Here is a 144179-nt window from a genome sequence, read left to right as displayed (position 1 = left end):
ATATATTAGAAACCCCCAATATAAAAACTGCACCCCTCAAAGTATTCAAAACAGCATTAAAAAAGTGTCTTAACCCTTTTGGCGTTTCACAGGAATTAAAGCGGAGTGGAGGTGAAATTTACAAATTTAATTTTTTGGCCGAAATTCATTTGCATTACATTTTTTCCTATAACACAGAAGGTTTTACCAGAGAAACGCAACTCAATATTTATTGCCCAGATTTAAAATATCCCATGTGGCCCTACTGTGCTAATAGACTGAAACACAGGCCTCCAAAGTAAAGAGCACCTAGTGGATTTACAGGCCTCTTTTCTATTAGAAAATATTTTAGCCACCATGTCTGATTTTAAAAGGTCTTGTGGTGCCAAAACATAGGGAAAACACTCAAAGAGAGACAATTTTGGAAACTACGCCCCCAAGGAATTAATCTAGGGGTATAGTGAGCATTTTGATCCCACTGTTTTTATTTGCTAAATTTCTTTGAATTAAGCCATACAAATTAAAATCTATATTTTTTCAAATAAAACATACAAAGTTTTCATTTTTACAAGAAATAAAGAAAAAGCACCCCAACATTTGTAAAGCAATTTCTCCCGATTACGGAAATACCCCATATGTGGTCATGAACTTATGTTTGAACACACGGCAGCCCTCAGAAGGGAAGGATCGCCATTTGGCTTTCGGAGATCAAAGTTTGCTATAACGGTTTACGATGCCATTTGCAAAGCCCCTGAGGGACAAAAACAGTGGAAACCCCCCAGAAGTGACCCCAATTTGGCAACTACACCCCTCAAGGCATTCACCTAGGGATGTAGTGAGCATGTTAACCCCACAGGTGTTTTACAGAAGTTAGTGTGCAGCGGATGTTGCAGAGGGAAAATTAAAATTTTGTACACACGGCAGCCCTCAGAAGGCAAGGAGCACCATTTGGCTTTTGGAGATCAAAGTTTGCTATAATGGTTTTCGGTGCCATGTCGGATTTGCAAAGCCCCTGAGGGACAAAAACAGTGGAAACCCCCAATGTGACCCAATTTGGGAAACTACACCTCTTAAGGAATTTATCTAGGGGTATAGTGAGCATTTTGACCCCACAGATTTTTTTGCAGAATTGGAAGTAGGCTGTGAAAATGAAAATGTTAATTTTTTTTCCCAATAAAATGTAGTTTTAGCTTAAATTTTTTCATTTTCACAAGGGCTAAAGGAGAAAGAGCTCCCCAATATTTGTAAAGCAATGTCTCCTGAGCATTGCAATACCCCATGTGTGGACATAAATTTCTGTCCGTTCCCACGGCAGGGCTTAGAAGGGAAGGAGCATTATTTGGCTTTTGGAGCTCAAATTTTTCTGGAATGGTTTGCGGCGCCAGGTCACATTTGCAAAGCCCCTGCGGGACCAAATCAGTGGAAACCCCCAATAAGTGACCCCATTTTAGAAACTATACCCCTGAATAAATGTATTGATGCATAAAGTGGGCATTTTGACCCCACAGGTTTTTTTTGCAGAATTTAGTGTAATTATTCTGTGAAATCGAAAATGATTTTTTTTTTCCGGATAAAACGTGGAATTTTTCATTTTTACAAGAAAGGAGAAAATGCACCCCAACATTTGAAATGCAATTTCTCCCGATTACGGTAATACCCCGTATGTGGTAATAAACTGCTTTTTGGACACACGGCAGGGCTCAGGAGGGAAGGAGTGACATTTGGCTTTTGAAGCTCAAGTTTTGCTGGAATCATTTTTGGGTGTAATGTCGCATTTGCAAAGCCCCCGAGGAACCAAAACAGTGGAAACCCCCCAAAAGTGACCCCATTTTGGAAACTAAAGACCTAAATGAATTTATCGAGGGGTATAGTGAACATTTAGCCCTCACAGGTTTTTTTCTGAACTTAGTGGAATTATACTATGAAAATTAATATCAACATTTTTTACACTAAAATGTTGCATTTTTTCATTTCCACAAGGGATAAAGGAGAAAAAGCACCCTAACATTTGTAAAGCAATTTCTCCCAAGTACGGCAATACCCCACATGTGGTAATAAACTGCTGTTTGGACACACGGCAGGGCTCGGAACGGTAGGAGCGCTAATTTGCAGGCAGATTTTGCCGATTTGATTTTTGGGCGCCATGTTGCATTTACATAACCCTGAAGTACTAGAGTACAGTGGAATCTCCCAAGAAGTGACCCCATTTTAGAAACTACACTCCTCAAGGCATTTATAATTTGCCTGGACAAATGACAGGGCTCCGAATTGAAGAGCACCATGCGCATTTGAGGCCTATTTTTGTATTTTCACAGCATTGGCCCACAATTGCAGGGCTCTGAGGTCAAATAGTAAAACAAACCCCCCAAGTAGTGAACCCTATCTTGGAAACGACACCTCATAGGGCATATTAAGGGGTGCAGTGAGCATTTTGACCAGACGTGTTTTTTCATTAGAAATTAATGCGTAGCGGATGGTGCAAATCTGATCTGCACATTTTAGGTTGCCATATTCTGAGAGCCAGAATTTTTTATTTTTTCTACAACGGAGCTGTGTGAGGGCTTATTTGCTGCGGGACAATCTGTCGTTTTCATTGGTACCCCATGTTGGGGTACATGCAATTTTTTTTTATCAATTCTTATACCATTATTTGGCAAGCAATGTGACCAAAAACAAGCATATTTTTTAAAATAATTTATTTTTTGTCTCACCAAATTTTGAGAGCCATAACTTTTATATTTTTCATTAAAAAAGCTGTGTAAGGGCTTCTTTTCTGCGGGAGAGGCTGTCGTTTTTATTGGTACTGTTTTGGAGTAAATGCGACTTTTTGATCACTTTTTATTATATGTTTTGTGAGGGGTGGTGACCAAAAAAATAGCGATTCTGGCATTGTTCTTTATTTTTTTTGCAGTGTTCACCGTGTGGGAAAAATAACATTATAGTTTTACAGTTTAGGTCAATACGGACGTGGGGACACCATATATGTGTACTTTTTTTTAATGTTTTAATTTTTTCCCTAAAACACATATTATAGGAAAAAATGCAGTGTTTGTTTTTTTAACTTGAAATTTTTACGCTTTTATCCAACATTTTTATAAACTTTTTTTTTTTTTACCCATTTGGGGGACTTGAAGGCCTGCACTTCTGATCTTTACTTTAATACATTGCACTACCCAAGTAGTGCAATGCATTAGTGCTGTCAGTTATTCAATGACAGCAAGCCTATTAGGCCCCACCTCCGGGTGGGCCTAATGGGCTTCCATACATGGCAGACCAGGAGGCCATTGTTAGGCCTCCGGTTGCCATAGCAACGATTGGCAATGCTGCACATTTCAGCGATGCCGATTGGCTTCAAACCACTAAGATGTCTCAATTGCTTTTGATCGCGGCATCTAAGGGGTTAATTGCAGGGATCGGAGCTAACTCTGTTCCCTGCCAATACAGCATAGTGTCAGCTGTAACATACAGCTGACACCGGTCGGCCGATGTTGCAGGCTCAGCTTCTCAGCCAGCGCCCTCCTGTTTCTGGGGACGGAAGCCTTTTAGGCCCCGCCTCTGAGCGAGAAATTACAGGCTTCCGTTCTTGGCAGACAGTCTGCCAAAGCAGCTATCGGAACCCCCAGATTACATCGCTGCATTCTGATCTGCTGGTAAAACCCCATAGATGCAGCGCTCGCTTTTGAGCGCTGCATTTGAAGTGAATGTGTCACGAATTCAAAAAAACATTTTTAAGTAAGTTACTTATTTTTAAAGTTTTTTTTTTTTTGCTGTATTTTTTTTTCTTACACAAGGTGGAAAGTATTCAAAATTAAATAATAATTTGACATGTTTTCCTATGTTGGCCTCCAAAGGGAGCACATTCCAGAATTACGGCAAAGTAAATCAGGCAAAGCAGCCTGTCACTCATCTGCTGTAGATTTGGGAGGGAATCTCACCCCCCCATCCCTATTTTTGGCTACAAGCCAGGAAAAGGTGTCTTCAAATTGCTAACCATTGTCCGACTCCCATTTTGGGAGTGCTTTTACGATGGCAGCTGGTAGAAGCTATAGTACACACCAAATGGCTTAGGCCTTATTCACGCGCGCAAAAGGTCCGTGTGGCATCAGCATATGGTGCGTGGCTGTGTGATTTTCGCGCAGTCGGCATCATTATGACACTCTGGTTTTATGTTTATCTTTTCTGTTTTCATTCATTCCCGGAAGTGCTTCGGTGTGCCGTACGCGATTTGCACGCACCCATTGACTTCAATGGGTGCGTGCTGCGCGAAACACGGCCAAATATAGGACATATCATGAGTTTCACGCAGCGCACATACTATTCATTAACATAGGTGCGTGCGACGTGCGTGAAAATCAAGCGCGTAGCACGGACGTATATCACGTCCGTGTGAATAAGGCCTAAGAATGATGAAAGTCAAGAGAGACCCTGTGGTGAATGACTTTTCAGTTGACATGTTCACACGGCGTGTATTAGACGCGGTTATTTGGCACATTTTACGTTCCCAAAGCTGCATCAAAAATGCTTGATTACGCTTTTCATTTACATAAATGGTAAAGCATGCCGTTAGTACATACAATGCGCTTTTTTACACATGCGTCTTTAAAAAATGCATTGTGTAAATAAAGAAGTGTCGAGTCAATTCCTTTGCACGTAAAACACGCCAAATGTTTCCATAGTCAATGGGAGTCCTAATTATGCGCCAAAAAACATGCAAAAAGCGCACACACTATGTGTCAAAAAACACGCGAAAAAAAGTGTCAAATACTTGATTAAGCTTCCCATTTACATCAATGGGAAAACGAGCGTTTTTAAAAAATAAAATGTGCCAAATGTTCCCAGAGTCACTGGGAGTCCTAACTACACGCCCAAAAACGTGCAAAAAGTGCACTCAAAAACCGCAAAAAAAAAAGGAATTTTGCATGGCCCAATAGAAATAAATAGGTGAGCGTGCTATTCGTTAAAAAAACAGATAGCACACTGAAGCATTTCACTGAAGTGTGCTTGAGGCCTAGGTTTATTTTTTTTTGTAGGTTCCGCTGGACCTATTGGCTACGTCGTAGATTCGGTGGACTACGGCGATTATCTGCAGTTTTCTTTTAAATAAAATGGTTAGCGAGGATTGTGTGGGGGAGTTTTTATTTCAATAAAAATATTTTCTTATGTCTCTGTGTTTTTTTAATAGTTTATCAGCGCCTGGATAATGGCAGTTGTCTGTTTGATTACGTCCATTACTAAGACGGGCTTAGTGTTAGCCAGTAAAAAAGTTAGCACTAACCCCCATTATTAACCCGGTACCCACCGCTACCAGGGGTATCGGGAAGAGCCGGGTACGATCGAGTACCCGACCATCTGTATCGATGGTCGGGCAATGGAGCGCCCGCCGGCCGGTATTCATAGGCTGGGAATGACCAAAGACAGTGGCCCTTCCCACCCTGGTAATGCTATCCTGCTGCTGCTATGTTGTATCTGGCTGGTTATAAAAATAGGGGGTGGGGGGGGAGGCCCACGTCATTTTTTAACTATTTTTCAAAAAAAATAATGATGTGGGATCCCTCCATGTTCATAACCAGCCAGATACAACACAGCAACAGCAGCCTACCATTAAAAGGGTGGGAAGGGCCACGGTTTGTGGCCCTTCCCAGCCTAATAATACCAGCCTGTGGCCGCCCCGGTGCCTAGCCATCAATACAGATGGTCGGGTAGTGGATCGTATCCAGCACTTCCCTATACCCCTGGTTGAGGTGGGTACCGGGGTAATAATGGGGGTTAGTGCGAACCTTTTTACTGGCTCACACAAAGCTCCACCTTAGTAATGGACGTCGTCAAACAGACAACTGCCATTACTAAGCGCTAATAAAGTATTAAAAACACAGAGTCATAAGAACATATTTTTATTGAAATAAAAACTCCCCCACAAAACCCTCGTTAACCATTTTATAAAAAAAAAAAAAAAACACGCCGATCATCACAGTAGTCCACCAAATCTACGTTGTAGTCCAATAGGTCTAGCGAAACCTACAAAACAAAAAAAATAAAGTGGTGCTCGCCGCTGATTCTTCACAACAGCTGATAAGCGGCTATGAAGGATCAGTCGCACCCGTGCATACTCCACTGCACAAAAATAGGACAAAGCTCTGCAGCGCACACACAGCTCTGCTACTGACACATACACACCCCTTACCTGAAGCTTCTATGATGGGTCGCATGCGCAGTACACAGCGAGATAGCAGAGGCACATGACCTAACGATTGGGTCCCGTTTGTTATGTCCTATGCTCTGTAGCTGACATATTCCATCTGTGTATGTGTCATGAATTGACACATACACAGATGAAAGAAAACATGGCAGCCCCCAGTAAAGTAAGAAAGTGATAATAAAAAAAACGTGTGAAAAAATTAATAACATAAATATAATATTTGATTAAATAAAAACACAAATTCATATAAAAAAAATATTTCATGACTGTCACGAGGCGGGGTATGGACCCACTGGGCCGTACCACGTAGCGGGGTGGTAGCTGGCCAAACAGGTATGGTACAGAGTCTATAGTCCAGAAAAGGGTACCTGAGGCAATGTAGACAGTCCAGGGCAGACTCGGCTGGGGCCAAGCAGCAGGTAGACGTCAGGCGTGGTGCAGTAGAACAGGTGTGGAGATGCAGCAAAACACGACAACAGCTCAGCACGACAGTAGACCAGGATGGTACTGATAGCACGGGAAACAGGATACAGGTACGGGGAACACTGGGAAGCTGAAAGACACTTAGGAGACCATTTGCAAGACAGACTATGGGAAACAACAACAACAACGCTCAGGCGAGGATAAGAAGGGCGGTGACCCTCTTATAGTCCAGGAATTCATGAGTTGATGATGATGATTTTCATGTGTGCGTGCTGGCCTTTTAAGGGCGGGCACGAGCACCCTCCAGGAGATAGGCTCGATACCCGGAAGTGAGTGCCGGCGCCTCACAGGGGTACGACGCAGCACAGCAGCATGACGTCCATGGCCACGGTCGTCGAGGGGTAAGTTAGAACGACAGACCGTGGCCATAGACATTACAATGACAGCATTCCTTTAAGAAGTTAATGGCCAGTTCGGAGGCTAGCTCCGGTCCTGGCCGTGCACAATTACTTATTTTTTCAGTCCCACTAGGGGACTTCACTATGCAATGTTTTGATCGCTGCTATAATGCTTTGGTTTACTTAGTATACCAGAACATTATTGCCTGTCAGTGTAAATCTGACAGGCAATCTATTAATACGTGAAAAGGCGTATTGGTTCTTACTAAGGGGTTAAAGACACGGCCAAATTTCATTTTTTAATTTTATAACTTATTTTTTCGTCGACATATCCGTATGAGGACTTATTTTTGTGCAGGACAAGTTGTAGTTTTTCATGGCACCATTTATTGTTTTATAAAATGTACTGGGAAACTGAAAAAAAAATTATTTGTGGGGTGAAATGGGCAAAAAAACAGCGATTTCCTCATCTTTAGGTGTGTTTCATTTTTACGGCATTTACTTTGCAGTAAAAACTACATGTTTACTTTATTCTATGAGTGGATATGATTACGGCGATACCAAATTTATGTTTTTTTTATGTTTTATCACTATTATGAATAAAAAACGATTTGTTAAAAAAAAAGTAATTTGAGTAATGTTAGGGCCTATTTTTTGTGGGGCGCGCTGTAGTATTTATTAGTGCCTTTTGGGGTACATGTGGGGTTTTAAATTTAAAAAAATGTACGTCGTTCACCGAGAAGGTTAAATAATGCCATATTGTGACTTTTACGGATGTGGTGATACCAGTTATGTTAACTTTTATTTTTTTAACATTTCTTTAGGGAAAAAATGGGAAAAAAGGTTGTTTTTTTTAACTTTAAATGTTTTTCTTTTTTTTCACTACTAAAAACTTTATTAACCTTTTTTTTTTCTACACATTTTATTAGTCCCTTTAGAGGACTTGAACCAGCAATCATTAAGCCCACTCCATACTTCTGATGTGTTTTGGCTGAAAGCATGAAGCTATAAATAAAAATTGCAGCCCCTGACTTTGCAGAGTCTGCACCATACACCTAGCATTACGTGTGTCTGGATTATTCACCGGCTGTATATCTGATATAATTGATCTACCTGTGAGAGAAACTCCGACTTTTTTGGATGCCCCAGCGAGATATCCCAGTCACACCTTCATGGACTGAACGGAGTGGGACGTTCCCCAGTACGGGAATGCTAACTCCGACTAAGTGTGCCTTTGTCTTGCTACTTTCCCTTTCTGTGTGGGAAGTTCCTTGTCAGTCCAGGGAGGATTTGGGGAATCTCAAGGTAGATCTGTCTGCTTGTTTTTTTTGAATATGGCTGTTTTAATAAATCTGCTTGAAATACCAAAGCGTATGACTGAGTGATTGATTGTATATGCTCTGTGTGTGCTGTATGGTAATCCTTGTTAAGCTGGACCGCCAATAAATGAGAGGAGATTAAAACCTCTGCTCATCTGAGGGAATTGTATATGACCATCTCACCAGGGTCTGTTTGAAGAGATGGGTAAGTACTCCTGCCCGCATCTCGAGATACTATCTCTGCAGTTTCCAGGTTGAACCCGGTCTGGGCTTCTTGGGACAGGGATAAGAGTGTTGTTCGTCCAGTACTGTACTAATGCGTGAATACTGAAGTGTTCCAAGGTCCAGATAAAATAGTAGATAATACCGTGCTAGATGTACAGGCATATTTATTGACCAGGACTTTGAGAGCTACATCACCCTCTGCTTTTTCTGAAGCTGTGGCTTCAGGTCTCCTGTCCTGGCACCCAGAGGACTTGAACACTCAGTTACTGCATTACAGTTAGGTCCAGAATTATTTGGACAGTGACACAAGTTTTGGCATTTTAGCAGTTTACCAAAACATATTGAATATACAGTTATATAATCAATATGGTCTTAAAGTGCAGACTCTCAGCTTTAATTTGAGTGTATTCACATCCTAATTTGAGGAAGGGTTTAGGAATTACAGCTTCTTAATATGTAGCTTCCTCTTCTCCAAGGGACCAAAGGTAATTGGACAATTATCTCAAAAGCTATTTAATGGGCTGCATGGGCTATTCCCTCGTTAATCCATCATCAGTTAAGCAGGTAAAAGGTATGGTTATTGATTCTAGGTGTGGCATTTGCATTTGGAGGCTGTTGCTGTGAACCCGCAACATGAGGTCAAACGAGCTCTCAATGCAAGTGAAACCGACCATCATTAGGCTGAAAAAATGAAGAAATCCATCAGATAGATAGCACAAATGTTAGGAGTGGCCAAATCAACAGTTTGGTACATTCTGGAAAAAAAGTGCACTTTTGATCTTGTGACCTCCAAAAGACCTGGACGTCCACGGAAGACAACAGTGGTGGATGATCCCAGAATCCTTTCCATGGTGAAGTAAAACTCCTTCACAATATCTAACCAAGTGAAGAACACTCTCCTGGAAGTAGGTGTATCACTATTTAAGTTTACCATAAAGAGAAGACTTCATGAGAGTAAATACAGAGGGTTCATCACAAGGTGCAAACCATTAATCAGCCTCAAAAATAGAAAGACCAGATTAGATTTTGCCAAAAAACATCTAAAGAAGCCAGCCCAGTTATGGAACAGCATTCTTTGGACAGATGACACTAAGATCAACCTGTACCAGAATGATGGGAGAAAGAAAGGCTTGGAACGGCTCATGATCCAAAGCACACCACATCCTCTGTAAAAAATGGTGGCAGCAGTGTGATGGCATGGGCATGCATGGCTGCCAAAGACACTGGATCACTAGTGTTTATTGATGATGTGACTGAAGACAGAAGCAGTCAGATGAATTCTGAAGTGTTCAGGGATATACTTTCTGCTTAGATTCAACCAAATGCAGTAAGGTTGATTGGACGTTGTTTCACAATACAGATGGACAATGACCCAAAACGTACTGCGAAAGCAACCCAGGATTTTTTTTTAAGGCAAAGAAGTGGAATATTCTGCAATGGCCAAGTCAATCACCAGATCGCAACCCAATCGAGCATGCATTTCACTTGCTTAAAGAGGCTCTGTCACCAGATTATCAAATCCCTATCTCCTATTGCATGTGATCGGCGCTGCAATGTAGATAACAGTAACGTTGTTTTTTTTTTGTTTTTTTTAAAACGATCATTTTTAGCCAAGTTATGAGCAATTTTATATTTATGCAAATTAGCCTTTCTAATGGCCAACTGGGCATGTTTTCTCTTATTTCCAACTGGGCGTGTATTGTGTTTGTAACATCTGGGTGTGTTTACTTGTTTTACTAGCTGGGCGTTGTGAATAGAAGTGTTTGTCAGCATCATATGTCAGCGTCATACACTTCTATTCACACCGCCCAGCTAGTAAAACAAGAAAACACACCTAGATGTTACAAACACAATACACGCCCAGTTGGAAATAAGAGAAAACACGCCCAGTTGTCCATTAGAAAGGCTCATTTGCATAAATATAAAATTGCTCATAACTTGGCCAAAAATGATCGTTTTAAAAAAAACAAAAAAACACGTTACTGTTATCTACATTGCAGCGCCGATCACATGCAATAGGAGATAGGGATTTGATAATCTGGTGACAGAGCCTCTTTAAGACAAAACTTAAAGCAGAAAGACCCACAAACAAGCAACAACAGAAGACAGCTGAAGTAAAAACCTGGCAAAGCATCATAAGGGAGAACACCAGTGGCGTAACTACCGCCGTAGCAGCAGTAGCGGCTGCTACGGGGCCCGCGGCATGAGGGGGCCCGTGTCGCCCGCCGGCACGGGCCCCCACCATGGCCGGAGGCTCCGCTATCAGCCGCTGTGGCTGCTACAGCGGGACGCCACTGAACACTACGGCAGAGCAGGGAGGTATCTCCCCGCTCTGCCATTAACTGGTTCTCGACCGCTGGCTGTATTTTTACGGCCAGCGGTCAGGGTCCTTAAAACCCGAGCCATACACTTTTTACGGCTCGGGTTTTAACTTGCTGCCTGCGCGATCGGGCAGCTGAATGTCGGGTCTCCGGCTGTCAGTGACTGCCGGGGACCCTGAGGAGAGGATAGAAGTAGCTTTCGCTGCTTCTGTCTTCTCTGATCACTTGTACACAGTGCTCAATGAACGCTGTGTACAGGAATAGAGACCGCAGCAGCGGCGCTGTCTCTATTCCTCCCGGTGATCATGTGACTGGTCACATGATCGCCGGGTGTCGTTAGTGGCAGACTGCTGCTGGGTCTTACAAGACCCAGCACAGCCCTATTAGTGACAATCGTCACTATGAGAGGGCTGATTTCCCCTGTAACTGGGGCTGCTGTGCAGCTCCAGTTACAGTGGAAAAACATGGTGTAAAAGAAAGAAAAAAAATATATAAAGTTCCCCAAAGGTCTTCTTTGACCTTTGGGGGACAGACCATAGTAATAAAAAAAATAAAAAGTAAAGTGCTAAAAAATTGTAAATAATAAATACACATAAAATACCCACCCCAAAAAAAAACGTTCCCCCCCAATCATTGTTGTAACGCTAGCGCTGACCCAATTACCCTAATATAGACATGTAATATATAAACATTTACGGTAGACAATGGCGATCACAAATAAAAGGTCTATTTTAGGGTAAAACTATGTTATTACCAAAAACAAATAGCTCAAACGTAAAAAAGCTTATTTTTTTACTATTATTTTTCAAACATTATGAATAAAAATTCTAAAATAGCAAAAAAGGTGCGTATAAAAACGATAAAAAAATGAAACCTGCATTGTCTACGGAAAAAACGTCGCAAAAATCACGTCATTAGCCCAACAAATAAAAAAGTTCTAGCCATTTAACTAACACGTGCTAAAAATGGCTAAACGATGTCTGGTCCTGAAGGCGCAAAATAGAGCAAAAGACATGTATCCCCTCTCCACAGGACATGTATCCCCTCTCCACAGGATCTCCACAGGACATGTATCCCCTCTCCACAGGATCTCCACAGGACAGGGGATACAGGTGTGATCGCTGGCAGCGATAGGGAGAACGGGGGACTGAAAGTCCCCTGACGTTCTCCATCACAAACCTCGGACTTCCTGGGTCTGTGTCGGCAGCTCCGTAGAAATGAATGGAGCGCCGGTCGTGCTTGTGCGCATGCGTGACCAGCGCTCCTTTCATTTTTATTGAGCTGCGCAGACGCCGGAAGTCAGAGGTTAGTCATGGAGAAGTTCAGGGGACTTTCAGTCCCCCGTTCTCCCTATCGCTGCCAGCGATCACTCATGTATCCCCTATCCTGTGGAGATCCTGTGGAGAGGGGATACATGTATTTTGTAGGACACACTGTAGGTCGTATTTTTTTGGGAGGGGGGACGCTGTATGGCGTTCCCTACAGGGGGGGGGGGAACGCTGTATGGCGTTCCCTACAGGGGGGGGGGACGCTGTATGCCGTTCCCTACAGGGGGGGTGGCTGTATGGCGTTCCCTACAGGGGGGGGTGGCTGTATGGCATTCTCTACAGGGGGGGCTGTATGGCGTTCCCTACAGGGGGACTGTATGGCGTTCCCTACAGGGGGGTCTGTATGGCGTTATCTACAGGGGGCTCTATGGCGTTATCTACAGGGGGGCTGTATGGCGTTATCTACAGGGGGGCTGTATGGCGTTATCTACAGGGGGGCTGTATGGCGCTATCTACAGGGGGGCTGTATGGCGCTATCTACAGGGGGGCTGTATGGCGCTATCTACAGAGGGGGCTGTATGGCGTTCTCTACAGGGGGCTGTATGGCGCTATCTACAGAGGGGGGGCTGTATGGCGTTATCTACAGGGGGGGGGCTGTAAAAAAGGCACTATCTACAAGGGGGAGTTGTGTGACACCCAGGGGAGGGGGGGGCCCCAGTCAAAAGTTTGCTATGGGGCCCAGTCTTTCCTAGTTACGCCCCTGGAGAACACCCAGCATTTGGTGATGTCCATGGGTTCCAGACTTCAGGCAGTCACTGCCTGCAAAGGATTCTCTGCAAAGTATTAAAAAAACCAACATCTTAGTTATGGTAATGTTAATTTGTCCAATTACTTTTGAGCCACGGAAATGAGGAGGCGGTGTATAAAATGGTTGCAATTCCTAAAGTTTCACAGGATATTTTTGTTCAAACCCTTGAAATAAACCTGAAAGTCTACACTTCAATTGCATCTCCGTTGTTTCATTTCAAATCCAATGCGGTGGCATGCAGAGCCCAAATCATGAAGATTGTGTCACTTTCCAAATAATTCTGGACCTAACTGTATGTGGATGATTTGCTACTCTGTGTAGTGGACAGGGACACTTGTCTACACCAAGAGAGATGCAAAGTATCCAGAGACAAGTTGGAGGTTGCGCAACTAAAATTCACATTTCTAGGTCACTGCATTTCTTCCCAGACTAAGCATATAAGACATGAGAGGAAGGAGGCACTTGCCAAGGCAAACCCACTGATTACGGTTAGGGAATTACGTAACTTCCTAGGATTTGTAGGATATTTCCGCGAGTGTATTCCTTCAGCTTCCTCCCTGATGCAGTCTCTTTATGATCTAATAGCAACCTGTAACAAGGCAGGACCTTTCAAAATTACGGATGAAACAGAGAGCTGTTTCGAACAGCTAAAGAAAGTCGTTAGCACCAGCGCTAGGGATTACCAATTACAACTTGCCCTTCACACTTTTCTGCCAGGGACATGCACAAGGGTTGGTGACCCAGCAACATGGGGAAATACAGAGACCCTTGGGCTACTACTCGACACAACTAGACTCAGTCATTAGGGGATCACCCTCTTGTATAAGCAGTTAGTGACATTGTAATAGAATATACACTGGCGATACAAGTAGCTCACCCAGTGCAGGAATTGTCACAAACTAAGACTAAACATTTGTCAATGGCCAGACTAAGTATTTGGAGGTCTTACTCATGCAACCTAATGTGACCATCAAAAGATGTGTCACTTTGAATCCAGCTACTTAGCTCCCAGTGACACTAGAGCAAGGAAATCAAGAAGATATTCTTGTACATAATTGCTATGTATTGATGAAAAGGGAGACCATGGAGTTAGATAACGTACATGAAACTCCCATAACCAATGCTGATCTAGAACCGTTTGTAGATGTGTCCCGATATTATCAAGATGGGAAACCATACACTGGGTATGCCATAGTTACCCTCCATGAGGTAATTAAGCAGGTGGCACTTCCTCCTAGTATGTCAGTTCAAGAAGGGGAGCTGAAAGTACTCACTGAGGTTTGTATAATGGTCGAGGATCAGACAGCGAACATTTTCACTGATTCCAGGTATGCATTTGGCATTGCACATGACTACGGTCCCATTTGGCGCAGCAGGGACTTTGTTGTGTTTTCTGGGAAACCCATTAAGGATGTGAATATGGTAGCTCAGTTCTTTAGAGCCCTTTGGCTACCTACTCAGTTGGCAATAGTTAAGGTGCAATCACATACCAAGGAGCAGACACGTGAAGCAGAAGGAAATCGAAGAGCAGACGCCGCTGCTAAGGCAGCTCCGTTGCTCCCCCTCCCGTTGATGATGTATGTTGTGGAAGCCATGCCAAATGCAGGGGAGGTGGATTTGGATCAACTATGTAAGTTTCAGAACCAAGTCTCCAAAAATAAAAATGGACAGCTAAGGGTGCACGGTTAGGTGAGAATTGGCTATGGGCTGTAAGTATTAAACTGTGCCTGCCAAGGGTATTATACCCTATGATGTGTGCCCTCTCACATGACCCTACTCACCAGTTAACTGAAGCAATGGTAAGTATGGTAAGTAAGCACTGGGTAGCCCCCGGGATTTAACAATACTGCTGTCAAGTTGGCCCAGGGGTGTGTTGTCTGTGCTTGCTACAATGCAGGGTGAACTGTGCAGGTGCCACAAAGATGTACCCTCAGACCACGGTACCCATTCCAGTGACTGTAGATTGATTTTATACACTTGCCAAAAGGTGGGTACCTATAAATATGTGTTGCTATGCATTGATATTTTCTCTGGATGGCCTATGTCATGGCCTACTAGCAAAGCCACAGAAAAAACCGTAGCAAAAAAAACTAATGTCAGAAATGGTGTACCTGAAGTTATAGAAAGTGACAGAGGTACACACTTCACTGGAGAAGTATTCAAGAAGTAATGACAGCCTTAGGGATCACACAAGCATTCCATACACCAAACCACATTAAACATTTTTCTGACAACTTGATATTCTTCCCCATATGTTATAGGCAGTCTGTTACAACGTGCACTGGAATTGCAACAGTGTCCTCTTGTCCAGTTTGTACCTTTTTAAGTATTTTGTACGTATGTTATTATGTGTCAATAAAGCTACATTTTAATATATGGCTTCAAAGCTCCTTTTTTCTCTTTAGTGTATAAATGTACATAACAGGAGTGCCTTTATCGGTACTCCGGGAGTATGCTTTACCTTATAGCTTCTAGCCCCCCTTTTTTGAATTTGCAGTAGGAGTTAATCTGTATATAACCTATAAATATGTGTTGGTATGCATTGATATTTTCTCTGGATGGCCTATGTCATGGCCTACTAGCAAAGCCACAGCAAAAACCGTAGCAAAAAAAACTAATGTCAGAAATGGTGTACCTGAAGTTATAGAAAGTGACAGAGGTACACACTTCACTGGAGAAGTATTCAAGAAGTAATGACAGCCTTAGGGATCACACAAGCATTCCATACACCAAACCACATGACCTGCCTAAGTAGAGTCGTGTGTTAATGAACCTTCCCTTATCCCTTCCTATCCCTCCACCCCCACCTTTAGAAAAGACACGTGACACCGAGGTTGGATGTGAAATGGCCACAGCAGCCGTTTATGAATTTCACAGTTTTATAAAAACAATTTAAATCCGAAACGTTCGGATAACTAATTAGGAATCCACCAGAGGATTCCTCCTAATAATTCACATGACCCAACATGGGTCAGAATCATAAATAACAGTTTTAACGTTAACATTAATCCGAGCAGAGGAAGTCCTTGAAGCCATTTTAGATATTCCTTTTAAACACACCCCGAGTTAGCCATCTGCAACCACCACCAACCAATTACCACCAGCCGTAAACCAGCTCGGAGGCACCGCTCACCTCTGCAGATGGCTCCAACCACTAGAAGTCCACTTCAAAGGGATAACACCCGATGAAGCCTTCAAGTGATATACCTTCCACCAGAAGACCACTTCAAAGGGATAACACCCGATGAAGTCTTCAACCATGTACCTTTTTTGGGGGACGCATACCCCCGATGCGACCCCCCCACCATTTTGTACTGACTGGCCTCAAGGACTCCCCCCGCCACAGCGAAACAGGCCTTGACCACCTTAAGCCTGTGAGTTCCGCCACACCACCACCGCCCTTTCAATTCCCTCTGCTATTGCCAGGCTCCACAGATCAATACCAACCTCGGTCAAATGAACCCCATCACTCCTCCAGTAATTCCCCACTCCCGCTTCCAAATCCCTGTGCCGCATGCAAATGCCCCCGTTTTTTGGCTACAAAACGGGACACCGCCCGATTAACTTTAATGCGTGCCTTATTGACTCTTTCCACTGACCTAGCCAACCGCCAATGTTTTCTTGGGACAATGTCCGACCACACTATTACCAACCTGGGATAAGACACCCACAAACACAACATATCGTGTTTTATATCACGCACCAACTCACGAAAAGGGCGGACTCCCAATTCATTCCCACCCACGTGCAATACTAATACCTCTGGGACCCTATCAAGCCGGGCATATGTCTGGAATTCTGCTAACACCCTGCTCCATGACATACCTCTAAATCCCAGCCAATGCAAAACCGCATCCTGCCGCAGAATGCGCAACTGGCGACCGTCCGGGCGGACGTCCGCCCTCAAAGCCCCCCAATGCACGTACGAGTGACCCAGCAACCACACCAAACACGGAGGCGGATCTGAAACGGAAAAGACAATTAGACACCACCACACAAACATTTTTTAAGCGCTAACAACAAGACTCATAACAGATGGGGGCGAACATAAGACCTAAATCTGTTGGACTCCCAACGACCGATGCGCCGCACCCCTTCGTCATCCAACCCCCAGCGCCCTGCTTCTGTTGCTGCGCCAATCCTGAAGGAATGAGATGAATATGAGCCCGCCGCGACACCAACCGCCGCCAAACATTTTTTAAATACAGCTCCAAACTGAAATCTGGACAAAAATGACCCGTCCTCGTGACATAGCAATGGCAACTCTGGAGACCCCCCTTGTGGCTTAAACCCCCGCATGCACGCGACCGGGCACATAGCCGAACCCGGGAGGGCGAACAAAACTATCAGCTTTCCCATTCCTAATTGGTCAGTTTTTGACCGACGCAACCATGCCTCAAGCCGATCAGCATATAGGCTCACCTCCCCTGCCTGCTTGGTACTCGGCGACACCAACTCGCCAATTCTAAATGCCCCAAAGAACGCTAAAGAAAAAGCTAACCGAAACAACTTCATCTCGGCCGAAGAACGACAGACCGATGCTAATGAACCACCCAAAGAGCCAAGCAAAGAAAACGACACAGGCCTTCTACGATCCGCCTCCACCCTACCTCGGCGCAAACCCTTCAAAGCCTGTACCACTAAAAATTCCTTAGATACATCCTGAAAGCCCCGCAACTTAAAACCAAACGCCACCGCAGACATGAAACGGTTAACCTTTGCCAATGAAAACCCCGCCTCCCAGGCGTCCCCTAACCAGTACAAAAGTGCCACCAACCTGTCTCTATCCGTGTTGACGTCACCCAACTCTCTTACCCACTCCTCCCACTGCCTCCAACAAGCAGAATAAGCACTCCACGTCGTGCGCGCCAAGGACCTCTTTACCAATCGTTCTACGGGACCGAGACCAGATCCCAAAGATGTTCCGGACAAGCCAAACCGAGACGTTCCGCTCCCGGTGCCAATTGCCGAAACCGGTCCCACTACGATCGAGAAAGAGCATCAGCGATACAATTCCGTACCCCCGGCACATGCACCGCCACCACCCACGCGTTCAACGACAAGCATACCAATACTAAATGTCGCAACAACTGCACTACCGGAGGAGAGGACGCCGTGATGTTATTAATGGCCAGCACCACCCCCATATTGTCGCAGTAAAAACGAACCTTCTTATCCCTGAGCCTGTCCCCCCAAATGGTCGCCGCAACCACGATGGGGAACAGCTCGAGCAGGGCCAGATTCCGCGTGAGTCCACTGGACACCCAACTAACCGGCCATCGACCTGCACACCACGGACCCCCCCAGTAAGCTCCAAAACCGCCCGCCCCAGCCGCATCCGTAAAGATATTTAAATCACTCGTATCCTGCGCTGGAGCCATCCATAGCGAGCGACCATTATACTGGCCCAGGAAGTCATCCCATACCTGCAGATCAGCCCGATGCTCCTCAAGCCGCACAAAATGATGTGGCGCACGCACTCCTGCCGTTGCCGCCGCCAACCGTCTACCAAACACCCTCCCCATTGGCATAATCCGGCAGGCGAAATTCAACTTCCCCAGCAACGACTGAAGCTCACGCAGCGTAATTTTCTTTAACTTACAAGCCCGACGTACCTCCTGACTCAAAGCCCCCAACTTATCCGCAGGAAGACGACACTCCATTGCTACCGAATCTATTTCAATTCCCAAAAAACAAATCGTCGGTACCGGACCCTCGGTCTTTCCTGGCGCCAAAGGGATCCCAAAATCCCTCGCCACCTTCTGCAGTGCATGAAGCAGATTACCGCAAACCGGCGAACCCCCCGGGCCGACGCACAAGAAATCATCTAAGTAATGTAGCAACGAGTCGACCCCAGCTACTCCCTTCGTCACCCATTCCACGAAGCTACTAAACGCCTCGAAGTATGCGCAAGAAAGGGAACACCCCATCGGAAGGCAACTATCCACGTAAAAAGCCCCATTCCAAAAACAACCCAACAGCCGTTGGCTTTCTGGATGAACTGGCAGCAACCTGAACGCCGCCTCGATGTCGGTTTTTGCTAGCAGCGCGCCTGGACCCGCAGCACGAACCAACCCCACCGCCTTATCGAATGAGGTATACACTACGGAACACAACTCGTGATCAATCCCGTCATTTACCGACGAACCCTTGGGAAACGATAAATGCTGAATCAAACGAAATTTCCTGGGCTCGCGCTTTGGAACGATGCCCAACGGGGACACCACTAAATCTTTTATTGGCGGATCAACAAAAGGCCCCGCCATACGACCCAACGAAACTTCTTTAAACAATTTTTCCGACAAGACCTCAGCATGCAAGTAGGCCGATTTAAGGTTCCTCCGCGTAACCGAGACCTCATAAGGAGGCGGAGGAATAATAAAACCAACACAAAACCCCTCGTAAAGCAACTTGGCCGCCGCCCTATCCGGGTACTCATTTAGATAAGGGGCCATCCTTTCCACCCTCACCGGTGACAACCTCTTGACCAGTCGAGGAGGACTGGTTCCCTGACCTCTTTTTTCGCATACATTTTGCAGCCCCGTGTGATGCACCATTACACTCTGAACACACGTGCTTGAACTTGCACGTGGCCCCGAACTTACACTGGCCCTCGTTAAATTGCCATCAAAATCCCAACTTTGCCCCGCCCCCTTGTCCGACCCGACTGGACTGGCCGCCTTGGCCAGCGCTCCCGGGAAAGGACTGCCTAACCGGAGCCGTAACCCGTAACCAGAGAGCAATATCCTTCTGGTCCCACCGAATCGCCGGCCGAACCGCTTTCCGCTGACGGAATTGCTCATCGTATCTTAGCCACGCCTGCCCCCCGTACGCCCTATGAGCCTCCCCAATGGCATCAAAATAGCAAAACAACGCCGAACAATTTTCCGGCGCCTTTTCTCCTATTACACTGGCTAATATGGCGAACGCCTGCGACCAATTAACGAACGTCTGCGGGATAAGCCTATACCGCCGACGTTCCTCCTCGTCCTTCTTACTCTCGTCCCGCTTGCTCTTATCCAAATTGAATTTTGCAAGCGGCAGGAGAGAAAAAATCTCGACATATTCGTCCTTCCAGATCCGCTCACGCACCTCCTGCTTTAAGTGCGCCCCTAACGGACCTTCGAAGCACGAGCACGATCATCAATACGCACCCGATCGCCTTCTTTTTGTGCCTCGGTCTGTACCGACACCGCGACCGCCTCTCTAGCCGCCATCCCGGGCCGCGCCTGCAACGATCCCTCGTCCCTGGGGCCTTCCCAAACTACTGCCGGGGACACCTCCGTAACTACTGGCGCCGCCGCCCTATCTAGGCGCCCGACCAGCTCCCGCAAGCAACCCACTAAATCCGCCAGACCTGCGCCGTCGCGCCCGCCCGCGCCACTACCGGCCACCGATGCGACGCTAGCAGCCCCCCCGCCGACACCCGACATAAAAATCGCTGGATACGACAAAGATGGAGTTATACACTCACCGGGCTGCACAGGCGCTGTGTTCCCGTCAGCCGGACCATCCTGACCTCGCCGATACACGTCCAGTTCCCCTTCCTCCAGCTCCTCTCTCGCAGACGACTGGCCATCCCACCGACATCTTCGAAACGGGGATGAGGACGCGCTGACCGATGGGCCGGCAACCTGCCGCCCGACCGCAGGGACCCAGACTTCCGACCGGACCTGTTGCCTCGACGTCGCTGCAGGTCTAGGCGTCCGTCTCGACGATCCTGATGAAGCCTGCCCCCTGGCCGGAACATCACCAGGCGGGGCGGCCGTAACTTGTCCTCCAAATCTTGCATCTGATGGGGGAGGGGTGACAGGGAGCCCGGCCTGCGACTCCCTGATAACCGCCGGACCCCGTCGCGGCCGGGGATTCCTGCCAGGACGCAGGGCCTGGGAAGAGGCGGCCCTCCCAGCTGCCTGGCCTGCAGCGTCCATTTTAGGGCTCCCCCTGCGACGCCGTGTCCGCGGGACCACCTCCGGGCTGAGGTGTTCTGGAGGTCGGGACCGCCGAGAGCGACGGGTAGACCCAGCCTGAGTCACCATCACCCCTGGCGACGCTCCCAGCCTGCTCTGAGCAGGAGCGGGTGTTGCCGACTCCCCCCCGCCGCAATATTACTGCTAGGAAGGGGGCCGGGGGAGGGGAGCCTGTCCCCAACAGACATCGAACGCCGGGCCTGACGTGGCGATTCGGCGTCCGGGATTCTTGTCAGTGCTGCCACGGTCTCCTCCAACCATCCGGGAGCGTGGTGCACAGCAGCGGCGCGCAGCTGCGCAAGTATTGCAGCCTCTGACATGGCACACAGAGCGGGGCAACGGGGAGCTTGTCTAGCTGCGTGTTACTCCTCCCGCTGCTTCCGGCTCAATGCCGAAAACAGCGGGAAGCTCAGTAACGGCCCCCAACTCCTCCTTGTCCCTCCTCCACCTCCTTCTAACTTTCCCTCAACACTTAACCCTTTCCCTCCTAGGGCTGTCATGGAGGCTTCCCTCCTAAGCCCTGCAGGCTGCGTCCAGCCTCTTCTTTAAACATTAAAGCTGAAAATTCAGAAATAAATGACAGACAGGAAGACCATGGACAGAACGTCTCCCACTTGCATTGTACTCTGTTAGAACTACACCTAACATAAAGACTACACTGAGCCGTATGAAGTGTTGTTTGGTGGACCACGAAAGACAGGATTATACTTTCCACAGCAATTGCAGAGTTTACATTTAGATTTGACTACATATGTGGGTGCATTACAAAATAATTTACAACAGGTACATCACCGTGTTTTTAGTTCTATTCCAGATCCAGAGTGCATGACAGGTACCAATTATCTCGAGCTTGGAGATCGGGTGACAATGAAGAGGCATGTCAGAAAAGCACGGGAACCCAGATTTCACGGTCCTTACCAAGTCCAGCTTATCACACCACCTACCTCTGTAAAGGTGGAATGCAAGCCTACGTAGATCCACACATCCCACTGTAAAATATTTCTAAAAAAAAGCCTCTCAATGAACAAACATAATGAAGTTGATTATATGGCTCTCTACCATTGTTTTTTGCTTTCTACACACACATTCATATGCACCAGAATGTACTTTAATAACTGTGACAAATACTGGTAGAGGCACATGGGGCTGGATAAACTCCACTGTAACTCATGATAGATAGATTCCCCAATCAAATGGTCAATATACTAGTGAAGGAAGGGATAGGAAGATCCAAGCTTCCATAGGGGTATCGGGTCCAATAGGGATAGAACAGTTGAATACAGTATTTTGTCAAAAAGAGGGGAAATGTGAGAGTAATTGAGATTAATGTACATGAAGTGTATACTTAATTAATGAATATCGTTATCAAAATAACTATTTCATTAATTAAGAATACAGCTTCCATTGTTTAAAGATAACTCATGGGCTGTTTGTGAAGAGAAACAGATTCTGTCCACTGGATGTGTTTGACGTCATGAGAGATTACAGATAAAAGAACCGTTAAGTATTTGCAAGATTTTTAGCTGAGAAAGAGCAAGATGTAGATAGCATCATGTGATATTCTAGATGTAATTAAGCAGTAAAGCCTTACTTATGCAAAAGTGATGTATGTATCCTACGGTTGTCATTATCTGATTGGTTAATGTGTTTTAGCTGAAAGCATGAAGCTATAAATAAAAATTGCAGAATCTGCACCATATATAGCGTGTCTGGATTGTACTCAGGCTGTATATATCTCATAATAGATCTACCTGTGAGAGCAACTCCGACAATCCGGTGCGGCGTAAAAAAAAACAACCTAAGAAACAATGCCAGAATTGCTGTTTTTTGTCACCTTGCCTTGCAAAAATTGGAATAAAGAGTGATCAAAAAGTTGCATGTATCCAAAAACGGTCCTAATAAAAAAACTCAAGCTCGTCTCGCAAAAAACAAGACATTATACAGTTCAGTTGACAAAAAAATGTAAAAATTATATTTCTTAGTACATGGTGACAGAAATTTATTTTTACCCTTTTACAAAAAAGTCATCTTATTGTGCAAAAAGTTGTAAACAATAAAAAAAACTATATAAATCTGGTATGGCCGGAACTGTACTGACCCACAGAATAAACTTAGCATGTCACTTATAACGCACGGTGAACGCTATATAAAAAAAAGACACTAAAATACTATGCCAGAATTGCTTGGTTTTTGGTCATTTTGCCGCCAAAAAAATAGGATAAAAAGCGATCAAAAAGTTGCATGTACCCCAAAATGGTACCAATACAAGCTACAGCTCGTATTGCAAAAAACAAGCCCTCTTATAGCTCCGTAGACGGAAAAGCAAGAATATGGCGACCAAGAAACATGATTTTCTTAAAAAAAATGTTTTTATATTGTGGTAAAGTAGTAAAACATAAATACTATATAAATTTAATATAGACATAATCATACTGACCCACAGAATAAAGTTAGCCTGCAATTTATACACCGGTAGAATAAAAATGCGAACTACACTCCTTAATGACTTGAGAGCTGTAGTTTCCAAAATGGGGTCTCTTCTAAGGGGTTTCTTATATTATTTCACATCAGAGCCTCTGCGATAGTGAACCAATACTTTGTAAATCACCAAATTAGGCCTCAAATTCGCATGGTACTCTCACTTATGAGCCATGTCGTATTTCCTGGCAAAAGACTAGAGCCACATGTAGGGTGTTTCTAAAACCGGGAAAAAAATCATAATAATTAGAGAGCTGTCTTTTCATGGTGGTACAGGCTGGGCACCACACATTGGACACTGAAATGGCATATCTATGAAAAAATTGTCATTTTCCCTCTGCAACATCCGCTGCACACTAATTTCTGGAAAACACCTGTGGGGTTAACATGTTCACTAATGGGTAAATTAAGGACTATAGGTTCAGGAAGTATCGTTTGTAATTGGATTGAGAATTGGCTCAAGGACCGTTTCCAGAGAGTTATCAATGATTCCTACTCTGAATGGTCCCCAGTTATAAGTGGTGTACTCCAGGGTTCAGTGCTGGGACCACGATTATTCAATTTATTTATTAGTGATATAGAGGATGGGATTAATAGCACTATTTTCTAATTTTGCAGATGACACCAAGCGAAGTTGTAATGTTCAGTCTGTGGAAGATGTTCGTGAATTGCAAGCGGATTCAAACAAACTAAGTGTTTGGGCGTCCACTTGGCAAATGAGATTTAATGTAGATGAATGAAAAGTTATGCACCTGGGTACGAACAACCTGCATGCATCATATGTCCTAGGGTGAGCTACACTGGGGAAGTCACTTGTTGAGAAGGATCTGGGTGTACTTGTAAATCATAAACTAAATAACAGCATGCAATGTCAATCAGCTGCTTCTGAGCCCAGCAGGATATTGTCGTGTATTAAAAGAGGCATGGACTCGCGGGACAGGGATGTAATATTACCACTTTACAAAGCATTAGTGAGGCCTCATCAAGAATATGCAGTTCAGTTCTGGGCTCAAGTTCATAGAAAGGACACCCTGGAGTTAGAAAAAATACAAAGAAGAGCAACGAAGCTAATAAGGGGCATGGAAAATCTAAGTTCCCTAGGTGAATGCCTTGAGGGGTGTAGTTGCCAAAATGAGGTCACTTATGGGGGGTTTCCACTGTTTTGGTCCCACAGGGGCTTTGCAAATGCGACATGGCACCCAGAAACCAATCCAGCAAAATCTGCACTCCAAAAGCCAAATAGCACTCCTTCCTTTCTGAGCCCTGCTGTGTGCCCAAACAACAGTTTATGACCACATACGGTGTGTCAAAATGCTCACTATGCCCCTAGATTAATTCAGTGTCGGTGTAGTATCCCAAATTGAGTCACCTCTCTGGGGTTTCCACTGTACTGGTACCTCAGGGGCTTTGCAACGCGACATGGCTCAAAAGAAAAAATATATATATATCTGCGCTTCAAAAGCCAAAATGGTGCTCCTTCCCTTCTGAGCCCTGCTGTGTGCTCAAACAGCAGTTTATGACCACATATGGGGTATTTCCGTACTCTGGAGAAGCTGGGGTTCTTTTTTTCCTTTATTTGTTGAGAAAATGAAATGTTTTTAGCTAAAGCTACGTCTTATTAGAAATGTATTTATTTTTTCACTGCCCAATTCTAATAAAATCTATTAAACACATGTGGGGTCAAAACGTTCATTACACCCCCTAGATAAATTTCTCAAGGGGTGTACATTCCCAAATGGAGTCACTTTTGGGGAATGTCCACTGTACTGGTATCTTAGGGGCTTTGCAAAAGCAACATAATTCTGATAAAGTAATCCACAAAATCTGCTCTCCAAAAGCCAAATAGCGCTTTTTCCCTTCTGAGACCTATCAAGTGCCCAAACAGCAGTTTATGACCACATATGGGGTATTGTTGTAAGAAGGGTTTCTTTTCCTTTATTCCTCATAGAAAATGTATTTTTTTTTAGCTAAAAACAATCTCTTATTGGAAAAATTTAAATTTTTCATTTTCACCGCCAAATTCTAATAAATTCTATGAAACATCTGGGGGGGGGGGTCAAAATGCGCACTACACCGCTAGATAAATTCCTTGAGGGAGTGTAGTTTCCACAATGGGGTCTTTTTGGGGGTGTTTCGTTTGTTTTGGCACAAGACTTCTTCAAACCTGACATGGTGCCTAAATATATTGTTATAAAAAAGATGCCCCAAAACCACTAGGTACTCCTTTGTTCTGAGGTCTGTGTTTGAGTCCAGTGAACACTAAAGCCACATGTGGAATATTTCTAAAAAATGGGCAATAAATATGGAGTTGTGTTTCTATGGTAAAACCTTCTATGTCCCAGAACAAAAAGGAATTAAAATGGAATTTCCGCAAAAAAATGTAATTTGTCAATTTCACCTCCAATATGTATCAATTCCTGTGAAACGCCTAAAGGGTTAAGAAACTTTCTAAATGCTGTTTTGAATACTTTGAGGGGATCAGTTTTTAAAATGGAGTGATTTAGGGGGGTTTGTAATGTATGGGCCCCTTAAAGCCACTTTAGAACTGAACCCTAAAAAAAAAATAGTCTTTTTAAATTTTCTTTAAAAAAGTGAGAAATTTATAAGCCTTGGATGTTTAAAAAATTGTCAACAAAAAGTAGACATACAGGAAATGTTAATTAGTAACTATTTTGTGTGGTATAACTATTTGTCTTACAAGCAGATACATTTAAATTTAGAAAATGCAAATTTTTGCAAGTTCTCTCAAAGTTTTGGTGTTTTTTACAAATAAGCAACGAATGTATCAACCACATTTTAACTCTAACAAAGTACAATGTGTCACAGGAAAACAATCTCAGAATTGTTCGGATAGGTAAAAGCAATCCAAAGTCAGTAACTGTCACGGCTATGGGGTATGTGGACCCACTGGGCCGCTCCACAGTAGCAGATGGCCAAACTATAGTAAATAACAGTCTCTAGGACAAAAGTACCAGGATAGATGATTTGACAGACACTCGGCGTAGCAGACACGAGGCACAGATGACACTTGGCACAGATGACACTTGGCTTCGCACTGGACCAAACAATTACTGGATATGGTATACGGGAACACAGGATACAACTAAGAGACCATTTGCAGTAACAAACATGGGCAGACACAACAACGCTCAGGCAAGGAGAGGAAGGACAGAGCCCTTTTTAAAGTCCAGTGTGTATAGGGATTGGCTGGGAACTTTGCACTGGTACACGCGCTGGCCCTTTAAGACCGGGAACGAACATGCGCACCTTACAGGACTCAGAGGGAAGCTGCAGGCGCGTGTGCCCTTGTCTATGGGGAGGAAGACGCCGGCATGAAGAGTGTGTCCTGCGGTCGTGGCTGACGGGAAGTAGGATGTGCCGGCGGTCAGCGACAGCGGGCACAGCAGTACTACAGAAAAAATTACATGTCAGATTTGAAAAATTAGGCTCTGTCAGGAAGGTCAATAGTGGCTGCAGCGGTAAGGGTTAAAGAAAATAGAAAAATAAAATGGTAGATAACAGTTAAAAATTAATTTCACTGGACTGCAGCCATTATAAAGGCCCCCGAGGTCATCTGAAGAAGTAGGGGCAATTAGATAATCATTAAACAAATGATAATCAATGCTTCTTGCAGTGTTCAACATTGCTAGGAAACGTAATGACACTATTAGAATATCACCTGAGACTTTCACAGTTTAGACAGATTCATGGCGCTATCTACTTCATTGCACCATGTGAATGCCGCTAAGTAATGGGAATGTATCATCAGAAAAAGACATTAAGTTAGGTGTTATACACATTTAAAAAAAAATGTGGGTAGATTTCTTAAGACTGGCGTTTCATATGTCAGTCTCAGCTACCTGCTTCACAGTAGAAATATATTACAGATGACAGATTTATTAAGAGGTGCATGTCTCAATAAATCTGTCGCATCTGCCCGCTGGTCATGTGGCACAATGACCTTGGCCATGCGTGATGCATCCCCACCCTACCTGACATAAAATAATAAATATGTAAACTCACTTCACCACTACGCTTCTCCCCTATGTGTCCCTACAGGCCCCCTCAGCATGCGGCGGTTAATACAAGGTCCTGACACCAAGCAGCGTCAGTCTTATATCTAACGCAGAACTCAACGTCATCAGTACCGAGCCTCATACATAGAGATTTAGCAGTAAATTCTGAGTGAACAGTTAGAAGGATAAGGTTTGGAAAGGAGCCTGATAAGTGGAGAAAGAGACATTTTTCTCTAATAAGATATATTACAAAGTTAACCATTTAAAGGGCATCCGTATAGCAACTTGTACATTGCATATTTTGAACACATGCAGCATCCTACCCTAGATACATCACTTTTACAGTTTGCCACCTCTTTCCGTTTGATAAATGGTTTTCTTTGTGCTGTTAAATTCAATAGAGCAGTATGAGTTTTCTGACGGATTGAGAACAAATTAAAACCTGTTCCATTATAGCAAAGTAAGAAACCGGCTGAGAAATGACTACCTGAGCGATCTTTACATTACCCTCATAACAATATGCAGTTTATGGAGCCAGCCCTGTAATGCTTTCTCGGCAAGGGATGAGAATTGTAGCCTAATTCTTCTTAACCCCTTAATGACCAGGCCATTTTGCACGTTAATGACCAAGGATTATTTTTTGCTTTTTCATGGTTGCATTCCAAGAGTCGTAACTTTTTTTTTATTCCGTCGACATAGCCGTATAAGGGCTTGTTTTTTGCGGGACGAGTTGTATTTTGTAATTGTACCATTTTTAGATGCTTATAATATATTGATTAACTTTTATTAACTTTATTTTAGGAGAGTATTGAAAATAAGCAGCTATTCCAGCATTGATTTTCACGTTATAAATTTATGCCGTTTACTATGCAGCGTAAATAACATGCTAACTTTATTCTATGGGTCAGCACGATTACGGGGATACCAAATATGTTTAGGTTTTATATGTTTTCCTACATTTGCACAATAAAAAGCCTTTTAGAAAAAAAATTACTTGTTTTTGCATCGCCGCATTCCAAGAGCCGTAACGTTTTTATTTTTCTGTCAATGTGGCCGTATGTGGGCTTGATTTTTGCGGGCTAATGTTTACTTTTTATTAGTACTATTTTCGGGTACATAGGACTTATAGATTAACTTTTATTTAATTTTTTATGGGGAAATGGGAGAAAAGAGAGAATTTTGCCGTTGTTTTTTGCGTTATTTTTGGACGCCGTTCATCCGGCGGTTTAATGTGTTCATTTTATTGTTCAAGTCGTTACGATCGCGGGGATACCATATATGTGTATGTGTGATTTGTTTTGACACTTTTACTAAATAAAACCACTTTTTGGGCAAAAAAAGTCGTTTTATTTGATTTTCACTGTAATTATTATTTTTTATTTTTTTTTCACCAACTTTATTTAACTGATTGACATTTTTTTTTTTAGTCCCATCAGGGGACTTCACTATGCGATGTGCCAATCGCATATATAATGCTTTGGTATACTTAGTATACCAAAGCATTATTGCCTGTCAGTGTAAAACTGACAGGCAACCTGTTAGGTCATGCCTACGACATCGCCTAACAGGCAGATGCTGAAGGCAGACCTGGGGGTCTTTGTTAGAACCCCCGCTGCCATGGAAACCCGACGGCGACCCGCGATTTCTTTGCGGGGGCGCCGATGGGGTGACAGAGGGAGCTCCCTCCCTCTGTCAAACACATTAGATGCCGCTGTCCCTATTGACAACGGCATTTAATGGGTTAAACTGCCGGAATCGGAACGCACTTCGATTCCGGCAGTTGCAGCAGGAGACAGGCTGTGTATAACAGCCGTGCTCCTGCCGCTAATCACGTGGGTACAGTCTCAGTACCCGCGCCATCACAGGACGGATATATCCGTCCTCCTGTGCGAACTAGCAGCTGCAGAGGACGGATATATCCGTCCTTCGGCGTTAAGAGGTTAAAGAACGTTGCTGACTCAATTGTATTTGTTTATATACAAACATAAAACACAAGGAGTCATAAATAAAATACACCTGGTGGCGTGGCTTGCCGTAACAGAAGAATGAGGCAGAACAGCTGAAGAAATTATATTGGTAAGGATATTGTTTTGCCACCAGCCACACATTAGAAACAATTTATAGTAAACTGGCAAACCCCTTTAGTTTATTTGCATAACAATAAAAGGAAGCCATAAATCAGCCATTTACCTGTAGCATGAATCTGCAAAATTAGCTTGTTCAGATGATTGGTAAGGGGACATAATTTGATCTTTCTAGTAAAAAAAAAAAAAAGAATCCACAGAACCATTAAATATATTAACCCCTTCCCGCTGCAGCCACTTTTGACCTTCCCGACAGAGCCTTATTTTTCAAATCTGACATATCACAGCAGTGGGTGCACCGAATCCCACACTATTTTCCCACTAACTCCCAGGACAGGGGGGCATTCTATAGTTTCTATCCTTGTGTCCTTCCCTTCAAAAACCATAAACCTGTAGGTGTACCCTGAGCTGCTCTCGCACAGTTTGTACATTTTAATTCCATACCTCGCCCTCTTGTTTGGCAGAATTTGAGTCTCCCCTTGTACAAGGGACTCGTCTATTGCAATGTTCTTTTCTAGGGTGTAGGATTGTTCAAACGTGGTGCAAAATTTATAAATGACTAACGTAATTTTGAATAGGCGGTCATACATGGGGTCATCACGGGGTGGGCACTGCGCTTTATCATAATGCAAAAATGTCAGAATTATTTCAAAACATGTCCGGGGCATTGCCATGCGGTAAAATGGGGTGGTGTATAAAATGCCCGTACTTGTCTTTTTTTACTAGGCCCATAAGTAGCACAAGGCCCCAAAATGCAAATAAAACAAGCGGATCTATATCGGCGCTGCTGATTGATGTGGACGAGATAAATGCCCGAAGTCTAGTTTTAAGTTTGAATAAACTCTTTTATTCGCAACGCGTTTCAGCGCCGAACTGGCGCTTTCATCAGGCAGGTGACAAATTAGCATATGGGCCATATCATGGCCCGAGTTTATATTTAATATTCTATCCTCACTCACCCGTCCTTCGATCCCCATACTTCTATACTTCTTTTCTCCTTTCTTTTTTGGAACAGTCGTTCTCAGGTCCCGTTCCTGTCCGAGTAAATCCACGACCCGTGACGTAATGCGTTTCACCATGCGTTCCACCCTATGCGGTTCACCATGCGTTCCATCCGGTATGGAGCACCTCGGCTTCCGTAACACATCTGGTCTCCGTGGCAACATGTAAACATTTCAACTGACATACTATACTACTCCCCAGACATATCCTTCATTCACGAATGCATCAATAAAATCATGTTTTCACTCACTCTTAACTATTGTTTTAAACTTTTGAATGACAAACTGTCTTTTATACACTGCACTTAGTTTTAGTTTACTACGTTCCATTATCATCTCCCGACAGGACGTATAGTCCCTTATTAATTATACCCTTTTACTTATGTATTAAAACTTTCGTTTATTTATAGTATATCGGATCGCTCAATGTGAACTTTGACCCTCCGATATGTTTTCGCGGTTTTTTACCTAATTGTTTAATCTGAACTGGCCCTATATAAACTTGTGTCTTGCTTTCTGTATCCCTATGCCTGATGAAAGCGCCAGTTCGGCGCTGAAACGCGTTGCGAATAAAAGAGTTTATTCAAACTTAAAACTAGACTTCGGGCATTTATCTCGTCCACATCAATCAGCAGCGCCGATATAGATCCGCTTGTTTTATTTGCATTCTCTCGTACCCAAGCGGTCACCCCGGTGACCGGCCCGGATCTGGCAGCAGCTACCCCGTGGAATCCAGTGCTGAACTCCTCCAACCTCACGGTGAGAATATATATCCCCTTCCCTATCTCACCTCCAATTTCCTTGATCCACACCTAGTGGCGCCGTGGCTTTTTTCTCCTATTTTAAGGCCCCAAAATGACAATCTCCGCTGCCTCTATAGGGGTCCAGCTATCAAATAATTACGCAGGCTTTTGGGCTAAAAATTGCAGGGCGTATAAATTTGTCTGGGCCACCATTACATTAACAAAATCCTCAGAGAAATAGACATTGAAAAGGTCAAATTCTGTGAGGCCTAGTCTCAAAACGTATTCCTGAGCTGCCTATGTAATCTGGAATGTGAGGCTCATAATTCTCAGGTGGCGGGTTCCACATGGAATCGCTCATTTTGGCGGTTGCCTCAGCTGTTGTCCTGGGGCGCCTTTGCGGGGGTTCCTCATCACTGGATGGGAATGAGGTCAACAGGAATGGGGCAATTTCCTCTTCTCCCTCACTGACCGAATCAGTGTCAGAGGTCAGGACGGTGTATGCCCCCTCGGCTGAAGAGACCAATTGGGATAATTTTGACATTCTTACGTAGTGCTTCTACACGTGTAATACTAAATTAATTTTTAGAGCGGTGGTGATGTGTGTTGTGCTTTTACACGTGTATATCAAATAAAAAAAAATAAAAAAAAAGTAGAAAAGGAAAAGAATGAGATAAAAATTTTGCTAGAATTAAATTTACTGAACATCGAATATAAAACTGTAAAAAATTCCTGACACTAAACAAAATGAACCCGGGCGCTGGAAAAAAACAGAAGATTTTTTTTTTGCTACAACTGTGTTACTGCGCTATCAAAAATTTAGTGACCAAATTTCAGTTAAAGAAAACTGAATGTCTGTCACCAACTGACGCGAACTAAAAAGTGTTCATTTACAGAGCATTTTGGCGCTGTTTTTGACGTGGAAACTGCATCGGAAAGAGCACCAAGAAACGTCCGAAATCACCTCCCATTGATTTTCTAAGGGAGGCGGTGTTTTTTCCCCGCAAGTGGTTAAAAAGCAACATGCCCTTTCTTCAGGCATTTCCGTGTCTGACCTCTCATTGACATTGATGAGAGGCAGAGAAAGTGGTTTGTGGCTTTTTTGCCCACGGCATTTAAGGTCTGTGGCCGAAAAATGTGGCAAATGTTCTGCCGGCAGGTCAAAATCTGCCTGCAAAAAAACTCTGTGTGAACAGGGCCTAACTCTGTAAATTTACACTAAAACTTTCGCTACGCTATCAAAAATTTAGTGACCGAACTTCAGTTAAAAAAAATCCTGAATGTCCATCACTTGAACTCAATGGGGATCTAAAACCTGCAAGTCAATTGTTCTGATTTTTGCGGTGAAAAAAAAAAAATACACCTTATACTGATCTCTGATATTTTGCAGAGAGGACTCCTGGGATGACATTCCCATGTGACCACTGCAACCAATCACAGGCTGCAGCAGTCACGTGGACTGCAGTGTCATCCCAGGAGGCCAGGCTGTACTCCAAGCAGAGGGACACGTTGCCATGACAATGGAGAAGGGGGAAGTATGAATTATTTTTTTTCTGGTAAGTTTTCTGCAGAGGACATTCCAGTAAAAAAACGTTTTTTTGCCTTGAATTCCCTGTACCTTTACGCAGCATATCAAGGCGTGTGAACTTACCCTAAAAGTTGCAGGACTTGCTGCTGTGTTCTGGGGAACGCCTGATCAGGTTGTCAGGGCTAATGCCAGAGTCCCCAGTGATCTAGAGTAGGAAAGGATTTATGCATACCTGGTGTCCACTGAATTGCTTACCTCTCCAAGCTCCAGCATTTATCCTCTGCATGTGACAGGAAGCTGAATGGGATTGAAATAAGCGCAGAGCAGGGGAAGAAAATTGATTTGCAGTTGTCATTTGACAGTGATCCCTATGATGTGGCACGATGCTTCATATTAAACAGACGCCATGACGCTGTACTGCTTGTAAATACCGATGTAGACAGTGTCAAAAGCATTCATTTCAGAAATATAAAAGTTATAAATCTGCGCTCTCTATATGTAAATAGCTTACCAGCTTACCATATCATCTGAGCGGTGCTGGAGGGATGAGGAGTCGGTTTCTTGGCTGCTATCATGCCCATTCTGCCTTGATGGACATCTCCCACTTAGCTAGCGATGTCTTCGCATTTCATGTCTAGATGTAGCAAACTTTAACCCGTTAGTGACCACCAATACACCTTTTCACGGCGGACACTAATGGGCTTTATTCTGATGTATATGCTTTTTCACGGCGCTGCATCAGAATAAATAGAGCAGGGAACTGTCAAATCTCCCTGCTCTCAGCTGCCAGAGGCAGCTGAGGGCTCGGAACGTCCCTGCTCTGCCGGGTGAGATCGATATTAGTATCGATCTCACCCGTTTAACCCCTCAGATGCGGCACTCAATAGCGTGCACCGCATCGGAGTGGTTTTGGAGAGAGGGAGGGAGCTCCCTCTCATCCCACTGACACCCGGCGATAAGATCGCCGAGTGTCTGTGTCTGCGATCGCAGCCGGGTGCCTAATAAAGGCCCCCAGGTCTGCCTGTAGTGAATGCCTGCTAGATCATGCCGGAGGCATGACCTAGCAGATGCCTGTCCGTGTTAAACGGACAGGCAGTAATACACTGCAATACAAAAGTATTGCAGTGTATTATAATAGCGATCGGAGAATCGCATATTAAAGACCCCTAGTGGGACTAGTAAAAATAAAAAGTTTAATAAAGTTAATTTAAAAAAAGTGAAAAAAAATAAATAAATGAAAACCCCACTTTTTCCCCTTACAAACTTCTTTATTTTGGTTTTTTTAATACTAAAGTAAAAAAGTTACACATATTTGGTATCGCCGCATCCGTAACTACCCCGACTATAAAGCTATTACATTACTTAACCCGCACGGTGAACGCCGTAAAAAATAAAATAAAAAACGACGGAAAACTTGCTGTTTTCTGTGAATCGTGACTTTAAAAAAATGTGATTAAAAAGTGATCAAAAAGTCGCATCTACTCCAAACTGGTACCAATAAAAACTACTACTAATTTGGTATCGTTGCAATCGTAACAACCCGCTGAATAAAGTTAGTGTTATTTATACCACACGGTAAACGGCGTAGATTTAGGACGCAAAAAAGAGTGGCGAAATTTCAGGTTTTTTTCTATTCACCCCCAAAAAAAGTTAATAAAAGTTAATCAATAAATAATATGTACCTAAAAATGGTGCTATTAAAAAATACAACTTGTCCCGCAAAAAACAAGACCTTGTACAGCTATGTCGACGCAAAAATAAAAAACGTTATAGCTCTTGGAATGCGACGATGGAAAAACTTAAAAAATTGCTTGGTCATTAAGGTCTAAAAAAGGCTGGTCATTAAGGGGTTAAATTGACATTTAATTAAATCAATGGTATGTAATGTTTTAAATATCACTTTAAATGTTGCTACATCTGTACATATAGCGGGTGTTGATTTATAACCTTTTTATATATCATACAGAAACAGATGAATTTGGCAGCAAGACTAGATCGGTATTTACAAGCAGTACATCATCATGGCGTCCGTTTAAAGATTGAGATTACTTAAAAAGAGGCTCTGTCACCAGATTTTGCAACCCCTATCTGCTATTGCAGCAGATAGGCGCTGCAATGTAGATTACAGTAACGTTTTTATTTTTAAAAAACGAGCATTTTTAGCCAAGTTATGACCATTTTTGTAGTTATGCAAATGAGGCTTGCAAAAGTCCAAGTGGGTGTGTTTAAAAGTAAAAGTCCAAGTGGGTGTGTATTATGTGCGTACATCGGGGCGTGTTTAATACTTTTACTAGCTGGGCGCTCTGACGAGAAGTATCATCCACTTCTCTTCAGAACGCCCAGCTTCTGCCAGATCACGCTGTGACGTCACTCACAGGTCCTGCATCGTGTCAGACGAGCGAGGACACATCGGCACCAGAGGCTTCAGTTGATTCTGCAGCAGCATTGGCGTTAGCAGGTAAGTAGCTACATCGACTTACCTGCAAACGCCGATGCTGCTGCAGAATCATCTGTAGCCTCTGGTGCCGATGTGTCCTCGCTCGTCTGACACGATGCAGGACCTGTGAGTGACGTCACAGCGTGATCTGCCAGAAGCTGGGCGTTGTGAAGAGAAGTGGATGATACTTCTCGTCAGAACGCCCAGCTAGTAAAAGTATTAAAAACGCCCCGATGTACGCACATAATACACGCCCACTTGGACTTTTGCAAGCCTCATTTACATAAATACAAAAATGGTCATAACTTGGCCAAAAATGCTCGTTTTTTAAAAATAAAAACGTTACTGTAATCTACATTGCAGCGGCGATCTGCTGCAATAGCAGATAGGGGATGCAAAATCTGGTGACAGAGCCTCTTTAAGATATCGGTTGGCATGCATGTACCTATAAACAGTTTTTCATAAATTTCCATCAGTCTTTATGTAGGCCTTTATTTTGTGTATATAGAATATTAAACCACCCTGTAAATATGGCAAAGCGGAGTCACCGTTTATGTTGCAGCTGAATTTCTACTCCAATTAAGTGTTTTAGCTATCGGTATAGATGGCTAAAAAAGAAATTAAAAAAATCAACAGTCCCAAATAAATTTTAATTTTTAATTTGCATGAGAAAAAAAATGCATATTATGAATTATACATCTCGAGTCTGATAGCAGCACATAGATACAATGACGTTTTGTTTGGATGATGACTTATGATACACACATATCCTACACAGTCAAAGAGAACAGGAAATTTCAGCAGGATGAATGCATTACATTATATTTAAAGGAGAACCAAGACCAATTAAATGAAAACAGGATTAATCTATGGAAGAGAAAGTAATCACGTTTATGGCATGAAACATTTTAAACATGACAAAAGACAAACTAACATTAGTGCAAATAATGCATATGGTAACGCTTATTGTTACTTTGCAAATGCCCCCCGTCAATGCGTAAAAACAATTACCCCCCCCCCCCACGAGCCTAACTTATGCCTTATTACCTTCATTCAATAGAATCTACCTACCTATTATACTTATCCCTGGATATGTTCCAGTCACTATCTACCACTGAATTGCAAGATATCTGATCATTGAGATGAGAAGACAAACACTGGTGTATGTGTTGTATGCGAGTGACCGGTAAAGAGGTGATATACTTCACAGCAAGCCAAAAAGTGATTTTTGAACTGCATTTGGAGCAGTAATAATCCATGATAATCTCACCGCTCCGGACTATAGCACTTTTTTCTAATATCCTCTTTTGAAGAGCGTCACTCAAAATAACCTATTGTAATAACTTAAGATGTAGAATGGTTTACTCTCCACTGCGAAGTAGCAGCAAAAGAATCTAATATAGGTATTTGTACAATCCTACCTGACGATGGTTTTAAGGGTCAGACATCAACATTCAATAAATTGTAACCAGATTGCCAATATATTTAGCAATATGGCTGAGCACTTTTAGACAAATCTTTATGAGGCGTTTTGTCACATGTTGTTGCAGCGCTGATAGGTTGCCTTCTAAATCACCAAAGTATGCTACAACTGTGCAGGGACAATAGGTACAATGTCAACTGCACCTATGCTAATACACGAAAGACTTGCCATACATGCAATTTCGTCTTATTAGCTGGATCGATATGCAGCTAGAGAAGGGAAGACACATGGGAAACATTTATAGAAGCCTCTCTGCGGTCTTTGTGAATTTGGTAGTCCACTATTAGATTGGGGCGCCGGACTCCAAGGGAAAATGGGAAATTTGAACTAGGAGTGGACGCCCTTCACTAGCAGAAGACGTATTCTTGCTGGGTAGAGAATAGAAGCATTAGAAGACGTTTTCAATAAATAAAAAAAATTCCTATGCGGTTCTGGTACAAAACGGTGTAAGGAATAGTGAGGTGTAAGGAATCTGAGAATATGTATTCTTGGGAATAAAATAACTGGATATTAATGTATTAAAATCCCAACATGGTAATTTGATCAGAAGCAGAAAAAAAAAAAGTGTGTGTGTGTGTGTGTGTGTGTGTGTGTGCGTGTGTGCGCTCAGTCCCTTCTACAAAGGTCAAACAATTCCTAAAACATCAAAAAGCCTGCTGCAAACACTCAAATTTATAGTGGCAATGTTTTCTATGTACATGGAAAAATATAGTATATATCATAAGAAGCCTCCGAGCCACATGCCAGAGATTCCAGTAGTAGAGCGCAGGTGGCATAGTATTGACAGACTTACAATATTTCATTTTAAAGGAGACTGCACCTAGGAAAGAGTTTAACATTTAAAGACATTAAACATTCTTTGGATTTACATTTTTGAAAATGAAGTGGAATATTCTAATAGGATAAGATTCTTTCAAGGGTAACTAAACGTTTAAACTACTGACGTCATAGGGACATGTCAGAAGATTTGATCGGTGGGGGTCCGAGCACTGACACCCCGACCGACAAAACGAAGGTGAGCGATGAGCCTCTCGGTTTCTGATCGGCTTTTCTCGTAACGGTGTACGTACTCAATAGAAAGTCTATAGGCCGTACATCAACGGCTCAGCTTTTTAAGAAAAGCCGATGAGAAACTATGCCACACAGCGCTCACACGAGGGGTTCTGCAGCTTCGTGTTAGCGATTGGTGGGGGTCTCTGTGCTCAGACCCCCCACCGATTAAAACTTATGACACGTCAGAAGTTTGTTGAGAGTTTAGTTACACTTTAAAGAGATGAAACCTTTCAATGTAAAGTGATGCATTTAAACGTGATATGGATATTTTTTTATGGACTTTTATAGAGATTTTCAATCATTTATCAAATGTAATGTATGGGGAATTTTTCATTCTGTCTACACCAGGTTACTGGTGTGGAAAAGTTGCAGTCTCAATTTGCACAAAAATTGTGACTTTGGAGACATTTGTGATGCTCGTGCCACATTACTATAAAGTGGGCAGGGATTCGTGTAAGGGGCATTGCCTTCCAAGGCCATCAAATTTACTATAATTTATGCCAGAACATGATGTATATTATAGCACAAATCTACTTCAGGTCATAATTCGAGTAGATTCGACTTCCTGGCTCATGGACGGCCAGAGATGTACCTACTTTATTAAGGAGCTTCGCCTCTTAATAAATTAGGAGCATTACACAGCAACGATCTTGAGATTGAAACGCCATTCTTAACACCTTCTCCCCAAAATGTTAAGAACAACTTCACTAAGAAGTCAACCAGTCTTGAGCGGTTTGGTTTTGCACCAAACATTTATTTAGATGAGCACCAGCTGAAGACCCACAAATAATGTCCTATGTAAAACAATGGAAGCCCAATACAATTCATTTATTTCCAAAGCATAAGTCTAATTTCTCAACATGTAGACAAAATTAAATAGACAATTGCAACCTTAAAATGGTCATTAAGGCTCATGTTCTCCCTTGAAACGAAAAGTGATGAAAAGCAGCATATGAAATAGTAATTTACTGTTTCAAAATTTGCAAAGTCCTGCACAATCAGGATTAAAAAGTTCATATTGTTCTCGACAGATCCAATCTATGCTGGATATGTAAAAACAAGACAGCACACAGACTACACATCAAGTCTTAATGTAAGCATGTGAAAGTCTCAGAAAAACTTGTCATCAATCCTAAAGTGAGGCCTGGTTACATCATCAGGGTTAATGAAGACCGAGATGGATTTTCCTGGGTTCTCAGTCACTAGTTGTTGTAGTTTTTTGGCTAACCGGTCATCAGGTTGATTATTGTCTCCACCATCAGACTGTGGAGATGGTATGCTGGTGGTGCTCCCCCTCCGTTGGGTATCCATGGTGAGCCGGTTTGCTGCCTTGACATGTTCTATGGCCGTTCGGAGGTGTTCTGCTGGATCGGACCTTACAGAACATAGCTTCCTAGCGTGTAACATGACAGTCTCTTCTGAAAGGTGCTCCAACATATTGCACTGAGGAATGAAGTAATTGGGGCACAATTTGTTGACTAAGCAATGCTGCAGATCATCGATAAGTCCCAAAAGAAAGTAGGCAGCGTAATCGTCTTGAGACAAGTAGTTAGCTGGAAGTCTATCACAAGCCCAAAGCATCATACTACGGAGATGGTATGGACTGATCGCTTTTGGTCTCGATAAAAGCTTTATGATTATGGCTTTACAAGCTTGATAGGCTTGCATTAAGCTACTGGAAATGCATTTCTTCAGCTGTACCTCACTTCTGGCAAATGACAACCTCCATTCATTATCTTTTTTCCCCTTATAGGAACAAGCTGGCACTAAATAAAAGCCACTGATTACTTCTTCTTCTGTGATCTTGCCATCCCAAAAATGGTTTTCCATTAGCCAACTTTGAGCTACAGCTGGCCAACCTTTAAAAGAGACCACAGGAACAATATCGTACATCATGCGACTGCTACCGACAGCTAAAATGATGGTAATAATCGTACCATTCTTTTCTACCTTCTCTACCTTGGGCATCCCTCTCTGAGGTTTCTTCTGAATCTCAGACAACACAATGCTGATTGATTCATAGAACCAGTCCGCAACTTTTGTAGGGGAGAAAAAATAGTTAGTGGCTCCATTGATATGGTCAACTATTGTACAACAATCTTTCCATTTGGTGATTGTCCCTTCGTCAAACAATCGAAGGCTGAGCCATGAATGACAAAGGGCAGAATGACGCATATCCAGTGTGACTGGTTGGTTTCGGTCATGAAGTTTTAAAGCTGGCACAAGTAGAGTAAAATCCATGTCGTAGTCTGTTCCACGGGCATACACATTTAACTCATCAAGATCCAGGTCAACAACTCCTTCTCGAACACCGCCGGAAAGCAGCAAGTACTCATTGGCTACAGGCAACTTCTGGTCTAGTTTCTGAACCATACCTGAAAAGAAGAGAAGCAAAAAGGTTATCATACAAGCAACACTGGGACACTCATATTAAAAGAAGTAGCATAAACAAATTGCAATTACCACAAAGATAATACAATTTTATATGAAGGTTGGGTTAGAAAATATAGGTAGAATACACAATTGGGCAGATTTAATAATACGGTCTAAGTTTTAGACCGTGTAAACTTAGATAAGGCAGTCAGAAAACACACTAAATTTATCAAAGTGGTGCATGCTACATATGGGCACATGGATGTCATAGGGGACCCCACTTGGGGCCTCCCTCTATGAGCTAGAAAGCCGAGCCACGGTTTTCACTCTGGTGGATTCCAGCGGTCAATGTATTACTACATCTTCCATGTAAAGGCAATTTCTGGCTGGCCGCAGCTTCTCTGGCTAAATCGTTTGTTTGCTGGGTGTGTCAAGAGCCAGACCTGTGTCGATCAACTGATCACCATTTTGGCCCTCATATTAAAGGTGTTATCTGTGGTTAGACAAACCCTTTCAGTACCAGTTTAGAACCTATATGCACTGTGCTACTTAGGCCAAAAAAACTCCCCCTTATCTCATGCAATAAATCAGTTAAAGCGTCGATGTAGAAGACAACTGGTCAGCACTAATAAACAACGTTTCAGCTGACACAGCAAGCACATAGTTAACATTCAATTCAAATACATGCGGATTATGGCAGTAATAATGAAGCTTGAAAATGTCAATTTTAGAAATACTCATGGGATCATCACACACTGAAATGCCATGGGTTTGAGATTGGCATTTTAGTATGTCTAATTAGCTAAAGCCAGCGGACCAGGTGGCACTGCCGCTGTAAACGTGTTACACGCTCTTTGAAGCAGCTGCATGTAGAAGCGGGCTCATCAGATCAATGCCAGTTCTTCCTTCCATGTTCTCAAGCTTTTACACATCAATTAAGAAAACTTTCATCTTGGAAGACAATCAATATAAAAATAAGCCAAGTGCATTAAGAGTAACTGCAGCTAATGGACATACGTCCTCAGATTCGCTCCTAGTGCTCTACCTTTCAATTTGTATCGGAGCCCTGCCCATAAAGAAAGGGCGGTTATATGGGCAATGCGGCATGTCCAATTAAAATTGTTTATTCCCAGTAATAGATCAACGCGCTGGTTCCCGTTATACCTCCCAACTTAAAACAAATATATCGAGGAAGGATTAGCTTAGAAAATATATTTTATAAGCCAATGCTTCCTCAATATATTTATGTCCAATTAAAACCGGCAGTGGAAATCAGCCAATCACAATGCAGGCTAGGAGATCCGAAGTTTTAAATGATAGATCTTTACACATCAGAGAACGCGAACATTGACCGATTGATTCAATGAAAAACAGCTAAGACCGCCCAGTGTCTCTGAACACCCTTGGACCAGATATACACAGCCACAAATGCAGGCACGATACAGGTAAGGACACACAGGGCGGGTACGCTGCGTAAAAGTACACAGCGTATCGGTCCTGAAAACCGCAGGTAATTCAGGCCGGAAAACCACACCAAGTTGGGGTGCATTTTTTCGGGCGGGAATCTCTGCTGCGGAAAAACTGCCAGAAAAAAATAGTTCATACTTCCCTGTTCTCATATAGACGCGTCCCTCTGCTTCGAGTACAGCACGGCCTCCTGGGATGACGACACTACAATCCATGTCACTGCTGCATCAGTCACATGGGATGAAAAGTCGTCCCAGGAGACCAAGATGAGCTCAAAACAGAGGGTCGCTATAACAATGGCTGGACTGGAAGTATGAATTTTTACTTTTTTTCTAACCAAGAAAGCTCTTTTATTAGGATTTGCGATTTTGGCGGCAGAATTGCAGCTTTTTTTGCTGCAAAAATTGCAAGATTTGCGTATTTGTTACAGGTTTTACCTCCCATTGCATTCAATGAGGAAAACCCGTAACAGAAGAGCAGTGATTTCACAGCATAAATTGACATGCCGTGGATTTAAAAACCGCACCACAGGTCAAATTCTGAACGTTTTTTTAACATATTTTTTTCCGTTGCGTGTGGATGATATTTAAATCTCATCCACCCTGCGGATACTGCACTACACTGCGGATTTTCCGCAATGAAATCCGTTGCATAAAATCTGCAGTGTTTACGCTACATGTGAACATACCCCAAGTCCCTAATCATTCTCTTCAGTGCAGAAAGGGAAGAATCATTATTGCAAGGCGTTTTTTCCAGTACTGTATGTTGTGTTCAATACCTCATCTCATACACAAACCGATCTCTTCCAATGGTTGTGTCGATCAGACCGTGTATGGTCATTTTTTAGAAAATATAAAAGATCTGATATTTGAAACAAATCTAAAGGTTTGTGATCATACAGAATAAGGCCTTATTCAGACGAGCGTGTCTGTTTTTTTTGCATCCGCAAAAATGCATGTTATAACACAACATGTGAACTCCGCTGAATAAATGAAAACTTTCAATGAATAGTAAAATACCATTAACATGTTCTTATTATTGAATGACATTCATTCTATTCATACAGCGTACACAGAATAGCTTTCCAGAATTTCTAATAGTGCAGACAGTTGTTTTTTTGTCCACTAGATGGAGCCCTAAATCCCTTTATAAATATGAACTGAACGCTGGGTCTCGTCAAGCCATAGTAACCCCCCAGGCAGATGTACTGAAAACCTTATTAATTGTTAAACTCGTTAAGATATTCTTTGTCGCCAGGCCTATTACTAGATCAATTACGATCAGTTGTCTCAGTAAATCTTGTATTAACCATTGTTCGGGATTTAATAGGAAAGTCTGCTGAACATTAAAATAATGTGGTATTAAAACGTAGGAGCTTTGCATAATCCATAGAGTTTACAGAAAAACGTAGCACGGCTATTCAGTTGTATAATGATTTTTGTGCCTCTGTAAGCTCCAAATGAAAGTATTTACATGGTACTGAGCAAAGACTTTAAGGGCACGGTACAATCCACACGCCCGTGAGATATAAATAGACGTCAGCACCTCCACATGGGGTTGGCGTCACAGCGACAGTTGGAATACGAATTTACAAATCTGTTAACATTACCGAAGTTACATCCTGAAATCTCGTAACTACGCCTGACAGTAAAGTCAGAGCTTCATATGGATCCATGCGGGTATCCTATTACCAATGTGTGCCATCTCTAAATATATCTCACAGCACACCATAAGGGCCGTTTTACAGCAGGCATCTATAGGGCAAACGAGCGTTCACAGAATGCTCGTTCCGGATAATTGCCCTGTGTAAAGAGGTAAGCGATCAGCCGATGCATGTGCAAACACTCGTTCATCGGCCGATTGTATCGTTTACGCAGCAGAAAATATTATGGTTGTCGGCAGCCCATCTCCCCGTGTAATCAGCTGCCGACATGATAGAAATGTATGGGGACGAGCGATCGTAGTAATGAGTACACAGCTTCTCGTGAAAGGAGCAACGAGCGCCAATCAATGAGCTGTCTCGTTGATCGGCGCTTGTTGTTACGGCCAAAATTGGCCAGTGTGAAAGGACCTCAAATGCAACGTTAGCGGCTACTATCAATTATGTTATAGTAACTGGGAACAACATAATCAGTTACACGTAGAACTGATAGGAAACGCGCCACGGCATTGTCTGTAAATGTAGATATCTACGTTTACAGACCGGACGCCATGGCGCATCAGCACATGTTTTTTCTAACCATAACGCGTGTATACTATTTTAGGGAAATCAGACTACCGCAGGTTCTATGATGCTCCACAGCTGCTGATCTTGGTTGGAGAGGAGGAGGCTTTCCTCATCTAGGACCATGCTGGGAGGGAAAAATGGTGGTTTACCCACCGGCATGGAGTAGGTTATTTGACAGAACTACAATTAATATCAAATGTATCAATAAGTATATTCTAACCCTTTACTATGTTCACACAGAGTATTTTGCCGAGTTTTTTGACGCGGAAACCGCATCGAAAAACTCGGCAAAAACGGCCCTAAAATGCCTCCCATTGATTTCAATGGGAGGCGTCGGCGTCTTTTTCCCGCGAGCAGTAAAACTGCCTCGCGGGAAAAAGCAACATGCCCCATCTCCGGGCGTTTACGCCTCTGACCTCCCATTGACTTCAATGGGAGGCAGAGAAAGCGTATTTCGCTGTGCTCAATGGCCGCGGGCGAAAATCGGCGTGCAGGGAGAGGAAAATCTGCCTCAAACTTCCAAACGGAATTTTGAGGCAGATATTCCTCCAGCAAAATACTCCGTGTGAACATAGCCTACTTAGACTGTAAGCTCTTATGGGCAGGGACCTCTCTTCTTTTGTCTGAAGTGCTGCAGAAAATATTGGGGTTATATAAAGGATTATTATAAAACATTTAGTTAGTGTTATTGGAAAAGGAGTCCGAGCTTACAAAACCGTAATAGAGCACCCATAGTATCATACCCCTACTGTTATAGAAGAGATACCGAGAGGCTGGCACCGCCAAAATAAATGCAGGCGCACCATATGCCAGTGCCGCAAGCCTAAAAAAAAAATAATTGGAGTGCACATTTTGCAATATTTCACACGCAAGTTTTTTTTTTGTCACAGTCTGTACATGATTCACGGATACTGTACAAAGTGATTTTCCTCTAAAGCAGCCATATATGTGGGACACAGAGTATGCATGAGGCCTAAAACTGGGACGCAATCTAGTTGTAAATGGTAAAATAAGCGCAAAAATATAACACAATGTTTTTTTAAAACCAAGGGGCAGATTTACTCGTTTAAAAGCCCACAGCGGTAAGATGCGACAAATTAATAGATGCACGCATCTTTGGTTGTCATGCTTCCGCTATAATTTCTGCCAGTTCCTGGCCTAAATGATAGTAAATGTGTCCCTGCCTCTTAAAAAAAACAAAAAACCAGGGTGGAGATTAGTTAAAAAGTGCTGTAAGTGGCAGAAACGGTACGAAAGTTTAAATTTTTCTGGCAAATTGTGACTTTTGTGTAGTTTGTGACTGCCCTACTGGAATAGAAAAGTTAATAAACTGCCCCCCCCCAAAAAAAACACCACATTTTATCCACCAGTGCTGGCTTAAGGGGTTACAGGGTCAAATCCCCCTCAGTCATTAGTACTGGCGTCCAAGTGTCCCACAAATAAATATTGGAGCACTCAGACTTGACATGAAACTTGTGCATCGGTTCCTCCATACCTTCTGTGCCCTTAACTTGTGGAGCGTGTACCGCCACCCAGCCACTAAACACAGCGGTAGGGGGAAGAGGAAGAACAAATGGTACCAAATTGATCAAAATGGTGCACGCTGCATTAAAAGGTGGCATGTCTCTTCCTCACACCACCTCAAGGCTGTCGTAAGAGAAAGACTGTACCCCCCCTTCCCCAATGATAAAATCCTGCACATGTTGCTGCGAGCCGGTATACGGTGCTCAGCAGATTATTGGATTGTATAATTCTTCATATAACATTTGGTTGCCAAAGTCTACCCTAATTAATCTCTTATTGAGAAAACAAAATTAATTTGAATAAACTGGAAAGTAGAAGAAGCAATATCTAGTACTGATATCTAGTAGTCGTCTGTTGTGACTCTTCATTATCATTACTAGAACTTCAGGCCAGAAACAAAATGACTATGAGGTCGTTTGTGTAATACAGCCAAATAACCACTAGGAGGCATGTGCGTTCTAATAAAACAGCATAAGACATGTAGGCAACTCTCTTAGGAAGGCAAAATCAATCTATACACACAAATCTAAAGTAAGCGTATGCTTAAAGAAATACCATTTGTTACACAATACAGTATTTTGTCTTCCCTCCGAATACTAAAGTGCTGCAGAATATGAGGCACTTAAATAATTATTATTACAATGTAGTGGTCTTATAAAAAACGTAATAGGTCGTCATTGTAAGGCTCTAGTCACACTGCTGTGTCTTCGCTTTTGCTATTTTGGCCGTCAAATAAGAATGGAAACGTGAGCGAATAGAAAAAAATGCCATAACGAAAAAGAAAAAAAAATTTAAACCGCAAAAGGAAAAGACGCAATGGAAGCATGAACAGAGCCTAATGTGAACAGTGTCAGGAAGCGTTCCATGACAGCAATTCTCAGAGGCATACATATATACCTATAATAAAAAGAATAAACTTATTCCATAATAAGTATCAGCAACAAGAAAGAAATAATTTATTTTTTTGACAACTAGAAATGGTAAGTGTGCCTCTAAAATACATAATATGATGATCTACCAGCAGAGGGCAGCATTGGAGTTCTACATTCATAAAATGCAAGTCATCTGATCAGCTTGGATTAGATTTAATTTTAATACTAAAAAGTTTTGGAATGTAAAAGCTTTTACTGTACAATAAATATTGCATGATTTTTTTTTTTTTTTCCTGCACGGTGATAAAATGGGTCAGAGCATCACGTTCCAGGACAAGATTCATTTATCATGGCAAAAACAATTTAATAGCAGGAACCATTCACAGCTCCGTCTCGGGGGAAGATCAGCCTGCCCTATTGTTTCTTATTCATCAAATTGATTTTCCTATATCTAGTCAGAGGGTGAAACAAACAAGGCTTTCATGGTCTCCTATTTCCTGTCGCTCCCAGCAAGACAGCAGAGGGCCGACAACAAAAAGGGAACCACCATTAGCATATCAAGGAACGGGTGATTTATTGAGGGAGTAAATGTGGTGGATGGTCTGAGAGTTTGCAGTGTTCATCCCCCACAATAAGACATCATGGGGCTGTGGGACATGAAACAGCGAGGAATGGCGTCCAGAATCTTCTCCACAGGTTTAACCCTTTTAATGCCACATCATAGTTCAAGCCTGCAGTACAAATATAGGCTTATAAATCAATAGAGAGAGAGGCTTTCCTGCATTAGTCATTCAATTTATTTTTTGGGGCTAAATATAAGACTCTCATATAGGGCCAGAAAACAGCCATGTGAATAAAGCCGAAGTCCCATAACAAAATCACTCAATTTTGTCTAATTTTCGTTTCTGAAGTTCAACAATCCACCAAATCCAAACCAACCACCTAGAGAGGAATACAAAAAGATATATCACTAAGTGACAAACCCTTCAAGTGAATAGGGAAAAACAGCCACAAAGCGCCAGAAATAGGTCCTGGTGAAGGTTGTAAACCCCGGTTTGAATCACATGATCACTTTATTTTCTACACAAATTCGAACAAAAACGTGAATCAATTCAAACGCAACTTTAGGGAGAAGAAAATGGGAAAAATAATAAAATCAACAGATGTAATCCATCCGTGCGCCCAGCATTCATTAGACTACCACTAAAATCAATAAGCGTAAAGGTTTAGGCACCTCAGTGATTCTTAATACAAGATCAATACAAAGAAGAAAGCACATCTACAATGGTGAAGGAGGATTTATTAGGGAAGGGGCTACAAGGGCCCAATTAGTCACGCATGAGGGGTCCTACAGTGTTTACTGGGCTAACAATGGGCACAATATTATGTGGAGGAAAACCTCCAACGCACTGTATAAATGACTTACAGTCCACGACCAAATGTATAATGACAATATGGAGTCCGTCCCATTGATGTTCTATAATGTAGCGGTCTTGGGGCTTATGAAGAATATATTTTTACAATTACCACAGATTCTATGGTATTAGAAGGGGCATAGCAAGATGGGGTGCAAAGGTAACCTGCCACATAAAAAGACACCAATATTATAAATGAGACAGTAGGTGAGGGGACCCATTACAGATTTTATATTGGGGACTCGAGTACTAGTCAGAATCCAGAGTTCTAACTTCAGCCAAAGTGAAAACTATTCCCCAATCCTTATGTGTAGTAATGTCTTGAGCCGCTCTTGTAAACTCAGACTTTTCCTGCCTCCAGTTTCTGACACAAAAAGAAGCAACTGCTGGTCGTCCAGGTTAACTCCCATGCCGGGTTAGGCCTCATGCACACTACTATAATTTTTCACCCATAATTATGGATGAAATTGCGGACCCATTCTATTCTATTGGCCACGGACACCTTTCCGTATATTTAGGGATGTGTGTCTGGGCCGTAGAAATGATCCGCAAATTATAGAACATGTCCTATTCTTGTCCGCATTTACGGAATTAACTCGCCCATAGAAGTCTATGGACACTTTTGCTGACGGCTACAGATGTGTATCGGTTGCCATCGCATCGGTATTGGCAGACTGTAAAAACCCTTACGGTCGTGCGCATGAGGCCTAAACCTAAGCCAGAACCTGAGACAAAGCCATTTGTCAGCTATGCCTGGAAAGCAATCACTGTAAGACAACCCTTTTAAATCATGTAGAAGTATAGCCCTATGCACATATAGCCCAAGGTAACCACTACTAATCTGCCTAACAACGGTGATGGAGGAAGAAGTTACGGCATTCATGGTATTCAGCCTCTTTCTCTCACAGAAGTCGATGTAGTGTGCAGCTTACGTGCTATTCTTGTGCATTAGAACGATAAAAAAATGAAAATAGTAAAATGGGATTTAAAAAAAAACAAACAAAAAAAAAAACCTAAAGCAATTTAATTGCCAACCACATGACAGATACGAGAATGATTGTCCCGCTCACTGGAAATGCTGGCTAGAGACATTACATGTAACATGACTAATGGACAGTTGTGCAAGCAGCTGTCATTTTAATGGATGCGCTCAGACTGCAGCAAACGTATCCTCCGCCACTTTTTCTTGGTGTACATGTGAATATGCTAGGTTGGATTTTTTTAAAGCTTATTTCTTATTGTTTAATTAAAATAGACCAGTACTGGAGCATTGCCACCTCCCTCAAAGTATGCATAGATAATCGGCAAATCTATCATGGATTTCATGGGAACACAGGAAATATTATAGTGTGACCAATTACAATCAGAAATACCTCGTGTCATCTGTACAATGTACACAAATGAACATTCGGGGAGAATTTATGAAGAATGGCTTTTCAGAAGCCAGTCTTACGCTAAAGAGTACGGAGTGAGATGCGACTAATTTATTAAGAGACGCACACAGCTAAATAAATTTGGTGCATCTCTGGCCTTCTGTGCGCCAGAAAGGAAAAAACTATGCTTGCTTTCCGCTAAATTTTATGCCAGTTTCTGGTGTTAATTATATTGAGGGTTTTTTTCGGGCCGCTGGTAGTCCTGTCCAATTTTTATTTTTTTTAAAGGACGCATTGTAAAACAGCAGATTATTGCACAAATATGGCGTACGCCATAGTTTGGGACCTTAACGCCGGAATACTGGCGTACAGCCCTTGATAAATCCCCCCAATTGTTTGTGTGATGAGTGGTGCCTATGATAGACAACTCCAACAGCTTTAAAGCTCTGAGGCTGGGTTCACACGACCTATTTTCAGATGTAAACGAGGCGTATTATGCCTCGATTTACGCCTGAAGTCACGGCTACAATACGTCGGCAAACATCTGCCCATTCATTTGAATGGGTTTGCCGACGTACTGTGCAGACGACCTGTCATTTACGCGTCGTCGTTTGACAGCTGTCAAATGACGACGCGTAAAATGACTGCCTCGTCAAAGAAGTGCAGGACACTTCTTTGAAACGTAATTTGAGCCGTTTTTCATTGAATTCAATGAAGAACAGCTCAAGATTACGGGTGTCAATGACGCCTCGCAAAATGTGAGGAGGAGCTTTTACGTCAAACGACGGAGCTGTTTTCTCCTGAAAACAGTCTAATTTCAGACGTAAAAGCCTCTCATCGTGTGCACATACCCTAACCGTAAAGAACCTTTCCACAGCTGGAGTTGGAAACTTCTAGCCATCTGAACAGGACACCTGTGTTATTTTAAGTGACCTTGACATTTTTTTGTGTTTGTTTGGGTTATTTATATATTGGTTAGGCTGTTTTCACATCAGCGTTGGAGACTCTGTTGATCATGCTGTGCTATTTTGTCCAGTAAAACCACAAACCCCATGACAGAAACCTGACGGAACCCATTAAAGTAAATCTGGACGGATCCGGCGCTTTTGAGCTTTTCTTCCTTGTTGCGCTCCTATGACGGAGCAGAATGGAAAACCAGAACGCAGATGTGAACGAAGCCTTAATTGATCCCGTCTCTAAACCCCCCTCCTTAAGGCTTAATAAATTCAATAAAACAGGTCCTGATCCAAAGTAAGAGAAAAGCGCTTATATATGAGAAATAAATACAACGGGAATCTCAGTAATGCCAGGGCATTTGTATACAGAGCAGCGGGCACCGCAAAATCTACAGAATTTCCTAACAGAGTTAATCTTCTTTCCCATGCAGTTGTAATTCACATTGTGCTCCCTAAGGCTCGGAGACAAAGCAGAGAAGTTCATTACTAGAACATACAGGAAATGTTTGGTAGTTCGAGATTATACATCTTGCTTTTCCCAGTTTATTAGTTTTTTAAATGAAATCATCATCATCTGTACACAGATCCTGGATATTACTACTAGATAGAATAGAAAGATGAGATGGCCTTCTAAGTTAACGACAATTCGTATTATCCTCCTATTCTACTTAGAACTATTACCCTCTACCTTTCAACATAAGATGGCCCTATCGATTGTTCAATGGCATACTATTAAAGTGGTTGTCTGCTTTATTACAGAAAACAGCACCACACCTGTCCATGGGTTGTGTCTGGTATTGCAGCTCTGCTGTATTGAAGTGAATGGGGCTGAGTTGCAAGTCCACACAGAACCTGTGGACAGGTGTGGCACTGAATTTGAATTAAAGCTGCCGTGTTTTTAGTATCCTGGTTTCCTGGCTCCCATGTAAAATCTGTAACAGCCCCCAACTATCACACGGTCATTTAGGCTGGATACCCAAATCACGTATTTGTTGAAGATTCTGATGCAGATTTTTTTATCCAATTCCAGAAGTGATTTAAAAAAAAAAAAAAAAAGGGAATGGGAAATATAAAGGAAGTACTACTCCTTACTCCCTGATTCACTTCTGGCATTGGTTTAAAAATCTGCAACAAGTACGCAATGTGTAGGTCCAGCCTTACAGTACTGGTCCCCTTGACCCCCTCCCCCTGCTTGCATTCTGGGCCCTTATGTCCAAGCCATTTTTTACATTTTTCCATTGTCACATTCGAAGAGCTATAACTTGTTTATTTTTGCGTCGGCATAGCTGTATAAGGTCTTGTTTTTTGCGGGACGACTTGCAGTTTTTATTGGTACCATTTGAGAGTAGATGCGACTTTTTGATCACTTTTTATCACATTTTTTTTAAGTCAGGATTAACAGAAAACAGCAATTTTTCCATTGTTTTTTATTTTATTTTTTACGGCGTTCACAGTGCGGGTTAAATAATGTAACAGCTTTATAGTCAGGGTCGTTACGGACGCGTCGATACCAAATATGTGTAAAGCATTTTGTAAGGGGAAAAAGTGGGTTTTTCATTTATTTATTTTTTCACTTTTTTTTTAAATTAACTTTATTAAAATTTTTTTACTTTTATACTAGTCCCACTAGGGGACTTCATTATCCTCCGATCGCTATTATAATACACTGCAATACTTTTGTATTGCAGTGTATTACTGCCTGTCCGTTTAAAACGGACAGGCATCTGCTAGGTCATGCCTGCGGCATGATCTAGCAGGCATTCGGTCCAGGCAGACCTGGGGGCCTTTATTAGACCCCCGGCTGCCATATAAGACACAGACACTCGGCGATTTTATCGCCGGGTGTCGGTGGGATGAGAGGGAGCTCCCTCCCTCTCTCAAAAACCACTCAGATGCGGTGCACGCTATTGTGCACCGCATCTGAAGGGTCAAACGGGTGAGATCGATACGAATATCGATCTCACCCGGCAGAGCAGGGACACCCCCAGCCCTCAGCTGCCAGAGGCAGGGAGATTTGACGGCTCCCTGCTCTGTTTACTTTATTCTACAGCAGCGCCGTGGAATAGCGGCGCTGTAGAATAAAGCCCATTAATGACCGCCGTGAAAAGGCTAATCGGCGGTCATTAAGGGGTTAAATTAGGCAGAGGGACCTTTTGGGCCCCTTCAGGCTCCAGGCCCGATCACACCCTCTGCACCCAATATAGTAGTATGATTTTCCTCTATTACGTGCCTAAGACTTTATTCACACTGCTGTATAACGGCTCTACGTCGGAGCCCTATATTTAGTGCCAAAGAAGGATTAAAGGCTGTAAACCTTTGAAAGGCAAAATATTGTTTTTAATAAAAAGTTGTATGTTTTTGTAAAGTTGAGTGTTGTGTAACTTTGTAAATACTTTTTATTAAAAATTATTCATATAAGCAGCTTCAATGACAGTGGGTTCTGCGTGTCTAACACGCAGGATCGACCTGTAAATCGATCATATCTAATTTATGAACTTAGATGTAATAGATTAAAAGTGGATCCTGCGGGACTGATTCAGTGAATAGCGCTAGATACAGCTGCTCTGTATAGAGAATACAGAGCAGCTGTATATAAAAAAGTTAAAATAATTTTTAACAAAAAGCACTTAGAAAGTTACACAAAACACACGGACATACCTTTTTGATTAAAAAAGCAAAACAAAACATTTTTTGCTTTTCAAAAGGTGTAGATAGCCTTTACATTTCTTTAGGGGCATGCAAGGAAAACCTTTACTTTATTTTTTTTTCTTTATGGAAGGCTTTTTGTTTTCTCCTGATGATTTGATCATGGTTTTGGCATTAAATGTACAGATCTCACACAAAGCCTATAAATTCACGTTTGAACCTAAACTAAATCTACCCTGAATATATTTGTTTCTGTGGGTAAAAGTTTGACGGTTTATTGACTGATGTGAATGGCGTCAATCTCTATACAGTGCCGCGGAATATGTTGGCACTATATACGCAACAGGAAACTGTATATGGGGCCTAGCAGAGCACAGACCACGGGCTGCTGTGGAATAAACATAGGCTGGATAGGATTAATTTTTCAGTCTGGTTTTTATTGGAACTAGGCAGTCACAGAGCTCTGTGATATCCATCCATCTCCCCCGCTCTATTGAAATTCATCCACTATCGAATGTCTAGGACGGTCTCTACATAATAAGAGCAACCTTCTGATTTACTTCCATTAGAAGAATACCTACTTTTGTAAGAAAGACGGAACGGATTATAGAACAAGGCAAAAATTAAGAAACTTAATTCCAGCGAATGCTCCGCAAGATCAACAGAATACAGCAACCTATAACCGGTCAATGCACCGCAAACAAAGACTGTTATAAGGCAACTAATAAGTAAAATATAATAGGGAATTGATGAATACGTAATTGTTAAATGTGAGAGTTGACCATAGGTGAGCATATTTTTTCAATTGTTTCAACCATTCCACGTATGTCAACATTACCCTACATTTTCTTTGTAGACATTGCAGTCAGAATAGGATTGTTTATCAGTGGTAGCAACATTAGATTATAGCAGACATCAATTTAATCTTCTAGTCAGTGGTGTACCAGCTGAACCACCCTCCCTACCGCGCCAGTGCAGATGATCTCAGGGAGTGAACTTGGCATATGGCATAAACCAGCAAAAAAAATAAGCCCTATTAGGATTTTGATATGGACCCCCCGCACCGCTTTCCTTTTTGTTGGCATTCAATACTACTAATAATATATATATATATATATATATATATATATATATATAGGACTTCCTTGCTTTCATACAAGTTAATAGGATGCTAGTAAATAGGATGGGCTAGTAAAATATTTTGCTGACAATAAATGCAACATCAGGGTTAATACGTCTTCTGGAAGTTTCTTAAGTGCTTTCTAGTGTGCACTATACAGAAGAAGCAGCTTGTAGTGTATTGCTTGAGAATACATTATAGGGTCCCCTATCTCTACAACAATAGAAAACTACTGAACAGGGACTATGGTTAACAACTTTCCATCTCCCTGGATACAATGGTGGGATGTTCAGATTCCAGCAGCGGGAATATGGATTCTCAATGTAATGAACAGTTTGTACTGTCAGCAATTTTGTACTCGGCTGTAAATGCTTTTCTCATGCCCGGCTTTCACAGTCCAGATGAACATTCTAGATCAACTATACATGAAATAAATTGGTGTAACATTTTAGGCAATCAATATTCAGAATATTTTCAGCACTGTCTGTACCCATTTCAACAAACTAACATCGAAAAAGTTCCTTCTTCCAAATTATGGGGTTGCTGAGTACAGTTTATTATACCTTCTATGGATGAGTTTATCTACAAAATAACTTCTTAGGGAGGATTATTACTTTAGTGCTCGTCTAATGCCACCTAGACATAAAATTGGTATTCTGTTCACAATCTACATGTGTGCAGAGTGTTCCATCTTGGTTCCTTGATGGACCACAATGGTTCACTGCAAGAAAGGTAAAAAGGATAAAACGTGACAGACTCCTCATAGCCAGTTGACGTATGTAGATCTTGTTCAAGTTGTAGCTCTGGTCCAGAGATTAGATAGATAGAGAGGATAGATAGATAGATAGATAGATAGATAGAGAGGATAGATAGATGGATAGAGAGGATAGATAGATATAGATAGAGGATAGATAGATATAGATAGAGGATAGATAGATATAGATAGAGGATAGATAGATATAGATAGAGGATAGATAGATATAGATAGAGGATAGATAGAGATAGATAGATAGATAGATAGATAGATAGATAGATAGATAGATAGATAGATAGATAGATAGATAGATAGATAGATAGATAGATAGAGAGTGGATAGATAGATAGATAGGAAAGACAGACACAGACAGACAGAGTCTGGATCCTATTTAGCCTAGTTTTTAACTACGTGGTGAAAAAGCCAAAGTACAACTGAACTTCGCTCCAAAATCTTAAAAAGGGAATGTGTCATAAAAGCGTTATTTAAACAAAAGGTCATTTTCGAATATAAAAAAAAATAATCCTAAAATCTTGTAGTTTTCACTCTGGCAAATGAGCTTCACAATAGACTGACTCTTTCTGTTCTGTAGAGATCACTTCTCAGCAGTCGTCTCATAATCCAGTCCTGACCATAACAAAGATAGAATTCAACAAGATACATGAAACGTAAAGGATCTGGCTATTCTCAGCCATCAAAAACACATCACGTCTACCTCCCATGTGCATGGTTGACCAAATAAAAATACAGTTCTTAATAAAAGCTAATTTTTTGCTTTTATCTCTTCTGGCTTACTGCATGTCTGGATGGAAAATCATATGGCACTAGCGGGAAGCAGACACTGCTGTCCCCAGCCTAGCCAAGTGTGTGTAATGCGGCTGGAAGACACTTCACACTGCTCTTCCAGATGCTCCCTTAGCCTCAGCCCTCATTTACTCCGCCACTGGTGTCACAACACGTCCTTCGGAAATAAAAGGCAAAATTACTTCTACTCCATTCGAAACCACAAGCCCTGCTGCTAACGGCTGAGAGTACGATACACACGCATAGCGGATTCATGGCATTTTCACTTCGTAATCAAAGGGCAATGGTCTTGCTTTCAAAATTTTTACACAGAGTATATTGCAAATGGAACACAACTTGCTCATAAACCGTGGTGTCCTATACAATATTTACTAAGTAGTCTTTTAGGCTTAGTGAACATCACAAAAGCTCCCCGTGTACATGCTAAACGTATCCAAAGAGCCCTATTAGCCTGGCGGAGGCCAAGAGAGACCTTTTTTTGAAGGATGAAATCGCGTAGTAGACTGCGCTTCTTCATCCCGTTGGATCCCTCAAAAAAAGTATACCACCCGGTATAAGTTGTTTAACATGGCGGGAAATGGGTGACAGATGCTACCGTACGGCATTAATCACAGACCCTCATTAAACGTATGCATCGGAAGCTCCAGTTACGTAATTGCCCACATATGGATAGTTATCACTGGAGCTTCCGACGCACCAGGGGCTGCCTTGCCCTATCCCCTGCGATTGCAAGACCTTTACAGCTAGAGTCTAGTGATGTAGCTACCCTGGGGTAGCCCAGTGACGTAATTGGCCAGTTAAGTCACTGAGGCCACCACAGGAAGTTCTAGTGCCATAGCTTCCCTGAGCAGAGATAGCAGCTGGGGAGTCCGGCTGCTTTAAAGTTCTTGCGTTTGCAGGGGATATAGGGCCGCCAAGCAGGTGGTGTCTGGAGTTCCCAGCCAGAGCACTTTCAATGCTTTGGCCCGGGGAATCCGGCATTGCAAAGCTCCAAACATCACTGTCCATTTATAAACCGTGACGTCCACTTTCTCAGGCACACTGCTTCAGGTAGCACTTTGCCTGGGTGTTTCGGTTGACATATTCCATTGTATGCTTCTACATTGGGATACGTTGCAGTCTTCCATTTGAGGTATACGTCGGGAGTCCTGACATATACCTCAGAAGGAGGCCTTACTTTCATTTGCATTTCAGTATGTTGTAATATACGATTGATAGAGGGTAGTCCTGCTGCTCTATCATTTTGTATTTTCCCATAAAGTTACAACAAGCCACACCATCCGGCAAGCCGATTCTGTTGTGCAACCCACCTAACATGGCTGAAAATTGCAAAATGTCATGTGATGGTGGAACAATGGGGTTGTTCGAAAGCTTATCATAAATGTTGCTACATGAATAATAGATGGAAATAAAATCATGCATGCGATACATCTGTAATTTAATTAATACTTTGCTGATTTTCTGCACTCTATAGTAGCTGTGACATCCCAAATACTTGTACAGCACACAGACCTATACAATTCAATGGGGCTATTCACACAAACTCACAGCATGCTCTATTCTGGTCTGTTTTTGCCAACCAGACTCACTTATTGAAGTCTGTGGGTGCAACAGATCTGTTGCTACGAAATGCAGAAAAAAAAAAGCGCTCTATGTGGCAAAAGCAGTAGACAATGGCTTCCGAGCAATAACGCAACCTCTCTGTGGGCGTTTTCAGTAGGTTGGGACAAAATGGTGTCTAAAAATGTGCAAAACTAGACCTACTTCCCTTTTTTGCCAACGATAAAAGTGGGTGACCGTTACTCTGTCTGTGGTAGTTACAGCAGAGGAAGCGTTATCTCGTTGTAACCTGTCATTTATAGCGAGATCTCGCGAGATCACGCTTCCTCTGCTGTAACTACCACAGACAGAGTAACGAAGTGCAGAGATTGTGAATAGATATTCCGTGGAATGTCTATTCACTGTCTAAACACTTCAGTATTGTTAATGTGTAAGTATAAGACAACACATAAGGATCTAGCAGGATCCCTATGCGCTGAGTAAATTAATGGAGAGGAGTGCAGGACGCTGATTGGTCAGCGTCATACACTCCTCTGTACAACGCCCACTTGGTCGAAAGTAAAAATACGCCCAGTTGGGCATTAAGCAACTCATTAGCATAAATCTAAAATCGATAATAAAGTGGTGAAAACAGATCGTTTTATTAAATAAAAAGCATTACTGTCACCTACATTATAGCGCCCATCTCCTTATATAGGAGATAGGCCACTTATAATGTGGTGACAGAGCCTCTTTAAGCGTGTGAACACACCCTAACATATCATCAGCACAAACCTTATGTCCTGGACTTCAGACCGCTTTACCTAGATTGATACATTGCAACAAACCATCAAGACACAGGAGAGCAAGACTTCTGTTAACTGTCACTAGTTTAGTAATGCCCTATCTCCTAGCTAATCTAATAGGCGCGGTCACACTGATAACGCTAGTGAAAATGGTGTCCCAAAACGTTTATTATTTTAAAAGTTATGAGCTTTTTTCTAAATATGTAAATGAGCCTTTATTAGACAAATGGGAGGTAACAGCAGCGATTCTCCTGAGGTGGAGCTACCGCACAGCCTCTCACTCTGTCCTATCAGCATCAAGCTGCTTCACACAGTGTATGAGAATGAGGCTGGAGGGAAGGGGGATCACCTCAAATAGCCATATCTCAGGCTGTGGACCACCTAGAACAATGGCTCTGGTGGCATATAAAAGAGGAGTCACCTCTCATTTGGAAAGTATAGTCAAATAAAGCATATTTAGAAAAATGCTCATAACTTTTCAAATAAACATTTTTGGGAAAAAAATTACACTGTAGTTATCAGCATCATAGTACCCATTAGATTAGCTAGATCGGGAATAAACTAGTGACATCCTTTTTAAACAATTCACTAATATATTCTCATATGTTCACAAAAACCAAAACGGAAGGGTTTTGTCGAAGACCTTATGCTGGATCCAGTCTGAGGAGTAGTAGGTCTCCAGCAGTAAGAGCAGTTTGTAATCTTGTGGGAATGACGGGGCAACCGGCAAGTCTTTTTTTGGTTAATTTGCAAGTGATTTTTTGGTAAAGATGCAATCTGACCGCATCATCGTGACTTCACGGCATGCAACTAAAGCAGGTAAAATGTTAGTTGAGTGTTATTTCAATATTACTGCATAAACGTTACCCTATCATCTTAAAGGGTAGTCTAGTTTAGAAATATTCTATCAGAGAATTCTGAGTTAATAGAAGGGGGTCCCCTGTTCAGGATCCTCATCTCTTGGCGAGAGTAGAGAGCGGTTACAAAGAGCGTCTCTTGCTCTGGAGGATTTGTCCTGTCCTGCATTACACAGACAACTTAATGATTTAAATGAGCACTGTGTAACGCTTAATTTCGCCTGTGGTGGCGCTGCATCACAATTTAACAATCACTGCTAGGTTTCACATGGGAAACAGCAGATGACTGGCGGTTCTAACAAGTTGGGATTGTCCCAAGAAGACAACCCCTTTAGGAGTAAAAGGTTATAATGAAGTAATGCAGATATTATACTGGCATAGATGGTTCCAGCGATGATTAGATTAGAATAGTAGATATATAAAAAATATTACAAGAGATCTTCAATAATCATGTATCTTCTGTAAAGTGAAGGCCAAGCTGCAATATCGGTTAGGGCCTGTTCACATCAGCATCGGGCTTCCATTCATCGGTTCGGTTTGACCTTTCCGTTGGAGGAACTGATGAATGGGAAGCCGAACGGAAACCATAGGTTCCATTTGCATTACCATGGATTGCAATGGTAATGCTTCCGTTGCAGTTGGTTTCCGTTCCGTAAAGTTTGTTTTTTTCACAGAAACCATAGCGTAGTCGACTATGTAGCTAGAAATAAATTACATTTAATTTACAATAGTTACTCCCTTGATGCATGTATGCAATACAAGAAAGTACATTATTGAAATTGTAAAACGCAAGTTTTTACAAATGCAAAATATGAGAGGAAACATTCTGATTGTTTGCATAAATGCCCAACTTGATTTTCCGGAGGTAAAGATGAATATGGTCTGCTGCTGAACAATGAAACTATACAGGTTGGGCTTATGAGCACTTCAGCAAAGCCGTAGGTGTCCCGATTAGAACTAGCTTTGTGCTTTATAAAAAGACATGATCCATTAAAACACAAGTACAAGAAGCATACAGTAACTAAAATATGTTAATCAGCAGCACGAGGTTCAGAAAACCTCCCAAATTGGCATCACTGCTCGTTCACATGAATAATGCAAGCTCGGATCATCGCAGATCAGACGCTTCCAATCACCAACATGCCAGATCCTTCTTCACCACAACAGTAGAAATCACAAGACAGTCGAGCTGTGCCCATACACATTAGACCGTTGGCTGATCCCGCCCAAATCAGTGGGTTCAGATAACATTTATGGAATGTGTATAGCCAGACTAAAAAAGGTTAATAATAAACGGAGACTAAAATTGAATTAATTACTTCCCTACCCAGTCAATTTCTGGTTTCACCAAGTTTATTTTTTCATTTTGTACTGCATATCTCTAATTAGAAATAATACTAACTTTATAGCCATTGATCCAGCATGATAAAAAATTTTGCCAGAACGGTCACGGTAAAAATTTTATATATATATATATATATATATATATATATATATATATATATAAATATGCCCAATCAGACCAATAAAGCAGGCCATATGTGGGCAGAGGGCTAGATTGTCAGACAGCCATCACATACATGCGGTCCATTAGAAAGGGAAGAATTGGCAGATCCCACCAATTTTGACATTTATCGGATACACAGTATATACGCAGCTTGGTCTAAGTTGGATCTTTACATAGACATTTTGTTTGGATAGAACCAATTCTTGTCTTCCTCATCTTTTTTTTTTTTTTAACTTGTAAAATGAATTCTTCCTAACGGTCACGGAGTTATCTTCAGATCTCTTTCAGATGCTGGTAACACGTGACAATCCTGTTGAAAATGGTTATTGGCAGACAGAGATTTTAAAGCAGATTCAATCATATCACTAGACCATTCAAACCCACCAACTTATTGACAGGGGTCTGATTGGATAGAAATTAGGCAGGAATCGGTGAATGTAAATGCAGCCCAAGAAGCAGGAGTCCCAAGTAAACATCTTTATTGGCAAGAATGAGCAGTAGACTTTTCACAAGACCAAATTATAACTGTCTAAGAGCTCCATATTTAGTGATCCAGATTTTTCCTGATAGGATCCAATCTTGTTTTTAACATTGAGCTGTAATACTGCTGTGTGAATAAAGCCAATAATAAATTCACTGAAAATGATACCACGGATATTAAATGATAAAATTATAGACTTCTAGAACGAATTCTATTTTTTTTTTAAAAAAGGCTTTATTTTTCCAAAACTTTTGCAATTTGTTACAGAACTAAACAATTACAGTAAATAAAACAATAGAAACAAGACAAATTACAAGGCATCTGGTAGGCACTATATTGCAAGATTATCAGAAGAGATGTAGCACATATATAACATACTTTCCCAATGAATTAGGAATAGTGAAGTGTGCCCGGTCAATGCCTCATAGGAAAACATCAGTCACACCACATTCATCCCATGCCCCATTCCTCCCAATCCAACCAGAATTTTTCCCCCTTGAAGAACTATTTCTATTTGGTTGGATGAAAAATGTTGCCAAGATATTGTTTCATAATGTTCTTTTACCAAGCTTTACAAAACCTGTACTACACGGTTTACCGTGATCCCGGCATGGTGGATACAATAATATGGTAGTGTGGAATATAGGACTTGCCTGGCTGACCAATGCTTATATAGTCTATTATACTTTTATGACATAATAGACTCACTATGAAATGCAGTGAATATTTTCTATTCCATAAGAGAAAATTGTGACCTTCTCATGGGTTATTATTTGCCATTTGCCTGGTTGAACAAAAGCTGGATTACGGAAAACACATATAGAATAAATGTTTCAAAGACCACACTGCCCTTCCGTGCACAACTGTCTCATTTCATTACAATGGTATACAATACAGCACTGGGATAAGCCTTTGGAGCTTAAGTCGGCATTTAATATATTGGTCACTAAATAATTCCATATAAAAAAAATAGCTAGAAGCTATGGACATGTCCGAGTTAATCCATGACAGAATTCCCTTTATACACATACTGGTCTATAGTTTTCTCCTTATTCTTTTCACAAAGTGCTGATCTGACAGTAAATTAAATTGAATAAGTATGGCCAAATACTGGAAACTGCTTAGAATTCTCCATGTCAGATAGATATTCAGGACAACATCTCCTGGGAACGCTGGCTCTGCAATGGATCAAATACGAACGAACGAACGCACGCACGCACGCACGGGCTTATGTAATATTCTAATTTTCTGAGAAATAACATTTTGGGTTTTCATTAACTGTTACCATAATCATCAACATTAAAAGGAAAAAATGCTGGAAATAGATCACTCTGTGTGTAATGAATCTATATAATATAGGAGTTTCACTTTTTTAATTGAATTACTGAAATAAATTTAATTTTTGTTGATATTCTAAGTCATTGAGAAGGACTAATATATATTATTTTAAGAGGATATATCAGTAAAGAAGAACTGACATCCCACTGTCACAAAACATTGGAAAATAAATTTGGGTTTACAACATGCAATACTATGTAGTGGGCCGAGCTACATATGACTGCTACAGAGGCAGCTGATTTTTGCCAGGAAAAATGTGGTATTACATGGCGGTCATCCAGATGTATAGCCATCCATGTAATACAAGGATGGATTGAGTTCGTCAAAATAGGAGCGTCTCTGTTCTGGCCTATAGAGTGGGTCCCGAACAGGGGACCCCCATCTGTGATGTCCATATTCCTGAATAAATCATATGAACAGGGGTGGTCTTCAGCTGATCGTCATGGATCCTGCAAAATAACTTCTTCTGGTGGGCGCAGAGTGCCCAAGTCCAATTTGTAACTATAATCTAACCCTCACCCATGGGGTGACCATAAGCATGTGCCTTCTACGTCTAATAAAAATACAGATCTCATCCAGTCTAATACTTATACATCCTGTCCTAAGTTGTGTTTTAATACATTAAAATGGACTTACTACTGTTTGAACTAATCAAAACCTAATGGGAAACACACAGAGCCATCCTGCTACTCATTGTGGCCAACTGGAAAAGCTTCTTGTATATCCACATAGATAAATAGGATAGAAAATCAGGTTCTCACTAGTTTATAGTGCGGTAGAAGCAGTTGACTGGCATATACAATGTAGGTTTCTAAAAATGTCTTATAATGAGCCTCTCCACATCAAAATGAACAGGGACAGTCAGGGTATGTTCACACAGGGCAAATATGCGGTGTACTTTTACGCAGTGTATCTGCCCTGGAAAAAAACTGCACTAAATTGTGGGGGCGGAGAATCCGTTGTGGAAAACAGCAGGTAAAAAAATAAAAAAAGTCTATACTTAGTCATGGTGACGCGTTTCTCTGAAATCCTGCAGCCCGGCCTCCTTGGATGAGGTTTCATTCCATATGATTCAGTCATATGGGATGAAACGTCAGTCATGGAGGACAGGCTGGATGTAGAAGGGTAAGCATAAGCTTTAATTTTTTTTTTCCTGAGTTGCAATTTTTGTGGCGGAATTACAGCTTCTCTGCCGCAAAAATGGCAACATCTAATATTTGTTGCGCATTTCACCTCCTCATTGTATTCAATGGGGAAAACCCGCAATAGGAAAGAAACAATTCCGAAGCATAAATTGACATGCTGTGGATTAAAAAGGCGCACCACAGCTCAATTTCTGTACGTTTTTTTGGCGTATTTTTTAGGCAGTTTGTAGATGAGATTTGTTCAAATCTCATCCACTCTGCTACTACTAGATTATACTGCAGATTTTCCACAATGAAATCCGTTGCGGAAAATCCACACAGTGTTTAGGCTACATATGGACATACACAAATTTCTGAAGGTGTGCGCATGTGTGAATCTACAGAGACATTGCCAAGATATAAAAAGAGATGCTTTAATAGTGTATTTAAAATGGTATATTTGAGGTGCAGTTGTAACAGAAATTTGATGCCTTTTTCAATGCGACGGTAGTAAAAGATGTAACCGCATCCAAAACCGCATAAAATTGCGACAAGAATGCGTGCGGTTTTCAGATGCACTTTTTATTCAGTTTTAACTACAACTTCACCACAACGTCTGCATACACCCAAAGTCTACCCTTGTAGTTATTGTCACGGAGTACAATTCACTTGAGCCTTCCCCAGAAAAGAACTGCGGATTTTAACATGCAAACAGTCACTGCTGAAAATCGCTATGCTAAATACAAAGAATTACATTTTTTGGTCTTTTCAAAAAGCACTACGTGTGACGGATGTGAATCCTCAGCTTCAAGGTTAGATAAAGGAGTAATATTCCAATGAAGAACATAGCAGTCATGTGATGTTTAAATTAGAATTGCGCAGAAAAAAAAAGCGTTGATGTAAAAGTGCTAATATATAGAACAGGGCTACACATTAAAAAAACACTACTAACCATAATGAAAAAGTGGCCACATATTAGTAAATCAGAAAATGGATGAGATTTGAACAAAATTGCATCGAAATTGACCTGCAGTGCTTTTTTTAAAATCTGCAGCATGTCAATTGCATTTGCGTAAACGCTGCTTGATTGTTGCGGGTTTTCCCTATTGAATTCAATAGGGAAGTAAAAACCGCAACAAATTGAAGATGTTGCTTTTTTTTGCGACGGAAAAAGCAGCGGTTCTGCCGCAAAAAAACTGAATTCTGGGATAACGGCCTCTTGGGATAACGTTTTAACTCATGAGACCGCTGCAGCCAATCACAGAGGTCACATGGGATGAAACGGCATCCCAGGGCTGCAGAACGTCGGAGGGACGCAACGCCATGGTAAGTGTCCATTTTTTTTTGTGCAGTTTTCCGTAGCGGAACTGGAATCTGAAGCAGTAGAAACGTGCTCTGTGTAACGAATCATGCTGCTCTGACAGTCTGATGGACGAGTCTGGGTTTGGCGGATGCCAGGAGAACGTTACTTGCCTGACTGCATTGTGCCCACTGTAAAGTTTGGTGGCGGAGGGTTAATGCTATGGGGTTGTTTTTCAGGGGTTGGCCCAGGCCCCTTAGTTCCAGTGAAGGAAATCTTAATGCTTCAGCATACAAAGACATCATGGACAGTTGCATGCCTTCAACTTTGTGGGAACAGATTGGGGAAGGCCCTTTTCTATTCTAGACGGTGTCCCAGTGCACAAAGCAAGGTCCATAAAGATATGGTTGAGTTTGGTCTGAAAGAACTTGACTTGCCCCCACAGAGCCCTGACCTCAAACCCATCGAACACCTTTGGGATGAACTAGAACAGAGTCAGGCCCTCTCATCCAATATGCTCTTCTGGATGAATGGGCAAAATTCCCACAGATACACTCTAGAAATCTTGGAGGCTACTGTAGGTGTCCTAATACTTCTGACCATATATATATATATATATATATATATATATATATATACATACATACATACATACATACACATATACACACACACTATATCCCCCATGCCAGAGGACAGTGCAACTATAGAGGGTGGCACATTACAGACAGGAGTCATCCATTGTATAATAAGTTTAAAGGGGCTTTGGACCCGGAAAATTGGCCATTCTTTTTGTGTTTGCTACAGTGTTTGAATAGGACATTTCATCTGGAAACTCCAGTATAATTACAGTGTCCTGCATCAAAGCCGTGATATCGAGGTGACTGATAGAGTGTAGCATGGGTCAATAAAAGTAATTAGCACTATGTCAGACAGAAAAGCACATGACAGAACATTTCACAGCCGCAAGGTAAGCAGTGTCTGCGAGCAAGAGCAGAAGTGATAACGCAGCTTTTTCCAGAGTTCCAGTAATGAGCCAACACATACATACATGTGATCTTGTGTGTGCGGGATAATACAGCCTCAACAAACAAAACCTTAGTATATTAGTTTAGGGAAAGACTAATTTCTACGCATTTATATATATATCAAAATGCCAGAACCTTATGTAGGGTATATTCACATTTGCAAATTCTGAAACTGAAAATAATTTCCATACATCAGCATGGAGGTAGTTTCTGTAGCATGGGAGTACATTAAAGCTAAAAAATAAAAATCAGAATTGAATATCCCCCTATGGGATTGAAAAAAGTATAAATAATTGTAATAAAAATTAAATAATATTACATTTAAAAAAAAAAAAAAAAGGAAAAAAATAGAAATACACCGAAATGCACATTTTTACAACAAACAACAGTTATTCAAATATAAATACCAAAACAAAAAATATACACGTATTTGGTACCATAACGTGCACAACAAATTGTAAATGTCATTTATGATCGGTAGAGGACATAAAAAAAAAATTGAATATCATACAACTACGTAGAACAAAAAAATAAAAACTTATGAGTCCAGGAATGCAAATAGGAAAAAAAAAAAAGAAGATTTAAAAAAAAAAAAAAAAAAAAAAAAATTTGTTCTAGCCTCAAAGCCAAAATTTGCCATATCCTTAAGGGGGTTAACCCCAATGTTGCCATTATGTGAAGGAAATGATGTGGTCATAATTATTGTGAGGCACATGGTGTTATAAATGTAGTAATTCCATATGCCTTACATTAAGTCATTAACCCCATCATGTCCATGATAGGGGAATCACTAGTAAAATGTGAGGCACATGGAAGTACAAAATTCATAAGACCACGTGCATCAAATAATAAAATAAAAAAAAGGAAGGACTTTTATTACACATATATATACATACACACACACACACACACTTTTTTATTTTTGATATCGAGAATCGCAATACTACACGAAGTATCGGTATCGAAGTCCAAGTTCTAGTATCGTGACAGCCCTAGCCCATAGAAGTCGATGGGTGCAATATTAGGGTACTATAGAACACAGATATCCCTTTTAGATCTCCTGATGAATTATCTTTAGGGTATTTTTCCCTCTTTCCTTAGACGAACCAAAACACATTTAATCGAAACTGTTTTTCCAGACCTTGGCACATTTGCCTATATATTAAGTTCATGTATGCACTATATAAACAAGGGGTCAATTAACACCAAGAACTCTGCAAAAACGCAATAATAAAGAGTACGTTAATTAACAATGCGCCATGGTCTTAAAGTCACTGGAGCGTACAAGGCTTCATTGACAGCAGAGAACATTATTTTGCTCTCTAAATTAATTGTGCGGCTGTGTGAAATCCCCACTTGTATAAAACGGGAAAGAAGAAAATGTTTCTGTCAGGAAGATGGGAATTGGCAGATTTGTTTATTTAATTCTCTTCCTAAGACAGATATTCGGCTCTACATAAATCTAAATTTAGAGGAGGACACAGAAATATAGAAAGTGTGTTCAATTCAAATCCAATTCTGCCGCTTGCCGGAATGGAATAATGAATAGACTAACTATAAAGCTGAAAGCAGTGGCCGTATATACAGTTTGGTACATATACTAGTTTGCTGGACGTCATTTACTTTTATTTGTATTGTATTAGCTAGACAAATATTAATAAGCCATTGACGTGTGTTTAGACTCTGCTTAAGGACACTTTCACACAACAGTATTTTGGTAAGTATTTTACATCTGTATTTGGAATCCAATACCAGGGATGGGTCCAAAACACTCAAGAGGTGCAAATATTTCCAGTACTTTTTCTCTGTGTAGGTTCCACTCCTGGTTTTGGCTTCCAAATACTGACCAAAATACTGCCCTGTGAAAGTGGCCACACAGCATGTGAGCCTGCGAGTGGAGACCAAATATTCCAGTATGTAGGTAGGAGGGAGTCTTGGAGACGAGACAATATATTACACTGTAAGCTGCTAGTGTGGAAAACAGGCAGCCGGAAGAAGTCGCTCTCAGCGTCTTCACTTAGGAGCTTGGGAGTAACAATGTATTCCTGCTTCATACATCAATGTCTCGCTTTCAAAACTTTTAAAGGGAGCTACTAAAATCGCGGTCTATATATCGATGAATAGATATTTCTCCTTCATTTGGTCCGTGAATAGGGCATTATGTGGAAAACTGGAAATTCTCATGGCAATAACAATTTGATAGTTTTCCACTGGTGAATAGGAATTCAAGTGCTTGGCTATATAGAGGACCCGGAGGCGATGTTCACGCGAAGTACATGCGGAAAATTCTGACGTTTACTTCCGATGAATGGCGCACGGCCGCAGTCGTTGCGCAACACAGCCAGTGGGAATATGCAATAGATTAAGACGCGTGCACCTCTTAATAAATCTGTTGCATCCAACTCCAGTAGAGCAGAGCAGAGAATGGCGTATGAAATCTGCCCCAGTGTTTAATCCACGTGGGAATTCACCAGCATTTGCCCTGTATGCCACACTCTAGACATAGACTAGCATCAAATGTAGCAGTAGCCACTAAAAACTGGGGCCACTTCCTTCTCCATCTAGGCTGTTTATTTTTGCACAAAGCCAACAGGCTTCACGTCTCCTATATTTCAATAAGAAATGGAACCTTAAAGTACAAATGAATCTTAGGACATATAAAAGTTCTTTATAAATGCAATAAAGGAGTGCCCACGCTTCATAACTTGTACCAATTCACCTTCAATGAAAAAACTGTTCTATCTTATTATGAGATACAGATTGTTGCAGTCTCCACCCGTTCACTTATTCGTGGTCTACGCTGGTCTTCTTCGTTTAGTTACTTGCTGTCATTAGTCGGATTATTTTTTTTACTGTATGATGCATGAGGTACAACACTTTGCGCTCTTCGTTACAAATTTCCAGTGGTGTCACAATTGGTCCTTAAATATCAATATTTTAGCTTCTGGTTGTGTGTAATTTTTCCCTCTTAGAATACGGATGTGAGTGATTACAATCTGTTTATGGCTTTGTTCACATCTGCACTAGCTTTTCTGTTCCGTCATAGGAACAGAAAAAGAAAAATGAAAGCGCCGGATCAGTAGCTTCAGAAACCAATGGCACCCGTGAAACTCATTGACTTTATAGGGGTTCTGTCGGGTTTCAACCATTTTGCCATACAAAATAGTGCTGCATGCTGCACTATTCTGTACAGGAAATATGACAAAATCTGCGTTGGAGGCTCCTAACCGAGCCTCCGACGAGTATGTGAACAGAGCCCAATATATGGCAGTATACGCTGCCGCTATAAAACCAGCAGGAAATTACTAAAAAAAATTATGCTGCCAAATACTTTAGTCATGAGCATAAATGTGCAACACCACATCCTTATACTCCCTTCACAAAAGCAATGTCCAAAGACCTATTATATACAAGAATTGATGGTAACAGCAATATCTTCCAGACTATTCTGCCGTCATGTAAGGCGGCACCACCCTCCTATGGACTTTGTAATCAATTAACAGCTATGGTTGGAGGTCAAAGATCTGGAACATAACATGAAATAACAGTGCAATAAATCTTGAAATAGAAACTCCCATTGATCTTTATGTACACACGAGAGACAATAAAATAATTGGTCATAGAGCCGTTTATTGAAAAATCCAGAGTTTGGGGATCGGTTGGGAAATGTCTCAGAAGGACAATAAAACCTAGAATGAGTTTCAGTATGGCAACTTATGTGGTACTTAGCAGTTCTCTAGAAGATATGGAAGCATTGCTTCTCAGTTCACATCACACCTGGATCCAAAACACAACCACCATAGCAGGAAGTGGGATTTGTACATATGTGTGTGTGTGTATGTGTGTGTGTGTGTGTGTATATGAGTGAAGGGTGCCGTGGTGTTGCAATTCACGGTGTGTTCGTCTCAACCAGGCTTACCATGCCTGGTTGAGACGAACATTCTCCGGATGCTGCTAGAACTACATTAGCTAGCAACGTCGGGAGCACGCACACTGCAGAGCGGCTTGATTCTCATCGAGCCGCACATGCCCCTTTTTTATAAAAGGTAACCAGCACTAGCGGTGTTATCAAGTTTAAAAAAAAAAAAAGGTAGTTAGGGAATGAATTTTTAAAAAATTTTAAAACAGCAAATTATTTTTTATTTCATTTCAGCTTAGAATGCCTAAAAAAAAATACAAATTTGACTCAACTTGGGAATAACGCTTTAAGAATGTAGAAATAATGCTTTACATTTTGTCGATACATTTCCTTTATTAAGAACCACACAAGGTTGTATTAAGTCTGGGAAGCTGTATGCTCTACTTTGTCGCCAATCTTTGTGCACTACCCTCGAGTTAGGCCTCATGCACACGACCGTATTTTTTCCCACCCGTAAATACTGGCGTAAATACGGGTCCGGTGTCACACGTATTCCACCCGTTTTGCACCAGTATTTACGAACCCGTGCCCGTAAATATGGGTCCGGTGTCACCCGTATTCCACCCGTATTTACGGGCACGTTTTTGGCGGCAAAATAGCGCTGCACTAATCGGCAGCCCCTTCTCTCTATCAGTGCAGGATAGAGAGAAGGGAGAGCCTTTTCTGTAATAAAAGTTAAAGAAATTCATACTTACCCGGCCGTTGTCTTGGTGACACGTCCCTCTCTTCACATCCAGCCCGACATCCCTGGATGACGTGGCAGTCCATGTGACCGCTGCAGCCTGTGAATGACCTGTGATTGGCTGCAGCGGTCACATGGCCTGAAACGTCATCCAGGACGTCGGGCCGGATGTCGAGAGGGACGCGTCACCAAGGCAACGGGCGGGAGACCGGACTGGAGGAAGCAGGAAGTTGTCGGTAAGTATGAAAGTCTTTTATTTTTATTTTTTACAGGTTTATACTGATCGGTAGTCACTGTCCAGGGTGCTGAAAGAGTTACTGCCGATCAGTTAACTCTTTCAGCTCCCTGGACAGTGACTATTTACTGACGTCGCTTAGCAACGCTGCCGTAATGACAGGTGCACACATGTAGCCACCCGTCATTACGAGAGCTCCATAGACTTCTATGGACTGTCCGTGCCGTTATTACGGCCTGAAATAGGACATGTTCTATCTTTTTCAACGGCACGGGCACCTTCCCGTGAGAAAACGGGAAGGCACCCGTCGCCAATAGAAGTCTATGAGCCCGTTATTACGGGTCGTAATTACGACCCGTAATAACGGGAGTTTTTACGGTCGTGTGCATGAGGCCTTAGACTTAAGGGTATGTGCACACGACAACGCCAATTACGGTGCTGTTTTCAGGAGAAAACAGCTCCAGAATTTCAGACGTTTTTACAAGTGCACACGTTTTTCGCAGCGTCTTTTACGGACGTAATTGGAGCTGGTTTTCATTTGAGTCAATGAAAAACGGCTCCAATTACATCCCAAGAAGTGCCCTGCACTTCTTTGACACGGCCGTCATTTTATGCGCCGTCTTTTGACAGAGACGCGTAAAATGACAGCTCGTCTGCACAGAACATCGTAAGACCCATTGCAAGCAATGGGCAGATATTTGCCGACGTATTGGAGCCGTCTTTTCAGGCGTAATTCGAGGCGTAAAACACCTTCATTAAGTCTGAAAAGAGGTCGTGTGCACATACCCCAAGAGTGATTTTGCCCATTCTTCTTGACTGTCAAACACATATGTGCTTGGGTTATTCTACCTGCAATGGCAGGAATGCTTATTATGTTATTTATATCGTGCCAACACATTCCATGGCACTGTACAGAAGTCCTCATCATTCACTGTCCCCAGTGGGGCCCACAATAGAAACTCCCTATGTATGTTTTGCTGCCTTTATTAAAATTCTGTACATGAGGAATTGGCCTAACTTGCGAGTAGCAGCCTCTTATTTACACTCCTATAGAAGTGTCATACATTGGCTATGAAAGCCAAAAAAAGATCTCTAATGTGACCAGCTTTAGAGAAATGATGTCACCCCTAGAGATTTGGTTGCAGGAATCGACAGGAGCTGAATATGGGTGGTATTCTTTCTACACTGCAGTCTGCCTGCTTAGCAAGTATGGAAGGACGCCGGCGATTATCATACAATTTACAGAATCCGCTCAAGTGGAGACGACGTTGATTATAGCTCAGCTTTCAGAATTCACAATTGCATGATACAGTACTTAGAAAAGCTGCAAAAAATATACTCAGTCAAGCAAATTACTGACGTTTCCAGCTATTTCTGAGCATAAAGCAATGTGATCTGATGGGCAGTAAGCTAACAATACAAAGTAGGGAAGTCCATTTTTTTTAGTAGATCGTAAAACATTCATCAAAGGTGCCGGAAATCATATCCAACTTTAAAAGCGTAGTCTTGGTTATTCAAGTCACAGCGGCATTAGAAGATAAAACGTAAGGAGGACTACATATACGGCGGGTATGAAAGCTAGCAGCTCCTCCCCCTTTTTTTTGGACTTTAGATGGATCCTCCAGTTTCCGCTTACCGATAAGGAATTTTTATAACCTCATTACTCATTTTTCAATGTTTGTTGAAACATTCATCATACAAAACATTGTGACATCAAAATTGTGTCACAGGTAACACCAGTAAAGAACTTTTATAGAGGTCATTAGACACGTACTCCCTTACCAAGCTCTATAAAATCAACTAGAAACTGTATTGTTTCAATACTTTCCATAACCCATAATGTGCCATAGGGATAAAGTCTAAAAATATGTATTTTCCTTAAAATACCACTGTTCTCACCTGCCCACGCTGCCAAAAGTACCAATACCTGGTTTAATAACCGCAGTATCACTGTGCTTGATTGGCCGGCAAACTCGCCTGACCTAAACCCCATAGAGAATCTATAGAGTATTGTCAAGAGGAAGATGAGACACCAGACCCAACAATGCAGACGAGCTGAAGGCCGCTATCAAAGCAACCTGGGCTTCCATAACACCTCAGCAGAAGGCCTAAAACACATATATATATATATATACACACACATATACACACATATACACATACACACACACACCATACTAAGAGGATTATACCCAATACGTAAAAGTAGCCATTGTGTTAGTGGATCAGAAGGTGGAGGAGCAGTCAAAGTTTGGTAATTATATTTTATTTACTTTGAGATATTTGTTTTCACCTTTGAACTAGCTTCTTAGAAACGGATGATAAACTCATTAATTCATTATGCTGACAGAATGACAGTGAGTTATACCATTTTAATATGGATGTACTTTATTTTATAAAAGTGACAAAAACGCCATGAATTTCAAGAATTTTTTGTGGTGTTTGATTTTGATACAATTTTACAGCTTTTATTGGCGTTTATTTAAGTCTTTTAAAGAAACCCTTAGGCCTCATTCACACGACAGGGTCCGAGTGTCGGCCGGGAAAATCGGCCGTTTTTGCCCGATTTTCCCGGCCGGTTTGCATCCGTTCCGATTCCATTCCGAGTTGCCGTTTTTACCGGCCGGTTTGGACCCGAATTGCATCAGTTTTTTTCCCTGTCCATTTTAAAATCGGATGAATTTCATTTAAATTTGTTGCCACACACAGCCCTTTGTAGATAATGCCACAGCCCCCCCTGGTAGGTGATCCCACACAGCCCCCTGTAGGTGATGCCACACAGCCCCCTGTAGGTGATGCCACACAGCCCCCTGTAGGTGATGCCACACAGCCCCCTGTAGGTGATGCCACACAGCCCCCTGTAGGAGATGCCACCCAGCCCCCTGTAGGTGATGCCACCCAGCCCCCTGTAGGTGATGCCACCCAGCCCCCTGTAGGTGATGCCACCCAGCCCCCTGCAGGTGATGCCACCCAGCCCCCTGCAGGTGATGCCACCCAGCCCCCTGTAGGCGATGCCACCCAGCCCCCTGTAGGCGATGCCACACAGCCCCCTGTAGGCGATGCCACACAGCCCCCTGTAGGCGATGCCACACAGCCCCCTGTAGGCGATGCCACACAGCCCCCTGTAGGCGATGCCACACAGCCCCCTGTAGGCGATGCCACACAGCCCCCTGTAGGCGATGCCACACAGCCCCCTGTAGGCGATGCCACACAGCCCCCTGTAGGCGATGCCACACAGCCCCCTGTAGGCGATGCCACACAGCCCCCTGTAGGCGATGCCACACAGCCCCCTGTAGGCGATGCCACACAGCCCCCTGTAGGCGATGCCACACAGCCCCCTGTAGGCGATGCCACACAGCCCCCTGTAGGCGATGCCACACAGCCCCCTGTAGGTGATGCCACACAGCCCCATGTAGGTTGCACCCATCTCCCCCCCCCTTCCAGGAGAAGTCACTGACTTCAATGTCCATATATATGGACAGTGTAGTCACTGACGTCTCCTGGAGAGGAATTCCCTGCCACAGGTCGGGAATTCTGCTTCAGAAGTGAGTGAAGTCACTGTGTCCATATATGGACAGTGTAGTCACGCACTTCTCCTGTAGCGGAATCCCCAATCCCCGGCCGGGGATTGGAGATTCCGACTCCTACAGCGAGCAATAAAAGACCCTCCTCCCTCCTCCTCACATGCACTCTGCACTGTGAGGAGGAGGAGAGAGAGTGCGCGAGCGACGGTAGACCCGGCCATCACTCTGGACACATTCCGTTGATGGCAGTGTATTACCCGGCCCCATAGACTTCTATGGGAGCTGGGCACCTGGCCGAAAATAGGGCATGTCGCATTTTTTGACGGCCGGTTTTCCCGGCCGTCAAAAAATCGGTCGTGTGAATAGCCCCATTAGGGGTCTATTATTCCTAATGCAGCCGGGTGCCGGCCGATTTATGAACGGCCGGCACCCGGCCGGGAAACCCTGTCGTGTGAATCCCGCCTTAGGCTATGTTCACATGGAGTTTTTTTCCAGGCGGAAATTCTGCCTCAAAGTTCAGTTTGGAAGTTTGAGGCAGATTTTCCTCTCCCTGCACGCTAATATTCTCAGCGTTTTTCGCCCGCAGCTATTGAGCGCCGCGGGCATAAAATGCTGCGAAATAGGCTCTTTCTGCCCGAAGATCGGGCATGTCTCTTCTTTCTCCCGCGAGGCGGTTTTACCACTCGCGGGAAAAAGACCCCTCCGCCTCCCATTGAAATCAATGGGAGGCATTTTCAAGCTGTTTTTTACGAGTTTTGCGGCGCGGTTTCCGCATCCAAAAACTCTGTGTGAACATAGCCTTACAGAGAAAACTATGGGAAAAAAAATGGCAGAAAAAAAGCCATGCCCTGGACATTATAAAAATTAAATAAATCAATTTTAAAAAAGCACCACGGTCCCCATAAACACCCCAAAGCAAAACACTTCGTATTTAGGGTTTTCTGTATTTTACAATAGACTTTAAATTAATAACCGGGCCTACCATTTTCGACCTAAAATAGAAAAAAATTCCAATGAAAAAACACTTCAGTGAAGAAAAAAAAATCACCAAAAGCGCCGCAAAACACTGTGTGAACCCAGCCTAAGGCCCCATGCACACAAACGTAGTTCATCCGTAATTATGGATCCGTAATTACAGATAATCTGTGGACTCTATAGGCCATGGACACTTTTCTGTAATATTTACGGATATGTGCCCGGCCCGTAGAAACGATCCGCAAAAAATATAGAACTTGTCCTATTCCTGTCTGCAATTGCAGAAGGCTAAGAATCTGTAGCAGTCTGTAATTGCGGAAGCACTGCTGTGTGACGGCAGAGGGTTCCCCAAGAAAATGGCGCCTGAGCGATCATGTGACCTTTTCAAGGGGTTGGGACTGGTTGGTGACATAATTTGTAGCCTCCCTTTTTTTTTTGCAGATACGTAAATCCGGATGCACTATGAAGTATTTGCGATCAGTAAAAAACACTACAGTCGTGTGCACGAGGCCTTCGTAAAACATAATTATTGTTTTCCGCTAGTTTTCTTATAAGTGGCAGAAATAAAGTGGCTCCATCACCAGATTATAATCTGATCGGCGCTATAATGTATATAAGTGAATTTTATTTTGAAAAACAGTCATTTTTGAGCAAGTTATGAGCAATCGTAGATTTATGTTAATTCGTTTCTAAATAGACAACTGGGCGTGTTTTTAATTTTTACCAACTGGGCGTTGTGAAGAGAAGTGTATGACGCTGACCAATCAGTGACCAATCCGCATCATACACTTCTCATTGTTACAGTATGATTGTACAATGAGAGAATCAGGGCTGGAACAATGAGAAGTGTATGATGCTGATTGGTCACTGATTGGTCAGCGTCATACACTTCTCTGTACAACGTCCAGTTGGTAAAAAGTAAAAACACGCCCAGTTGCCTATTAAGAAACGAATTAGCATAAATCTAAAATTATTCAATTGTCAAAATTGATAGTTTTTCAAAATGAAAAACACTGTTATCTACATTACAGCGCCAATCAGATTATGTAGGAGATAGGGCACTTATGATGTGGTGGCAGAGCCTCTTTAATAACAGAGTTGTCCTCCATGCTCTGCCCAATTTTCTGACACAATTACATGTTGGAAGAAGTGCTGCAGGGGATTCATAAATAGGGCGTTTGGCCTGAATGTATTTACGCCCATTGAACTTATAATTAAGAACCCTACATACACGTTACCACTAGTAGATTTTTAAGTGGCTGCCGTTGACTAGTGCTGCCAACACTACAGTGTAATAGAACATAGTGCTCCACACAAACCCACATACCATCCTACTTCAGAGATCGGATTTAACTCCTTTGATGTGGTTGCTTTGCAGCCCATGACAATGAACAAATGAATACCCTCCAGATTTCAAAGTGGGATTTGTGATCACAAGAGTCGGCCAGATATCAGAGGCTTCATTATTCAAGCTCAAAGCCTTCAGATGTCTTGATCCCAGTTTGTAACGCGATTATATTTGTGTGCACTGGAGCGTAGGCTCATTTATTTTTATATTTTTCTTGTCTTACCACCAACCTTCAACACCTGGTGGAGAAAAAAACGGATCATTTATATAAACAGCAAACTATTCAAGTGCTTCATGCAACATTATCTCATTAACTTTCCTAGCACTGGAGCTCTGGGCTGCCGAAGGGGAAGTCACTAGTGAATTTACTTTGCCACAATCAAGATATAATTAATAGTAATGCTCCAATGTTCCCGTTCTATACTGTACTTAAAGCATCCTTCCTTCTAATCCTTCCACAAAAGACAACTACTGGAGATGAGAGGGGTGAGCGAAGGAGAAGTCTGACCCCAAAGTAAGCATGATAGTAACTAGTCCCCCATCCTGAAATGTGAACAGCCGTCTGATTCAACTTACTAAATCCCTAATAGCAGTACAATAGTAGCGACATGCACACTTTCACTTTTAGTGACCTTATCTGAAGCAAACTATTCTTCAGTTTCACTCCAGATTTTAAACACTGTAGAACCCCCCCCCCCCACACACACACACACACACACACACACACACCAACCATCCCCTCCCTCCACAGCAGACAAACACCACTGAAATGTGTGGAATTCACTAGGCGGAAGCAATTCTTATCAGGCTTGTAGATTGCTATGGAAACACACATCTGACATCATAAGACTACTGACCAGGATCAGCCAGTCCTGTCCACGATTGATGCAATGGCCCAAAGTACATATAACAAAATTAAATTATGTTTATGCAACGTGGCTAAATTTGGCCTTATACAGTCACATACAGAGCCCTTTAGATAGGCCCCTCACTAGTCACCGCATCAGGTTTGGGTCCTCTTCACCCGCAGATGCTATACTGAGCCCTGACGCCATTCAGCGGCGCATACAACATCCTGTCGCTAAGTGGCGTCAGTACTCAGTAATGTGCCTAAAGAGGACCTGTCTCCGGAGTGGTGACTGGGTAACTAAATGGTGAATACAGTCTGCTGGGGCCCTATATCTTGGTCTATCATGTGCGATACTCTGCTGGGGCCATGTAGCTAAGCCTATCATGCTGACCCCACACAGTTGGTTCTAGTGGGAACCAGTCCGGGCTGTGTGGTGCTGGGACTGGTGGAGTATCCACGCTGTTCATTTGATTATTTATTTGCTGGTTTATGCTTTAACAGAGCTCAGCGAATCAAACTTTTAATGCCATTGATATATTTCTTTCTCTGCCTATTCTATACCGTAAAATTTGCACAATTCTAAAAAATTTGGTGTAAGTGCAGGGTGGGGCCCACCTTGCCTTGGACCCAAAAATGGCCAAGGACTGCCTCCTTGTATTATTGTCATCCTTCTCTACATAAGAGATTTGTTTAACTTGTGGAACACAGAAAACTTTCGAACAATGTTGTAGTACTTTAAGATGTAGGGAGTAGAAGTCAAGACTGTCTGGCTCACCTTTACAACACAACGACTCAGGAAAGCGAAAAAACGTTAAAGCGTACCTCCAGTTGCATTTTACAACTACAGATTGCCACCTGTGCCCAATTTTTTAAAGAGTGCAAGAGAGGGAACATTTTAAATCTCCGGGATATATCTAGTTATACAATATCTTTCATCATAAATAGATTACTCCATCTGCCTTGAAAACATTCACAGAAGTGTTAGCAATGGCTGTGATCTAACTGGCCATTAGATGGGCAATAGTAACGCAATTGTGTTTTGTAGCAGTTTACTAAAAAATAAACTTACAGCGATTTGTATGGACTTATTCAATGTTGCTCTTTATTTAGTCAGTCCCAATAATTGCTAAATAATTTACAACAAATATAATTGAAAAAAAATAAACCCTCAAGTGGCATTCCATTTCCTTTTTAATATTTGGAGTATAATTGTTTTGCCTGAATGATGCCTGGTTTTGTTCACAAACTTCTGTAACTTGACCTACTAATTCAGAACCAATGATGTGGTTATTGAGATTGAAGAGGTAGCAATTGCAATGGGGCCACAACGAATGTAGGATTGTAAGAAAGTGGTGGAGTGGTTTATTGACTCTTAACTATACTATAAATGTAATTATGTGAGACCCAGCTATGACAATATACACTGACTGACCACTTCATTAAAAAACACACCCATCTAGTAGCATGTTGGACCTCCTTTGGCCTTCAGGACCGCAGCAGTTCATTGTGGCATAGAGTCCACTAGATGTTTAGTTTCCGCTAAAGTGTCCTTCTGCCAGATTTAACAGCTGCCATAAAGGGATGAACTTCGTCGGCCACAATGCTCAGGTAAGCCCTACTGATCAAATGTCCGTCCACAGGTATTCGAGGACCCAGGGTCTGCCAAGAAAACATTGCCCACTCCACCAGCCTGAACTGTTGACACCCAGCAGTAAGGGCTTATTTAGACTAACGTATAATAGGTCCATGCAACGCGCGTGCGCCTTGCACGGACCTATGTTAGTCTATGGGGCCGTGCAGACTGTCCGTGAGTTTCACGCGTGTGTCCGCTGCGTGTGTCCGCTGCGTAAAACTCACGACATGTCCTATATTTGTGCATTGCTCGCACATCACACACCCATTGAAGTCAATGGGTGCGTGAAAATCACGCGCAGCACACGGAAGCACTTGTGTGACGCGCGTGATTCGCGCAACAGCCGTAAAAAGTATGAATGAAAACAGAAAAGCACCACGTGCTTGTATGTTTGTAAACAGAAAAACAAAGTGTCATAATGATGGCGGCTGCGCGAAAATCACGCAGCCACGCATCATACGGGGATGACACACGGAGCTGTTAAAGGGAAAGTGACGCTAGAAAAAAATTTTTTTTTTTTTTAGTTAAACAATTAGTGTATATGTGATTAAACATTGTTCTAATTTTTTTAATTTTTTTCACGAGTCAGGAAATATTATAAATTAGATTCTAATTTATAACATTTCCCAGTGCTGGTCACTAGATGGAGCAATTCCCAAAATTGCAGCATTGCATGTGGTAAAGCAACCACATTGCTTTATGCTGCAAAATTTGAGAAAACTCACTCGCTCTAGAGAGCTCTCAGAATCCCCCCCTCCTTTATCCTGGCTAGTGCCGGGAGAAACGAGGGGATTGAATGGTCAAACCTCCTACACTGTGTGTCGCCATTTTTTGAGCTAACACACAGTGTAGTAGGTTTACATACACTAGTAAACACACAGTAAAACACGTACATACACAGACCTAACTTACCTGCTCCTGCCGCCGCCGCTCCCTCCGGTCCGTCCGCTACCTCCCGCTCCAAGTGCACAAGTCCGGAAGCCGCGACCGGAAGTAGTAATCTTACTGTCCGGCCTCGACTTCCGGTCCACAGGAAAATGGCGCCGGACGTCGCACTGTTCAACTTGGACTGTGTGGGAGCGGCGCATGCGCCGTTCCCACACAGACGGCGTACAGCATAGTGGATGGAACGGGCCCCGTTCGTACTCACTATGGGACTGTATGTGCCGTATTCCATGTCTGTATGTGTCGTTAATCGACACATACAGAAATTGGAAAAAAAATGGCAGCCCCCATAGAGAAGAAAAAAGTTCAAAAATAAAAAAAAGTAAAACACAAACACAAATAAATATAAAAGTTTTTAATAAAACACTAAAACCAAACTGATGTAAAAAAAAAAATTTCCGTGACACTGTTCCTTTAAGTACCTTTTGCGCATGGAAAACGCTGCGTTTTTTGCAAGAGCAAAACGCACACGCTCGTGTAAATCTGGCCTAAGGGTTCATGGATTCATGCAGCTTGCTCCAAATTTTGACCCTCCCATCAGCATGTTGCAACAGAGATCTCAATTCATCTGACCAGGCAATGACTTTTCATTGCTCAGTGATCCAATTTTTGCTCTCCTTTGCACACTGGAGTCTGGACTTTCTGGTTCTCTAAGGGCATGTTCACACAACCTATTTTCAGACGTAATTCAGGCGTTTTACGCCTGAAAAAACGGTTCCATTACGCCTACAAACATCTGCCCATTGCTTGCAATGGGTCTTACGATGTTTTGTTCAGACAAGGTGTAATTTTACGCGTCGCTGTCAAAAGACGGCGCGTAAAAATGCGCCCGCGTCAAAGAAGTGCATGTCACTTCTTGGGACGTCTTTGGAGCTGTTTTTCATTGACTCAAATGAAAAACAGCTCCAATTACGTTCGTAATGGACGTCGTGAAAAACGCGAGTACTTGCAAAAACGTCTGAAATTCTGGAGCTGTTTTCGCCTGAAAACAGCTCGGTAATTTCAGACGGATTTTGCGTTTGCGCATACCCTTAGACAGCATTGGCATTCGAACTGGTCGTCTGCTGTTATAGCCCAACAGTGCTAGGAACAACATGTTAGTTGGACCAGAATTGTATTCCGCTGCAATTTGCTTGACTGGGCACCACCTGTGCGTTAGAACGATTCTAAAGTCACTCCGATTGCTAGATTTTTCCAATCCTAATGTGGAGTCACACTGAAACTGATCCACTAAAAGCTTGCCGAGTTAATTTTATGCTGCACTCCAGGGTCACATGTCTTCCGTACAGGGAAGCTGCAATCGTGAAAGCGCAGGTGACATTAATAAAGTGGCCATTTAGTGTATAAATATATTTTATAGTGTATATAGATTATATACAGAGAAATAATTGGTAGTTACGTACGAGGAGGGTCGGCTGTAGCTTTAACACCAGGCCCAGTATAAGACAACTCTGCAATGTTATGTGGTGCCTTGGGAGTCTCACTGTCGCCACAGTGTTAGGCCCCATGCACACCATCGTATAAGTCATCCGTAATTACATTCATTTCTATTGGCCACGGACACCTTTCAGTATTTTTACTAATGGGTGTCCTCAGAAAAAAATTATAGAACCTGTCCTATTCTTGTCTGTAATTACGGCGAGGACTCTCCCATAGAAGTCTAATGGGAACTTCCGTAAATACGGACGGCTGCTAATGTTCATCCGTAAACCGTCTGTATTTACAGTAGCATTGCTTTGCAACATGTTGGTGACATCATTTACAGCCTCCCTCTTTTTTTTATGGAACTGTATATACGGATGCAACACGGAACGTATTTACGGACAGTATTTACAGATAAGCTGAAAATACGGTCGTGTGCATGTCACGGCCGTACCCGTAATTACAGCCCGTGATTGTGGGCACGGTCGGCCGCCTGCATTTTCGGGCTGTGCTCCCATACAATACAATTATATATACATACATATACACACATATATACAGTTATATAATATAAAATATATGATGAATGACCCTGTATTATGGGGTTGAGGAAAGTCTAAACATTCATTATATTTCACAATCTTATGTTATGGCTATAAACAGCAAGATTCTATAGTTCAATGTGTATTTTAAAAGAAAATTAAACATTTTGATGGGGCGTACAGTTTATTATTTCCACTCTCTCATAGAAAAGAGGAAAATGTTTTTTTATTGTGCATATTCGGTAGGAGAACTCACCGTACGTCCCACTGATCACTTATGGAAGCGAGATATTAAACCCTGCAAACCCATTTATTATATAAAACAGTTTTTGCTGTTTTTTTATTATATATTTTTGATTCTCAGACCTCATAGGACTGGAAAAAAAAAGTAAAGCAAAAAAAATACATATAAACATTATTAGCAAGAGTGGTCCAATTTTCCAAATGGCTCCCTACATAGAAACATGAATAAATAGCCCAGACTAGAACTTATCATTTTAATAAAGTCTGCTTAAAAATATTTGCTCTCACATACCCGACATGACCCCTTTGGTTTACAGCAGCGGACCGACTTAAATCCATCACTGCTAACCTAAGGTCAGTCCATCTCGTGATTTGTGTGTTAATATTTCAAGCATCAGGCAGAGAAAATGAATTATTATATAAGCCAACATGACACAGGATGCAATTTCTGTAAGACATGAGATCAATTTAGCCCTTGTCCTATTGTGTCACATTATGGCTTTTATTAGGAAAGATGTATCTATTCCACAGTAAGTGTATCTATATTCTGCATGTCAGTCACAGCCCAAGCTGCATAAACTTACACCGTAGATGAAGACGATAAAGGCTACTAACATAAAAACCACCATATCCTCATGCTCCTATTTAGTAAGCAATGGTAGAATATCAAGCACTCGCATGACAAGGAGCAGAAACCTCTCTAAAAGTTATTTATTAGACATGTGGAATAAAGATTGCCTGGTCCTTTCAGAGCAAAACACATACAGCAGGTATCTTTATGCGCACGCAATTCGCAAAGCAGCTTAAAAAAACAAAAACAAATTAAAATGCCACATCAAATTAATAGCCCTATAAAAAAAAAAATGCTACTCCTAACAGGTGGCATGTGCTGTCCAGGATATTTACAGGTTAATAGCAACCATATCAGTAGTAGGAAGGTGGTCATAATAAACATATCTACTCTAAACAGACAGGCAATACATTTAAATAACTGATAATGCAACATAAAGGGGTAAAATATAAAATAAAAGTAAACGTAAAAAATAAATAGAAAAAATAAATAAATAATAGATTATACAGCATGTTTATCAACACAATGCACCATTGTCCCTCAAGACACAGAGCACTGACGGCATTTCTGTTTACACATACGGGCAATGCCACTATGCCAGAGATATATAGAAAAACAATAAAAACAGTATATACAAACGGACTAGTGGTTGCAAACTTTCAAATCATCAAATCTCATGTTCACGCCAACCAATAGGTATCACTCTGCCCACAGAAGATGCCATATCCCTATTACATGTAGTTCTATAAAATCATCTAGAAAATGTATGCACATAAACGGGAATAGCTTAGTGCTAATGAATTCATTTAGTCATGCGAAGCACGGTTCCCCCAGTAATAATTGAAGTAGTCGTTTTATTCATAGTACATCTTAAAAAGAATAATAAAGATAGACACTGCACTATTCTAACATTTCAGAAATTGGCATAAGGCAGGATACAGGTTAAATATGATTCAGACAATATCATTAACGGGCACAAAGCACAATCCATTTGGGCATGACTGCAACCACAGCAGTTGGGCTATGTAAGCAGTCATCTTCTGATCGTTCAGATAAGAATGGAGTTTGCTGTCGAAAAGTTGATCAGCCTGAGGCCAGGCCGCATCTGAATTAGCCGTACATTGTCACATGACCATCAAATCGGGTTCAATATTGAAAGGATAACATGCAAATTATGACTGCAACCCTAATGTTGGAGCGTAATGGCGATAAATGGCCGTGGGGGTGTATTTAGGTATACACGTTCTGAGGTTTTAGTATTAAAGTGGTGTTGTAAAGATAGTGAAGAAAGTAATATACATAAGTCTTCCAAATAAGAGTACCCAAATTGATCAGAGCACTTGAAAATCGGCCCGATAACCTCCCATCAATCTTTTTGCATTAGGGCTGGGCGATTTTGCCCAAAAAAAATTAATCTCGATTTTTTCAACCCTATGGCAGATTTTCGATTTGAATCGCGATTTTGTTAAATAAACTAAAAAAAGCCAAGACAAGTCTTGTTGGTGGGGAGATGCTGCTAGTGACAGCGAGTTGCATGATGGGTGGGCAAGATCCTGTTGGCTAGAGGGGCACTGTCAGGTATAGTGAGGCTCCTGGGGGGTGGAGATGTGCCATCAGGGGCAGCAAGGCACTATGTTGGCAGGAAGATGTCCGGCAGGTAGGGAGGCACTACCAAGGCAGCAAGGCACATAGTGGGTGGAAAGGCACCTGGAGGGTGAGCTACATCAGGGGCAGCGAGGTGACTATAGGGATGATGGAAAAAAAAAAAAAAAAGAGAGGAATACTGACATTTAAAGGCTATGTACACCTTTGAAAGGTATTTTTTTATAAACAGGTCAATGTGATTGGTGCAACTTTATAATTAATTTTTTATACAAAAAATTTGTTTTTACTTGATACAGCTGCTGTGTTTTCTATACAGAGCAGCTAAATCTAGCACCAAATCCTTTTCCAGTCACGTCCGCAGGATTGACAGGTTCAGTGAACAACGCTAGATACAGCTGCTCTATATACAGAATACAGAGCAGCTGTATCTCAAAAAGTAAAAATAATTTAAAAAAAATAAAAATGATAAAGTTGCACAAAACACTTACCTTTTTTATATATAAAAAAAATATTTAAAAAAAATAAGCCTTTGTTAACTTGGGGCGAACGTATGCTGGTAGCAGGAACAGCAAAGTATTAAGTGGTGGGGTGCAACAGGGATACAGTGAGGGTACGGATTTGTGTGTGTTGGGGCACAAAAATTCTAAAAAAGGGCTGCCATTTTAGCTCACCTGGGGATCTAAAGAACAACTCATATAGCCACTCAAAGCCTGTAAAAATGCTGAAAGAATGAGCCCTGCCTCCCATTCCCTTATATACAAATAGCAAACCTGTCCTCTCCAACCCTGCCCACCATTCTCAGTTTACATTACCCCCATGCCCTCCTGCCATTGGCTGGCAGCCTATGACTGGATGTAGTACGGACATGCCGTGCCAGTACTGCGGAGCATTACGTCGGGCAGTCACAGGAGGCGGGAGGAAACAGCATTGTTACATTATGAACGCTGTGTCCGCTCTCCTCACTCACAAGTAAACGCCGGAAGAGAGCGACAAGGTGGTGACGAGGTGGCGGTTCAGAGCTTCGTCCCGTAGCTCGGCCCGACGGTGCCATTATTAAACCGAATTAACGATTCTATCTAAACACAGAATCGCCAGAGGCCTCAAAGGCAAATTAATCTAATTGAATTAATATCGCCCAGCACTATATATCGCTCAATAGAGATCAATATTATTTAATGGCGGGTATATCCAACATGACTACATTAAAGATATAGAAGCAGCACACACGCACATTCCTGTAAGGGCTTAACCACACAACAAACTTGCTGCATATTTTTAGTCCAGAATTGCGGCCAGAAAATCTCGCAGCGGAATACAGTACCAGCAAAGTGGGTGTGATTGAACAAATGTCATCCACACGCAGCGGGAAAATGCAGTCCGGAAATTCACCTACGGCGCGGAATTCTGGTTCAGCAGCATGTCAATTACTGCTGCGGAAAGTGGACTGATTTCCTGCGTTTTTCTGAATATCACCATCACACCGCCTTAAAAAAACCACAGCAAAATCTGCACTATTTTCCACAATAAAAACGCATAAAATGGTGCAGATTGTCTGCTAGTTTATGCGGAAATGCTGCAAATCTGTTGTGTGGACAAGTTCCCCTTTAAACAGTGTCTGCCATGTTGTTTGAATGCAGCACGAGACACTTTCTGCTGATAATACACGCATGGTTTCTGAAGTCCTGAATAAAGTACAGGTGGAACCGGTCAAACATTTCCAAAATGGCTTCATGCAACTACTCGACCTCTTAACAAGCCATGAGAATATTTCAAGGACGCAGAGGCTACTGCTTGGTTTTATAATTTTCTAATCAATTCTAGACATTTTACAGTGAAGCGCCAAGTGAATGCAAGATAGAGATCACTAAAGTGTGAGAAAGTATATTTTGGAGTATATTTTAATCTACCCTCTAGAGCACTGTGGACAGATTTAAGCCTAAAGCGAATTCCTTGCATACCACAGGTCACCAAGACTAAGCTCTGGTACGCAATTATACAGTCTTACGTTTTACATCGCTCTTACAAAATTCTGAATTTGGCTGACAAAAAAAAACATAAAACATAATAAATAACATATTAATAGGATTGATTAACAAAATTATAAACTCTTGTTCAAATTTGTCAGATAAAGGAAAAAGCAAAATAACAAAATCGTGAAAAAGAAAATCACTTTGCCGCTACATTATGTTTCAGGTTGTCAGTTCTTTAAAACAGCATGGAAACTTTTTTTGTTTGTTTGTCCGAGCTCTAATGATATGTAATTATCCCACTGAATGTAAATTGTACCGAAAACCAGGAATCTTTTCTGTGAATATAACTTATACAGTATATTCACACTAAATTTATTGTCAAGGTAAAAATCTAATTTACCAATTTACCATCTATAGCAAGATCTTAGTGCGTGCAGTTCGGTTAAACAAAAATTGTAACGTCCACAGCCGCGGACCGTCGTTCTTACCTGGCCCCCCAACGGCCACGGCCATGGACGAGAGAGTGCCAGACGGCATCTCCCTCCTGAGAGACGCCAGCACTCACTTCCTCATCGCTGCATTGGTTTACCGTAGGGTGCACGCACAATCGCATACAGCCTTAAAGGGCCAGAACACAGTCATGGGTAAGATCTGTAATTAGCCCATGATCACCCTGGACTATAAAAGGGCTCTGCCCTTTCACTTATTGCCTGAGCGTTGTTGTGTTTACGCATGTTAATCTTAGCAAATAGTCCCTTCGTGTTATCCTATTCCCGTTCTCTGCTACCTGTATCCTGCACCATAACCTGTTGGAGTAGTGTTGTGCCACGGTCAAACCTGCTGATATACACCGCCTGGTGTCTACAAGTTCATCTGTGCCAAGCCTCCATCACTATCTGGACTATTAAAGGCACTATTGTACTCAAACGGTTTGGCCAGCTGCTACTCGGCTACGGTGGTGCGGCCCAGTGGGTCCACATAACCACGGATCGTGACAAATATAGGACTCCACAGTAACAGGTCTCCCCATAGAGGTGCACGGGGTATGTACTACACCTCAATATGCCTCCAATTTCATAAAGAGGTTTTTCTGTTGGCATTCGGACAAATCAGCCAGAAATAAAATCATGGCATGGCATGATCCATCAGACTCGGTATGGACAGAGGTATTCTTCTCAAACTTCGCATTTAGGAGAGAATAGTTCCATACCTACAGAACCCGAATTGTGTATGGCAGTACTCTGAGCCCATGTGGCTCCTTACTAGGTAGCAGTTTGGCCTCTGAGTACATGGTTCTGCCATGTTCATAAGCCCTTAGGCTGAAAGATGCAATGTCAACATAATGCGCGAAGTATATATATATATATATATATATATATATATATATATATACATACATACATATACACATACATACACACACACACACACATATATATTTTTATTTATTTATTTATTTTATTACATATTCATTTATTTATAGCATTTGCAATTTCCATCCCAGGTACTGTAGGTGAAGAAAAAATGCAAACCATTCTGGGAGGCACTCATTCACATAAAGAAATAATGCTATTCCAAAAGCAACCGCAATTTGCTGTCAGTTTTATACACTTAAGAAAATGTAATCCTCCTCACTGTAATACTCTGCTTAATCTTCTGTAAGCCGTTATTCTATGCAGAAGACCTCGCAGTGTTAGCTGGACATGACCCATTTTCTTTGGTCAGCACACCTTCCTCATAGAGTTGAAAAGCAATTCTATAATGCAATAGGAGCTTTGCTAGACAAAAGTCGGATATCTAGAAATAAATTGGATTTCTACTTGGGGGAACTGGCTGCAGTCACAACGGTGAGGATGAAATGCAAGATTAAAGGCTGCACACGTTATAACACAATTTGCACCCTATGAAAATGTCAACCAGTATTAGATCACCATTACACAGTCTAGCAGCGCTCCGCTGGCCCTCATTAGGTCTTCTCTCCACTACGAGAGAACATCGGGATGACACAGGATTCTCCAGCAATACCAGAGACATCCTCTGTTCCTTTATCATGTTTAAGGGGTCGTTTTATCAGGAAACCCCCTTTCCATATACCCTACTAAGGCATATGGATGGCATAGAGTTAGACCTTCCATCTCCATTAGCCACAGCAGCTATAGCACTGAAGGATTTGGTTAGGTGACCATGTATTATTACATGGTAACCTATTTGAATGGATAATATGGAATAATAAATTTCTCCAGCAGCGTCAATGTCAGCTAATCCCCGACAGGACTGCATTTAGAAAACGGGTTATCCCGATAGGTCAACCGATTCTAACATGTAGGCTTAAAATCATGCAATATTTTAAAGCTTTAGGCCCCACGCACACGACAGTATTTTCATCTATCCCAAAATACTGTCCGTAAATACAGATCAGTAGGCATCTGTATTTCATCCGCATATATGGAGGGATGTCCGTATTGCAGCCGTATATATGGATCCGTAGAAAAAGAGGGGAGGTTGCAAAGGATGTCATCAACATGTTGTCTAGAAATGCTTCCATAAATACGGAGGTTTACGGATGCACATCAGTAGCCGTCCGTATTTAGGGAAGCTCCCATAGACTTCTATGGGAGAGTCTGTGCCGTAATTACTGACAAGTATAGGACAGGTTCTAGAATTTTTTTCAGCACGGACACCCATCAGTAAAAATACGGAAAGGTGTTTGTGGCCAATAGAAATGAATGGGTTTGTAATTATCGTCAGTAATTACTGTCCGTAATGACAAATGAAAAATACTGCCGTGTGCATGGGGCCTAACTCTGCAGTATTCAGGTGACTGTTGGGTACCCCAATATTCAGCACATTCCATATCACACACACAACCAAGAATATTAGATATAAGGAGTTGCATGGTGGGGTCCTTACATGAGCTTCTGTGTGACATGGAGGTAGAACTGGTTGCTGGTGATTTTATTTATTTTCATACCATAATTGTGGCTTTGTGGAGTAAAAAAATAAATTATTTTGACTCATTCATGCAGAGACGCCATTGTGTCAGTCAGGGAGATAAATTCACACATTTTACAGTTAAAGCAGATCTACATTGTGAGAAAAACAAACAGGAATCCCTCCATATATTAACTTTCTGTATTCCTGTGAACATGTGGGGCTGTGTGGAATATTGGGCTATACTTTGGTCAAACCTACATGATTAGCTTTTAGATGTACTTCATTTTTTCCTGAGGAGCCAAATATATTACACCAACTATATTCATAGTCATTGGAAGATTGTACATTTTTTAAAATGTGAAACTATAATATAACTGATGGCTATGAATTGAGATTGTGGATCTGCATTGGCAAGTGTACTGTATCTAAAAGGTCCATGTGTTTTTTGATGTCCAGTGCAGGATAATAAGGCCTTCTGGGTAACAAGGAGATAACCATTTTCACCTGCTTACAGTCGACGACTAGACTAAAAAGGGGGTTTTTACACAGGACGATTATCGGACACACGAGCATTCATGTAACTCCCGTTGCCGGTAATTGCCCTGTGTAAATCGGGGAACAATCAGCAGATGAGCGATCCGAGTAACGACCGCTCATCCCCATCCATAGCTCTGTGGGACAGGAGCAAAAGAGCGCCGATCAACGACGTCTCGATGATCGGAGTTCGCTGCACCGGCCGGTGTAAAAGGGCCTTAACATTCATAGAGCATAAAGAGAGGATTCTGATTTTGAGTTCCAATTTTATTATCAGGACTATTAATCTCGAATATAAAGAGATCAATGCACTACAAAAATTTTTATATTTCGTAGTGGTGCAGAACATCAAATTCACGCTTGCCCAAAAGAGATTTATTAACGCCAACATTTCATGTGCCAGTCTTAATATAAAGATTGTTAACTTTTTTTGTCACACAAGCGGCCTGAGATGCGCCAAATATATTAGCAGGCATGGGCCCTTTAATAAATTAAGCACATTTTTCCCCAGCAATCTTTATATTAAGCCTGGCATATAGGAATGTGTGGGTGGTTTGTTTTTTTTTACCTTCAGAATATGTGACAAATAATGGATAGATTTATACCCAGAGTTCTACAAATAAACATGATCTTAAGTTTCCGTCCTCTGAGACTTAATATCTGCACACTCATTCACAAGCTCCGTTGACCGTCTCTGCCCAACGTTCCCAGAAGACCCAGGCAAACGTCGCCATCGTGTAGCTACACACCGTATTAAATATTGCCGGATGCTATTTAAGGCTGTCTGCAGCTCTAATATTATACCACTAAGAGATGTGTCATAGTTAAATAATGTCAATGTTACGAGATACATTTTGAAGCGAAAAGAGAATTTTCTCAGCAGGAAAAACCTCAAAATGATCTGACTTTAACCAAGAATAATCTTAGTAATTGGAGAACTGAAAAATACAGTATATAGTCAGAACAAATGCAATTCAGTATGGACAGCTTTTTGCTGTAATTATCAAGTCCTCCTACTGGCAAACTCTATGACGGAAAAGATTAATTCCAGAACCTAAGATCTGGCTTTGGTTTCATTGGTAGTCTTATGAAGTTTCTGCTGATGCCAGCAGCAGGAAACGGGGAAGCAATAATGGACAGCGCCCATCTATAAACTGGCCACAGAAGTAAAGAATTCCCCTTTATTATATGGTTTTAGGTGTTTTGTGTGTTGAAGGCTCTTTGGGAAAATGGAAGATATTTCCCATGATATAAGCCATTTTGCAAATGAGGAACTGTTCATATTGAGGAAGAATTATCTTTGCTTTGCCCACTTTGATTGAACAACTTACCATCAATGACCAAGAAATTAAAGCGGATCTGCCAGATATTTATGCTGCCCTGTCTGACGCTGATTTCAGCGGTCTGTCACTTAGTCAGTAATGTATCCTTTTTGGATGAATTTACACTTTATATTTATGGCATGCATCCATCGATGCAGGGCTGTCACCACATTATAAGTGCCCTATCTCCTACATAATGTGATCGGCGCTGTAATGTAGGTAATAGCAGTGTTTTTTTATTTAGAAAAACGATCTATTTTCCCCAAGTTATGATCTATTTTAGCTTTATGATAATGACTTTCTTAATAGACAACTGGGCGTGTTTTTACTTTTGACTAAGTGGGCGTTGTGGAGAGAAGTGTATGACACTGACCAATCAGTGACCAATCAGCGTCATACACTTCTCCCCATTCATGTAATCAGCACATATTGATCCTGCGTTGTTGACTACGTGCTGTCACATACACACACATTAACGTTACTGAAGTATCCTGACAGTGAATAGACATTGCTGCCAGCCAGGACGCTATGTCCATTCACAATCCCGACACTTTGGTAACGTTTGTGTGGGATTTAGGCTGGATTCACATGAGCACATTACGCCTGTAATGGACGGAACGTATTTTGGCCGCAAGACCCGGACTAAACACACTGCAGGGAGCCGGGCTCCTAGCATCATAGTTATGTACGATGCTAGGAGTCCTTGCCTCGCTGACGGACAACTGTCCCGTACTGTAATCATGTTTTCAGTACGATACAGTAGTTCCACAGAGAGGCAGGGACTCCTAGCATTGTAGATAACTATGATGCTAGGAGCCCAGCTTCCTGCAGTGTGTTCGGTCCGGGACTTGCAGCCGAAATACGTTCTGTCCATTACAGACGTAATGTGCTCGTGTGAATCCAGCCTTACAGCAAAGCACATCCAGATCACGTTGTGCTGTCATTTACTCCCGAGATTACGCTTGCTGTGCTGTAAATCCCACACAAACATTAGCGAAGTGCCGGGATTGTGAATAGACATCCTGTCCTGGCTGGAGGTGATGCCTATTTACGGTCAGGACACTTCAGTAACATTAGTGTGTGTGTGCGTGTGTATATGTGACAGCACATAGTGAACAACGCAGGATCACTATGTGCTGATTACATGAATGGAGAGGTGTGCATGATGCTGATTGGTCAGCGTCATACACTTCTCTCCACAACGCCCACTTGGTCAAAAGTAAAAAAACGCCCAGTTGGGCATTAAGAAAGTAATTTGCGTAAATCTAAAATCGCTCATAACTTGGTGAAAATAGATCATTTTTCTAAATAAAAAACACTGTCACCTACATTATAGCGCCAATCTCATTATGTAAGGGATAGGGCACTTATGTGGTGACAGAGCCTCCTTTTAAGTCCGATGACACTCATATATTCATCCTCCCCCCACGCCCTCTAGCGGCTCATTGACACATTCCTTCCTATGAACAGTAGTCGGGAGAAAAGTAACAGAGGCTAAAGGGCGGGGGGATGAGTACATGAATATCATTGGACTCCAGCCCTGGATGTTATAAGTTATACATTTTCCCAAGGAGCGTTGTCACATCACAATACTGAGCGTAATACGGATGCATCTTTGGAGAGTGTTAAACGGATGACAATAGTCTATGGGTGAATGATGCCTAAATTTAACGGATATGTTGGGAGCTTTTTACTGCATGTATGCGAAACGTAGGCCAAAATGTGATGTGAACAGAGGCCAAAATGTGATGTGAACAGAGGCCAAAAAAAACACAGGACAAAGCTGAATTTTGACTTTCTCACTTTCAGATCGAGAGGTGAGGATATGGGCTAACTCTTTCTAATCAGACACAAACTATGCCTGCCAAGTTCATCCTTAGTAATATGAAGACTAGACTTTCTATTGAGTCCGTACTCCGATACATTCATTTCCGGAAAAAGCCGAACAGACACGAAGCGGCTGAGCGATCACACGAGCAGTTCAGCTGCTTCGTTTTAGCGATTGGTGGGGGTCTCAGTGCTCGGACCCCCACTAATCAAAACTTCTGACATGTCACTATGACAGGTCAGAAGTTCGTTAAACCTTTATCTACACTTTAAGCTTCTTGCTGCCAAGATGATATGGGATGCCTCTGTCCTTGTGTAAGGAGAAAGTATATACTAATGCTTTATTAAATACTGATCATTTGCATTAAAAAAAATAAATAAATAAATAAAAAATAGTCGCTTCATGTAAATGGCCTGCGCTCAGTCCCTCAAGAAAACTTAAAAAGATCCCTAGAACAGAGTACCATAGTAAAAAATAAAAGTAGTACTCCGGTTTTTATCATTCTCATCCAGCTATTTCCAAAATTATAAATAGAAATATAATTTTGTCCAGCCATTTCAAAAAGTGAATGCTCTTGGGAAGACGGAGATGCATAGAAGCTTTGGCAAGATGGTCTGCATCTTGTCTTTAGTTAACTAGCTCATGCCTGTTTCCAAGATATTCCATTGATGCAAAAATATAATGAAACTACTCAATGAGCAAATATGAGAATTCTCTTCGAGCATCCAGTCAATTTCTCTTCCATGGGCAGAGGCCATTTCTAACCATGAAAGACACATATTAGACCAGTAACATCACAGAGAGAGGAGTCTTACTTTTTTTTTTTTTTTAAATAAAAGCACCATTATAATGTTTTGTAATGTATCACATTTGTAAAAACGGGTAATCAAATACATCTCAAAAAATACTGGTAGTATCGTATTCACAGAGAAAGGAACGGATATTAAATAAAAAAAGTATAGTATTACACAACACTGAAATGACTAACGTGGATCATGGAGGTAAAGCAGCATGAGGGTTGCCCTGTGCAGGCTGGAGCCGGGGCTCATTTGTCTAATGACAGCCGGGCTCTTGCTCCAATGGAAGTTTACTTTGATCGCGGCCGTTTAACCCGTTAAATGCCACGGTCAATACCGACCGCGGCATTTAAATCATTTGCAGAGGGAGGGAGGGAGCTCTCTCATCCAGGTCTGCCCTGGTCATATGCCTATTAGGACGTGCCGGAGGTCAGATTTACACCGACAGGCAATAATGCTCTGGTATACTAAGTATACCAAAGCATTATATCAGCGATCAAAATCTTGTATAGTTAAGCCCCTAATGGGGGAAAAACCGTACCAATCAAAACTACATCTCATCCGGCAAAAAACAAGCCCTCAAATCACTACATTGACTGAAAAATAAAAAAATGACGGCTCTTGGAAAGAGACTATGCAAAAATAAATAATTTCAGTTCAAGAGTTTTTGTGCAAAAGTCGTAAAACCTAAAAAACCTCTACAATATGTGGTATCGCTGTAATCGTACCGACCCATAGAATAAAGATAATGTGTTATTTACACTGCACAGTAAACGGCGTGAATTTAAAACGCAAAGAACAATGGCGGAATTTCAGGGGGGTTTTTTATATTCTCCCCCAAAAAAAAGTTAAGAGGTGAATAGAAAAATTATATCTAACCCAAAATGGTGCCATTAAAAAGTACAACTAATCCCACAAAAAACAAGTCCTCAAACAGCTATGTCGACGGGAGAATAAAAAAAAGTTATAGCTATTTGAATGAGACTATAGAAAAATGAAAAAAAATAGCTTGGTCATTAGGGTCTAAAATAGGCTGGTCACTAAGGTGTTAATGTCTAATGATTATAATTTATGCTTTTGCTGTCATTCATTACACCAAACACCAATTTATTCTACAATGGAACTCAAAACAAACTATGTATTCGGTTGCATTAAGATGGCAATATTACAGCCCTGCATAGAAGCCAAAATTTATCACAAACAGGATTGGATCGTGTTTTGGCAATGCAGAAAAGCATTTCGGGGAGGGTTTCCCTGTATTATCTATACTGGCATCTATTACTATTTTGGTGCTAAACAAAAAGCATGCATACAGAGCCATAAAATGACCTCGAGCTGTCCACCATGCTGCACCTTCCTATAGCAGTTGTTTCATCTCTGCCTATCTTCCCATCCATGCCCTTTGATTATCCAATGGGTAACCATTACCAGTTGGATACAATAGGGTTTAGTATTGGGCCTTCTTTTTAGTATGTCAGGGCATAGGCTTCGTTCATATTTGCGTTGCGGTCCCGTTCTGACGTTCCGTCTGAGCTTTCCGTCAGAACGGGACCCTGAAAAGACTAAATCAATGGTGATGGAAATGGAAACCTCTGGTTTCCGTTTGTGTCAGTTTTTAACGGTAACTGATCTGGTGCCCATGGCTTCCGTTTGTCTCTGTTGTGCACCGGACCAGTAGTTTTGCCGGAAGCAATAGCGTAGTCGACAGAGACAAAACGGAAACCATGGGCACCGGATCAGTCACCATTGAAATAAATGGTGGTGGAAAACTCTGTGAACGAAGACTTAAAGAGTATAATTTTAACATATGCAGATGATACTAAGCTCTGAAAAGTAATAAATACAGAGGAGAATAATAATACAGAAGGAATTGGAGAAGCTGGGCAAAAAAAATTCAAATTTAGTTAAATATGGATAACTGTAAGATTAAGAACTTGGGCTGAGGAAATACTACAATGTATTGCGACTTGGGGATATTGGTGGATAGTAAACCTTGAGCCAACAGTGCCAGGAAGCTGCTGCCAAGGCAAATAAAATCACGGGATGCATCAGAAGAGGCATAGATGCTCATGACAAGAACATAGTGTTGCCTCTACACAATATACTAGTTAACCACACTTGGAATATTGTGTACAATTTTGGGCAGCTGGACTTTAGCGGGTGCAGAGGAGGGTGACCAAAATAATTAATGGAAGGGTGGATTGGAATACCAAGAAAGGTTATCGAACTTGGGTTTATCCAGTTTGGAAAAAAGACGGCAAACGGATGAATATATGAATGGACAGTACAGAAACCTGTCTAATGGTCTTTTAATACTGAAGTCTGTAACTATGACAAAAGGGCATCCTCTACATCTGGAGGAAAGAAGGTTTCCCCATTATCATAGAAAAGGATTATTTACTGTAAGAGCAGTGAAACTTTGGAACTCCCTCACAGGATGTTAGGATGGTTAATACAATAATCAAGTTTAAGAAGGGACTGGACATCTTTCTTGAAACATATTACCAGTTACATGTTCTAGATTCTGGACACAGGACGTTGAACAAGGAATTTATTCCAATGCCATAACTGGAATTTTACCCCTAATAAGGGGAAATTGGCATCTGCCTAACATCACAGGTGTTTTTGCCTTCCTCTGGCTAAACGTGGTAGAATTATAGATTGGACTTGATGGATCCACGTCTTTTTTTCAACCACATGTACTGAACTAGCCTATGGACATTGTTCTTTGTTATATAAGCTTTGAGTCTAGTCTAGATAACTTCTCCCATGTTGCACTTATAGCATGGCATGCATAACATCTAAAAGACTAAATAAACCTTAAAAAAAAAGAAAACACATTTATGTCTCGAATGCAATCCGTATGACAGGATGTGGTCTATAAACTCTGGCCTATTTTCCTAAGTCCACCTGTCATCCTTATGCGACTTAGGGTATGTGCACACACACTAATTACGTCCGTAATTGACGGACGTATTTCGGCCGCAAGTCCCGGACCGAACACAGTGCAGGGAGCCGGGCTCCTAGCGTCATACTTATGTACGATGCTAGAAGTCCCTGCCTCGCTGCAGGACAACTGTCCCGTACTGTAATCATGTTTTCAGTACGGGACAGTTGTCCTGCAGCGAGGCAGGGACTCCTAGCGTCGTACATAACTATGACGCTAGGAGCCCGGCTCCCTGCACTGTGTTCGGTCCGGTACTTGCGGCTGAAATACGTCCATCAATTACGGACGTAATTAGTGTGTGTGCACATACCCTTAGCGTTAACTTATAATATTTTCTCTTGGAACTATCCAATTAATTAAAGCTTCTTACTGGTTTTGTGTCACATTACAATTTTTTCATAAAATTTTAATTAGGAATGAACAAGTCTAAAAGTTTCTCTAAACAAGTCTTGGGGTGTAGTTTGTGATATCTTTGATCAGTCATGTTCACTGTCTATCAGCAGTGAATGCAAGATCACATGACAGTCTAAATCGGCTGTTAGCACATAGACGAAACTGTTAAATGAAACATTGTAATCGACTAGGCGGGGGTAAAAGCCTTAAAGCGGATCGGTCAGATATTTATGCTGCCCTATCGGAGGGCAATATAAAGAAGTGACACTTTAAATTCAGCGTGATGTCACTTATTACTTATGTTAAATAGTTATTGGGTATTTAGTACTTACACTTTTAGTGTGCAGCTATCGCCGCAAGTATGAGTCCAAGTAGATTACAGTGCATAGGGTGAAAATTGACAAACAGCAGCTGGAGGGTGAGGGGAGCATTAATATGACCACACTGGGACTGGTAATTGCAGCGCTGGCCGCGTGCCGTACGTAAGAAGTTCCAAATAGGCAATAACTACTGAACATTTGCTGAAAACTGAAATCAGCCGGTCACTTCTTTATGTTGCCCTCAGACAGGGCAGCATAAATATCTGACCAAACCACTTTAAGGCTACATGCACACGTTGCGGAATTTCGTGCTGCAAATCTGCATCAAAACTGCGGGTAATTACGCAGGTAAAATCTGCACCTAAGGCCTCATGCACACAACCGTAAAAACTCCCGTTATTACGGGTCGTAATTACGACCCGTAATAACGGGCTCATAGACTTCTATTGGCCACGGGTAGCTTCCCGTTTTCTTACGGGAAGGTGCCCGTGCCGTTGAAAAAGATAGAACATGTCCTATTTCAGGCCGTAATAACGGCACGGAGAGCCCATAGAAGTTTATGGAGCTCCCGTAATGACGGGTGGCTACATGTGTGCACCCGTCATTACGGCAGCGTTGCTAGGCGACGTCAGTAAGTAGTCACTGTCCAGGGTGCTGAAAGAGTTAACTGATCGGCAGTAACTCTCAGCACCCTGGACAGTAAATTTCGATCAGACTATAGAGCAACCTGTAAAAAAAAAAAAGGGACGTTCATACTTACCGAGAACTTCCTGCTTCCTCCAGTCCGGTCTCCCGGCCGTTGCCTTGGTGACGCGTACTTCTCGACATCCGGCCCGACATCCCTGGATGACGTTTCAGCCCATGTGACCGCTGCAGCCAATCACAGGTCACTCACAGGCTGCAGCGGTCACGTGGACTGCCGAGTCATCCAGGGATGTCGGGCTGGATATCAAGAGAGGGTCGCGTCACCAAGGCAACGGCCGGGTAAGTATGAATTTCTTTTACTTTTTCTGTGGAAAGGGCTGTCCCTTCTCTCTATCCTGCACTGATCGAGAGAAGGGGCTGCCGATTAGTGCAGTGCAATTTTGCATCGAAAATGTGCCCGTAAATACGGGTGGAATACGGGTGACACCGGAACCATATTTACGGGCACGGGTCCGTAAATACTGATGCAAAACGGGTCGAATACGTGTGATACCGGACCCGTATTTACGCCAGTATTTACGGGTGGGAAAAAATACGGTCGTGTGCATGAGGCCTAACAGTGCGTTTTTTTATTCGTTTTTAGGTGCGGTTTTTACATTTTGATGCAGAACTAGGTTTGTTTTATTAAAAAACTAATCAGATAAAATTCAAAAGCGGACACGCAAGATAAACGGACATGCTGTAGATTTTAAAATATGCACCACAGGTCAATTTACGTGCAGAAAAAAAATCTTGATCGCGTAGATGAGATATCCTCAAGTCTTTATTTACTTTGCTGGTACTGTATTATGGGGCGGATTTTCCACACGAAAAATTTGAGCTTTATAAAAATCTCCGTAGTAACTGCAAATGGCATGATTTACTTTAGAAAAAGTTATTGCTCAAATGGTTATTCTCCATTCTAACCTATTGGAGATACAGAAACAGCCAAAGTGAGCATGCTCAGCTGTATCAACCATAGACCATGATGAAAAGTGACCACACCTTTTTTACTTCTCTGCCAACAATCGGTCACTAGTTCAGTAATGCCCACTCTCCTAGCTAATCTAATAGGCACCGTCACGTCGATAATGATAGCGAAAATTATATCCCAAAAAGTTTATTTTAAAAGTTATGAGCTTATTTCTAAATATGGAAGTGAGCCTATACTAGACAAGTGGGTGCCGTCAGCATTAAGCTGCTTCACAGACAGTATGAGAGACTGAGTCTGGGGGATCACTTTAAAAACAGCCATATCTCCAGCTGTGGACCACCTAAAACAGTATGGCAATCTTTCATATGGCACCGGAATAGCAGTTCTAGCTGTGAAACAACCATAGATATCACTAGTTGAAAACAGTTGGGAATGGAAGCTGTATACTATATTATCAAACTGTGTTGCTGGGCTGGGAAGGGGGGAGAAGCTGCAAGCGGATTGGACAGCGTCATACAGAAAACATTACACCGCCCAGAGTGAAAATAAAGAGTAACCTCCCATTTGGCAAGTATAGCCAAATTAGCATATTTAGAAAAATACTCATAATTTTGCAAATAAAAGTTTTTGAAAAAAATGTACACTGTAGTTATCAGCATCATAGCGCCTGTTAGACTAGATAGGCAATAGGGCATTAATAAAACTAGTGACAGATACGCTTTAAAATATATTGAACATGAGCGGTGAATAAATCTATTATCTTATAGGTAAATTGACATCTGCGGAACAGTGGGTCCACCAGAAGAACTTATTCTGAAGGCTAACCCTATCCAATTAAGTACATACCCCCTCAAAGTAAATCTGTCAGCAGTTTTGAGCTCTCATAACTGCTGACAAATCTATATAGAGGAGGGGGGGGGCAGAGTAACAATACCTGTTGTGTCAGTCACACAAGTTGCATAATCGAGAAATCGTTTTAATGCCATTGGCACCACGATGTCAAGTGCCACGGAGGCAGCCCCGTGATCCTTAAGTGCTTCAGGCTCTCCTTGTGGATCGCTCCATAACCCCTCCTTTCTACTCTGAGTGACGGCTCTACCGGTTTTCTGATTGGATGCTAGAGTCGTCACTCAGAGCAGAGGGGAGGGGCTGACAGTATTTAGTGAGGAGAGCCCGAAGCACTTAAACAAGGGTCAGTCTCCGGAGCGGTGGTGGCATTAAACGACAATTTCTCTACAACAGGTGTAGTTACCCTCCCCTTCTTCCTTTTAAAGGCTACAAGCTGTTGAAAGATTCCCTTTAATTGCATGGAAAACTCTTCCATTATGACACTGCACGTCATTAATAAGGATTAACAATAAAAGGACTTTATCAATAAAAAGAAGAGCCTCAAGACAATTAATCCACCCAGCGACCCAGTCTACTGCCCGTTTTAGCAGTTCTGTTGCTGGATCTCAGGAGCGGAACACGTGGAGGAGTAGAACAGCAGAGCTATAAGCTCTAGGCAGAATGCTCGGGCCCGTCACCGAACATCAAGTGAGACATGAAAATAACAAGGCTTAGTTTCCACGGACCACACAAAATAATCTGTTTTGTGGCCTGAACAAATAGTCATTCTATCAAATTGAAAGGAACTAATGATATGGCGAGGCACGACACGACTAATGCATTTATAAGGCCAGAATATATCCTAGTGAACAGCTAGGCTATATCACGAACATTAGTACAAATCCCATAATAGATGCTTGTACTTTGTGTATCTGACAGGTCACATTAAACGATTTCTGTCAATATTAAATTAAGAGGACTAGAGAAAAGCTGAGCGATTGCTTTAAAAGGTCCAAAGGAGAAAAAAAAAAAACAAAAAAAAAAAAAATAGCATTATGCACTGTAGAATCTATAGAAATGTTCTAGAATGAGAACAAGTATAAAAAGACTTTGTTAAAAAAATGGGGAGAGATTAAAGTTAGACCGTGGCAACCAGCGCTAAACAAATCCTAGGACTCGAGTGACCAATATGCCTAGAAATTTGCTATGGACATCTAACATTTACAGGTTGCTTTTTAATTAAGTTTTTGAAAATCCTTATTGCCAGCCCAAAAAAAAAAAAAAAAAAAAAGTTACAGCCCAAGTTCAGTGACAATACATTTGCCTAAGGGCGTATTTAGACTAACGTGATATACGTCCGTGCAGCACGCATGATCTTCACGCGCCTCGCACGGACCTATGTTAGTCTATGGGGCCGTGCAGACTGTCCGTGAGTTTCACGCAGCGTGTGTCCGCTGCGTAAAACTCACAACATGTCCTATATTTGTGCGTTGTACGCACACCACGCACCCATTGAAGTCAATGGGTGCGTGAAAATCACACGCAGCACACGGAAGCACTTCCGTGTGACGCGCGTGATTCGCGCAACAGCAGTAAAAAACTATGATTGAAAACAGAAAAGCACCACGTGCTTTTCTGTTTACAAACTTACAGTGTCATAATGATGGCGGCTACGCGAAAATCATGCATCATACGCGGCTGACAGACGGAGCGGTTAAGTACCTTTTGCGCGTGCAAAATGCTGCATTTTTTGCGCGCGCAAAACGCACACGCTCGTGTAAATCCGGCCTTATGTAACAAATACAACATGTCACGTAACATGACTGCAGTCATTTTCATGCATGATGCCCCTTCTGCTACAAATGATGTCTTCATATCGGTCAATGAAATGTCATCACTTCCTCTCTGTATCAGTCAATGAAATGACATCACTTCCTGTCTTAGTGACCACAGTCTAATCTCCTACCAGTCGTGCTGGCAGAAAATAATTCAAATATGTGCCTGGGAGAGAACATGGCAAGAAACGTCCACCAACGAAGCAGTTATGGAAGAGGAGTTCCACTCCTTGGCTAAATTGGGAGGGCTTTATTTTAAATATATCCGGTTACCACAATTTCAGAGAATACAACATTTGCTGCAACCAGTTTTGCTAAACGAGAGAAAACAGTCACATAACAGACCTGGTCACCGGTCACAGCTGAATATCTACCAAGTTTTATGGGAAACCGTGTACAATATGTTTATTGCGGTGCTCGTTCTTAGATCACATTAATAGAACATACATACAAATCTTCTAGGCCATGTGTGCCAATGCCAAAACGCAGAGCCAAGAGTTGTGCAGCTGGGATAATCCGCTGCCAGACGGAAGTCTTCATCTGTCACAAAACAGTGAGTGATGCTGAATGCTAACTGGACTATTAGCTATAAACATACAGATCTAACCCCACCAGCCTGTACTTGTAAGCAATTTTGTTATTTTTGGAACATTGACATATTGTGCAGGAAAGTGCTTGGAACGGTTTCAATTCTATTGGCATTTCCTTAAAACTGGAGCCAAATATTACATTAGTCCAAAAGATCTACTAAAGGGAATGGCTGGAAGAAGCTCAGATGATCAGAACGCTCATCAGAAACTGAACCAATGGACCATCAATTGCAAGATAGCAACTATAGTAATCTTATATTCTGAAGAAACTGAATCAACTTCTTGTACTAAAGTTAAATTATATATATATATATATATATATATATATACACATATACATACATACATACATACATACATACACACACACACATACGCACATTTTGCAATCTTAAAGTGATACTCTAGCGATTAACAAGTATGTTGATTCGGTATGGAATGCGTGCTCAATCACCATTCTATACAACTTCTCTCTAACCACAGAATTGCTTATGGGGAGGGACAGGCCACTGTGGACTCCCGTTTTAGCCATTTGTAGGCATTCCCGTGATCAGCCACAACAAATCTGACATTTTTCACCTCTCTCATGGATAGGTGACTAATGTGAATGACTTGCATACTCCTTTAAAGAGGCTCTGTCACCAGATTTTCAAACCCCTATCTCGTATTGCAGCAGATAGGCGCTGCAATGTAGATTACAGTAAAGTTTTTTGTTTTTTTTAAAAACGAGCATTTTTGGCCAAGTTATGGCCATTTTTATATTTATGCAAATGAGCCTTTCGTAAGTACATCCGACGGGATGAAGTTCCTGTGGGAGGAAGTGAGTGACGTCACAGTGTGATCTCGCGAGGACACGCTGTGTGTCTGAACTGCCAGAAGCTGGGTGGTAACGACGAGAAGTGCTGATTCGCCAGCATCATACACTTCTATTCACAACGCCCAGCTAGTAAAACAAGTAAAAACGCCCAGATGTACACACACAATACACGCCCAGTTGGACATAAGGCTCATTTGCATAAATATAAAAATGGTCATAACTTAGCCAAAAATGTTCGTTTTTGAAAGAAAAAATGTTACTGTTATCAACATTGCAGCGCCGATCTGCTGCAATAGAAGATAGGGGTTTGAAAATCTGGTGACAGAGCCTCTTTAATAACTACTCGAAGCTGCATACATGGAGTCCGGCGCCACAAAGAACTCCTACAGTTTCGTAGTACAGAGCCGGTGTAAGGTGCCTCCATACGGTACCATATTCTACCCTAGAAACATAATCCGGCGTAAACTAACATTGTGTGCTTTTATTTCATAGATTGAATGAATTTAAAATCTGTGGCATACAGAGGTACAGTAGAAGCCAGAGTGCCCTAAAGTGGATTTGTAAAACCGAGACCCGTAATACAGCCACATGCATGAGGCCTGAAGAGCATTACCTGACTACGGGTCAATGCACACGACGCGTATTACGTGCGGTCTTGCCGCACATATTTGCGTGCGTCAAAACCGCAGGTGCAATATAGTCAATGAGATTCCAGGGAATCTCATGTATACCATGCAGTATTTTTCTGAACACAAATTGACCTGCGGTGCGGATATTAAAATCTGCAGCATGTCAATTTATTTTGCGTTTCGGCTTGCGAGTTGTGTATGCCTAGTGCGGAGGGGAGAAAGAAAAAGAAAAAATACTCAGTGTGTGTGCATGTGCTGAGGGGGAAAGAGCCCTCTAGAATTTGTGATATGGTTCATTCATACAATGGCTGTCAATCTTTATAACCTGCCACACTATAATGTGATGGAGGAAGAATTCGATGCTACATGATCTGCACGGATAAAAACTGGAAGTGTCCGTTAAACTAAAGATCCCTAGAGTGAATCATGACTGAATCACTTACTATACGTTATATTAATATCAGAACATTTGGTGATTAATCATTTTGGTTAAACATAAGTCAGAGACCAGTTTAAAGTCCAAAAGTCAATTCTGATAAAAAGACTGCTACGTCGCCACTGTTCGGGTTAAACGCTGCAGATCACTTGCCCATATAATACATAAAACACAAATCTAATAGCAACCGATATTGGATTATTTGCTACTGTATACTCTGCTTGAGAGAAACCATCAATCCGTAAAGCCTTGAAGTCATGCCGAGGACCGCCCGGGCTGTCTAGCAACGCACTGGGTGATGGGTTTATTTTAATAAAGAATGAAAAATCCAGAGTAGGCTCATGTATCATGGGGATAATGTGAGTGTTTCATAGCCATGGATACTGCCCCCAGCTGACTGCAAATGACAGCGAGAGCCTAATACAATCATACATCTTCCACACGGCAGGACTGGAGATTTCATTCAATTCAGCCTGAAAACAAAAATTGGATTGGAAAATAGGACAGTGACACAAATGAAAATAATATTCATGATGATCATAAATGGCCCATTAAGCCAAAACAGCTTTGTACTAGTCTGATGAATAAGCGATTTATGCTAATTCACAACACTACGCTTTATAATCGGAAATATAAAGAGGCAACAACTTATCTCATGGTACGGCCTACAACAAAAGAATCTTCTCTTTCAGCCACCAAACTCTATGAATGGTTAACACAATGTAAATGAGAACAACGGATCATTTATGAAGACATCCCGTCCGATTTTAGATCAGTCCCCCGGTTACGTATAATATATGACCAACAGGGTTTTTTTTATACATGAAAATACACAGGTCACAAGAAACCAACCCCTGCCTCCCGCACTAAAGGTCACTTCTCCAGGGAAAAACACTCTCGAGATGTATGAGGTAATTCTTTGCTCAGTGGAAAATGTATTAATAAAGCTGTCTGGAAGATGAAAAGGAAAGCTCAATTTTGGAGGATAAATGTATTTTAAGCATTTTTTTTCTTTGACTTCCTAGAAGTTACTGGGTCAGAATAAGCAAGAATCCAAGTCCAGAACTATTTCAGAATCAAGCATCTCAAAGATACACAATCATGGGCGTGCGGAGGTTTTATTTGCCCTTTCAGACGTTCAGTCATACACATGATCATATGAAATCTGTACCATATGGCCCCATATGTAAAGTTCTGGATTTTACACCATACTTCTCCCTATGGTGTTCCGCACAGATATTGTGAAGGTTCATGTACTTCCATGAGTTCTATATGGTGTTCCTTATGGGTAACCATAGGAGTTCTGATGTATTTTCTGATTCAAGTCATCTTTGCCAGCAGTGATGGAAAAAAAAAATAAGTTATTTTTTATTCTAGTTTTTACATGGCTCCATATTTATATTCATTGATCCTTTTCAGTATCCAATTACATCTATGGAGGTAAGTTGGCACCTATAAGGAATCTAACGCAGCATGCCACTATTTATATTTTTACACAGTGGTACACAGAGTGCATACAAAAAAAAAACCTCCATGCAAATATACGGCATCACACGGATATCATACAACGTTGAACTTGTCCGAAGTCGTTATACAATTGTGTGCATGAAGCCTTAGGAGCCTCACACACGTGCGTGTTTGGTCTGTTATATACGGTCCGTATGTCTGCCGCATTTCCCGTATCGGACACACTGCAGGGAGCCGGGCTCCTAGCATCATAGTTGTTATCTAGGACGCTAGGTGTCACTGCCTCGAAGCGGGACAACTCATAACTATGATGCTAGGAGCCCTGTTCCCTGCAGTGCATTCCGTCAGGGAAATGCGGCCAACGTACAGACCGTATATCACCGACCAAAACACGGTCGTGTGTGGGAGGCCTTAGGCCAACAAAGTTCTAATGTTCTTTTCCAGAAGAAAAAAACTTTTATTAGAGATTTTTACGCTTGGAGAAAAACAGAATTACGTCTTACAAATCGCAAAATGTCTATTTATTCAAGATTACATCTTTCTAACCTCCATCTCTCATTCACCATCCCTGGCCCACTTGATGTACCACAGTTTTTCTCCATTTACTAAAAAGAGGAGATACTTAAGCCAGCAACAAGAAAAAGCAACCTTAAAGAGGCTCTGTCATCAGATTTTGCAACCTCTATCTCCTATTGCAGCAGATCAGCGCTGCAATGTAGATAAGAGTAACGTTTTTTTTAAAAAAAAATAGTATTTATGGCCAAGTTATGACCATTTTTATATTTATGTAAATGAGGCTTTCTAAAGTACAACTGGGCGTGTATTGTGTTCGTTACATCGGGGCGTTTTTACTACTTTTACTAGCTGGGCGTTGTGTATAGAAGTATCATCCACTTCTCTTCACAACGCCCAGCTTCTGGCAGTGCAGACACACAGCGTGTTCGAGAGATCACGCTGTGACGTCACTCACTTCCTGCCCCAGGTCCTGCATCGTGTCGGACCAGCGAGGACACATCGGCACCAGAGGCTACAGTTGATTCTGCATCAGCGTTTGCAGGTAAGTAGCTACATCGACTTACCTGCAAACGCCGATGTTGCTGCAGAATCAACTGTAGCCTCTGGTGCCGATGTGTCCTCGCTCGTCTGACACGATGCAGGACCTGGGGCAGGAAGTGACGTTACAGCGTGATCTCTCGAGAACACGGCTGTGTCTGCACTGCCAGAAGCTGGGCGTTGTGAAGAGAAGTGGATGATACTTCTCGTCAGAACGCCCAGCTAGTAAAAGAAGTAAAAACGCCCAGATGTTACATACACAATACACGCCCAGTTGTACTTTAGAAAGCCTCATTTACATAAATATAAAAATGGTCATAACTTGGCCAAAAATGCTCGTTTTTAAAAAAACAAAACGTTACTCTTATCTACATTGCAGCGCCGATCTGCTGCAATAGCAGATAGGGGTTGCAAAATCTGGTGACAGAGCCTCTTTAAGGCTAGAGTCACACATACTGTTAGGATGCAGTTTTTTTAAGCCAAACCCAGAAATGGATTCATAGGAAAAGACAGGTAAAAAGAAAAAAATACTTTTGAATCTACTTTTCTACTTTTGTGTCCACTTCTGTGTTTGGCTAAAAAAAAATACTGGGCCAAATACGGCATCAAGACTATGTCTGTGATCCTGGCCTAAATAGGTTATCTGTGGCTACTTGCTGCCAGAAACAGTGCCACACCTGTCCATGGATTGTGTCAGGTATTGCAGGGTAGCTTCATTGAAGTGAATGGGGCTAAGCCGCAAGGTGTGGCTATGTTTTTAAAACCCTGGACAACCCCATTAATCACTTCCCTTCCTGATAGGAGTGTGTTGCTTGGATATTATAAGTGAAGATGTTGCAGTCTGTATATATCACACACCAATCAGCCACAACACTAAATCCACCTGCCTAATATTGGGTAGGTCCTCCTTGTGCCCCCAAACAGCTCTGACCGGTCGAAGCATTGACTCCACCAGACCTCTAAAGTGGTCCTGTGGTATCTGGCACCAAAACGTTAGCAGCAGATCCTTTAAGTCCTGTAAGTTGCGCGGTGGGGCGTCCATAGATTGGACAATTTTTTCCTGCACATCCTACAGATGCTCGATCAGATTGAAGCCTGGGAAATTTGGAGGAGAAGTCAACACCTTGAACTCAGTGTCATGTCCCTCAAACCATTGCTGAACAATTTTTGCTGTGTGGCTGGACCCATTATCCTGCTGATTAAGGCCACTGCCATTATGAAATACGGTTACCAGGTGCACTTGGTGTGCAGCATGCAACAATTTTTAGCCATATGAATGCCAGGACCCAAGGTTTACCAGTACAACAATGTTAAAAGCATCACACTGCTTCCTTCGGCAAGCCTTCTTCCCAGAGCGCATACCGATGCCTTCTCTTTACCAGTTAAGCGCACGTACCTGGCCATCCAAGTGATGTAAGTGCTTTATCAGACCAGGCCACATTCTTTCATTGCGCCATGGTTCAGTTCTGAGGCTCACGTGCCCATCATAAGCGCTTTCGTAGGAGGAAAGGGGTCAGAATGGACATTCCAACTGGTCTGCAGTAAAAGAGACTGTCACCACATTATAAGTGCCCTATCTCCTACATAAGGAGATGGGCGCTATAATGTAGGTGACAGGAATGCTTTTTATTTAGAAAAACGATCTGTTTTAAACCACTTTTTACGTTAGACCAAGTGGGCGTTGTACAGAGGAGTGTATGATGCTGACCAATCAGCGTCATACACTTCTCTCCATTCATTTACACCTCTGTTGATTTACTAAAATGGACATTTAACTTTCCAAACAACTTCTGCTAATCTAATAGTATACCTGATATAGAACAACTTTGTAATTTACTTGCGGTTAGTCATTTTATTCATTCAAACTTGGTGTCTCCATTCCTGTAATCCCCTGTTGTCAAGCAAAATCTATCCCTGGTTACAGAGCAGAGGAGACGGACCTCAGGAAGTGGGGGTGTGCCTTGTCATTGCCTGCCCATAGACGTCTATGGGGAGGGAAGGTGGAGCAGGCACGGACAAAGAGAGTGCATTTTATAGAAGACATAATAGCAGTTAGGCTCTGTCCACTAGCTCAAAGAAAACAAAATTTGCCCGCAGGGGGGAAAACGGCTAAAAAAACCATTTTATTTATTTTACATTTATTTATATTTTACACACACACACACACACACACACACACACACACACACACACACAAAGTCATAATGGCCAGAAATAGTGTTATTCCTCATGTACACACATGAAGTCACCAGAAAATTAGGCAGCTTAACATTTTCCATGGCTTTTCTACATTGGATACGGCATAATAAAGCCCGAAGGTTTGTTCTTGTTACTGGAACCTGTGCATTTATAATATACATAACATAAAATCGGATTCCTGTTGTAGCGCACACATTGTTGAAACCGGATAATCCAGACAAGTAACAACCCATACTTGGAATTATTTAATTGACTTTTGCATTCTAAGATAATACAAGGAGAATTTCACAGCCTCTATGTACATACATGTCCATACAATTGTAAGAAATGTGTAATTATTGTACATAGGCAACAACGCAGAATAAAACTCTGAAAGCTTACCGGTCAGACGTTTTAAAGAGCACCTGGTAACTCTTCTGACAGGTCTATTTTGATAAATACTTGTATTCAAAATGAAAACCATGCTGGAGCATCTTTTCTAAAAACCCTGTTGTGCCGTTCCTCTGTTATTCCTCCTGGAAATGTATGAATATATTGACAACTGGGTGTTACCATTCCCCTTGTCAATAGGGTGCGTCTCTACGCACCAAGCACTGATGGGTCAGGGTAAGACTGTGTAGGTATATGCCAGAATGGGATCGGTGGCGTCCAGTTGTTAATTTATTCATACATCTCCAGCAGGATTAACAGAGAAGCGGCACAATGCAGATTTCTAAGAACTTCTGAATTTTTATTTTATTGGCAATGCAAGTATTTACTAAAACAGACATGTCAGGAGAGGCGACAGGTTATGTTTAAAAAGGGCACAAGACTTTTAGTCTAATTCACTGTAACAATATGGTCTATAATTTCTGTGTGGATCTGTATTAACCACATCATTTCGGGGGAATTTTATTATTTTACCATGTTTTTTGTGAAGATATATGCATCTGTCTTATGTGATATCAGACAACTCCGATTCCTACGGAAGAGCAAATGCAGGCGCGGACTACTTTCAACAGAACAGAAGGTTAAGAGATCTATCAAATCACATCCGCACAAACCCTGCCACATCCTATGAGAAGGATGACAGACACTTCTAATTGTGCTGACAGACAATTACTGAGCCGGGATACTCATGCATTTTTGCCTGTATAAGCCATTTTTCTAAAAAGTCATTTTAAACATGCTTATGAAATAAAATGTTCCATTTACACAAAGCATAGAGAATATGTTGAGGCCTAAATATTACGTTAAGTGCTATGGAAACTACAACTGACGTCTTTACTCCTGTCTTTTCAACCCCAAAAGATTTTGTGAAGCTCCAATGCCTACGTTGTGTGAAACTGCTCTTCAATTGGAGTCACAAACAACCAAAAATATCATTAAGGCCCCATGCACACGAACGTAAAAACGCCCGTAATCATGGGCCGTAATTACCGGCCCATAGACTTCTATTGGCCACGGGTACCTCCCTTTATGCTTACGGGAAGGTGCCCGGGCCGTTAAAAAATATAGAACATGTCCTATTTTAGGCCGTAAATAGGGCACGGGCAGGCCCATAGAAGTCTATTGGGCTCCCGTAATTACGGGTGACTACGTGTGTGAGCCCGTAATTACGGGAGCGTTGCTAGGCGACGTCAGTAAATAGTCACTGTCCAGGGTGCTGAAAGAGTTAAACGATCGGCAGTAACGGTTTCAGCACCCTGGACAGAAACTACCGATCACAATATAGATCAACCAGTAAAAAAAAAAAAAAAAACATTCATACTTACCCAGAACTCCCTGCTTCTTCCTCCAGTCCGGCCTCCCGGAATGACGTTTCAGCCAACGTGACCGCTGCAGCGGTCACATGGACTGCCGCGTCATCCAGGGAGGTCGGGCTGGATGTCAAGAGAGGGACACGTCACCAAGGCAACGGCCGGGTAAGTGTGAATTTCTTTTACCTCGGAAAGGGTAGCCCCTTCTCTCTATCCTGCACTGATAGAGAGAAGGGGCTGCTGATTAGTGCAGTGCAATTTTGCAGCGAAAACGTGCTTGTAAATACGGGTGACACCGGACCCGTATTTACGGGCACGGGTCCGTAAATACTGGTGCAATACGGCTCGAATAAGTGTGACCAAGGACCCGTATTTATGGCAGTATTTACAGGAGGAAAAAAATAAGTTTGTGTGCATGAGGCCTTAGTGTTGCAATTTGGAATAGACATATAGTTGTGGGTTTTCCACAGGTAAAATTTCTTAAAGGGAGTCCGTCACCAGATTTTCCATTCCCAAGGCGCTCACAGCACTGGTATGGTGTAAGCAGCTTGCCCGCACTCCTTTATAAGACGTCTTGGTTCTATTAATACGCTGAAAATGAACTGAGCCGTATGCTAATTAGCCATAAAGAGTCCTGTACTTCCATCTTAACGCCTCCCCATTATACATTGAGAAGATTTACTGAAAGCTTGACATTAGGACTGATTTATACAGGTGTGGTAAAACTTCCATTGTATAACGCAAGCGCTGCACATATGTAAAACACAAGTGCTTGTAGCAAGGGCGTAGTGTAGCAAGAGGTGAATCAACATGCAAAAATCAAAATAAGACATGTAACATATCTTGCAAATAGCAATTTTTCCTGTGTAATTACAGAGCGCTAATAACCATAGGAGAAAACTGTATGTGAAAAATACACATAAGTAGATACTGACCAATAGCACTAAGCTGCTCTTTCGCAAGGCCTGACAGTTAATGGTTAATCTCCCCGCCATTAGCTCATTGTATGAGAAGTACACCACACCTTTCCCGCAGGTATGACTGTTCTGAGGAAGGAGTGCAGATCATTCAATCCTCCTCAATGGAGCACGACAGAAATAAGGGATGACATTTGTTGCTGTGGATTTAAAGTTTGGGCTTTAGAATAAATATTGTCCATTTCTTGTCACTGATGTGGATACATATATACAGCAAACAGCTGCATATTTGATCGGAAATCCTGTAATATGATATTAAGGGCCATTATTGCAGAAATCCAAAGTGTGTGTCAGGATAATCTGCCTATGTAAATACTACACACTATATAGAGGGTGTATAAAACAATGATCAGTTATTGTAATGATTCCAGATGGATAGAAGATATAAATGGGCCTTTATCTTTTACCAGCCCCAGTTATGTTTGCAGGACATATGGGAACCTGGTGGAGAGGCAGACAAACACCTGTATGATACCCATGCCTGCTATATAGCCAGCCTATATCCACATCACCTATGTATTCACATACTAGACCTAGTTATATTACCTGCCTGCTGTATAGCCAGCCTATATCCACATCACCTATGTATTCACATACTAGACCTAGTTATATTACCTGCCTGCTGTATAGCCAGCCTATGTCCACATGACCTATGTATTCACATACTAGACCTAGTTATATTACCTGCCTGCTGTATAGCCAGCCTATATCCACATCACCTATGTATTCACATACTAGACCTAGTTATATTACCTGCCTGCTATATAGCCAGCCTATATCCATATCACCTATGTATTCGCATACTAGACCTGCCTGCTATATAGCCAGCCTATATCCACATCACCTATGTATTCACATACTAGACCTAGTTATATTACCTGCCTGCTGTATAGCCAGCCTATATCCACATCACCTATGTATTCACATACTAGACCTAGTTATATTACCTGCCTGCTATATAGCCAGCCTATATCCACATCACCTATGTATTCACATACTAGACCTAGTTATATTACCTGCCTGCTGTATAGCCAGCCTATATCTACATTACCTATGTATTCACATACTAGACCTAGTTATATTACCTGCCTGCTGTATAGCCACATCACCTATGTATTCACATACTAGACCTAGTTATATTACCTGCCTGCTATATAGCCAGCATATAGCCACATCACCTATGTATTCACATACTAGACCTAGTTATATTACCTGCCTGCTGTATAGCCAGCCTATATCCACATCATCTATGTATTCGCATACTAGACCTGCCTGCTATATAGCCAGCCTATATCCACATCACCTATGTATTCACATACTAGACCTAGTTATATTACCTGCCTGCTGTATAGCCAGCCTATGTCCACATCACCTATGTATTTACATACTAGACCTAGTTATATTACCTGCCTGCTGTATAGCCAGCCTATGTCCACATCACCTATGTATTCACATACTAGACCTAGTTATATTACCTGCCTGCTGTATAGCCAGCCTATATCCACATCACCTATGTATTCACATACTAGACCTAGTTATATATACCTGCCTGCTATATAGCCAGCCTATATCCATATCACCTATGTATTCGCATACTAGACCTGCCTGCTATATAGCCAGCCTATATCCACATCACCTATGTATTCACATACTAGACCTAGTTATATTACCTGCCTGCTGTATAGCCAGCCTATATCCACATCACCTATGTATTCACATACTAGACCTAGTTATATTACCTGCCTGCTATATAGCCAGCCTATATCCACATCACCTATGTATTCACATACTAGACCTAGTTATATTACCTGCCTGCTGTATAGCCAGCCTATATCTACATTACCTATGTATTCACATACTAGACCTAGTTATATTACCTGCCTGCTGTATAGCCACATCACCTATGTATTCACATACTAGACCTAGTTATATTACCTGCCTGCTATATAGCCAGCCTATAGCCACATCACCTATGTATTCACATACTAGACCTAGTTATATTACCTGCCTGCTGTATAGCCAGCCTATATCCACATCATCTATGTATTCGCATACTAGACCTGCCTGCTATATAGCCAGCCTATATCCACATCACCTATGTATTCACATACTAGACCTAGTTATATTACCTGCCTGCTGTATAGCCAGCCTATGTCCACATCACCTATGTATTCACATACTAGACCTAGTTATATTACCTGCCTGCTGTATAGCCAGCCTATATCTACATCACCTATGTATTCACATACTAGACCTAGTTATATTACCTGCCTGCTGTATAGCCAGCCTATATCCACATCATCTATGTATTCGCATACTAGACCTGCCTGCTATATAGCCAGCCTATATCCACATCACCTATGTATTCACATACTAGACCTAGTTATATTACCTGCCTGCTGTATAGCCAGCCTATATCCACATCATATATGTATTCGCATACTAGACCTGCCTGCTATATAGCCAGCCTATATCCACATCACCTATGTATTCACATACTAGACCTAGTTATATTACCTGCCTGCTGTATAGCCAGCCTATATCCACATCACCTATGTATTCACATACTAGACCTAGTTATATTACCTGCCTGCTGTATAGCCAGCCTATATCTACGTCACCTATGTATTCCTATACCAACCAAGGTATACATGATAAATGACAGAGGTGTATGTGACATGGCACCCCCTACACACTGCATGGATGACCGTCTGCTCCCATATGATCTGCTATTATAGTCCATGTGGCATCAGCTGGTCCAGCCTCATGCCCTGTGCATAGAACATGGGTGCAGTGGGCAGAGCTCGCTGGTGTATGTGATATGTAGTATGGAGCCCGGCTGGCAGACAAGGTGCAGGTTACCTAGCATGGAGAAGATGAAGTCCTTGGCCGTGTGGATCTCCAGGGCTCTCTGGTCATCGTACTCCCGCTGGTCGTGCTTGCTGAATTCCTGGATGAGTTTATTTAATTCTTCTATCCGAGCTCCAGACCTGAAATCCAGCTCCGGGGACGCGGGCTTGCTGCCTCCCACTACAGTGCCGGGCTTGATGGGGATGGGAGCCGCCATCTTCACTTCCACAGGCAGCAGGATTATACGAGAGCGGCGCTGCCTCCTTCCTTCCCCGCCCCGGGATGGTGGGAGATGGCTGCCGTGAGGGAGTGAGTGTGGCTGTGCGAGCAGTGTGGTAGCGTGCGGCTCCCAGATCTCCCTCCTGGAAACAATGTGACACTGAGCCTCAGCCTGTGAGATCATGCAACAAGCTGCTTAACCCCTCCTGTGCCGCGGGGGTCTCCGCCACACTGCTGCTCCCCCTCCAGATGAGTGATGATGACTTGTATATGAAGTGTGATGGCTCTCTATACCCTGTACCCCGGACAGACCCTAGATAAGAGCCATACACATGCATTATAAATGGGCACATTCTCATTATTATCATAGCACTGCTGGAAATACGTCATCATGACGTCAAATTTCACTACTCCAGGAGACTAGAACAAGAAATACTCATCATAACTTTGGTTTTTTAAGACTCCTTAATAAACAAGGGGTATATAAATGAATTATAGCATACTTCTTAAAGGTACGCTGCTATGTAACTTTAGTGTAGCACGTGCTGTATCGCGCAATACGGTGCATGTTGATTGAGGAATACAGCTCACCTACACTTTTCTGTGCAGGTATACAGGTCTGCATGAAAAATGACAGTAGTGTCTGTGACATGGCACCCCCTACACATTGCGCAAATGTGCAGTAAAGTGGTGGAAATCTTTTGTAAATAAGTTGCACAGTGCGCAACTTGCAAGCCACACCCCCTTTTAATGGCACTTTTTGATGAGCTTTAGCGACTGGTGCAATTGCATTGAAAATTTTCCCTCATATTTCACCACTATTTTATTCTAATTGAATTGAAGTACTTCCATTCCGAAATTCCAGGGAGACAAATATGGCTGCTGGGACGCTGTACTGGGTCATGTTGTTTGAGATAATGTTTGTTTCAGTTTTTCTTTATGGCCTGTTTTTGTACAAAGTACAAATAAATCATCACTCAGTATAGTAACAATGCCATTGATTCCATGTAACAAACCCGGGCCTGATGGTTTACATCCACGTGTTCTTAGAGTACTTAGCTCAGTAGTTGCCAAACCATAATGTGTTGTCCAGTTTAGAATATTCATTTTCATTTAACCTATTAGGAATTTCTGAGTTAATTGAGAGGGGGTCCCCCCTTATCTCTTGACCAGAGTGAAGAGCAATTACAATCAAGGTACTATTACACCGGTGCAACGAGCGCCGCTCAACAAGACAGCTCGTTGATCGCCGCTCGTTTGCTTTTTTCACAAGGAGCTAATATGGGGACGAGCGCTCATTACTCCGATCGCTCGTCCCCATACATATGTATCATGTCGGCTAGTATGTGAATATAAGCGTTTGCTCTTTTCATCTTCTGATCGCTGCCCTGTTTACACAGCGCAATTATCGGCAACAAGCGTTCTTTGAACGCTCGTTTTCCCAATAATTGGCCAGTGTAAAACGGCTTTCACTCTGGAGGACCTGTCTTGCATTACACAGACAACCCATTGATTTGAAAATGACACTGCAGGGAATTTGAACACTGACCGCCAGGTTACCCATAGATTACATCTAATTGCTGGGGCTTCCAGCAGGGTGACACTTTGTGATCAGCGTATTATCAAGGGATCCTTCTTACAAATAGGGATTGACCATTGGAACCATTGGACTGGTGATAAGATAATGTTATCCCTATAGTCAAAAAAGCCAGATAAACGAAATGATAACAATGCCAGTCTGCTGCATGTAAAGCCAACTAGATATTGCCACCTCTTGAATTTGCAGTCCAGTTTTGAGCAGAAATTCATAAAAAGGATATCGTAGCGCTAGGGAAAGTTCAAGAAAAGAGCAACCAGACTAATAAGAGGTATGGAAGATCTCATCTGTTATAATAAAAAGTTGGCTGTTCAATGATTTACCATAGGGAGGAGAAGACTGAGGGGAGATATGATATCTTATCAAAATATGTTAATGACCTCTTTGGTTGCGCAACTGAAATCTATTGCAAACCATCACACAAATTATGTGATTTAGTGCTTCTGATTGTACCAAAGTTGCTGTTGACTGCTACCTTGATGTAATGTGACTCAGTGGGGGGATATATATCAAATATGGTGCAAAACAAAAGTAGTTACCCATGGCAACCAATCAGGTTGATGCTTCCATTTTCTAAAGGGCCTATGAAAAATGAGAGGTGGAATTTGATAGGTTGCCAAGGACAACTATTCCACTTTGCCTTTGCACCAGTTTTGATACATCTCCTCCAGTGTTTATGGTAAAGTGTTCTATGCCATTCAGAGGTCGTTTTTTTTGCCTTCCTCTGTATTAACTGGAGTTTGTAACTAGTATAAAAGGCTGAACTTGATGAATTTAGTCTTATGAATGCACAATTTTGATAAAATGTTCATTTAATTTATACAGGAAAATTATAATTACAACTCCATGCTGCTTTTCCATAAGCGCTTTGTATGGGCCTTTATTTTTCTTCAGTATTAATATGCAAGTCATAAATCTGAAAAAAAGATGGTGACTATGTGACACTGACGGTCATGAGTCAGACATAAGTCTCCTGAAGCCACAGACTTTGTAAACGGCATTACATCTTATATGTTATTCCTACGTAATAAAGTGTATAAATAAAAATGTCTCAATGTAGTGTTCATTTTATCATTGCAACTGCTTGATTTAGTAGCAGGAGTACTCTAGTAATACAATGGCAGCTGATGGAAAAAACATTGACGTAGCTTTCATGAGTGAGCCTGCAGACTACAGCCTGATGTTGCTCACGGCAGCCTGTAGTCTGTAAATCGGACAGAGATTATTAGTTAAAACAGCTACTAGTAAACCAATGAGCACCAGAGAATTTGTATTTCCTTAGTTGCCCTGTCACCTTACGTCATACCACTTATTATTATTATAAAAAAAAAAAAAAAAGTTTCCGTTGTGCAGTAGTGTTTCCCTCTCTCCCATAAAGCAGTCGCAGCCGTGTTAACCCTAAGTCATAGTAGTTACAGTAGTTTGCTTCCCCAGATTTAACAGAGCGTCCTTCTGTTAGTGGTCACAGCATTGCTTCCCTTCCCACAGTAGTCACAACAATGAACCCTGCTCATTCCATAGTACTCACATAAGGGTCTCCCCTCCTTCCCCGAGTAGTCCCCCCACCCCCATCTCTTTTCCCAGTACTCACACCAGCACCTTTGCCTCCTTTCCCCTAGTGATCACAGCAGGAATTAAACCCTTTTCTTCATTACTCACTGCAAGGCTTCCCACCTTCCTACAGTAGTCACAGCAGGACCTCTCCTTACCCTCATATACCCATCTCCAGCATGTTTCTGTAATGCACCTTGTGCTGGCAATAAGCTTCATGTGTGCAGCTTATGCCCATCTCCCGCAGGAATGTTCCTGCTACCACCAGACTCCTGTGAGCTTTTTCCGTTACACCTTTTACACATGAGGCCTATCATGTCATAATATTTTTTTTTATTAGATAAATATTTGTTCAAATTTTATTTCTATAAGCAGAAATTAGTAGCCAGCGCAGATTTTTTTCTCCCAGCTCTTACCATACTGAAGTCTGTAACCGATTTATTAAACGTCATAGAAATAATAGTGCCATCATGTGGTGACACTGTGAAAAGGCTAATACAATAGAGCTTCTGCTCCAGGCCTACTGTTTTCAGCTGGAGATATGTTTGTGACACCTTGGATAACAAATAATATATTAAAAACCAACACTAGAAGGATACTCTTTTTTTGTTTTTACTTTTATATGTACATTCATTAAAATATTAAAAAGGTAAAATGGGAAAAATATGAAATTAATTAATTAATTAAAAAAAAAATACAAAAAAAATAATATATATATATAGCAAGAATGACAATGGAACCAGAGCTTTCTAGTAGAAGCAGTGAGGGGTTGTTAGATAGATAGATAGATAGATAGATAGATAGATAGATAGATAGATAGATAGATAGATAGATAGATAGATAGATAGATAGATAGATAGATAGATAGTGGCACTGGTAAGTGGCAATAAGGGGTACTCAGATAGGATTGAGTACAAGAAAGTAAAGGTAATGCTAAAGATAAGGAGGCTGGAAGCATACATTCAGCCTTCACATGTCTCTGTGCCAACACGTCTTCACTGCAGTAGGAAGTAGAGTCCGGCGTGGGACCAGGCAGTGGCGGACGCAAGCGGCAAGGAATCAATGAGGTGAGTATGGCTTGTACAACATTTTTATTCACTGGACAACCGATATAAAATAGATCTCAGACCAGGTCAAAAAATTAATTCAGACAAATTGCTGGGAGGGGCTGGTGATGATCCAGCTGTCGTGGTCCATGTCGGTCCCAACAACAGAATAAATGGTAGGTGGGGAGCCTTAAGATTAATTTTAAAGAACTAGGCTACAAGCTGAAGGGAAGGACCTCCAAGGTTGTATTCTCAGAAATACTGCCTGTGCCATGCGCATCACAGGAAAGACAGCGGGAGCTCAGGGAGTTAAATGCATGGCTTAAGTCTTGGTGTAGAGGAGAAGGATTTGGGTTCCTAGAGCACTGGGCTGACTGTTCATTGGGGTAAAAACTGTATTCTGCAGATGATTTGCACCTAAATGGAAGGGGGTCCGCTGTGCTGGGGGAGAGAATTCTAGCTGGGGTGGTGGAGTATTTAAACTAGGGCTGAGGAGGGAGGTCAATGTAGAAAAAAAAGGGGTAGCCAGGTTAGAGAGGGGTCAGACTATATTGGTGGGGGGAGAAACAGAATGTGGGGATAGGGCTAGACAACAGGATAAGGACATCCTTTTGTTACAGAACAGCAGTGTAAATAAAAATGCCCAAATAATGTCAAATCACATTTCTGATAATAAAAGTGAAAAACTGAAAGGCAAGTTAAAGTGTATGTTCACAAATGCCAGAAGTCTAGCAAGCAAAATGGGGGAGCTGGAGGCCTTGGTACTGGAAGAAAATATAGATATAGTTGGTGTTGCTGAAACATGGCTGGACTCTTCACATGACTGGGCTGTAAATCTACAGGGTTTTACACTGTTTCGGAAAGACAGGACAAATAGGAAAGGTGGTGGTGTATGTCTGTATGTGAGAAATGATATGAAGGCAAGTGTGTCAAATAATGGGACAAATGATAAATGGGAGATTTTCAAATCTACTTTGGGTTATTATAGTGCAAAATTTATTCCTATAGGTAACAACAAGTATAAACGACTAAAATTAAATCCCACATGGCTTACACCTTCTGTGAAAGGGGCAATACATGACAAAAAAAGGCCATTTAAAAAATACAAATCTGAGGGTACATCTGCAGCCTTTGTAAAATATAAAGAGCTTAATAAAATCTGTAAAAATGTAATAAAATTAGCAAAAATACAAAATGAAAGGCAGGTGGCCAAGGATAGTAAAACAAATCCCCAAAAATTCTTCAAGTATATAAATGCTAAAAAGCCAAGGTCTGAACATGTAGGACCCCTAAATAATGGTAATGGGGAGTTGGTCACAGGGGATCAAGAGAAGGCAGAGTTACTAAATGGGTTCTTTAGCTCTGTATATACAACTGAAGAAAGAGCAGCTGATGTAGCCGCTGCCAGTGCTGTTAATATATCAGTTGATATAATGAATTGGATGAATGTAGATATGGTCCAAGCTAAATTAAATAAAATAAATGTGCACAAGGCCCTGGGATCAGATGGGTTACACCCTAGAATTCTTAAAGAGCTTAGTTCAGTTATTTCTGTTCACCTTTTCATAATATTCAGAGAATCTCTAGTGACTGGAATAGTGCCAAGGGACTGGCGCAGGGAAAATGTGGTGCCTATTTTAAAAAAGGGCTCTAGGTCTTCGCCGGGTAATTATAGACCAGTAAGCTTAACATCCATCGTGGGGAAAATGTTTGAGGGGCTATTGAGGGACTATATACAGGATTATGTGACAATAAATAACATTATAAGTGACAGCCAGCACGGTTTTACTAAGGACAGAAGTTGTCAAACTAACCTAATCTGTTTTTATGAAGAGGTGAGCAGAAGCCTAGACAGAGGGGCCGCTGTAGATTTAGTGTTTTTGGACTTTGCAAAGGCATTTGACACTGTCCCTCATAGACGTCTAATGGATAAATTAAGGACTATAGGTTTAGAAAATATAATTTGTAATTGGATTGAGAATTGGCTCACGGACCGTATCCAGAGAGTTGTGGTCAATGATTCCTACTCTGAATGGTCCCCGGTTATAAGTGGTGTACCACAGGGTTCGGTGCTGGGACCACTATTATTCAACTTATTTATTAATGATATAGAGCAGGGGTCTCAAACTCGGCCGGGTAAGTGGGCCGCATATAGAAAAAATGGGAAGTTGACGGGCCGCATTACTTTCAAATTTGATACAATACAAAATGATTGTTAATCAATTAGTTATTTGAACTACTATAACACTATATTACTAGAATAATAATACTACATTACTATAATAATACCGCTAGGTTTAAAATTTGAGATATTTCTCCACGTGCTTATTTCAACAAACCAGCTTTCCAGTTTAAGTGTCGCTAAATGCAGTCCGGCGGCTCAGTTAGCACACATGTCAAGATTGGGCAGCCCCTTTTTAGATAGTGCCGCAGTGCCCTCTGCGGATGCTGCCGCAGTGCCCTCGGTGGATGCTGCCGCAGTGCCCTCTGTGGATAATGCAACACACCCCTAGATAAGGCCACAGTGCCCTCTGTAGATAAGGCCACAGTGCCCTCTGTAGATAAGGCCACAGTGCCCTCTGTAGATAAGGCCACAGTGCCCTCTGTAGATAAGGCCACAGTGCCCTCTGTAGATAATGCAACACACCCCTAGATAATGCCAGTGTCCTCTTCAGATACTGTCACACACCCACTTGTAGATAACGCCACAGTGCCCTCTGTAGAGGCTGCCACAGTGCCCTCTGTAGAGGCTGCCACAGTGCCCTCTGTAGAGGCTGCCAAAGTTCCCTCTGTAGAGGCTGCCAAAGTGCCCTCTGTAGAGGCTGCCCCAGTGCCCTCTGTAGAGGCTGCCCCAGTGCCCTCTGTAGAGGCTACCCCAGTGCCCTCTGTAGAGGCTGCCCCAGTGCCCTCTGTAGAGGCTGCCCCAGTGCCCTCTGTAGAGGCTGCCCCAGTGCCCTCTGTAGAGGCTGCCCCAGTGATGTCAGGGGCTTGCCCAGAGCTGGAGTCCCAGGCAGAGCGCTAGTAGGCTCTTCCTGGGACTCCAGCTGTGCTCCTGACATCACTGGGATTCCTGCTCTGGGGAAGCCCCTGACATCATTGTCGATGTATGGACAGCGATGTCAGAGGCTTCCCCAGAGTCCCGGAGCAGAGCCGATAATAGCGCTCTGCCCGGGACTTCGCTCTGGGTAAGACCCTGACACACTGTCCATATATGGGCAGCGATGTCAGGGAATTCCACAGAGTCCCGGAGCAGAGCCGACACCAGCGCTCTGCTCGGGACTCTGGCTCTGGGGAAGCCCCAGACATCGCTGTTCTTATGTGGACAGCGATGTCAGGGAATTCCACAAAGTCCAGGAGCAGAGCCGACACCAGCGCTCTGCTCCGCTCTGGGCAAGACCCTGACACATTGTCCATATATGGGCAGCGATGTCAGGGAATTCCACAAAGTCCCGGAGCAGAGCCGACACCAGCACTCTGCTTGGGACTCCGGCTGTGGGGAAGCCCCAGACATCGCTGTTCATATGTGGACAGCGATGTCAGGGAATTCCACAGAGTCCAGGATCAGAGCCGACACCAGCACTCTGCTCCGCTCTGGGCAAGACCCTGACACACTGTCCATATATGGGCAGCGATGTCAGGGAATTCCACAGAGTCCCGGAGCAGAGCCGACACCAGCGCTCTCCTCGGGACTCCGGCTCTGGGGAAGCCCCAGACATCGCTGTTCATATGTGGACAGCGATGTCAGGGAATTCCACAGAGTCCAGGAGCAGAGCCGACACCAGCGCTCTGCTCCGCTCTGGGCAAGACCCTGACACACTGTCCATATATGGGCAGCGATGTCAGGGAATTCCACAGAGTCCCGGAGCAGAGCCTGTACTAGCGCTCTGCCCGGGACTCTGGCTCTGGGGAAGCCCCAGACATCGCTGTTCATATGTGGACAGCGATGTCAGGGAATTCCACAGAGTCCCAGAGCAGAGCCGACACCAGTGCTCTGCTCGGGACTCCGGCTCTGGGGAAGCCCCAGACATCGCTGTTCATATGTGGACAGCGATGTCAGGGAATTCCAGAGTCTCGGAGCAGAGCCGATACTAGCGGCTCTGTGTCCCGCGGGCCGCAGATGACAGCCCCAGGGGCCGCAAGCTTGAGACCCCTGATATAGAGGATGGGATTAATAGCAGTATTTCTATTTTTGCAGATGACACCAAGCTATGTAATATAGTTCAGTCTATGGAAGACGTTCATGAATTGCAAGCGGATTTAAACAAACTAAGTGTTTGGGCGTCCACTTGGCAGATGAAGTTTAATGTAGATAAATGTAAAGTTATGCATCTGGGTACGAACAACCTGCATGCATCATATGTCCTAGGGGGAGCTACACTGGGGGAGTCACTTGTTGAGAAGGATCTGGATGTACCTGTAAATCATAAACTAAGTAACAGCATGCAGTGTCAATCAGCTGCTTCAAAGGCCAGCAGGATATTGTCGTGTATTAAAAGAGGCATGGACTCGCGGGACAGGGATGTAATATTGCCACTTTACAAAGCATTAGTGAGGCCTCATCTAGAATATGCAGTTCAGTTCTGGGCTCAAGTTCATAGAAAGGATGCCCTGGAGTTGGGAAAACTACAAAGAAGAGCAACGAAGCTAATTAGGGGCATGGAGAATTTAAGTTATGAGGAAAGATTAAAAGAATTAAACCTATTTAGCCTTGAAAAAAGACGACTAAGGGGGGACATAATTAATTTATATAAATATATTAATGGCACATACAAAAAATATGGTGAAATCCTGTTCCATGTAAAACCCCCTCAAAAAACAAGGGGGCACTCCCTCCGTCTGGAGAAAAAAAGGTTCAACCTGCAGAGGCGACAAGCCTTCTTTACTGTGAGAACTGTGAATCTATGGAATAGCCTACCGCAGGAGCTGGTCACAGCAGGGACAGTAGATGGCTTTAAAAAAGGGTTAGATAATTTCCTAGAACAAAAAAGTATTAGCTCCTATGTGTAGAAATGTTTTACTTCCCTTTTCCCGTCCCTTGGTTGAACTTGATGGACGTGTCTTTTTTCAGCCATACTAACTATGTAACTATGTAACCAGATCCCTAAATAAATTCAAACCTCAGACCAGATCCCTGAATAAATACAGATCTCCGACCAGGCCCATAAAAAAAAATTAACACAAAATCTCAAAATTATTTTAGACCAGACCCCTAAATGAATTCAGACACCAGACCCCTAAATTCAATCAAAACCCCTGACCCATTAGATTAATTTCGACACCAGACCCTTGAATGAGTTCAAACTCCAGACCAGACCCCTAAATTAATTCAGACCCCAGAACAGACCACCAAACTACTTGAGATCCTCCTAATCTAGACTAGACCCCTGAATAACGTCAGACCCTAGACCAGGGGTCTCAAACTCGGCCGCATTACTTTCAAATTTGATACAATACAAATTTATTGTTAATGAATTAGTTATTTGATCTACTAATCAATTCGTTATTTGATCTACTTTAAGACTATATTACTATAATAATAATAATAATAATAATAATAATAATACTATATTACTATAATAATACCGCTAGGTTTAAAATTTGAGAGAATTCTCCACGTGCTTATTTCAACAATCCAGTTATCCAGTTTAAGTTTTAGATGCTGCCACAGTGCCCTCTGTAGATGCTGCCACAGTGCCCTCTGTAGATGCTGCCACAGTGCCCTCCATAGATGCTGTCACAGTGCCCTCCGCAGATGCTGCTACAGTGCCCTCCGCAGATGCTGCCACAGTGCCCTCTGCAGATAATGCCACACACACCCCAAGTAGATAGCTCCATTGGGGCTACCCCTAGGAGTGGAATCCCCAGCCAGAGCATTGCCGAAGCTTTGGCTGGGGATTCTTCTACTGTGTTCACTGTCCATACACAGTGACGTCAGGGGATCCTCCTGGACCGGAATGGGATATCAGGGGCAACCCCAGAGCCGGAGTCCCGGAGCAGAGCACTAGTATAGGCTCTGCGCCGGAACTCTGGGGAAGCCATTAACATCAGTGTCCATATATGGACAGTGATGTCAGGGGCTTGCCCAGAGCTGGTGTAAAGGATCTGCCAGGCACTACGTCTGTGTATACTCCCAGGATTAATCAGTCGACACCTGAGGCCAGACCTCTTAGACTGACACCGGCTCCCACCAATCAGGGTGGCAGGCTCAGGAGTGGGAGAGCCTATCGCGGCCTGGTCAGTCGGAGTTAGCTCCGCCCCCTGTCAAATTATACCTGCCGTTTTCTCTTCCTCATTGCTTCTTATTATTCTTGGATTCCTGGCCCCACTGCTGCCTTGCTCCAGCCTGCTTCTGCCGTGCTTCTGCCTTGCTTCAGTTCCGCTTATCCTGCTTCGCTCTGCCCCTGGCTTGCTTCCTACTCCGTGCTCTGCGTTTGTATACTCCATTACATCCTGATCCTGACTGGCTCGTTCACCACTCCGTTTCCTCACAGTGTTCCGTGGGCTACTGCCCCTTCCCTTGCTTGTTCCCTGTTTGTATCCCCTTGCACTTAGTCAGCGTAGGGACCGCCGCCAAGTTGTACCCCGCCGCCTAGGGCGGGTCGTTGCAAGTAGGCAGGGACAGGGCGGTGGGTAGATTAGGGCTCACTTGTTCCCTTCACCTCCTTCCTGCCATAACATAATAACAAGCCCCGCATCAAAGAGGGGGATGAGTGGAAGACTGCGTTCAACACGCCCGAAGGTCATTTCGAGTACCTGGTCATGCCCTTTGGGTTGTGTAATGCCCCTGCCGTCTTCCAGAATTTTATTAATGAAATTCTGAGAGATTACCTGGGAAATTTTCTTGTAGTGTACCTTGATGACATACTGGTGTTTTCCAAGGACTGGTCCTCCCACGTGGAGCATGTCAGGAAGGTCCTCCAGGTCCTCCGGGAAAATAATCTGTTTGCGAAAACCGAAAAATATGTGTTTGGGGTACAGGAGATACCATTTTTGGGTCAAATCCTCACTCCTCATGAATTCCGCATGGACCCTGCCAAGGTTCAGGCTGTGGCGGAATGGGTCCAACCTGCCTCCCTGATGGCGCTACAGTGTTTTTTGGGGTTCGCTAACTATTACAGGAGATTTATTGCCAACTTCTCGGTCGTCGCTAAGCCTCTTATGGACCTCACTCGCAAGGGTGCTGATGTCCTCCATTGGCCTCCTGAGGCCGTCCAGGCTTTTGAGACCCTCAAGAAGTGCTTTATCTCAGCCCCCGTGCTGGTTCAGCCCAACCAAAGGGAGCCATTTATTGTGGAGGTTGTCGCGTCCGAGGTGGGAGTGGGGGCCATCTTGTCCCAGGGTACCAGCTCCCTCACCCATCTCCGCCCCTGTGCTTACTTCTCTAGGAAGTTTTCGCCCACGGAGAGTAACTATGATATTGGCAGCCGCAAACTTTTAGCCATTAAATGGGCTTTTGAAGAGTGGCATCACTTCCTGGAGGGGGCCAGACACCAGGTAACGGTCCTTACTGACCACAAGAATCTGTTTTTTCTAGAATCTGCCCGGAGGCTTAATCCTAGACAAGCTCGATGGGCGCTATTCTTTACCAGATTTAACTTCTTGGTTACCTATAGGGCTGGGTCCAAAAATATTAAGGCTGATGCACTGTCACGTAGTTTCATGGCCAATCCTCCTTCTGAGAAGGATCCTGCTTGTATTTTACCCCCTGGTATAATCGTTTCTGCCACTGATTCTGATTTAGCCTCTGACATTGCGGCTGATCAAGGTTCAGCTCCCGGGAACCTCCCTGGGGACAAGCTGTTTGTCCCCCTGCAATACCGGCTAAGGGTACTCAGGGAAAACCATGACTCCGCACTATCTGGTCATCCTGGCATCTTGGGTACCAAACACCTCATTACCAGAAACTATTGGTGGCCTGGGTTGCCTAAAGACGTTAGGGCTTACGTCGCCGCTTGTGAGGTTTGTGCTAGGTCCAAGACCCCTAGGTCCCGACCTGCGGGCTTACTACGTTCTTTGCCCATTCCCCAGAGACCTTGGACCCATATCTCCATGGATTTTATCACCGATTTGCCTCCATCTCAGGGCAAGTCGGTGGTGTGGGTGGTAGTAGACCGCTTCAGCAAGATGTGCCACTTTGTGCCCCTTAAGAAACTACCTAACGCCAAGACGTTAGCTTCTTTGTTTGTTAAACACATTCTGCGTCTCCATGGGGCCCCAGTCAATATCGTTTCTGACAGAGGGGTACAATTTGTTTCCTTATTTTGGAGAGCTTTTTGTAAAAAGTTGGAGATTGATCTGTCCTTCTCCTCCGCCTTCCATCCCGAAACTTATGGCCAAACGGAAAGGACTAATCAATCCCTGGAACAATATTTAAGGTGTTTCATCTCTGACTGTCAATTTGATTGGGTCTCATTCCTTCCCCTCGCCGAATTTTCCTTGAATAACCAGGTCAGTAACTCGTCAGGGGTCTCCCCGTTTTTCTGTAATTTCGGGTTTAATCCAAGGTTCTCCTCCGTTTCTCCTGGTTGTTCCAATAATTCCGAGGTAGAGGACGTTCATCGGGAACTGTGCACAGTCTGGGCCCAGGTTCAGAAGAACCTAGAGGCGTCCCAGAGCGTACAAAAGATTCAGGCTGATAGAAGACGTTCTGCTAACCCCCGGTTTGTCGTCGGGGATCTGGTGTGGTTGTCGTCTAGGAACTTGTGCCTTAAGGTCCCGTCCAGGAAGTTTGCTCCCCGATTTATTGGGCCTTATAAGGTCATTGAAGTCCTCAACCCTGTATCCTTCCGTCTGGAGCTGCCCCCATCCTTTCGCATACACGACGTCTTTCATGCCTCCCTCCTTAAACGCTGCTCCCCGTCCTGGTCCCCCTCGAGGAAACCTCCTGTTCCCGTTCTCACCCCCGAGGGGGTGGAATTCGAGGTGGCCAAGATTGTGGACAGTAGGATGATCCAGGGCTCCCTCCAGTACCTGGTCCATTGGAGAGGATACGGGCCGGAGGAGAGGACTTGGGTACCTGCTCGAGATGTTCACGCTGGGGTATTGATCAGGAGGTTCCACCTTCTCTTCCCCACTAAACCAGGTCCTCTTAGTAAGGGTCCGGTGGCCCCTCATAAAAGGGGGAGCACTGTAAAGGATCTGCCAGGCACTACGTCTGTGTATACTCCCAGGATTAATCAGTCGACACCTGAGGCCAGACCTCTTAGACTGACACCGGCTCCCACCAATCAGGGTGGCAGGCTCAGGAGTGGGAGAGCCTATCGCGGCCTGGTCAGTCGGAGTTAGCTCCGCCCCCTGTCAAATTATACCTGCCGTTTTCTCTTCCTCATTGCTTCTTATTCTTCTTGGATTCCTGGCCCCACTGCTGCCTTGCTCCAGCCTGCTTCTGCCGTGCTTCTGCCTTGCTTCAGTTCCGCTTATCCTGCTTCGCTCTGCCCCTGGCTTGCTTCCTACTCCGTGCTCTGCGTTTGTATACTCCACTACATCCTGATCCTGACTGGCTCGTTCACCACTCCGTTTCCTCACGGTGTTCCGTGGGCTACTGCCCCTTCCCTTGCTTGTTCCCTGTTTGTATTCCCTTGCACGTAGTCAGCGTAGGGACTGCCGCCAAGTTGTACCCCGTCGCCTAGGGCGGGTCGTTGCAAGTAGGCAGGGACAGGGCGGTGGGTAGATTAGGGCTCACTTGTTCCCTTCACCTCCTTCCTGCCATAACAGCTGGAGTCCTGGAGCAGAGCCGCTTCTAGCACTCTGCCTGGGATTCCAGCTCTGCTCCTGACATCACTGTCCATATATGGACATGGATGTCAGGGGCACCCCCAGAGCTGGAGTCCCGGGCAGAGCGCTAGTAGGCTCTTCCTGGGACTTTAGCTGTGCTCTTGACATCACTGGGACTCCTGCTCTGGGGAAGCCTCTGACATCACTATCGATGTATGGACAGCGATGTCAGAGGCTTCCCCAGAGTCCCAGAGCAGAGCCTATACTAGCGCTCTGCCCGGGACTCCAGCTCTAGGGAAGCCCCAGACATCGCTGTCCATATGTGGACAGCGATGTGAGAAGATTCCACAGAGTCCCGGAGCAGAGCCTATTCTAGCGGTTTGCCCGGGACTCCGCTCTGGGGAAGACCCTGACAACTGTCCATATATGGACAGCAATGTCAGGGAATTTCACAGAGTCCCGGAGCAGAGCCTATACTAGTGCTCTGCCCGGGACTCTGGCTCTGGGGAAGCCCCAGACATCGTGTGTCCATACATGAACACAGATGTCAGGGAATTCCACAGAGTCCCAGAGCAGAACCTATACTAGAGCACTTCCCGGGACTCCACTCTGGGGAAGATCCTGACGACACTGTCCATATATGGACAGCGATGTCAAGGAATTCCACAGAGTCCCGGAGCAGAGCCGATACTAGCGCTCTGCCCGGGACTCCGCTCTGGGGAAGACCCTGACACAATGTCTATATGTGGACAGCGATGTCAGGGAATTCCAGAGTTCTGGAGCAGAGTCTGTACTAGCGGCTTTGTGTCCCGCGGGCCGCAGATGACAGCAGGGGTCTCAAGCGGGCCGCGTGCTTGAGACCCCTGCCCTAGACCAAAAGATTATGTCAGAACCTGCACCGTGTGGCTTTACCCTAAAGAAAAATCACTTAAATAATTTTATTAGACTTAGGAGCCAAAATATATTTTTGGTAGCATATGTGACCATTTTAGTTGCCATCTGGAGCCCGGACAAAGAAAGATACCAGTATTATAAATGGCACATGTTAGGTAAAGGGCCCTGATACAAATTTTGCATTGGCGCCAGGAACTTCAAGTTACGCTTCTGGCTGGAGAGTCACAGTTTTGACTTATGTCAATGTATAAGTTCAAGGAAATGGCACGCAGTATACGCCTTTATTCATGGCAGAAATATGCAACTGCAGCTTAGTTATATGCCTAATTTTACTACCTGCTCTGGTGGAGCAGGGGCGTAACTAGGAAAGATTGGGCCTCATAGAAAACTTTTGTCTGGGCCCCCTATCCCCTAGGTGTCACACGCTGCCCCCTCTATAGTTAGTGCCCCTTGTAGATTGTGCCATACAGCCCCCTGTAGACAGTGCTATACAGCTCCCTGTAGATTGTGCCATACAGCCCCCGCTGTAGACAGTGCTATACAGCCCCCTGTAGATTGTGCCATGCAGCCTCCCTGTAGACAGTAATAGAAATTCCTCTTGAGGACTTTAATTGCTTCAAATTCTGCCCTGATGTACACCACCAAATTAAATTAGACAAATGAAAAAGGAAAGGGAAGAGATGGGAAAAGGAAGGGCAAGAAGCATAAAGATCAAGTAATATATTGAATTTAATTATTAAATTTAGTATAAAAATTGCCAGCTTAGAGAGGTATAGTATACCCGACAGGGATGGAGTGAACGGTCCCTCTGAGGGACTTTATGCTTCTTGCCCTTCCTTTTCCCATCTCTTCCATTTCCCTTTTCATTTGTCCCCTGTAGACAGTGCTATACAGCACCCCCTGTAGACAGTGTCACACCCCACTTGTAGATAGCGCCCCCAACTTCCCTATGTACAAGGGCGTAACTAGGAAGCACTGGGTCCCATAGGAAACTATTGACTGGGCCCCCATCCCCTGGGTGCCATACAGCCCCCTCCTGTAGACATTGATATTCAGTCCCCCCCCCCGTAGACAGTGCTATACAGTGCTATAGTAGACAGTACTATACGGACCATCCTGTAGGGTGCTATACAGTGCCCCTTGTAGACAGGGCTATACAGACTCCCCATAAAGTGCTATACAGTCCACTTCGTAGACAGTGCTATACTTTCAAGTATCACAAAGAGGGACAATCGATGCGGCGCGCATCGGCAATGTTTTCTCTTTTAAACCACGCGTCTAATCCCACCCAATCCCTGCCCATACACACTCGGTTTAGCCCACACAGTATCATGTTCCCATAGTTCCCCCCACACAGTATAATGCCCACATAGCAGCCACCATACAGTATAATGCCCCATACAGTATAATGTCCATACACATGCCCCATACATTATAATGCCCACACAGATGCCCCCATACAGTATAATACCCACTCAGACACCCCCACGCAGTACAATGCCCAAACAATTTCCCCCATACAGCATAATGCCCCATAGCTGCTCCCATGCAGCATAATGCCCCCACAATATAATGCTCCTCATAGCTGCCCCATAGTATAATGCTCTCCATAGCTGTCCCCACACAGTATAATGCTCCCCATAGCTGCCCCTACAGTATAATGCCACCCAGAGCTAACCACCACAGTAAAATGCTCCCCATAGCTGCTCAAAAGTATAATGCTCTCCATAGCTGCCCCCACACAGTATAATGCCACCCATAGCTGCCCCCACACAATATAATGCTCTCCATAGCTGCCCCAGACAGTATAATGCCTCCCATGGCTGTCCCATACAGTATAATGCCCCCCATAGCTGCCGCCACAGTATACTGCCCCACATAGTATATTACTCCCTCATAGCTGCCCCCATACAATATAATGCCCCGCATATCTGCCCCCACAGTAAAATGCCCCTACAGTATAATGCCCCCCACAGCTATCCCCACATTATAATTCCCCCATAGCTGTCCCCACAGTATAATGCCCCCCATAGCTGCCCCACAGTATAATGCCCCCCATAGCTGCCCCCACAGTATAATGCCCCCACAGTATAATGCCCCACACAGTATATTACTCCCTCATAGCTGCCTCATACAGTATAATGCCCCCCATAGCTTCCCCCACAGTATAATGGCACCCATAGCTGTCCCCACAGTATAATGCCCCCCATAACTGCCCCAACAGTATAATGCCCCCATAGATGCCCCCACAGAATAATGCCCCATATAGTAAAATGCTTCTATAGCAGCCACCATATCAGCCCCCCTACCCTACCCAGTATAATGCCCCATAGTGCCTAATAGAAAAATAATAACATAATTACTTACCTATCCCCGTTCCCACAACGGTGGAGGATCCTTCTCCTCCGGTCTGTGCCGTGAGTGACTCGGTGCAGACAGACGCGTTGATGTCATAACATCGCGCTTGCCTGTGCCGAGCCGCTCATGGCAGAGTGAATGCTGGAGCAATGGGCCATCAGCTCCTTGCTCCAGCATTTAGGAAGCGGAACCAGCACAGTCAGCGCTGTGTGGCTATTGGGGCCCTGCGGGCCCCCCAGGCTATGCCACTGCAGTAACCTATGGCAGAGCAGGGAGATAACCTCCCTGCTCTGTCATAGTGTTCAATAGCATCTGCGCCTGAAGGACGCAGACACTATTAAGTGTGGCGTCGCTACCGCTGTAGCAGCCATAGTGGCTGCTAGCGGAGCCTCCGGGCATGGGGAGGCAGGTGCCGGGGGCCCGTAGCAGCCGCTATGGCTGCTACTGTAAAGAATCTGCCAGACACAACTTCTGTGTCGACGCCCATAGGTAATCAGTCTGCACCTGCTTCTATGTCTGTGAGACTGACTCCATCTTCCACCACCCAGGATGGCAGGCTTAGGAGTGGGAGAGCCTATCACAGCCTGGCCAGACGGAGCTAGCTCCCGCCCTCTATCTATTACCTGCCTTTCCTGTTCCTCCTTCGCTTGCTGCTTCTTCTCTGCTGGTTTCCTGGCCCTGCTGCAGCTTCTTGAACTACTGATCCTCTGCTTGTGATTGACCTTGGCTTTACTGACCACTCTTCTGCTCTGCGTTTTTGTACCTCGCTCATCTCCTGGTTTGACTCGGCTTGTTCACTTCGCTTGTTGCTCACGGTGTTCCCGTGGGAAACTTCCCCATTTCCCTGCTTCTTTGTACCCTTGTCTGTTTGTCTGTCGTGCACCTATTGAGTGTAGGGACCGTCGCCCAGTTGTACCCCGTCGCCTAGGGCGGGTCGTTGCAAGTAGGCAGGGTAGATTAGTGCTCACTTGTCTGTCTCCCTACCCCGTCATTACATAATCACAAGCCCATATACCTAGTCTACCCTGGTCCCTGACACTACTATGGACTCCCTTGAGACCCTGGCTCAGCAAATGCGGGGCCTCTCCCTACGGGTCCAGGCCCTGGCTCAGAGGGACAACCAGCCTGATGCTACCCTGGTAGTGCCCCTCAACTCACCTCTTGAACCCCAGCTCAAGTTGCCTGACCGGTTTTCAGGGGACCGGAAGACTTTTTTCTCCTTTCGGGAGAGTTGTAAGCTCTATTTTCGCTTAAAGCCCCACTCCTCTGGTTCTGAGAGCCAGCGGGTGGGTATAATTATGTCCCGGCTCCAGGACGGGCCCCAAGAATGGGCCTTCTCCTTGGCTCCTGATGCCCCTAAACATTCGTCCGTGGATCTTTTCTTTTCTGCTCTCGGGCTCATTTATGACGAGACTGACAAGACTGCCTTTGCCGAGAGTCAGCTGGTGACCTTACGTCAGGGTAAGAGACCTGTTGAGGAGTATCGTTCTGACTTTAGGAAGTGGTGCGTAGCTTCTCGGTGGAATGACCCTGCCTTAAGGTGCCAGTTTAGATTGGGTCTGTCGAACGCCCTGAAAGACCTGCTAGTTAGCTATCCCTCTTCTGACTCCCTAGATCAGGTTATGGCTTTAGCGGTACGACTTGACCAACGTCTCAGGGAACGACGACTTGAACGTGTTTGTGTTTTCTCCTCTGACTCCCCCATGATGCCTCCCGAGGTTCCGTTGCTTCGTTCTTCCATGGAAGACTCGGAGGTACCTATGCAACTCAGGGCCTCCGTGTCCCCCCAACAACGTAGAGAGTTCCGCAGGAAGAATGGTCTCTGCTTCTACTGCGGGGATGACAAGCATCAAGTAAACAACTGTCCTAGGCGTAAGAATAAGCAGCCGGAAGAACTTCCGCGCCTAAGTGACCATCGGGGAGGTCACTTGCGCGCACAGGTATTTCCCGTAAATATGAAACGTAATAAAATCTTGCTTCCCTTTCAGGTCTCTTTTGGTGGTAGGTCTGCTACCGGCAGTGCCTTCGTGGATTCAGGGTCTTCTGCTAATATTATGTCTGTGGAATTTGCTGTCTCTAGCTATGCCATTGATTGATTTGCCTAAACCTGTCCCGGTAGTGGGTATCGACTCCACTACTCTTGCTAATGGTTATTTTACACAGCATACGCCTGTTTTTGAACTCCTTGTTGGCTCCATGCATTTGGAGCAGTGCTCTGTACTGGTGATGCAGGGATTATCGTCCGATTTGGTTTTAGGCCTTCCCTGGTTGCAGTTGCATAATCCCACGTTTGACTGGAATACTGGGAATCTTACCAAATGGGGTAATGAATGCATGACGTCATGTTTTTCTGTTAATTCTATTTCTCTCTCTGAGGAGGTGAGCACTCTACCTGAGTTTGTTCAGGACTTCGCTGATGTTTTCTCTAAAAAGGCCTCCGAAGTGTTACCACCTCATAGAGAATACGATTGCGCAATTGATTTGGTACCAGGAGCTAAGCTCCCTAAGGGTAGGATATTTAATCTCTCTTGTCCCGAACGTGAAGCCATGAGAGAGTATATCCAGGAATGCCTGGCCAAAGGTTACATTCGCCCCTCTACTTCTCCGGTAGGTGCTGGCTTCTTCTTCGTAGGGAAGAAGGATGTCTTAGGCCATGCATTGACTACCGAAACTTGTATAAGGTCACTGTAAGGAACCAGTATCCCCTTCCTTTCATTCCTGATCTCTTCAATCAGGTTCAGGGGGCCAAATGGTTCTCTAAGTTTGATCTACGGGGGGCTTATAACCTTATCCGCATCAAAGAGGGGGATGAGTGGAAGACTACGTTTAACACGCCAGAAGGTCATTTCGAATACCTCGTCATACCCTTTGGGTTGTGTAATGCTCCCGCGGTCTTCCAGAATTTCATAAATGAGGTTTTAAGAGACTTCCTGGGGGTATTTCTTGTAGTGTACCTTGATGACATACTTGTGTTTTCCAAGGACTGGTCCTCCCACATTGAACATGTCAGGAAGGTGCTCCAGGCCCTTCGGGAAAACAAACTGTTTGCTAAGACTGAAAAATGTGTGTTTGGGGTGCAGGAGATACAGTTTTTGGGTCAAATCCTCACTCCTCATGAATTCCGCATGGACCCCACCAAGGTCCAGGCTGTGGCGGAATGGGTCCAACCTGCCTCCCTGAAGGCGTTACAGTGCTTCCTGGGGGTCGCTAATTATTACAGGAGATTTATTGCTAACTTCTCGGTCATCGCTAAGCCTCTTACAGATCTCACTCGCAAAGGTGCTGATCTCCTCCATTGGCCTCCTGAGGCTGTCCAGGCTTTTGAGGTCCTTAAGAAGTTCTTTATCTCGGCCCCAGTGCTGGTTCAGCCCAACCAAATGGAGCCATTTATCGTGGAGGTTGACGCGTCCGAGGTGGGAGTGGGGGCTGTCTTGTCCCAGGGTACCAGGTCCCTCACCCATCTCCGCCCCTGTGCCTACTTCTCCAGGAAGTTTTCGCCCACTGAGAGTAACTATGATATTGGCAACCGCAAACTCTTAGCCATTAAATGGGCATTTGAAGAGTGGCACCACTTCCTGGAGGGGGCTAGGCACCAGGTAACGGTCCTTACCGACCACAAGAATCTGGTTTTCCTAGAATCTACCCGGAGGCTAAACCCGAGACAAGCTCGATGGGCATTATTTTTTACCAGATTCAACTTTTTGGTCACCTATAGGGCTGGGTCTAAAAATATTAAGGCTGATGCACTGTCGCGTAGCTTCATGGCCAGCCCTCCTTCTGAGGAAGATCCTGCTTGTGTTTTGCCTCCAGGTATAATCATTTCCTCTATTGATTCTGATTTAGTCTCTGAAATTGCGGCTGATCAAGGTTCAGCTCCCGGGAACCTTCCTGAGAACAAGCTGTTTGTTCCCCTGCAATTCCGGCTAAGGGTACTTATGGAAAATCATGACTCTGCACTATCTGGCCATCCAGGCATCCTGGGTACCAAGCACCTCATTGCCAGAAACTATTGGTGGCCTGGGTTGCTCAAAGACGTTAAGGCCTACGTCGCCGCTTGTGAAGTTTGTGCTAGGTCCAAGACTCCCAGGTCCCAACCAGCGGGCTTACTATGTTCTTTGCCCGTTCCCCAGAAACCTTGGACCCATATCTCCATGGATTTCATCACCGATTTGCCTCCATCTCAAGGCAAGTCGGTGGTGTGGGTTGTAGTAGACCGCTTCAGTAAGATGTGCCACTTTGTGCCCCTCAAGAAACTACCCAATGCTAAGACGTTAGCTACCTTGTTTGTCAAACACATCCTGCGTCTCCATGGGGTCCCTGTCAATATTGTTTCTGACAGAGGGGTACAATTTGTTTCATTGTTTTGGAGAGCCTTCTGTAAAAAGTTGGAGATTGATCTGTTCTTCTCCTCTGCTTTCCATCCTGAAACTAATGGCCAAACTGAGAGGACTAATCAGTCTCTAGAACAATATTTAAGGTGTTTTATCTCTGACTATCAATATGATTGGGTCTCATTCATTCCCCTCGCCAAATTTTCCCTTAATAACCGGGTCAGTAACTCGTCAGGGGTCTCCCCCTTTTTCTGTAATTTTGGGTTTAATCGACGGTTCTCCTCCGTTTCACCTGGTAGTTCCAACAATCCCGAGGTAGATGTTGTTCATCGGGAACTGTGCAAAGTCTGGGCCCAGGTTCAGAAGAACCTAGAGGCGTTCCAGAGCATACAAAAGACTCAGGCAGATAGAAGACGTTCTGCTAACCCCTTATTTGTGGTCGGGGATCTGCTGTGGCTATCGTCCAAAAATTTGCGCCTTAAAGTCCCGTCCAAGAAGTTTGCTCCCCGGTTTATAGGGCCATACAAGGTCATTGAAGTCCTTAACCCGGTCTCCTTCCGACTGGAGTTGCCCCCGTCTTTTCGAGTACACAACGTGTTTCATGCCTCCCTCCTTAAACGCTGCTCCCCATCCTTGGCTCCCTCGAGGAAACCTCTGGTCCCTGTTCTCACCCCTGAGGGGGTAGAATTCGAGGTGGCCAAGATTGTGGACAGCGGGATGGTCCAAGGCTCTCTCCAGTACCTGGTCCATTGGAGGGGATACGGGCCTGAGGAGAGGACTTGGGTACCCGCCCGGGATGTTCACGCTGGGGTATTGCTCAGGAGGTTCCACCTTCATTTCCCCAATAAACCAGGTCCACCTAGAAAGGGTCCGGTGGCCCCTCATAAAAGGGGGGGGTACTGTAAAGGATCTGCCAGACACAACTTCTGTGTCGACGCCCATAGGTAATCAGTCTGCACCTGCTTCTATGTCTGTGAGACTGACTCCATCTTCCACCACCCAGGATGGCAGGCTTAGGAGTGGGAGAGCCTATCACAGCCTGGCCAGACGGAGCTAGCTCCCGCCCTCTGTCTATTTATACCTGCCTTTCCTGTTCCTCCTTCGCTTGTTGCTTCTTCTCTGCTGGTTTCCTGGCCCTGCTGCAGCTTCTTGAACTACTGATCCTCTGCTTGTGATTGACCTTGGCTTTACTGACCACTCTTCTGCTCTGTGTTTTTGTACCTCGCTCATCTCCTGGTTTGACTCGGCTCGTTCACTTTGCTTGTTGCTCACGGTGTTCCCGTGAGCAACTTCCCCATTTCCCTGCTTCTTTTTACCCTTGTCTGTTTGTCTGTCGTGCACCTATTGAGTGTAGGGACCGTCGCCCAGTTGTACCCCGTCGCCTAGTGCGGGTCGTTGCAAGTAGGCAGGGACTGAGTGGCGGCTAGATTAGGGCTCACTTGTCTGTCTCCCTACCCCGTCATTACAGCTACAGTGGTAGTTACACCACTGCCCATGTAGATAGTGCCATACATCCCCCTGTAGATATCGCCATAAAGCCACCCTGTAGATAGCGCCATACAACTCCCCCTGTATATAGTTTCACACAGCCCCCCTTGTATATAGTGCCACACAGCCCCCCCTTAGTAGATAGTGCCACACAGCCCCCTGTAGATAGCACCAAACACAGACCCCTGTAGATTGCGCCACACACAGCCCCCTGTAGATTGCGCCACACAGCAATGCCACCTTGTAAATAGTGCCATACAGCCCCCTAGTAGATAGTGCCACACAGCCCCCCTTAGTAGTGCCACACAGCCCCCTTTGTACATAGAGCTACACAGCTCCCCATTGAGTATAGTGCAACACAGCCACCCTTGTATATAGTGTCACACAGCCACCCCTTGTATAGTACCACACAACCCCCCTAGTATGTAGTGCCACACAGCCCTCCCCTTGTATATAGTGCCACACAGCCCCCCCCTTGTATATAGTGCCTCACAGCCCCTTCTTGTTTAAAGTGGCTGTCACGATCTGTGGGTACGTTGACCCACTGGGCCGTACCACCGTAGTGGTATAGCAGCTGGCCAAACAGGGTACAATGTCTATAGTTTGGATAAAGGTACCTGTGGCAATTCAGACAGTAGCGATGGTTTAGGCTCGTATAGAACTCTGGCAGCAAGCAGACAACAGGTGCAGGGAAACACAGCGGGTGTAGCAGGCGACACAACACGACTTAAACTCTGTACAGCACAGGAACACCGGATACAGGTAGCAGGAACGGGAACACTGGGAACTGGAGAACACTTAAGGGACCTTTTGCAAAGACTGAAACGGGTAGGTACAAACAACGCTCAGGCAATGAAGGAAGGGCAGGGCCCTTCTTATAGTCCAGGGTGCTCTGGGAGCAATCAGCTTATTCTCACACATGTGTGCGCTCTGGCTCTTTAAGGCTGGACTGAGCTCGCGCACGCACCCTAGTGGCGACTGCGGAACAGGACGGCCGCATGTGCTGGCATCTCTGGAGGGAAAGGCATGGGCAGGATAAGAGGAGCTCGTGGTCAGCAACCACGGACATTACATTATCCCCCTCTTGCGCCCCCTCTTCTTGGGACCAGAATTAGAGAGAAACTTCTTAATGAGGGAAGGAGCATTGAGATTCTCTTCCGGCTCCCAGGACCCCTCCTCTGGACCAAACCCCTTCCAATCTACTAAATAAAAGGTTCTTCCTTTTACTTTTTTGGTGTCCAGGATCTCCTTTACCCCAAATATCTTGGCAGAATTGCTGGGGGCAACTGCAGGTAGCGTCTTAGTGTAGCGGTTCAGGACCACAGGCTTCAGAATATACACGTGAAAGGAGTTAGGGATCCGGAGGGCAGCGGACAGCCGAAGCTTATAAGAGACTGGGTTGATTCGCTGCACGATCTCAAAGGGCACGAGGAACCTGGGAGCGAATTTGCATGACGGCACCCTCAGCCGGATATTTCTTGAGGACAGCCAGACCTTGGTACCCGGAAGAAACTGAGGCGGCTCTCTTCTCCTTGTATCTGCCTTTTGCTTCATGCGATCGACCGCCAGCAGAATAGAGGACCGGGTTTGCTGCCAGATCCGTAGGAAGTCCCGGAATGCTGCAGACACCTGGGAAGACACCTGAGTCAGCTGCAGACACCTGGGAAGTAGTGGAAACAGGAAGAAGTATACGAGGGTGTTGGCCATAGACAATGAAGAATGGACTCTTAGCGGTGGACTCACTAGTACGGTTGTTGTAGGAGAACTCAGCCCAGGGAAGCAGCTGCACCCAGGCATCCTGCTGCCTGGAGATAAAGTGTTGTAGATAGTTCTCCATAATGTGGTTTATTCTCTCTACTTGACCATTGGACTGGGGATGGTAGGCCGAGGAAAAGTCCAGCTTCACACTGAGGAGTACGTAGAGGGCTCTCCAGATCTTCGAGGTGAACTGAACCCCCCGATCCATCACAATATGTAGAGGCAAGCCGTGCAGACGGAAGATGTGTTCGACGAAGAGATTCGCCAGTCGGGAAGCAGACAGTTGGCCGGTCAGTGGAACGAAATGAGCCACTTTGAGGAATCGGTCCACTACCACCCAGACCGTACTGCAACCAGCAGAGAAAGGCATGTCTTTGATAAAGTCCATAGCAATATGTTGCCAGGGCGCATCGGGCACAGGCAATGGCTGGAGCAGGCCCACCGATTTGGAGTGGGCAACCTTATTGGATGTTGGCTGTAGACTATAAAAAATGGTGTGGAGGCGGTGGACTCACTTGTGTGGTTGTTATAGGAGAACTCGACCCAAGGAAGAAGCTGCACCCAGTCATTATGCTGCCTGGAGATTAAGTGTCGTAAGCAGTACTGCATGATCTGAATGATCCTCTCAACTTGGCCATTGGACTGGGGGTGGTAGGCTGAGGAAAAGTCCGACTTTATATCGAGGAGTTTACAGAGGGCCCTCCAGAACTTTGAGGTGAACTGTACCCCCCCGATCAGACACGATATGCAGAGGTAGGCCGTGTAGGCAAAAGATGTGTAGGATGAAGAGGTTGGCCAGTTGAGAAGCAGATGGTGGGCCGGTCAGCGGAACAAAATGAGCCATTTTTGAGAATCGGTCCACCACCCAGACCGTACTGCATCCAGCAGAGGGAGGCAGATCCGTGACGACGTCCATTGCAATATGCTGCCAGGGAGCATTGGGCACAGGCAGCGGCTGGAGCAGGCCAGCCGGTTTAGAGTGAGCAACTTTGTTTGCTGCGCACACCGTGCATGAGGAGACAAAGTCCATGATGTCTTTGGGCAGCGTGGGCCACCAGAATTGATGGGCAATCGGGTCTCGGGTCTTCCGGACACCCGCGTGACCTGCCAATTTGGAGCTATGTCCCCAGCGGAGGATTCTTCTTCTGTCTGCCAGACACACAAAAATCCTCCCGGAGGGATTTGTCTAACTTGCAGAGGGTTGACAGAGATGATGCAGGATGGGTCAATGATATTTTGTGGAGACTCCATTGTGTCCACTATCTCGAATAACCTGGACAATGCATTGGCCCTCACATTCTTGTTGGCAGGGTGGTAGTGGAGCTTGAACTGGAACCGGGCAAAGAACAGCGACCACCTGGCTTGACGGGGGTTCAGCCGTTGGGCCGTCTGGAGATAGGCGAGGTTCTTGTGGTCAGTGAATGTCAGGATGGGATGAGCTGCGCCCTCTACCGTAGTAGGTGTCTCCACTCCTCCAGGGCCAGTTAGATGGCCAGTAACTCCCGATCCCCAATCGAGAAGTTGCGCTCTGCGGGAGAGCAGAGCTTGGAGTAATAGCCACATACCACTGTCTTGCCTTTGGGACCTCTCTTGAACAGAAGTGCACCAGCACCAACAGAGGAGGCGTCCACCTCCAATCAAAACTGTAGAGATACATTAGGATGATGGAGGGTCGAGGCTGACGTGAAGGCACTCTTCAAGCTACCTTGGCATTCATGCCTTGTTTTGGTGACGATAGAGATGGGAGCTGTCAGTGAGGAAAAGTTCGGGATGAACTGCTAGTAAAAGTTGGCGAATCGCAAGAAACGCTGTATGGCCCTTAAAGAGGCTCTGTCACCACATTATAAGTGGCCTATATTGTACATGATGTGATCGGCGCTGTAATGTAGATTACAGCAGTGTTTTTTATTTAGAAAAACTATCATTTTTGACCGAGTTATGACGTATATTAGCTTTATGCTAATGAGTTTCTTAATGGACAACTGGGCGTGTTTTACTTTTTGACCAAGTGGGCGTTGTACAGAGGAGTGTATGACGCTGACTAATCAGCGTCATACACTTCTCCCCATTCATTTACACAGCACATAGCGATATAGCTATATCGCTATGTGCAGCCACATAAACACACTATAACGTTACTGCAGTGTCCTGACAATGAATATACACTACCTCCAGCCAGGACGTGATGTGTATTCAGAATCCTGACCACTTCTATAGCGTCTGTGTGAGACTACAGCACAGCCAGATCTCGCTGTAAATGACAGCTTACAGCGTAATCTCGCGAGACTATGCCTGCATGCTGTAAATCACAGAGAAGTGCAGAGAAGTGGTCAGGATTCTGAATACACATCCCGTCCTGGCTAGAGGTAATGTCTATTCATCGTCAGGACACTTGATTAACATTAATGTGTGTGTATGTGGCTGCACATCGTGCTCTAGTAAGAACACAATGCTACTGTGTAAATAAATGGGGAGAAGTGTATGACGCTGATTGGTCACTGATTGGTCAGCGTCATACACTTCTCTCCACAACGCCCACTTGGTCAAAAAGTAAAACACGCCCAGTTGGTCATTAAGAAACTCATTAGCATAAAGCTAAAATAGGTCATAACTCCGTCAAAAATGATCGTTTTTCTAAATAAAAAAACACTGCTGTAATCTACATTACAGCGCCGATCACATCATGTACAAGATAGGCCACTTATAATGTGGTGACATTAAGCCTTAAGGGTGTGGCCATTCCAGGACGGTCTTTACCTTCTCAGGATCTATCTTGAGGCCTTGATCTGAGATAATGTAGCCCAGAAAGGGTAGAGACTTTCTCTCGAACACGCACTTCTCCAGCTTGGCATTGATGCGATTCTCCCTTAATCGCAGCAAAAATTTACGAACATGTCTCTGATGAGTCACTGGATCTGGGGAAAAAATCTGAATGTTATCGAGATAGACCACAACACAGACATAGAGGAGATCTTGGAAGATGTAATTGACGAACTATTGGAAGACCGCGGAAGCGTTGCACAGACCGAAGGGCAATACCAGGTATTCACTGCCCCTGTGTTGATTGTTAAATGACGTCTTCCATTCGTCACCCCGGCCAATGCAGATTAAATTGTAAGGCCCCCGCAGGTCTAGCTTAGAAATTTTTTTTGCCCCTCATATGCGATCAAACACTTCTGAAATCAATGGCAACGGATATCTATATTTTACCGTAATCTGGTTGAGACCCCGGTAGTCGATGCAGGGTCGAAGGGATCCATCCCTTTTTTTGACGAAGAAGAACCCGTTTGAGGATTTCCGTATGGAACCCCCTCCAAATTCTTCTAAATATAGGTGGACCTAGACTGAGTTTCTGGCAAGGAGAGAGGGTATACCCTTCCACGGGGAAGGGATGCGTTAGGAACCAGATCAATAGGGCAGTCATATGCCCGGTTTGGAGGCAGCGTCTTAGCCCTCCTTTTGCTAAAGACATCCGCAAACTGCAAGTAGTGAGAAGGCAATCCTGCCAATGACTGAGACTGGGGAGACTGGACCAGATGGATCTTCCCCAGGCAGCGGTTGAGGCAGTTGGAACCCCACTGGAGGACCTCTCCGGAATTCCAGTCCAAAACTGGAGCATGTAGTCGGAGCCAGGGCAGGCCCAGCAGCACAGGGTTGATGGCTTTGGACAGGACAAAAAACGAGATGAGCTCAGAATGAAGGGCTCCCACTTGGAGCTTCAGTGGTTTGGTCACAGCTACAATCGGATCTGGCAGAGGCAGTCCATTCACCGAGGCAATGATCAAAGGCCTCTACAGGGGGGTTGGAGGCAACTGAAGACGATCCACCAGGTCTTTTTGAATAAAATTAGCTGTGGATTCAGTGTCCAGATAGGCAGAGACCCGGTGCGTCTTTTCGCCAGACACTATGGTCACGGGGATGGACAATTTGGAAGAAGGTCCCTCCTCACCCAGAGTTGTCTCTCCAACAAACCCTAGGTTCTTGGGCTTTTGCGGGCACAGACACACAAGGCTGCAATACAGACAGAGTCCCGAAGTGCGTCTGCGTTGTCTCTCCTGGATAGACAGTTTGAGATGGTCCATCTTCAGAGACTCCTTAGTTGGAACAGCTGATGAGCACAGCAGGTGTTGCTGAAATGTGGAAGCCGGACTAGGGAGTCCTCCCTCCCGACGAGCCTCTTGAAACCGTTCTCGGATCCTTATGTCGATCCGGTCGGCCAGAAGAATGAGACCGTCCAGGGTAGATAGCAGATCTCGGACGACAAGCTCGTCCTTAATCTCGGGGGACAGTCTCTGCCAAAATGTTGCCACCTAGGCCTCGTTGTTCCATAACAACTCTCCCGCTAGGGTGCGGAAGTGAATGGCGTACTCGCCCACTGAAGTGTCTCCCTGGTGAAGGTTCAGCAAGGAGGCGGCTGCTGACGAGACTCGTCCAAGTTCCTCAAATACCATACGAAATTTCCGTAGGAACCCCTGGAAATCATGGGTCACTGGTCCTTGTTGTTACCAGATAGAGTTCTCCCATGCTAGGGCCCTGCCAGTGAGGAGAGAGATGATGAAAGCGACCCTTGCGCCGTCAAAAGAAAATGTTCTTGCATACAGACTGAAGTGGATCTGGCACTGGTTCAAAAATCCCCTGCAGGTCCTTGCGTCTCCATCATAGCAATTAGGTAGTAGCAGAGAAAACCGGGGATCAGCTCTGCCAGGAGGTGTAGTCGGACGATCCGTACTGCCAGGAGGTGTAGTAGGAGGAACGGCAGCTTGCATATCCAGCCGATGTGAAATACTGTTCAACACCTGAAGGAGTTGGTCCTGTTGAGACCGGAGGGCTAGCATATCCGCCCACATCATCTGTGACGTCATCATGGTCTGGGATTGACCAGCGGGGTCCATGGCCTGAGCGTACTGTTACGATCTGTGGGTATGTGAACCCACTGGGCCATACCGCTGTAGCGGTATAGCAGCAGGCCAAACAGGGTACAAAGTTGATGTCTATAGTTCGGATAAAGGTAGCTGTGGCAATTCAGACAGTAGTGATGTTTAGGCTCGGATGGAACTCTGGCAGCAGACAGACAAGAGGTGCGGTGAAACCCAGCGAGTGTAGCAGGCGACACAACGCGACTCCAACTTTGTACAGCACAGGAACACGGAAGCACGGGATACAGGATACAGGTAGCAGGAACGGGAACACTGGGAACTGGAGAACACTCAAGGGACCATTTGCAAAGACTAACATGGGTAGGTACAAACAATGCTCAGGCAATGAAGGAAGGGGCAGGGCCCTTCTTATAGTCCAGGGTGATCTGGGAGCAATCAGCTCAATCTCACACATGTGTGCGCTCTGGCTCTTTAAGGCTGGGCTGAGCTTGCGGGCACCCTAGTGGTCACTGCGGAACAGGACGGCCG

At 43.4% G+C, this 144179-nt stretch overlaps 1 protein-coding gene across 1 annotated transcript; it reads right to left on the bottom strand.

Annotated features, from left to right (window-relative positions):
* Nucleotides 1–35837: 35837 nt before the first annotated feature.
* On the bottom strand, nt 35838–114344 carry MB21D2 (Mab-21 domain containing 2). The gene is made up of 2 exons (XM_075861769.1): nt 113831–114344; nt 35838–40105 (listed from the first exon to the last, which is right to left on the bottom strand). The coding sequence occupies exons 1-2, from the start codon at nt 114219–114221 to the stop codon at nt 38841–38843; spliced, it is 1656 nt and encodes a 551-aa protein (XP_075717884.1). The 5' UTR covers nt 114222–114344; the 3' UTR covers nt 35838–38840.
* Nucleotides 114345–144179: the final 29835 nt, after the last annotated feature.

This window comes from Rhinoderma darwinii, chromosome 4 (assembly GCF_050947455.1).
Source record: "Rhinoderma darwinii isolate aRhiDar2 chromosome 4, aRhiDar2.hap1, whole genome shotgun sequence".
NCBI classification, from domain to species: Eukaryota; Metazoa; Chordata; class Amphibia; order Anura; family Rhinodermatidae; genus Rhinoderma; species Rhinoderma darwinii.
This window is presented reverse-complemented; position numbering and strand designations above follow the sequence as displayed.

Excerpts from the sequence above, each read along its gene's own strand:
- MB21D2 (XM_075861769.1), bottom strand. The coding sequence starts at position 114,221 with ATGATCTCACAGGCTGAGGCTCAGTGTCACATTGTTTCCAGGAGGGAG. Across the intron at positions 40,106-113,830 it reads CTTCATCTTCTCCATGCTAG|GTATGGTTCAGAAACTAGAC; the intron begins GTAACCTGCACC and ends TCTTCTTTTCAG.